The 115788-nt window shown below is 50.7% G+C and overlaps 10 protein-coding genes and 1 long non-coding RNA gene across 17 annotated transcripts in view; 10 read left to right on the forward strand and 1 right to left on the reverse strand.

Annotated features, from left to right (window-relative positions):
* The window catches only part of LOC123578665 (cytoplasmic tRNA 2-thiolation protein 1), a 5822-nt gene extending 4358 nt beyond the window's left edge, over window positions 1-1464 (forward strand). The window contains exon 3 of the mRNA XM_045441672.1: window positions 874-1464. Within this exon, the coding sequence (XP_045297628.1) occupies window positions 874-1448 (575 nt within the window). The 3' untranslated portion in view covers window positions 1449-1464. The remainder of the gene's footprint in view (window positions 1-873) is intronic.
* LOC123578666 lies at window positions 268-965 on the reverse strand. The gene is made up of 2 exons (XR_006702449.1): window positions 850-965; window positions 268-459 (listed from the first exon to the last, which is right to left on the reverse strand). It is a non-coding gene; the product is annotated as an uncharacterized LOC123578666 (long non-coding RNA).
* An 11737-nt stretch (window positions 1465-13201) lies between the features above and the next one.
* KLK14 (kallikrein related peptidase 14) lies at window positions 13202-18156 on the forward strand. 2 transcript variants are annotated; one of them, XM_045441306.1, is made up of 6 exons: window positions 13202-13727; window positions 13810-13871; window positions 14661-14832; window positions 16559-16812; window positions 16917-17053; window positions 17643-18156. In XM_045441306.1, exons 2-6 carry the CDS (start codon window positions 13832-13834, stop codon window positions 17793-17795), a joined length of 756 nt encoding a protein of 251 aa, XP_045297262.1. In that variant the 5' UTR covers window positions 13202-13727; window positions 13810-13831; the 3' UTR covers window positions 17796-18156. The 2 variants fall into 2 exon arrangements, with proteins under 2 accessions (XP_045297262.1, XP_045297261.1); XM_045441305.1 differs by having other exon boundaries at window positions 13203-13871.
* A 10983-nt stretch (window positions 18157-29139) lies between these two features.
* Window positions 29140-37700, forward strand: KLK13 (kallikrein related peptidase 13). 2 transcript variants are annotated; one of them, XM_045441674.1, is made up of 6 exons: window positions 29140-29298; window positions 29800-29886; window positions 33599-33788; window positions 34032-34297; window positions 35458-35594; window positions 37157-37700. In XM_045441674.1, the coding sequence occupies exons 2-6, from the start codon at window positions 29835-29837 to the stop codon at window positions 37313-37315; spliced, it is 804 nt and encodes a 267-aa protein (XP_045297630.1). In that variant the 5' UTR covers window positions 29140-29298; window positions 29800-29834; the 3' UTR covers window positions 37316-37700. The 2 variants fall into 2 exon arrangements, with proteins under 2 accessions (XP_045297630.1, XP_045297629.1); XM_045441673.1 differs by lacking the exon at window positions 29140-29298 and adding an exon at window positions 29434-29499.
* A 14099-nt stretch (window positions 37701-51799) lies between these two features.
* KLK12 (kallikrein related peptidase 12) lies at window positions 51800-56845 on the forward strand. The gene is made up of 6 exons (XM_045441675.1): window positions 51800-52136; window positions 52319-52374; window positions 53097-53256; window positions 54043-54302; window positions 55446-55579; window positions 56478-56845. Exons 1-6 carry the CDS (start codon window positions 52108-52110, stop codon window positions 56631-56633), a joined length of 795 nt encoding a protein of 264 aa, XP_045297631.1. The 5' UTR covers window positions 51800-52107; the 3' UTR covers window positions 56634-56845.
* A 977-nt stretch (window positions 56846-57822) lies between these two features.
* On the forward strand, window positions 57823-62739 carry KLK11 (kallikrein related peptidase 11). Of its 2 annotated transcripts, XM_045441677.1 has the most exons (6): window positions 57823-58036; window positions 59912-59986; window positions 60411-60567; window positions 60942-61207; window positions 61738-61874; window positions 62285-62739. In XM_045441677.1, the coding sequence occupies exons 2-6, from the start codon at window positions 59947-59949 to the stop codon at window positions 62435-62437; spliced, it is 753 nt and encodes a 250-aa protein (XP_045297633.1). In that variant the 5' UTR covers window positions 57823-58036; window positions 59912-59946; the 3' UTR covers window positions 62438-62739. The 2 variants fall into 2 exon arrangements, with proteins under 2 accessions (XP_045297633.1, XP_045297632.1); XM_045441676.1 differs by lacking the exon at window positions 62285-62739 and having other exon boundaries at window positions 61738-62270.
* Window positions 62740-66677: 3938 nt separating this feature from the next.
* On the forward strand, window positions 66678-70750 carry KLK10 (kallikrein related peptidase 10). Its single transcript, XM_045441678.1, has 6 exons — window positions 66678-66805; window positions 67245-67349; window positions 68084-68264; window positions 68862-69136; window positions 69347-69480; window positions 70115-70750. The coding sequence occupies exons 2-6, from the start codon at window positions 67259-67261 to the stop codon at window positions 70265-70267; spliced, it is 834 nt and encodes a 277-aa protein (XP_045297634.1). The 5' UTR covers window positions 66678-66805; window positions 67245-67258; the 3' UTR covers window positions 70268-70750.
* A 3143-nt stretch (window positions 70751-73893) lies between these two features.
* Window positions 73894-80506, forward strand: KLK9 (kallikrein related peptidase 9). The gene is made up of 6 exons (XM_045441684.1): window positions 73894-74448; window positions 75141-75279; window positions 75483-75639; window positions 77866-78131; window positions 79287-79423; window positions 79860-80506. Exons 2-6 carry the CDS (start codon window positions 75237-75239, stop codon window positions 80010-80012), a joined length of 756 nt encoding a protein of 251 aa, XP_045297640.1. The 5' UTR covers window positions 73894-74448; window positions 75141-75236; the 3' UTR covers window positions 80013-80506.
* A 724-nt stretch (window positions 80507-81230) lies between these two features.
* KLK8 (kallikrein related peptidase 8) lies at window positions 81231-87223 on the forward strand. 3 transcript variants are annotated; one of them, XM_045441682.1, is made up of 6 exons: window positions 81231-81538; window positions 81951-82028; window positions 82518-82677; window positions 82834-83093; window positions 85720-85853; window positions 86082-86234. In XM_045441682.1, exons 2-6 carry the CDS (start codon window positions 81959-81961, stop codon window positions 86217-86219), a joined length of 762 nt encoding a protein of 253 aa, XP_045297638.1. In that variant the 5' UTR covers window positions 81231-81538; window positions 81951-81958; the 3' UTR covers window positions 86220-86234. The 3 variants fall into 3 exon arrangements, with proteins under 3 accessions (XP_045297638.1, XP_045297636.1, XP_045297635.1); XM_045441680.1 differs by lacking the exon at window positions 86082-86234 and adding an exon at window positions 87018-87223 and having other exon boundaries at window positions 81235-81538; window positions 81922-82028; XM_045441679.1 differs by lacking the exon at window positions 86082-86234 and adding an exon at window positions 87018-87223 and having other exon boundaries at window positions 81241-81538.
* A 9128-nt stretch (window positions 87224-96351) lies between these two features.
* On the forward strand, window positions 96352-101114 carry KLK7 (kallikrein related peptidase 7). The gene is made up of 6 exons (XM_045441683.1): window positions 96352-96452; window positions 96786-96919; window positions 97385-97544; window positions 97726-97973; window positions 98161-98297; window positions 100339-101114. The coding sequence occupies exons 2-6, from the start codon at window positions 96847-96849 to the stop codon at window positions 100492-100494; spliced, it is 774 nt and encodes a 257-aa protein (XP_045297639.1). The 5' UTR covers window positions 96352-96452; window positions 96786-96846; the 3' UTR covers window positions 100495-101114.
* Window positions 101115-105513: 4399 nt separating this feature from the next.
* Window positions 105514-114154, forward strand: KLK6 (kallikrein related peptidase 6). Of its 2 annotated transcripts, XM_045441685.1 has the most exons (7): window positions 105514-105642; window positions 106402-106452; window positions 106882-106926; window positions 107233-107389; window positions 110774-111021; window positions 112129-112265; window positions 113465-114154. In XM_045441685.1, exons 3-7 carry the CDS (start codon window positions 106884-106886, stop codon window positions 113615-113617), a joined length of 738 nt encoding a protein of 245 aa, XP_045297641.1. In that variant the 5' UTR covers window positions 105514-105642; window positions 106402-106452; window positions 106882-106883; the 3' UTR covers window positions 113618-114154. The 2 variants fall into 2 exon arrangements, with proteins under 2 accessions (XP_045297641.1, XP_045297642.1); XM_045441686.1 differs by lacking the exon at window positions 106402-106452 and having other exon boundaries at window positions 105520-105642.
* Window positions 114155-115788: the final 1634 nt, after the last annotated feature.

Here is a 115788-nt window from a genome sequence, read left to right on the forward strand (position 1 = left end):
GAAAAATCACACAGACTTTGCCAGTTTATAACAGGAGGACCCAGTGAAGGGGGAAGCCTGGAGTTAGGGAGTGGTTCCTGAGCGAGCCTGACCTGAAGGCCGCCTGAGTAACCAGTGAAGGGGAGACCCAGTTGTTGGGGTCTGAGCAGAGGAGGTGGCTGGTGCAAAGGCCCTGAGGAGGGAAAGTGTGGCCAACTGGAGAAGCCCCAAGAAGACCAGTGTCTGTCGGACCAGACAGACTCAAGTATAAGACGACAAGATGCAGAATAGGTAGACGTTTAGGTGACGTTTATGGTGACCGTTGAGTAAATACTGAAGCTCTCGCTGGCCTTCCTGCACGCGGTGATCCGCATTCCCCGGCACTGGGACAGCAGCCTCCTTGACAACCTCCACTGACCGTTAGAGGCCGCTTTGACTTCTCCGGTGCCGGTGCCGTGTGACGTACACCTTCAACTGAGACTGAAAAGATATTTGTAGCGTAAAGCACTTCTACTACCCTCCTGAAAAAGTAGCTGGCACAGGGCCTGGTTGGCGATAAGTGGGTGGCAAATGAGGGCACCCCGGGTTGCCTCCTGGAGGCCTGTGTGTCCCCTCTCGTTTCTCACTGTGCCCACCGCCCACCTCCACCGGGCTGTCGCGCGGTGCCCAGGGGTCTCCATGGCCCTGTCCGGCCCTCCCTGCTGTTCTCCCGGCCCCCCGCCCCCCATCTCTCTCCTGGTCCTGGCGTCCTGCAGTGTCTGGGGGTGGGGTGGGGGTCTCCAGCCCGGGTCGCCCACTCTGTGCCGCTCTCCAGGGCCCCTCCCCGTCCGTCTGGGTCCCTGCTGCCCCACGGCGGCGCCCCCATCTCACCGGCTCCCCGTCTCTCTCCCCCAGGCCACAACGCCGACGACATGGCGGAGACCGTGCTCATGAACTTCCTGCGGGGCGACGCGGGGCGGCTGGCCCGGGGCGGGGGCCTGGGCTCGCGGGGCGAGGGGGGCGCGCTGCCGCGCTGCCGCCCCCTGCAGCTGGCCTCGCAGAAGGAGGTGGTGCTGTACGCGCACTTCCGCCGCCTCGACTACTTCTCGGAGGAGTGCGTCTACGCGCCCGAGGCCTTCCGCGGCCACGCGCGCCACCTGCTCAAGCTCCTGGAGGCGGCGCGGCCGTCGGCGGCGCTGGACCTGGTGCACTCGGCCGAGCGCCTGGCCTTGGCCCCGGCCGCGCGGCCCCCGCCCCCCGGCGCCTGCTCCCGCTGCGGGGCGCTGGCCAGCCGCGCGCTCTGCCAGGCCTGCGCCCTCCTGGACGGGCTGCAGCGCGGCCGGCCCCGCCTGGCCATCGGCAAGGGCCGCGGGGGGCGCGACGAGGAGGGGTCGTCGGGGCCGCCACCCCCGCCTCCCAGCGACCCCGGCTCTGCGCCGGGCCCCGCCGCCGGGGGGTGCGGGGCTGCCTGTAAAGAGCGCTGCGAATAAACCCAAGGGACCTCCGCCCGGGCTTCGGTGCGAGGCTGGGAGGGGGACGGACGGGACCGGTCGCCGCCGACCCCGCAGAAGCTGGGGGCCGGGACTCCTGGGTCTGAGGGAGGAGGGGCTGGGGGCCGGGACTTCCGGGTCTGAGGGAGGAGGGGCTGGGGGCCTGAACTGGGTCTGAGGGAGGAGGGGTTGGGGGCCGGGACCCCTGGGTCTGAAGGAGGAGGGGCTGGGGAATCAGGACTCCAGGGTCTGAGGGAGGAGGGGCTGGGAGCCAGGACTCCTGGGTCTGAGGGAGGAGGGCCTGTGGGGTCAGACTCCTGGGTCTGAGGGAGGAAGGACGGGGCCAGGACTCCAGGGTCTGAGGGAGGAGGGGCTGGGGGCCAGGACTCCAGGGTCTGAAGGAGGAGGGGCTGGGGGCCTGAACTGGGTCTGAGGGAGGAGGGGTTGGGGGCCAGGACCCCTGGGTCTGAAGGAGGAGGGGCTGGGGAATCAGGACTCCTGGGTCTGAGGGAGGAGGGCCTGTGGGGCCAGGACTCCAGGGTCTGAGGGAGGAGGGGCTGGGGCAGGACTCCTGGGTCTGAGGGAGGAGGGGCTGGGAGCCTGGAGAAGGGGCTGGAGAGGCCAGTACTCCTGTGTCTCAGAGCCGGTAGGAATTAGGGGGCTGCTTGCCTCATACTCTGCCAGGTTCTGGGCATGCTCAGGAGAGTCCTAACGCTTCTGTAGGACCTACTATGTGTCATGTCTGACTGTTGCACGATAAGTAAAACCCCTTCACTTGAGGGACTCTCATTTCCAGTAGCCATGTTTACCTTTGAGCGCGGCCCACGGTGCAGACGCTGCACCATCCGGTTTCATCCACAGCGCGATCTCCTTGGCTGTGCGGTCACCTAGGGGGAGTTTGTCCCTCTGAACCAGGGTGGGGGGAGGATGGCCAGAGTTCGCCTCGTGGTTCAGCACCATCCTATAGAAATATAGTGTGAGTCAAATGTGCAATTGTCAGTTTTCTAACAGCTTATTTTTTAAAGGAGGGGGAACAGGTGAACTTTTAGTAATATATTTTACTTGACCCAAATAAAGATATTTGATCTAAATATCCAAAATATTACCATTTTAACACGTAGTCGCTATTTTTAAAACTATGAGGTATTTTACAGGCGATTTTTTTTTTTTTTTTTTTTTTTGTACCAAGCTTTTGAAATATAGTGTGTCTGTTATAGCCCATCTGCCTTCAGATTCAACCACTGTTCAGATGTCCCATTTGATCCGAGGGCCCCCGCACGGGAACTGGGAAGATGCTGTCCTGGGCCTTGACCACAAGAGGTCACTGTGTCCACGTCTGTGCATCAGGTGGCCATTGCTAGCAAAATCAGGTCTCCGCTGTCCACTTGGGAGCTCTGCTCTCTGCCCCCCCCCACCCCCACCCCCACCCGGGACCCCCTGGTCTGAGCCAGCCGCCAAGGGCGAAAGGCACAGTCTGGCAGAAATATTAGGGCCCCATTGGAAACCTTCCTTGACCTCAAGACCTGTGTGTACATGCACTCATTCATTCTGCAAATATTTATTGAGCACTTCATTTGTGACAGCCGTGAACACATAAATACCTTCCCTAATGGGAGAGGCCAAAAAGAGAAAGGAGAAGAGTAAGTTGAATATATAGTATGTCAGATAGTAATAAATCAGGGGATGGAAACATGCCCACATTGAAGCAGGTGTACTGTAAGCCCTGGCAGTTGGGTTTTCTTTTTTCTTTTCTTTTCTTTTCTTTTTTTTTTTTTTTTTTTTTTTTTTTTTTTTTTTTTTTTTGTGACTTTTAAATGTTTATTTATTCTTTTTTTTTTTTTAATTTTTTTTTTTCAACATTTGTTTATTTTTGGGACAGAGAGAGACAGAGCATGAACGGGGGAGGGGCAGAGAGAGAGGGAGACACAGAATCGGAAATAGGCTCCAGGCTCTGAGCCGTCAGCCCAGAGCCCGACGCGGGGCTCGAACTCACGGACCGCGAGATCGTGACCTGGCTGAAGTCGGACGCTTAACCGACTGCGCCACCCAGGCGCCCCAAATGTTTATTTATTCTTGAGAGAGGGGGAGACCCAGAGTCTGAAGCAGGCTCCAGGCTCTGAGCTGTCAGCATTCAAACTGCAAGATCACAACCTGAGCCACCCAGGCGCCCCTGGTTTTCTCTTTTTTGTAATCCAAGTGCCTGACTTAAGCTTTGCTCACCAAGGCTTCCTCTTCAAAGATGGCTATCTCAGTAAACAGATTTCCAGGCAGACAACTAGATAAAAAAAAAAAAAAAAAGCCTGGCTCCCTCCCCTCACCCCCTCCAGGCACCTTTGTGTTAGAGATCTTAGCTGATTTCCATAAATCACCAGCAGCTTGTTTTTCCTCTTCCCAGGCTTTAAATTCCCCACTCTTCTGTGGTTTTTTTTTTTTTTATGTTTATGTTTATGTTTATGTTTATTTTTGAGCACGAGTTGGAGAGGGACAGAGAGAGGAGGGAACAGAGGATAGGAAGCAGGCTCTAGACTGACAGCAGAGAGCCTGATGTGGGGCTTGGGAACTCATGAACCAGAAGATCATGACCTAAGCCAAAGTCTGGCTTAACTGACTGAGCCACCCAGGCACTGCCCCCGCCCCCCAACTCTTATGTTTTAAATTCATGAATAGTGAGCCCTTGAAACCCTAAGCACCTGCCATGGCCCCAATAAAAGCAGAACCCCAGACACCCATGCACCCACCCTCCACCGTGACCTTGCTGTATGGCCCCTGGTGTGCTATGTGATTTCCAGATCCTGTAAGTAATAAACCTTTTTTTTTTTTTTTTTTTTTAAGTTTCCTGGTGGTTACTCTTGAGGGCAATCTTGCAATCATGAGAACCCGGGTTATCCATGGGCTGAGACCCACACAAAACAGTGAGGTGGACAGAAAGGCCTCAAGGAGAGGGTGGCATCTGAGCCAAGACCTATCCATCGTGAGGCAGTGAGCTCTGCAGATGGCAGGGAAGAGCCTTGTTGGTGGCAGCACAGCAGTCACAGACCGAGGCAGGGTAATGGTGGAAGAGAGGGCTGAGAGGGAACAGAGCGTATAGGCTCAGCTTTGGTTTTGAGACAGAAGCCACAGAGAGTTTTGAGCAGAGGAGTGAAAAAGGTCGTCCCTTTATTCACGCAGCAAACATTTGCTGATACCTCCCAGGGGCACTGAGGCAGCCCCAGTCCCGGCCCTCAGTGGTTTCCTCAGGTCTCCCCACCTGTCTGGTGGGGAAGGCAGACATGGACTCGGAGGGATGCGTGCTAAGGTCAGGGGAGCTAGCCAGGGCACCAGAGAGTCCAGAGGTGAGGTGCCCAGCTCAGCATGGGGTGTCACAAAATGCCTTCTGAAGGAGGCAGTGTTAAAACACTGAGGGTAAGAATTAGCACGAGAATGGGGTGGGAGGGAGATGGGGCTGAAAGAATGGCAGATAAGAGGCCTGCAGGCAAGGAAGGACCTTGAACCTGTTTGGAATGGCTGCTAGCAGACCAAGATGGTGGGGGAGGAGCTAGCCCAGGGGGACTGCCTGGGGAAGCCAAACAGAGCAGAGGCAAAGGGGTGGGATGGTGGGAATGGATGGGAGGGCTATTTAGCGAGCACTCACCATGGGTTGGAAAGCCTACTAAACCCTAGGGTGTGCTTGTAAGCATAAGAGCTCCTGCATGAACCCCAATACAAGAGGAGTCCTTCCCAAACAGACTGAACAGAAATAAAGATGTTTGCCAACGTAGGCAGAAGGCCATAGTAAACACGGGGCAGTCTTTTGCTGAGGGAGGAAACCATAGTAAGCATGGAGGGCAGAGCAGGGATGTTGCTGAGGCAGGAAGCCCCAGTCATCATGGAGGGAGGTTTTGCTATGGTTTTGGCCTTGGTAAATGCAGCCCCTACGTAAGCACAAGGGATCCTTCATTCTTGTTGAGGGTGGCAGTGGATCTGTGAAAGGATCAAGGCTGATGGGGCGGAAACCGCATCCTCCAGAGTCACTTGGAATCTTTCTTCCCTGGAGGGCTTTAAAGCCCAGTCTCAGGGGCGCCTGGGTGGCGCAGTCGGTTAAGCGTCCGACTTCAGCCAGGTCACGATCTCGCGGTCTGTGAGTTCGAGCCCCGCGTCAGGCTCTGGGCTGATGGCTCAGAGCCTGGAGCCTGTTTCCGATTCTGTGTCTCCCTCTCTCTCTGCCCCTCCCCCGTTCATGCTCTGTCTCTCTCTGTCCCAAAAATAAATAAACGTTGAAAAATAAAAAAAATAAAGCCCAGTCTCAGAAAGATGGGCTTTCCAGGTCTTCTCCTATGTTTTGCTCTCCCAAGGCTGGATAATTGGAGATTCGTGCCAGGTCTGAAGAGGTAGAAGCATTGGGTACAGAGATTCTGGAGGGAAACTGATTTCTGGAGAGAAGCAGAGATCCTGGAGGGAAGCAGATTTGTAGAGAGAAGCAGAGATTCTAGAGAGAAGACGACTTTGAGATAAACTTACTCCTTCAGCCTGTTTATACAGAGCCCCACTTCATGCCAGGTACCAGACTAGGCTCAGGGGTTTCAGCAATGAACCTGCTAGACGAGGTCTCGGCCCTCATGAAGCCTCAGTTCAAGTGAGAGAGATTTTACTTCATTCCACAAATGTTTACTGTGTGCCTACTATGCACCAGGGTACAGAACCAGATAAGGAAGGCAAAAACCCCTGCCCTGTCAGAGATGACACTCGAGTTATGGGAGACAGAATCCATAAGAATGAAAGTAAATAAAACATGAGGGACATCTGATGGTGATAAATGCCGTAGAGGGGGGAAACAAAGAGAGACAATAAACAAGGAAGCAAACACATAAAGCAATTTTAGATTGAAATAAGGCATAGGAAGGAAACTAACAAGAAGAGGATGTCTGCTCCAGACAAGGTGATCACAGTGGCAGGAAGGGTATCCCAGGCAAAGGGATCAGCAAAGACAAAGACCTAAAGTGGGACAAAGACCCCCAACTACCACACTGGGAAAATCAAAGAAGTGCAGGGGAGCTGAGGCACAGAGCATGATGGAGTGATGAGGTTGGAGGGATGGACATAAGCCAGACAGAATGCCTTGGAGGCATTTGGGTTTTATTCTATTTGCAGCGGGGAATCATAAATGGGTTTGAAGCAGGTTTTAACACGATACTGTTTACAATTTTAAGAACGCATTGGCTGCTGAGTGGAGAATGGACGTGGCATTGGTAGGGGGGTAGGAATAGGGGTCAAACGTGGAAGCAGTGAGACTAGTTAGGATGCTATTGCACCTGTCCAGGTGAGAAATAAACACGGCTTGGTGAGAGAAGAGGGCAGTGGGTGGATTCCATGGCTATTTTGGTGCCGAGATGACAGGAATTGCCAAAGTGGGAGGTGGGTGTGAGGGAGGGAGCAAGGACCACTCCCAGCTTTTGACCCAAGCAACAGGGAAAAGGATGGTGTCGGTGTCGTTTACTAACAAGGAGAAGACTCAGGGGGAGGGTGGGAGTGGACCCACCTTCTCCCACTTTTTAAACTGCAATAAATGAGAGATAATAAAGACGGAAGGAGGTGGGGCAGAAATGTTCTCTGGCTGTTGACCTGGCATCAGGGGCGCCCAGGTGTGCAAACAGAGGCTGCCTGGCACGTAGCAGATACAGGTGCTGACTCAGAGCCATCTGAGAGATTACCCAGAAAGTTTGGGTAATCAAAGAGACACGTGAGATCAGCATCAGAGGGGCATCAAGTCGGACGGGCTGAGGTTCGAATCCCACCTACACCCCTGGCTCACCATGCCATGTTGGGCAACTAACCTAATTTCTCTGGGTTTTCCCCATCTGTAGAATGGGAGCGATTGTGTGTGGGCCAGCGGGGGGATTACGGGAGACGTGGCACATGGAGGAACTGGAAAAATTGCCAGCCAGGAGCTGGTCAGGGCCCAACAAGGCAGAGTGAGGGTCCATTTCCTCATCCCACAAGCATCCATCGCGTGCCGGACTGTGCCAGGGGGCTGGGGATCCAGCAGAAGATTCCCTGCCCTCAATGGCATGCAAACAGATTTGAAGACAGAATGGCATGGGGTTTAACAGCTGGATGCCTCAGGTTCCACTCCTGGCTCTGCCCCTTGCACAAGCGACTTTTGTCCGAGACCCCGTTTCCTCACCTGTAACACGGTGCTAATAAGAGTCTCTACACCTCGTGAAGCCGCTGGGAGGATTAAACATGATCATGTTTATGAGGTCCTTGGCAACCTGCCTGATGTTCATTATAGGTGCAGACAGAGACAGGCATTCCCTGACACAGGGACTCAGGAGCCTTGAAGCGAGAGGACCCCCTGGTTTTGCAGTCCCCCAGCCTCCACAGGGTCTGAGACCACCTCCCCCATCACCCATTCCCACGGTAGCACCCTGGCCCCTATCTCCATCCAGAAGGGCTCCACCTCAGAAGCCACAAAACCCACATCCTACTCCCTGACCACAGCCTCCCAGGCTTCCAGAGCTGTGGGTGTCTCTGCCATACCTGTTCTTCCACCTCAGGGCACCCCTGACCCCCTCATGCAGCCCCCCGCCAGAGCCCCTTCCGTCTGCCTTTCCTGTACCCCACAGTCCTTTCCACCACTAGTGTCCTCAGCACCCCTCCCACCATCACCCAGCCCTGCATGTGCCTGCTCTTTGCTGGAGAAAAACAAAACAAAATCGTCCAACTGCTCAACAGATGCCTCTTTAAATTGCTGAGTGCCAACTTCACCGGGGTGCCTTCTCCTCCCTCACCTCCTCAACCCCACCCACCCAGGTGCCCCTTGAGATGAGCTGGCCTCCGTCTTCCTGGAGGAAGCAGAAGCCACCCCAAGGGCCCTCCCTCCTCTTCCTGCCACAGGACCCACACCCCACCCGAAACCTCACCCGCCCTTTCCTTCTTCCTTCCTGGAACAATGGAAGAGGCGTCTTTCCTCCCATCTGGAGCTAATCCCACCACTCAGGCAGTTGCACCATTTGCCCCTTTGTTCTCGGGCATCTCACTCCCTGTGGTTGTTAAGAGCTGTCCGCCTGGGTTCGAATCATGGCGACACCACTCAGCGTTGTGTAAACTTGGGCGGACGACTTCCCTTCCTCATCTGTACCTTGAAGATAATAAGAGTGTCTTTCTCACGACACCATGGGAAGGCTTTGGTGAGCTAATTTATGAAAAATGCACTCAAACACTGTTGGACCCACAAATCAGTGCACAAATGGAACAGACCTTCAAATCACCTTGGAAAAGGCAATGGAAGAGTCAGGTAATGGAGCAGAGAGCCCGATAGTCCTGGAGTTTGAACGTTTCCTCTTGCACTGACCAGCTGGGTGACCTTGGACAAGACACTTCTCCCCTCTCAGCCTCAGTTTTTCTGTAAAGAGGGACAAGATAGTACCTATCCCACAGAGTCCATACTTTCCATGGCCTGACTGCCCTCATTTCTTTCTATTCTTTCCCCCTTACTCACTCTGCTCCAACCACACTGGCCTCCTCACTGCTCCCCAGACATACCTCAGGGCCTTTGCACTTGCCACTCTTTCTGTCTGGAACAATCTTTCCCCAGAGATCCCCAACCCATTTAGGTCTTTACCCAAAGATCACCTCACTTGCACCTTTCTTGACCCTATTCCCCTCCCTACTTTCTTATTTTTCGTACACTCATAAGTTGTAATATCATATGTTGTACTTATTTAAGTTTCTTTCTCTTGATTGCCTCCCCCCTCTCCCCCCCCCAAATATAAGCTTCAGCAGGGCAGGGATTTCTGTCTGTTTTGTTCATGGCTATATCCTCAGTGCTTAGAACAGTGACTCATGCTCAGTGAGTGCTCTGTGTTGTTGAACGGAGGGAGAGAGAGTGAAGGAAGGTGTGAGGGAGAGAGAGGCAGAGAGGAAGAGAGGGAGGGAGGGAGGGAGGAAAGAAGCTAGCCCACATGAAGAACTTCCTTGGTCAAACAAAATATGGCACATCCATTAAGTGGCAGATGATTGTTCGAGCCCCGCGTTGGGCTCTGGGCTGATGGCTCAGAGCCTGGAGCCTGTTTCCGATTCTGTGTCTCCCTCTCTCTCTGCCCCTCCCCGTTCATGCTCTGTCTCTCTCTGTCCCAAAAATAAATAAACATTGGGGAAAAAAAAATTATAAAAAAGTGGCAGATGATTCCACTTAAAAAAATAGATGAAGAAGATGCGGTTTATATATGCAATGGAATACTACTTGGCAATGAGAAAGAATGAAGTCATGCCATTTGCAGCAACATGGATAGAACTGGAAGGTGTTATGCTGAGTGAAATAAGCCAGTCAGAGAAAGACAGATATCATATGTTTTCATTCATATGTGGATCTTGAGAAACTTAACAGAAGACCGTGGGGGAAGGGAAGGGGAAATAATAGAAACAGAGAGGAAGGGAAGCAAACCATAAGAGACTCTTAATACAGAGAACAAACTGAGGGTGGACGGGGGGCAGGGGAGAGGGAAAAATGGGTGATGGGCATTGAGGAGGGCACTTGTTGGGATGAGCACTGGGTGTTGTATGTAAGTGATGAATCATGGGAATCTACCCCGAAAACCAAGAGCCCCCTGTATACACTGTATGTTAGCCAGTTTGAGAATAAATTATATTTTTAAAAAATAAAAAGGAAGGAAACTCTGAAACACATGACAATACGGGTGAAATTTGAGGACATCGTGCTCAATGACATAAGCCAGTCGCAAAGTGATTCAGCTTCTACGAGGCACCTAGAGTGGTCACAGCCATAGAGACAGAAAGCAGATAGAGGTTACCAGGGGCTGCAGGCGAGGAGACAGAGAGATAATGTTGAATAGAGACAGAATTCCTGTTGGGCAAGATGGGAAAGTTTTGGAGATAAATGGCTGCGATGATTATACAATCATGCAAATGTACTTCAGGTCACTGAACTGCCCACTTAAAAATGACTTAAGGGGTGCCTCTGGGTCGTTCAGTTGGTTAAGCGTCAGACTCTTGGTTTCCACTCCAGTCATGATCTCATGGTTCGTGGGTTCCAGGCCCGCACTGGGCTCACCGCTGACCACGCAGTGTCTGCTTGGGATTCTCTCTCTCCCTCTCGCTCTCCCTCTCTGTCTCTTTCCTTCTCAAAATAAGTAAACATTTAAAAAAAAATGTTTTTTAATGATTTAAGTGGCAAATTTTGGGAGCACAACACTGTGCCCAGCCTGCAATAAATTGGAGCTGTTTTCATCCTTCCTTCTCTCCTTGCCAACCTTAGCTGGCCACACACCTGTCTCCTCCCCCTCTTCCAGTCCCTCCAGCCACCAAAACTTTACAGTCTCCCCTCTGTCCTTTTCCCCAGTGGCCACCCAGCTGTGTCCCACTTCCTCCCTAAAAAAGTTATCTCAGCTTCCCCAACAGCACCCTTTCCTGGCCTTCCTCCCAGCTCTTCCCTTGCTCCTTCTCAGCCCTCTGCCCCCTAAACCGGGGGTCTTCCTTGGGGTCCTGGGCAGATGTCCCTGGTCTTTCCACTCCATACAGTCTCTGGGCGTGGGCTCCAGGCACCCTGGCTTCTGGTGCCGCTGGTGCTGATAACACCCCACCTCTGTCTCTAACCAAACAGCTCTCCTAAACTCCAGACCGGGGTCTCCAGTGAGGACCCTAAGGGGTCTTCTCGCTTGCTCAGAATCACCCTTGGGCTTCTGCTTTTCCTGGCCACGTTTCCCCTCCAGCCCTCTGAGCTCTGTCCCCATCCTCCGGCCTGAAGGTCTCTACTCAGAGCCCCTCACCTCCTTCCCACCCCACCCCACACACACACTCCCTCCATGCCCCAGGCAAACACCTGCTCATCCACAGCAGGCCCCAGCTTAGACAGCTCGCCCTTCAGGAACCCTTTCTCCACTCTGGGGTTCCATCAGGCCCTTCCACGTTCCCTGTCAGAGGGCACATCACCCCGGACTGAGTTTCCTACTGCCGATTGGCCTTTCCCATCAGACCATAAGTTCCCTGAAGGCAAGGACTCTGGCCATCTGCTCATTCATTCGATCGTTCATTCATTCATCAAATATGTTTTGAGCGCTCATGTCATGGCCAACAACACTGCTAAGCAGGTGGTGGATTGGTGAACAGGTCGTCTGGGTTTTAGATTCTGGAGGGAAGGAGCTGAGTAACCTGGGAGGTCCAGGGCTGGGCTGGGAAGCGATAAGCTGTGAAGGGACCCTGTTTGTTCCTGTAGCCCCAGCCGTTTGCTTGGGTTCACTAAAGTCTTCTCCTTAAGCAGAGGGTTCTTTTGAAGTAGAGGTCTCTTTTGAGACCTCCTGTTCACCAGTCTTCAGCTCAGTGGAGGGTCACCATGAGTCCATCCAATCAAAGATTTCTGCTCAGGGGAAGGGGGTGGGGCTTGTGTTTACCAGGAAATTCTGTTTGGTGGCTGTTTATTTTTAAAATTCATATAAAAAAAAAAAAAGGACAAAGACATATTTATAGACTCCACGAAATTGCTCAAAGAGTAGAGTCCCGGGGGCTCCTTCCCTCGGCGTTTTAACCGTATCAGACCCAAATCAGACCCAGGAATTCAATGAGGGCCGTTAGCCAGACTACAGGTCTCCTCCAAGGTCAGCTCTTCAGGTGCCTCTATTTGCCGGTGTGCACGTGTGCAAATATCTGTTTCTGTGTAATGTTACCTCCTGTGTAGGTCCAGGTCACCACAAGGGTCCCCAGCCCTCCTGTGCCCCCAGGGTGGGATGGGGGTCTTTCCTTCTGGTTTGCCAGGGCCCTGGCCGCCTAAAGCAGGGAGCTCCTCAGAGCCAGTTCACAGGCAACCGAAGTGCACACAGGGAGCCGGGTGTGTGGGTTCAGACACACTGAGTCCCCAGGTGCAGACCAGACTAAGCAGCAGCCCAGGCAAAGAGGAAGGAAAGTGGCTTGGGAGCCAACCCTGGGGAAGGGGGGGGGGGGGAGAGAAGGGAGGGTTCTTGAGAGAGGGAGAGTGCACAGGCTGCCTCCTGAGTCACCGTGCCCTGCTCAGGCCCAGGGACAAATTGCAGTCATTAGGGAATTTAAGAGGCTGGGGAGGTGCTGTACTGAGGGCAGCGTGCCCTACCCCAGGTTAGGAGGGGTCCCTTGGACCCAGAGCACCTCCTTGGGCTGTCTGGAGCCCTCCCCCACCTCACCATTGTCTCCCTCCCTCTCTCTAGGTCACCATCTCTCACTCTGTCCCCGCCCCTCTGCCGAGTTGGGAGCACCCTGCTTGGGAGCAGTTCTCCACTGCTCCTTCTCCTCCCCGCTGGGGTCCCTGTTCCCCAGACTTTCAGGACTGTGAAAACCACAAAGCCAGAAAGCCTAGGGGACAAGACAGTCCCAGGTGTCTCCTGCCCTTCCCCGCCCCACCCCCTGCCTCCCTCTTCCTGGCTGCTGTCACCTCCCATCTCTGCCTCCCAGTCTCCCCTGAGTGCGTCCCCACCACGTGCTGTGCCCTAGCTCCCTTGGTCACCCCCTCACCTGCCTGGTCCTGCATCGTCCTCCCCCTCCTCCAGCATTTCATCCTCCGGTCCTCCCGCTATTATTTTGTGTGTTGGGGGTGGGGGAGGGGTGGTGATCCTGCCTTCCTTCTCTCTCTTCACTCGGTTCTCTTCCTTTGTGTCTCTTTTCTGCCTTCAGTGTCTTCCTTGTCTTCCCTGTTTTTCTGTTTCTTTCTTAGCTTTCCCACATTCCCTTCTCCAGTCTCTGTGCTGTGCCTGCCCCACTGTCTCCCCCCCTCCCCACCCCCACCTCCTCTGTCCCCATGTCCACATTCATCTTCCTTCTCCTTCCCCATCTTTCCTTAGTCTCTCTCCCTCTGACACTTGTCTCTCGGGTCTGTGTTTCTCTGACACTTTCTCTGGTTCTCCACCTTCTTATGTTACTTTTCTTACATTTCCCAGTCTTCTCTGTGTCTCTTTACCCCCAACCCTTACCAGCACCTTCCCCTGAGCCACCCACTCTGTCCACCCTGCCCTGGGGTCCCCCTCCCTCCCTGGGTTCCTCCCAGATTAAACACCTTCCTTGGGCGGGTTCTCATTAATGTGGTGGCTGCTTCTCTGACCAGAGAAGGGAGGGAGGAGATGGGACCAGGGAGTCCTGGAGTCCTGGAATGGGAAATGGGCAATAAAAAAATGTCAGGAGAAGGGCGGGGGTGGGGGAGGCAGGGCCTGTTGCCCAGGCCAGGGATAAAAGGGCTCCACAGAGTGACAGGGAATCAAGGCACCAACCCCCTTCCTGCACACACAGAGACGCATCCACGTCTCGAAGGGTCTTGGTCTCTGTGTAAGGCCTTCACTGTCTCTGTCCCTCATCTCTGGGTCTCTTGCAGCCTCCTTCTCTCTCACTTTCTCTTTGCATTTGCCAGAACCTGACCTCCAGACCCCAGAATGCTCCTCCTGCTGACAGCACTCCAGATCATGGCTCTAGGTAAGACAGCAGCGAGATCCGGAGTATGGCAGTCCCCTAGGCATGCTGAGAAGAGATGGAAAGTGTTCCCTGGGGCCCTGGGGTGCTCATGGATGACCTGAGGAAAAGACAGGAGGGTGGTTTGGGGGTCGTGACTGAGGGGCATGCAGAAGGGGCCTGAGTTCTGAGTTGTGGAGATATCAGGATGCAGGAGTCGAAGGAGATGGGGAGGAATAAATGAGGAATTGTGGAGAAGTATCCAGTGCTGTCTAGGTTTTATTTAAAAAGGAGGGCTGCAAAACTAATGGAAAGACGGCATGTTGGTGGTGGTGATTGTGGGCGTGATGGTAGGTGGTGTGGGTGTGGGGTGAGACAGTGGATCCTGGGGGTCCACACGAGTGGGAAGATTGGATAAAGGGCAGGGAGCTCCTTGAATGTGTTGGAGAAGAATTAATGGGAGGAATGGTGGTATCCTGTGAAAAGTGGTGGTAGAAAGTATTCATGGGAGAGTAGAGTCAAGGGTAGTAGATACGTCAGAGCCCTGGATGAGGCAGCCATGGGATCAAGTAATATACTGTGGAGGTGATGGTGGGGGAGGGGTGGGTGTCAGAAAACTCCCTGATTGTGTTGGGGCAATAATGGAGGCAACATTGGGCATATCTCAGACTGGGTGGGACAAATAGAGGCAGGTGGTTTAGGGGTTAGGAAAAGAAAAGGGATTTGTGGGTCCCAGATGTCCTAGAGAGTTGGGGGTGGAAAGCATTTGTTCATCTGCTTTCCCCACCACACCCCACCTCTGCCTGTTCCTAGCCATGGCACAGAGCCAAGAGGATAAGGACAAGATACTTGGTGGTTATACATGCATCCAGAACTCCCAGCCATGGCAGGCGGCCTTACTGGCAGGTCCCTTTCGTAGTTTCCTCTGTGGAGGGGTCCTGCTGTCAGGCCAATGGGTCATCACCGCTGCTCACTGTGCCCGCCCGTGAGTAACCCCCTCCCCTATTCCTGTGCAGGGTGAATTCTAGAGTCTAGAGTCCCAGAGCTCAGCTAAGAACCTAGAGCATTGTGTTGAACCTAACGTAGTAGCTGGATCCTGGTTTGGGGTCTAGATAAGAGCCTAGAATTACCAACACAGCTCAGAATATAGAATCCAACCATAAATCTTGAACTCGGCTTAGATTCTGAAAGCAGATTGACAGTTTAGAACCCGTATGCCAGCTTAAAGTCCCACACAAAAATTAGAAGCTAACTTATCTGGAGATACATCTAGAGGCCAAACTCTACATAGAGACCAAGATTAGGAGCCCATTCCAGATTGGTGGTTCAATTGAGGGCACAATCTACATTCAGAAACTCAGGACCCCTCTCAGGACACTGCCTAGAATCCAAAGCCTAGTCTAGAACCTGCAGTCCAGCCATAAATCCAGGACTCTGCTTACAGCTAGAACATACAGCTCCGGGCTCTGGGCTGCGAGCGCAGAGCCTCCGGGCTCTGGGCTCAGAGTGTAGGATAGACAGAACCAGAGCCCATTCTAGGTACAATGTTTAATTCAGAGTCTAGTCTGTAGCTCCTTTTTGAGAGGCCTAGAACCCAAACCTCAACCCAGTGTCTAAATCCCAGAATGCAGACCATAATCTGAAGTCTCATAAAGAACTCAGAAGTCTAGACCAAACCCTAGAACCCAGATCCCTGACAAAAGCTCACCCAGTACCTATAAACACTAAGATATAATTCCATAAATTGAAGTTCATGTCAAACCTAAAGCCCAGAACTCAGCCCAGTGTCTAGAATGCAAAGCCCAGAATGCAAGACAGCATCCAGAAACTTGGATCCAAGCCATAACCTGGAGCTCCATCTTGAACCCAGAGCTCAACCTGAGGTCAAGGCTCAGACCAGAGTCTAGAAGCAAGAGCCCAGACCATAACTGTAGTTCAATCTAAAACAGAGCCCACCCAAGAATCAAAAACTCAGACTGATGTCTAGGACCCTAAGCTCAAAGACAGAGCTCAAACCATTGTCTGAAACCCAGGCCATAAACCAGAGTTTAAGCAAGAACCCAGAACTCAACCTAGGAACTGAAGCTCATATCCATGTCCAGAATCCACAGTTCAGATCACAGTCCATTGCTCAATATAGAATTGAGCCTACCCTACAACTAAAAGCTCAAGTAAACATCTAGAACCAAGGCTCATACCATAATGCAGACCTCAAAATAAAATCTGCAGTCTATCCTAACACCAAAAGCTCATACCCATATCTAAAACGCATGCCATGATCCAGACTCCATCTAGAGAACCCAAATTCTAGCTTCAACTCAAAAGTTCAAAATGTCTAGAACCCAGAAGCCAGGAGCCTCTCAGGAGCCTCCTCCAGGATATCAATTCTGATTTAGAGCCTAGAGCCATAGCCCAGAGTCTCAGTTGGAACTCAGAGCCTAGAACCCAGCACTGAGCCAAGAACTCCCAACCATTCCCTTACACCCAAGCCGGAAACCAGAACACAGCTCAAGACGGAAAGGGGTGGATGGTGGGATTGACCCAAGAGAGAGCCCCAGCTATGAGAAAGGGCACAGGAGTCCAGCTGGTGTTCCAAAAGTTGGTTAGACTTGTGGGAAATTCATCAGCAGGGAAGGGAAAGGGGCCAGAGGATGGGGAGTGGTCTCCAGGTCAGATCCTGAGCGGTGCTGCTTTTGGGGGTCATGGGCCAGGATCCTTCATGTAGCCCTGGGCAAGCACAACCTGAAGAACTGGGAGGCTACCCAGCAGGTGGTACGTGTGGTTCGCCAGGTGCGACACCCCCACTACAACTCCCGGACCCACAACAACGACCTGATGCTGCTGCGGCTGGAGCGGCCTGTTCGGCTGGGGAGGGCGGTGAAGCCCATCGCCGTGGCCAGTACCTGCACGAGCCCAGGGACCCCCTGTCTCGTGTCTGGCTGGGGCACCACATCTAGCCCCATTGGTAAGTACTTCCGTATCCTGGAAAGGAGGGGCTGGGGGACCGGACTTCTGGGTCTGAGGGAGGAGGAGGTAAACCCGGCTCGTAACCCTTCAGTGTACCCCCAGCCAGGTACCCCAACTCCCTGCAGTGCGTGAACATCAACATCTTCTCGGACCAAGAGTGTCAGGGGGCTTATCCCGGAGCCATCACTGCCGGCATGGTCTGTGCAGGTGTTCCCCAAGGAGGGAAGGACTCCTGTCAGGTGAGGTGCAGAGAGGAGAGCTGGAGGAAGGGGATTGTTTGGGGCTGGCACTTGGGTACCAAAGGATCTCAGGAGCATGAAAATCAGAGGAGGTATCCCCAGAAACTGAGAGAGATTGTAATAGTCCGGCTGCATCCTAGCTGTATGCCCTTGGGTGACAGGCCTAATCCCTCTGTCAGACAGGGGTAGCTCCTCTTAGAGTACATGGTGGGATCAGATGGTAATTCATGGAAAGAGTGCAGGGTGGTGCCTGCTCTTAGCTCTGATCACTGCTCTCATTGCTGTTATTATATTTGGTCACCTGGAAATCTGTGCTCAGCACCTCTAGAGACCTTAGCCCATCCCTGAGAGGTGACTCCAGAGACAGGGAGATGTAAAGAGGCACACACAGTTTTCTAGAGCAGCACAGTGAGCCCCAAGGGGAAGAGACAGAAGGAAGCAGTGAAAAGGGAAGGCAGTGATATCTCCAGAGCCCTGTCCAGGGGTCTCAGCCCACCTCTTCCCCATCTCTGCCTCTTGAGTCCTCCACACCCACGGCTCTGGCCATCTGTCATCCATGGGTGTCTCCATCTCGGCCTCTCCCCTTCAGGGCGACTCAGGGGGACCCCTGGTGTGCAAAGGGCAGCTCCAGGGCCTCGTTTCCTGGGGGATGGAGCGTTGTGCCCTGCCCGGCTACCCTGGGGTCTACACCAACCTGTGCAAGTACCAGACCTGGATCCAGAAAACCATACGGAGAAGATGATTGTTGGTATGACTTAACATCAGCTGCCCAGCTGTCTCCCCAGACCCTGCTCTCTCCACTCAAGACCCAGGAGTCCCAGCCCCCAGCCCCCCAGCCCTCCTCCTCCCTCAGACCCAGGAGTCTGGGCCCCCAGCTTCTTGATGGGGACCCCTGGCCCAGGACTCCTCTTTCCCAAAAAAGTTCCTTCAGGTTTTCTCTCCACTCCCCCACAACGCCATTATTCAAGAACCCTTCGGTACAGGGACAAGAGCATGAAAACACATGCTTTGGGGCATCATACCCCAAAGAAGACAGTTTTCAAAGCTTAGTGTCTCTAAAAACCAGATAAATAATAATAAAAATGGAATAATCCTAAAGTCCATTCACCTGTTCATTTAATTCATCTGACAGATATGTACACACAAGTGGCTGAATGGGGTCTGTGTTGTTCCCTTGGAGGCACCCTCCATTCCCTACATCTGGTGTGGTAGAGGGAAATGCCCAGCCTCGCGGCATGACCCTGAACAAGACCGTCCCTCCCAAGGCTGGGTCCGGTGAGCAGGGAACTGCTGAGGTCCAGGGCAGGGAGGGCAGAGACCCACCTTGTTTCTTGGAAAACCCTATGCAAATAAAAAGGTCCTCTTTCTCCTAATCAGATCTCAGGTGAGGAGAGTTGAGTTAATCACCTGCTGGAGTTCAAGTCCTGGCAGAGCTCTGCTCTCATTTTATTTCTTTATTTCTATCTGTCATCCCTGGCTCCGGTCCCCTCCCTCCCCACAGGCACCAACACAAATGGCCTTGAACACCATGAGTCCTTGCAAAACACGCCTGTCACAATGTGTTGCTTCTCATTTACATGAAACCATTGTGTTATGGATCTCATTCTCTTTCTCACTTTCATTCATCAGACTATTTATTGGAGGGGCGCCTGGGTGGCTCAGTCGGTTAAGCCTCTGACTTCGGCTCAGGTCATGATCTCACGGCTCGTGAGTTCAAGCCCTATGTCAGGCTCTGTGCTATCAGCCTGGAGCCTGCTTCAGATCCTCTGTCCGCCCCTCCCCCACTCTTTCTTGCTCAAAAATAAATAAACGTTAAAAAAATTAAAAATAGAAGACTATGTATTGCCTACAACAGTGCACCAGGCATTGTTCTAGGTGCTGGAAGTTGAGCTGTGAACGAGCCAGATAAATCTAAATGCCTCCCCCAACAGAGCTGACACTCTGGCAGAAGGTGATAGACAAGAAACAACCAACAAAATTTAAAAGTATGGTAGAGAGGCACTGGGCTGACTCAGTCGGTGAAGCATATGACTCTTGATCTTGGGGTTGTGGGTTTGAGCTCCACCTTAGGTGTAGAGATTAGTTAAACATAAAATCTTCAAGGGGCACCTGGGTGGCCAGTTGGTTAAGCTTTGGTTCAGGTCATGATCTCACGATTCGTGAGTTCAAGCCCCACATCGGGCTCTGTACTGACAGCTCAGAGCCTGGAGCCTGTTTCAGATTCTGTGTCTCCCTCTCTCTCTGCCCCCCTCCTGCTCACGCTCTGTCTCTCTCTCAAAAATAAATAAACATTAAAAAAAATTTTTTTTGAAAAATAAAATAATAAAAGTAAAGCAGAAAGCCCTTAAGAATGAAAGGTCAGTAAACTTGAGCCAGGAGACCAGCCCAGCGTGTACCAGAGCCAGCTCAAACCAGCCCATAAAAGCCAACTGGCAAATTTTTAGGAATTTTGAGAGCCAGTTGGTAAACACAACCATTATTAGAAATTAAATTACATTGGGGTGCCTGGGTGGCTCAGTCGGTTAAGCATCTGACTCTTTTTTTTTTTTTTTTTTTAATGTTTATTTTTGAGAGAGAGAGCACAAGCAGGGGAGGGACAAAGAGAGAGGGAGACACAGAATCTGAAGCAGGCTCCAGGCTCTGAGCTGTCAGCACAGAGCTTGACTCAGGGCTCAAACTCATGAACTGCAAGTTTATGACCTGAGCCAAGGTGGGATGCTTAACCGACTGAGCCACCCAGGTACCCCAAGCATCCAACTCTTGATTTCAGCTCAGGTCATAATCTCACAGTCTGTGAGTTCGGAGCCCCGCGTCGGGGTCTGCACTGGCAGCTCATATCCTGCTTGGGATTCTTCCTCTCTCTCTGCCCCTCCCTGCTTGTACTCTCTCTGTCTCTCAAAATAAATAAACAAAAACTTTAAAAATATTAAATTACATAAACTTACAATTGAACGATGAATATTCAAAACAAGTTCAATTAATACTCAACATTCATCAATTCCTAATTATTTTCATGAGTATTTATATACTTTGAAGTTATATTTGTCATATTGCCTTACATCTGTCACCGTGAGCTCTGCACATGTGTTTCTCACTCTGTGTCCTGTGAAATTGTCCTGGGAGGTTGATATCAGCCCAAGCAGGAATACTTGTGCCACAGAAATTGGCAAAAGCGGGGCAGCTGGCTGGCTTAGTCAGTTGAGTGTCCGACTCTTGATTTCAGCTCAGGTCGTAGTCCCAAGGCTGTGGGACTGAGCCCCACATCAGGCTCACTGCTGGGTGTGGATCTTGCTTTGATTGATTCTCTCTCTCTGCCCCTCTCCCTCACTCTCTCTCTCTCCCCCCCCCTCTTTTCTGTCTCTTAAAATTAAATAAATAAACAAACACATAAAAAACAAATTAATTAAAAGAAATTGGCGAAAGCTTTTTTCTTCTTGGTGAGCTTAAATCCTTACCCTGGAGAATTAACCCTTGGGAAATCCTCGGAGAGTTAAATCCTTACCAGCGCAGTGTGGGACATGTGAATGTCCCTAGGAGTGACCCGATGATCCCAGCCTCTGTCTCCTCGTAGTTCTGCATTGGGACACTGCAGAGCTCGGACAGAGTGGAAGGCAGTGTGGCCTCACCAGTGTTCACGTGCTCTGCTGTGAGGGACAACACAGGATCTGAGAGTTCTCAGGTGCTGGGTCTGGGAACCGCATGGCTACAGAAATTCCAAAGATTGTTGGGACATGGAGGCTGCACCTTGTGTCCAGGTGGCACAGACACACTTTGGCTCACATATGCAACAGCCATACAAGCTCTGTGGAGCAAAGGGGACAAGAGCAGCTGTGTACTAAGGTACCTTCAGGCCCCTGGTGACATGATGATACAGCCATGCTGTAATTCTTGGCCTGTATCCTTCTATAACGCTAAATAAAAGTCGTTTTTTTTTTTATTTTTTTAAATGTTTATTTATTTTTGACAGAGAGAGAGACAGAGCATGAGCAGGGGAGGGGCAGAGAGAGAGAGAGAGAGAACAGAATCTGAAGCAGGCTCCAGGTTCTGAGCTGTCAGCACAGAGCCCGATGCGGGGCTCGAACTCACAGACTCCGAGATCATCACCTGAGCCAAAGTCGGACACGCAACTGACTGAGCCACCCAGGCGCCCCAAAATAAAAGTAGTTTAGATCAAAGATTACTTTAATCTGATTTCCAAACGTATACTCCCTGCTGTGATGGTTCAGTACTGGATTTTATTGTTTCGCAGGTGCACATTCCTTCACATGTTTAACAATTCTGAAGTGGGAAGCATCTTACAACCAGTAGTGTCTTAGCATTATATCATGATTTAATCGACATAGTCTTTCTCTATTTCAGAGGTATGCAAAGTAATAGTGCAAATACAATCACCAACATCTTAAATTGGATGAAGTAGGGTACACGGAAGGTGGGTGTAGGTGAGGAGTCAGGTTGAGGTACTTTTTTTAAAGTAGGCTCTATGCCCAACATGGGGCTTGATCTCAAGACCCCGAGATCAAGGGTCACGTGCTTTACCGACTGAGCCAACCAAGTGCCCCAGGGTCGAGGCATTAAATAGCCAAACACTGTGTTAATCATCTGTTCGTGTTGCTGTTTGTTCATCTAGTTTATTGCCTCTAACTGCCACAGAGTCTTCTCCACCTGTGCAGTCCAATATGGCAGCCATTAGCCACATGTGGTCATTTAATTTTTATTTTATTTATTTATTTTTTTTAAAATTTTTTTTTCAACGTTTATTTATTTTTGGGACAGAAAGAGACAGGGTATGAACGGGGGAGGGGCAGAGAGAGAGGGAGACACAGAATCGGAAACAGGCTCCAGGCTCTGAGCCATCAGCCCAGAGCCCGACGCAGGACTCGAACTCACGGACCGCGAGATCGTGACCTGGCTGAAGTCGGACGCCTAACCGACTGCGCCACCCAGGCGCCCCGTGGTCATTTAATTTTTAAATTAAAATGAGCTAAATTCGATACATGTTAAGATTCCACTCATTAGCTGCTCTTGCCACATTTCTGGTGCTCAGTAACCTGGGGGCTAGTGGCTGCCATAATTGGGCAGCTCAGATAAATAGAATATTTCCATCATCACAAGAAGGTCTATTGGAGAGCGCCACTTGCTTCTCAAAGTGTGGTCCAGGAAACAGCAGCATCAGAATTACCTGGAGCTTTTGTGATGTGAGAGTCTTGGGCCCCAGCCCAGACCAAATGAACCAGAATCTGCATTTTAACAGGATCCCCAGGAACAGAATGCATCTGAAAGCTTGGGAAGCACCATGGCATGCACACAACATGTTTAAAATTTTTTTTTAATATTTATTTATTTTTAAGAGACAGAGACGGAGTGCTAGTGGGGAAGGGGCAGAGAGAGATTGAGAGAGAGAGAGGGAGATACAGAATCCAAAGCAGGCTCCAGGCTCTGAGCTGTGACCTGGGGTTTGAACCCACCAGCCGTGAAATCATGACCTGAGCCTGAGCCAAAGTCGGACACTTAACCGACTGAGCCACTCAGGAGCCCCAAGAGGCCCACTCTTAATCAATGTCACCAGGTGCTAGCAGGTTTTTGCCCAGATAGAAGGATTCCTATCTCCCTACACCCTCAGCAGTGCCTGCATTTCGTTCATTAGTCCAGCAAAGATTCATTGAGTTTTATTATACCCCAGGTACTGTTTTAAAACAAAACAGATAAACACCTCTGCCCCCAGGGAACTCACTTCTAAAGGAGAGGCAGACAGGAAATAAATAAATGAATAAGTAAATACATAAAGCATTACAGATGGGAGTGAGTGCCTTGGATAAAAGTAAAGCAGAGTAAGGGGATAGAAAATGTCAGAGGAGGGTTACGATTTTCAGCAGGTGTTACACAACGAAGGGTTAACTCAACAGGCCTGAGTTGTCCACAACCTGCACAGAAAGAAAGTCTTGCAAGCCTCTTGGTGGCTCAGTCGGTTCAGCATCTGACACTTGATTTCAGCTCAGGTCATGATCTCTCAGTTTGTGGGTTCAAGCCCTGCATTGGGCTCTGCCCTGACAGTGCAGAGCCTGCTTGGGATTCTGTCTCCCTCTCTCTCTGCCCCTCCCCTGCTCTCTGTCTCTCAAAAATAAATAAACTAAAAACAAATTTTTTTAATTTAAAAAAAAAAAAGAAAGTTTTGCCTTAGTGTGTTATTTTGCCTGGTAACGGTGTCTTTGTTTACCTGGGGGCCTTGGTTGTGCCAGATAGTCTATCCTAATAAAAATGACAAGGTAGAGGGTGTCTCAGTGGTTCAGTCGATTAAGCATCTGACTCTTGATTTCAGCTCAGGTCATGATCTCACGGCCAAGGCTTCGTGGGCTCTTCGCTGACAGCATGGAGCCTGCTTGGGATTCCCTCTCTTCTTCTCTCTGCCCCTCCCCCACCTGTGCTGTCTGTCTCTCTCAAAATAAATAAATAAACTTTAAAAAAAAACTAAAAAAAAAAAAAACCCTGACATGGTAGAGGCCTTGGGGCAGTTTGACCTCTGCAGGGTCTGGAGACTAAGGTCAGCTATGCAAGCAGAAGGCCATGTGCCCATGTGACTGACCCCAAATAAAAGCCCTGGACACCAGGGGCGCCTGGGTGGCTCGGTCGGTTAAGCGTCCAACTTCGGCTCAGGTCATGATCTCACAGTTTGTGAGTTTGAGCCCTGCGTCGGGCTCTGTGCTGACAGCTCGGAGCCTGGAGCCTGCTTCGGATTCTGTGCCTCCCTCTCTCTCTGCTCCTCCCCTGTTCATGCTGTGCCTCTCTCTGTCTCCAAAATAAATAAACATTAAAAAAAAAAAAAAAAAGCCGTGGACACCAAAGCTTAGGGGAGGTTCTGTGGTTGACAGTACTCTGTATGTGCTGTCACACATCGCTGCTGGGAGAAACAGGCAGTGTCTGCACAGCTCCACTGAGAGAGGACGTCCAGAAGCTTGTGCCTGGGCCTCTCTTGGACTCTGCTTCGTGCACCATTTCCCCCTGCTTATTTTATGCTACACTTTTACTTGTAATAAACTGAAACCACAGTATAGCAGCTTCCTTGGGTTCTGTGAGTCCTTCTAGTGATTCGTTGAACCCGTCCTGGGAATTGTGAGTCCTTCTAGTCATTCGTTGAAACTGTCCTGGGAATTCCCAACTATGGTGGTCAGGAAAGTCTTCAAAGAGAGAATGAAAAGAATTGATGAGACCAGACATCTGGCTTGGAAAAGTCCTCCTGTCGGGGGAACAGCAGGTTCTGAGGGTGAGCCTGGCATCAGAAGGGCGGGAAAGAGGGGAGGGTCAATGATGTCAGAGGACCACTGGGGCCAGATGGTGTAGAGGCTTGTCAGCCACCATAAGGACATGGGACATTCACTCTGAGTGAGGTGGGGGCATTGCAGGGTTTTGAGAAGAGGAGTGATCTGTTCCGACTTACATTTTCTTAAAAGGTCACTCTGGCTGCCACGTCAAAAACAGAGTGAAGGTGGACAGGCCAGAAACAGGGAGACCAGGTAGAAAATTTGCAATAACCCCGGGTGAGAGATGATGGCGGCTGGGAGGTGCCAGGGGGCAAGGGTGGAAGGTGTTGAGAAACGGTCAGATCTGGGATCTATTTCGAAGGCAGAGCCGACAGGGTTTGGTAATAAAATGGACATGTGATGTAGGGGCAGGAATCCAAAAGGGAGATGAAGGTTTTTTCACTGCTGAGGACTGGAAGGAAGGACAGACCACCAGTGGAGAAGATCAAGACTCTGCGAGAGGAGCCTGTTTGGACCTGGAGAGCTGCTGAGAGCCCGGGGTTTGGTTTTGGACATGCAGATGTGGGGCAGGCAGTTGGATGTCAAGTTGAGAGTTCAGGAGGAACATCTGGCTGGAGACGTAAATTTGGGAGTCGTCAGCAGGTAGATGGCACGTAAAGCCACGAGGCCAGATGAGATCACTGAGGGAGTGAGTGTAGACTGAGGAGAGGACAGGACCAAGTGCCCAGCCCTGAGGTGCTCCGCCATGTAGAGACGGGCCAGGAGAAAGCAGCACCAGACATGGATGAGGAGCAGCCAGTGAACAATGAGGAAGACCAGGAGAGTATAGTGTCCCAGAAGCCAAGAAAAAAACAAAATCTCTGAAGGAACAGAGTGATCCACTTGTTAAACGCTGCTGATAGCTCAAGTAAGATGGGTTCAGCAACACTGAGGTTTTTGGTGCCATGGAGCGGGCTTGAGAGAGACTAGGAGGACAAGAGTTGCAGACAGTGAGTGTAGCCAACTTTTTAGGAGAATTGCAGTCAAGGGGAGAAAAAAAAATGGGCCAAAAAAAAAAAAAATTGGGGCCAGAATGCTCAAGGAGAGCATGAAGGTTTGAGAGGTTTGGTTTTTGTTCCAACTCTTTTAATGGAACAAGGGAGCAACTGTATGTAATATGTTCGTATGTTCATGGAGAAGGACAAAAATTGACGCAGGCAAGGGAGCAGAGAAATGCTGGCTGCACAATGTTCCCAGGGAGGTGAGAAGGGACAGGAGGTGAGAAGGGACTTGTGCCTCCACCCCAGGCACAAGTGGAGGGGTCTGTCTTAGAGGGAGGTGCAGGCTGTTCACCTACAGAAATAGGAGAGGAGGCAGAGGATGTGGGCGCAGACACAGGTAGGTGGCAAGAGTGACCTTTTTAGTTTTCGCTATTCTGATGGGTGAAAAGTGGTTTGCTGTTGCTGCATGGCAAAGGTGATGACTGGGACCAACACCCTTAACAACATGGACCCAGATACAGAGAATAATTTGTGCGTCTCGACATTTTTTTTAAAGTTTATTGATTTATTGAGAGAGAGAGAGAGTGTGTGAGCAAGCGTGCACAAGCACGGTGGTCGGGGAGGGCAGAGATAAAGGGAAGAGAGAAAATCCCAAGCAGGCTCTGCATTATCAGCGCAAAGCCCAATGTGGGGCTCGAACTCATGAACCACGAGATCATGACCTGAGTTGAGATTAAGAGTCAGACGCTGAACCCACTGAGCCACCCAGGTGCCCCTCCATCTCGATGCCTTTGTTTGTTTCTCTCTCTGCATTTCCTCTGTTCTCTCCTACCCACCCTGTCTTTCTATCTCTGTGTATTTATCCCTTTGTATCTTTCTCTGTCTCCCCCTCCCTTCATGTTTGCATTGGGGCCTCTCCTCTGAGCCTGGGTGTGGGGCCAACTTTCTCATCCCAGCCAGCCAGCACTTCCAACCAGAACTTCCAGTCCTTGCTTGACAAAGAACCCCATTTTGAAGCCAAGCTAGGGTGGGGCCTCTGGAAACCTCAGGCTACCTCCATTTCCAGCTTTACTTAATTAACAAGCACATTTGTGTCCCTTGGTCTCTGTCAGGCTCTCATCTAAGCAACCTTCAAATATTAACTCATTTAACCCTCCTCTTTGAGGTATGTGCTGTTGATAGCGCCATTTTGCAAATGGGGACAATGAGTGGCCATGTCACTTGGCCACTTGGACTCACATCATTTGCGTCTCAACTCTGAACCACTAAGGCCACTGTCTCTTTTTCTAGTCCTTTCTCCAGCCCTGCCCTCTGACAGGGAAAAGACCCTGATTTATGAGACAGTACAGCTGGATTTGGTCTAGTTCTGGGACTTTCAGCAGCTCACTGCCCTCCATGGGCTCCAGTTGCCTTATTGATCATGTGAGGGGATGGAATGCACCCAACTCTTGGTGGGTCTATGACTTCACTTCAACATGAGTCAGCAACCTAAGTCCTGGCCAATCATAAACCCTAATATCAGCATTGACCTGGTACTCACCCCTAAGCAAATACCAAAGCCAGCCACCCCTACTCCAGGACCCAGCCCTTCCCAAGTGAGAAAGCCTTTTCTGGAAGTGTGGACCCAGGCCACAAGAGGGCATAGGTACCCGGACTTCCCACACAAGAGTGTCAGTCACCTCACTTAACCTGCATCCTCCTTCCTCCCGCATCCTCCCTCCACCCAACCTGAACCCAACACTACTCCAAAAGAGTGAACTCAGGACCCACTCTGGGTCCAGCCTTGTGAGGTAAGGGAATTTCAAGGTGGGGAAAGACAATACTCTTTCTGTCACCTTGAGAGAAGCTCACAGCTATGAGCTGGTCCATTCCCATCAAAACCCTACTAAGGAGAGCTTGGGTGGCTCAGTCGGGTAAGCGTCGGACTTCGGCTCAGGTCATGATCCCATGGTTCGTGAGTTCGAGCTCTGCGTCGGGCTCTGTGCTGACAGCTCAGAGCCTGACAGCTCAGAGCCTGGAGCCTGCTTCAGATTCTGTGTCTCCCCCTCTTTGCACCCCTCCCCCACTCATGCTCTGTCTCTCCTCTCTCAAAAATAAATAAACATTAAAAAACAAAAAACCCTACTGCAACACAGACACCTAACCTCACATCTAGTTTTTGTTATCACCATCAACCCACAACACCTGCTCAGCTATATTTCAAAACCTCCCATCCAAATCCTCAATCATGGCTCCATCAACTTTCTTATCCCCAGAACCCTCCCATTGAGAACTCAGTCCTATCCTCAAAACCAACTAGGACCCCATCCTCACCCTGTGTCTATTCTCCCCCCAGACCGACTTGCATTCCCAGTGCTGTCACCAGACCCATCCTAAACCTGTCCATGAACTTTTGTTCTCAGTGCAAGGAAAAAATGTGAAAGACTTTGAGATGAACCCGACAGATGTCTCTGATGGAAAACTAAGTAGGTTATTTGATTTTATGCGGTCTCTGCCTCTGTTATTGTCTTTCAGCTACTTTACGACTCTGTAAATTATAGACAGCTGATAGAGTTGCAAATCATTCTTGTCTATAACCATAACCGTACAAATGAATTTTGTCAGGTGAAGTACAATTAATTTCCCTCCCCACCCATGTAGAATAAACCAGTGCTCCATCTATTTATAAATCTATTTCAGTATTCCTTGTTGCCTCTACCTGTGTGGGTCTTTGTAACATCTTACTAACTCCATCATTTATTAATGGATCAAAATAAAATCTTTGATGTATGCTTATTTTATATATGTAGGAGAGTCCTGGTTAGATCCCTTAAAAAAAAAAAACAATTTATCTTTTGTCACTAGATTTGATCCCTATATCCAAACTTAAACCTCTCCAACATGGACTACACCATTTTGATGTGAACCTTCACTCTGGCATCTTAATCCCTTATCCTCATTTTGACACCACTGCTCTCTCTCCCAACTTCATCTGATCCCCATCCCTGGCTTTCTTCCAAATTCTGACCCCACCTCTGCCCTCCTTAATCCTTAATCCTGCCCCCTCCACCCCCTAGGATTAATTCATGGCCCCACCCAGTCACAGTTCCAAGAGACACCTACTCATTCCCAAATCACCACCTCTTCCTCCTTCCTCTTCCCCATCATCCTGGCCCCCAGAGCTTTCCGATTCCTGCTTCTCCCTCTCCACCTACATCCCATGGACTCCCTCACCCCAACTGGCCCTGCTCCTTAAAGGCCATTTACCCAAACAAAATATTGCTCTTCCAGGCCAGTACAGTTGACTTTCCAAGTCCAGTACAGTTGACTTTCTAAGCCACCTATCTGAAGATTCCCTTCTGGTGCCTGATGGTTTTGGGGGTGGGGATGGGGGTGGGGGTGGGGGAAGGCCAATGGTGGAGTTTAGGCATCTCCGTGTTGGTGCTGGAGATGAAGTTGGGAACTGGAATTTGGATGTGTTGGGTTTGAGGTCCGGATAAACTTGAGATAAGGCTGTTGATGGGGTTGTGTTTGGGGGATAGGCTGACTGTAAGGGGTATGGTTAAAATTAGGGAGATAGGAATAGGGTGGAAAATGGCCATCTGGAAGCTGATGGATGTAAAGATGTGCACAGGGGTTGGAGCGATTAGAAAGCGGGATGGAAAATGGATTGGTGTTAGGGAGGGCCATGGGAATTTAGGGTGGGTTTGAGGAAGGAAATAGCTTTCCCCTTCCCTCTAAGTGAGTCCTGCTGCCTCCAAGTTCACAGTGGGTTCAAATGGGGCCTGGGTGGGGCCAGATCTGGGTCCCAGCTCGTCCTGGAGCTCCGCCCCAAGCGGAAGGGCCAAACCCAGGCTGGGGGGTGCCAGGCAGCAGCCTACTGAGCCTTTGGGGGTGGAGAGGGGGAGGCCAGCAACAGGGAAATGCTGAGGGCGCTGGGGGAGGGAATTCAGGGGTTAAAAAGCCATGGGTCCAGGCTGAAGTTGGAAGCAGCTGGCGGCGAAGTTCTGCACCCGGGCCTCTCTCAGAGGTAGGGTCCGCCTGGGGCAGGGGCGGGAGCATCAGAGGGGAGGAGTGGGGAGAGGAGGGAGATGTGAGCTGGGAAAGGAAAAGAGGGAGAACAGCTGAGTCAGGGAGATGGGGCGGGAAGCCAGGGGTTCAGTTATAGAAGTACAGATCTGCAGAGCAGGGGAGGGTGAAGCACGCTGAAAGATAAGCTGCTTGAGGCCAGGTGCCCGGGACGACCCTGAGAGGGGAGCAGGGGGTCAGAGAGCGGCGGGAGCGGGTACGGAGGCCCCCAGCTCGCTGGAGGGCACGGATGCACGCTGTGCACGCCCCCCTGCCCCTCTAGCCTCCTTACTGGGCTCCCCACCGAGGATGGAATTTGGGACGGGGGTGCAGATTCCAGGCCCAAGGCTCTTAATGAAGGAGAGATTTTAGACTGGAAAGTGCAGGCGCACAGGTGGGGAGGAGGGACGGCCAGAGACGGGGGTTCGAGCCAGCCCTTAACACCTCCCCCACAACTTCTCAGGCCCCGCCCGCCCTGCTCCCCACCCCGGAGCCGCCATGTGGCCCCTGGCCGCTGTGATCGCCTTCCTGACGGTGGCCTTGTCAGGCGGTAAGAATGCGCGGGGGTGGAGGCGGGGTGGCCACCCGAACAATGGTAGGAGGGGTCAGGGCAGGAGGAGGGGGCGTGGGAGCCCTGAGCCCCGCCCACCGCCCACTCGAGGCCGGGTCCCGCAGGGACAGCCCTGAGAGCTTCCTGCTTGTCCCTGCGTGACCTGGTTTCTGGGCCGGGGCTAGCCCACTCTCCCCACCGACCCCAGACCCCTCCCTGGGGCGTCCCCGCTCTGGTGAGCCCGCTCCTATTTATGTTTTCTGGATGTTCCTCACCAGCTCCTTCTCTGATTGCCCTACTCTGCGGTGGAAAACTCACCCCCACCTGCAGCCCCTGCCCCCGCAGCAGCCTCCTCCCCTCTCAGGCGGAGCATTCGTGAGAGTTGGGTTCAAATCCTGACGCTGCCGCTTTGAGCAAGTAATTTAGCTTCTTGGTGTTTTTTAATCTGTAAAATGAAAACATCTAAGTCCCTACTAGGAAAGGTTGTTGTGAATGTTAGAATGAGCTAATGCGTGGCAGATGGAAGGGGCTGAAAGGTTAGTCGTCATTACTTTATTAGTATTCGCTCTTCATTATCAGCTTCTTCCAGAGCCTTCTAGTTTGTTCTTCCTTTAATTCTTGGGGTGACCCCCAAACCTGATTCTACCCTGAGTCGGTCCCCAAAGATTCCTCATGTTGAAGGCAAATTTGCAGGCAGATTCTCAGGCATCATCATCTGTCCACCCATCCGTCCTTCCGTCCATCCATTCATCCATAGCCATTCATCTAACCAACAAGCTGTTGAGCACCAGGCACTATTCTGGGTGCTGTGCAAGCAGACACAGTTCCTGCTATTAGCATCCAGAGCCTAGCGGGGAAGGATGCAGGCATTATTCAAACAATTACTCAAGTAATTAGTTAATAATTAGTTAGGACTGTGACAGGAGGTGATGGCTTCAAGGGGCCAAGCCAGGAGCCTTGAGATGGAGTGGCAGCTCCTGGCTTGGAAGGCCACCCAAAGGTCTGGACCCCTGAGCCGAGACCTGAGGAGGGAGGAGTCCTCAGGCACCTGGCACCACCCTTGGCCTGAAGGTGGGGTGGTTTCTCTCCTTTGGTGCCACTCCCAGGACTCGTGCCCTCGTCCTAAGCCCCTCCTGGGTACCACGCCCTGGGCTAGGAGCTCCACATGCATCATCTTGTGGAGCCCTCAGCAGCCTTATGAGGTAGGAACACTATAATTACTCCAGTTTCACAGCTAAAACCCTGGGACTCTGAGACAGCAGGTCCTGCCCCAAAGACACCTGTGGCGCCTGAGTCAGGATCCTGATGCACATTGGCTGCCCTGTCCCCAGCATCCTGGACTTGAGGTTCTGGCAAACCATATTCATTATTTTAGATCTGATGGTCTGCTTAGAGTCAACTCTTTTTTTTTTTTAACTTTTTAAAACTTTTTTTTAACTTATATCATTGTCCTAAATGGAAAAGAGCACCCTTTGCTATAAATAAAAGGTAAGAGGAAAACATAAATCCTGCACAATGTAACAACAAAAACAATGTATTTATTGGGTTGGACCATCTGACATTGCCGGTAGTGGGCCTTTTTTGACCTTTCCCCAAACAACAATGACAGATAAATTTTAGGTTGCCGGCTAAGGGCTTCTGTTTCTTCCAGGTTTTAAAAAGTGAGCTCAGCGAGGATTAGACAGGTATTAAAAGCGTATCAGCCCCATCACGGAGCTCCATTTCTGCTTGGCAAAACGAGGACTGGAAGAGAACTAGACAGTGACTCAGTTTCTGAGGCTGCCATTTGATGTCACTTACACCTCATCTCTGTACCACCTAAATGACCTGTGTCCACCAAGACTCCTGTCCCCAATTTTGAGAACCACTGAGCTAATCCCGTGGCTTATGTAGGTGGGGAAGCTGGCCCAGGGAGGAGAAGAGCCTACTGGCCACAGAGCTGGGGACCTCATAATAATTTTTTTTTAATGTTTATTAATTTTTTTTTTTTTGAAAGAGAGAGAGAACATGAGCTGGGGAGGGGCCGTGAGAGAGAGCGAGAAGGAGACACAGAGTATGAGGCAAGCTCCAGGCTCTGAGCTCTCACTCAGTACAGAAGCCGACACAGGGCTGGAACTCACGAACCGCAAGATCATGACCTCAGCTGAAGTCGGACGCTTAACTGACTGAGCCATCCAGGCCCCCTGCTAATAATTTTTTTTAATGTTTATTTTTGAGAGAGAGCATGAGCTGGGGAGGGCAGAGAGACAGACACAGAAACTGAAGCAGGCTCCAGGCTCTGAGCTGTCCACCCAGAGCCCAATGCAGGGCTCACACTCATTAACCATGAGATCATGATCTGAGCCGAAATCAAGAGTTGGATGCTTAGCTGACTGAGCCACCCAGACACCCCTATAGCTAATAATTAATAACAGTCCCCACTTACTGAGCACTTGCTCTATGCCAGGTGCCGTGCCCCATGAGAAAGCTAAGCCTGACAACTGGTAGGGCATCACCCAGCCAGAAAGTGGCACATTTAGGATGGGACTTTCCCATTGTTGATTGCTATGTCTCCAATGCTGGGCATAGTGCCTAGCACACACCACTTATTAACTGAACACCTACTATGTGCCAGACACTGTGCTTGGTCCTGGGGCTATAGCTCTGAATAAAGCAGTTAAGGTGCCTGTTATCAATGGACCTTATAGTCAAATTGCAGAGATTAAAAAAAAAAAAAAAAAAAACCCACATAAATGTAAACAAATAGAGAGAGAAATGAATAGTGATCATGGCTCTGATGGGAATCAACTGGGTGAATGTAATAGGGTGTGACTGGGGGGCTAGGAGGGGCAATATTAGACCAGGTGGCCAGGAATCTGGGATGGCCTCCGAGGAGGTAATGTTTGAACTGAACTGAGCTCTCAGAGTCAAGAAGGACACAGACATGTAGCCTGTAGATTCTGAGTGCCATCAAGTAGAATATTTCATATATGTGATGTCCTATATATGCCCTGTCCACTATGGTAGACACTGGCCATGTGGGGCTCTTGAGCATTTCAACTGTAACGGGTGTGGTTGAAGAATTGAATGTATTTCATTTTAATGAATCTAAATGTAAATATCCACACGTGGCTAGCAGCTACCATATTGAACAGCACAGGTCTAGAGAAGGAACTGTCCAGAATGAAGCAGCAGCAAGTTCAGAGGGTATTGTGTGTCTGGAGAACGGGTCCACAAGTCTGGAACAGAGTGTGTGAAGAGGAAAGATGGGAGATGGGGCCAAAGAGGCTGGTAAGAGTCAGATGATACAGAGTCCTACAAACTTTGAATTTGAAAGTGGTTAGGCTATGGGTTTTATTTAAAGTCATAGAGGCACCTGGTAAATACGTGTTGAAAGGATGGATGGATGGATGGATGGGTACATACTTACTGCCTAGGTAGATCTATAGGTCAGTCTCCATGGTGGGATGGGAAGACGCAGGTGGGGAGAAAGTCAGGCTTGTTCCATGAACTCTGTGAGCCCCCAGTGGAGTTAGCACTTATACAGAAAAGGACATCATCACCTCTTTGCCCTGACTCCTCTCCACCACATGGAAGCTGGCAACTCCCAGAGGCCAACAAATGAATCATCAATTCCTGGTCACCCAGAGCAAAATTCTGACCCTCTCCCCAAGCCCAAGGCCTCCTTCTCCCCCTGGACCCCAATTCCCTAACATTTTCTCTTCTTCACCAGGTATCTCTCAGGAGTATCCCAAGATTCTCAACGGCACTAATGGGACCAGCGGGTTTCTCCCGGGGGGCTACACCTGCCGCCCCCACTCTCAGCCCTGGCAGGCAGCCCTACTGGTGCAAAAGCGGCTGCTCTGTGGGGGAGTCCTTGTCGACCCCAAATGGGTCCTCACTGCAGCACACTGTCTGAAGGAGTATGTGGGGGTCAGGGGCGCATGAGGGTAGGGATGAGAACAGGACTGGGGTGGTGAGGGGGGGGGTGGATCTGGATTGAGGATGAAGTCGGAGTTAGGGTTGGGGTTTGGGACTGGAAACGAAGTCCAGAAAGAGGATTTGAATGGGACTGGAGTTGAGGATGTGGAAGGAGATGTTTGGAGAGGAGGAAGGTGGTGGAGACGGGCTTAACCTCTCTAATCACCCCCTTCCTGCACCCACAGAGGGTACAGAGTTTACCTGGGCAAGCATGCCCTGGGGCGTGTGGAGGCCGGAGAGCAGGTGAGGGAGGTAGTCCGCTCTATCCCCCACCCTCAATACCAGATCAGCCCCACCCACCTGAAGCATGACCACGACATCATGCTTCTGGAGCTGCATTCACCGGTCCAGCTCACGAACCACATCCGTGTCGTGCCCCTCTCCCAAGACTGCCTCCCTGCTGGCACCTGCTGTCGGGTGTCTGGCTGGGGCACCACCACCAGCCCCCAGGGTATGCACCCTCCACAGGTGGCCTGAGGTGTCAGTGGCTGGGTAAACCGGGGCAGAAAAGGGAGGGAAGGTTGGAGGAGGATTCCTTTATATACATAAAACAATACATGTATAGTAATATGATACATAATATATGTTATATATCCTTTATATGAATAGATATACATTTATAAATAAGTTAACATGTTATATGTATCTCCTTTATACAAATGTCCATTTATAAATATAAAGTTATAGGTTACATATGTCATAGATTATACAGTTATATATCCTTATATAAATATATATACATTTATAAATATGTATAAAGTTATGTTACATATCCTTTATATAAATATACATGAAGTTATATATTTTATAGAATGTTACAGATCAGATATATAAACTTCTATATCCTTTATATTTATAAATATATAAATTAATAAAAACATAGATATTGTAATATGTGCTATATATTACAGGTATGATATATTTATATAAATACCACACATTACACGTTTGTATCCAAATATGAAAATTATCATGTAGGTTGATTTTTTTTTTTTTAGATCATAAGTTCTATATTTATGTATTTATTTAAATACATTTACATATAAACTATGTATTAGACAAATTATACCTAAATATATTTAAATAAATTGTCACTTAATGCATTTGATATATTGGCAGGTATGTACTTGTTAAATGTAAGGACGTGTAGGTGTATCCTTTGTGTTTAAGTTACATGTGCATGAATATTGAACTGATCTCCATAGCATCAAGGGCCCTTTGCATCTCCTTAGCGGTGCCCTGGCTTCTTCCCCGTCTCCTTTCCCTCTTTCTCCCCGATCTGCCATCTTTCTCCACACGGCTTTCCGTCCCCTAGTTTCCTCACCCCCAATCTTCTGTCTCTCAGCACATGGCACTATCCCTCTTCTCCTCTCCCTTTTATGTCTCTTCCCACTTTCCTGCATTCTCGAATCTTCCCCTCTTGTTGGCCTCCACCTCCCCTGCCCCATTTCTCTCCACGCCTGTCTCCTCCATCCCTCACCCCACATACATATCCCATCTGTTCCGCATCTTCCTCTTTGCATCCGTTTTCTACCGACTCTCCTGTTTAACTCCCACCCTGTAGCCTGGCTGAGACAGACATCCTTAGACCTTCCTCTCTCTCCTTCCCAGTGAGTTACCCCCCAACCTTACAATGTGCCAACATCCAGCTTCGCTCAGATGAGGAGTGTCATCAGGTCTACCCGGGGAAGATCACGCCCAACATGCTGTGTGCCGGCACAGAAGAGGGTGGCAAGGACTCCTGTGAGGTGAGAACGGCATGGGGCACGGGGGCGGGGAGGTTGCCATGGGCCAAGATGGGAAGCCAGAATGAAGGCAGGGACAGCTTCCGGGGGGTAGAGCTTCATTTTAGCCTTGGGGGAACCAGTGTTTTAAGAGGACATGTCCCCTAGCATAGAGGGTCGAGATAAAAAGAGAAGTACCCGTGACTGGAGACTATAATTCATCTGAAGCCTCGGCTTTGACTGGCATTGGCTGCCCAGATCCCTGTGTTGAGATGCATAAAGGTTGGTGTTGTTTCAGTTGCGAGAGAAACCCAACTCAAACCAGCTTAAAAGCAAGACACACTGGCTTTTGTAACCGCAAAGTCCAGGGGTGTCTGGCTTCAGGCGCGGATGGACCCAGGTGCACAAATAATGTGTTTACAATGCTCTTTTCATTTCAGCTCTTCTCTCTTCTGTTTTTGTCTTCATCCTCAGTTAAGCTTTTCCCAGCAGCTTTGGGCTTACATCTCACCCTCCTAAGCAACTCGATCAGAAAAAGTTTTCCAAGTGTTTACCTAAACATCCTTTTTAAAAATGTTTATCTATTTTTGAGAGAGAAACAGAGCATGAGTGGGGGAGGGTCAGAGAGAGAGAGGGAGACACAGAATCCAAAGCGGGTTCCAGGCTCCAAGCTGCCAGCACAGAGCCCGATGTGGGGCTCGAACCCACAAACCATGAGATCATGATCTGAGCCGAAGTCAGATGTTTAACTGACTGAGCCACCCCAGCGCCCCTGTTTACATAAACATCTTGAGCATGATTCTCACTAGGCTGACTTAAGTCATGTGTCCTGAGCCTTCACTCTGACCAGAGCTGTGGGATTCTCTGATGGACCGAGTCTGTTACGTGACTGCCTGTGTGGGCCAGGGAGGGGCTGTTCCCCAAAAGAGAAAATCAGGGGGCAGGGTTATCAAAATGGGAGGAAATGGGTACTACCTGGGCAAAAGCCTCCACTAAGCACAAAAAAGCAAAACTTATATCGGTAGAGGAGGCTTCTGAGATTGAGTTTTGGTTTAGTGGGAAAGATGGCGTGTGCCTTGATTGATCAATGAGGAGTGTCTTGGGTCCAGTAGGGAGAAGTGAGAGTACACGCTCTACATAACCATACCCAGATGTGGGTGAGTTTGCCCAATAGTGAGATGGCACCAAGGAGCCATAAAGCCACAGCAGGGTTGGGGGGCAGCATGGTGTGTGGGGGGGCACAAGGTGGGGTTGGTAGCAGAGAACCAAGGATGGGTTTTGAGGTGAGGTGTAACCACTCTAACAAGACTGAAGAGCAGAGAAAAATGTGGAGAGAGAAGTCTCTCTCTTGTTCTTGGTCTCAGGGTCCATCTAGCTCCGCCTTTCTCTTTGTGTCTCTTTTGCTGTCACTCTCCTCTCTGTTTGTCTTCTCGTCTTCCTGTTTCTCTCTAGCCCTGTCTGTGTCCTGTCTCTCGTTATCTCTGCTCTGTGTGTGTGTCCATCTTTCACTCTCTCTCATATGTCCCCACCTGTGCCTTTGTTTGCCTCCACCAACTACCCCCCTTTTCTCTCTCCCCCCCTCTCAGGGCGACTCCGGGGGCCCCCTGATCTGTAATGGAACACTCCATGGCATCATCTCCTGGGGAGACTTCCCATGCGGGCAGCCCCACCGGCCTGGTGTCTATACTCGAGTCTCTCAATATGTTGTATGGATCCGAGAAACGATTCAAAAACACAGAACCTAAGAGTGGAAACGGACGAAGGGGAAGGGCCCACAGTAAAAGCTGGGTTGGCTCACCTGCCTCCTTCCTCCCTCCCTCCCTCCCTCCCTCCGCACTCTCCTCACTCCATTGGCCCAGCCCTTCTCTGCCCCTCCCAGAGTTCCACTTGAACCAGTGATCCGTATTCTCAGAACCTCTGATCCCAGCCGACATTTCGTGTTTCAGAAGCATTCAGTCACTTCCGGTATCATGGTCTCCCACATACTGCCTCCTGAAATACCTCAGTACCCTCAACATCCCAACCCAATGTTCCAGGACTCCCGCTGTTTCAACAGAATCCCAGATAGCCATCTGAATGTTCTGTCTGTGGAATATCCTTAAATACATTCATTGACTCATCTCAACAATACTCTACGTCCCATGAATGGAACTTCCTTGGTATCGTGCCAAACCCCTTCACGTATTTCGTGACTACCAACATTCTAGACACTTCTGTGTTCAGTGCCCAAGAAGGTTCTAGACTCCTGTGACATTTCATCTTGAAAATATTCTCTTGGGGCACCTGGGTGGCTCAGTCAGTTAAGTGCCCCACTTTGGCTCAGGTCACGATCTCACGGTCCGTGGGTTCGAACCCCGCGTGGGGCTCTGTGCTGACAGCCTGGAGCCTGGAAGCTGCTTCGGATTCTGTGTCTCCCTCTCTCTGCCCCTCCCCTGCTTGCACTCTGTCTCTCTCTCTCCCTCAAAAATAAACATTTTTTTAAAAAATTAAAAAAAAGAAAATATTCTCTTGGACTCAGAATCTTCTGCCCCAACAATTTTCTAGGCACATCTGAATGATTAATCATAGCACAGCTAATACTGGATCCTCATAATGGTTCGTTCTCACCTAGTTTTGGGTCTCCCAAATGTCCCATCCCTACCTACATCCCATATTTTGCCAGTATCCCCTGTCTCTGAATCCCCTTGCTGACGAAAGATCAACAGCACACTAGACTAGAGTTTTGGGGTTGGTTCAGGGCCCTGAGGGGCTTCCACACCTGGACCCTCTTGTCTGCCAGGTATTGTCCTTTCATCTCCCCCACAAGCATCTTCACCCTCAGTGACCCCAATACGCAGTGGTTAAATGCCCAAGTCACCGAGTCCCTGCTTTGAGCAAGTCTTAAAACTCACTGCCTCTCTGTTTTTTTGTCTGTAAATGGGGCTTCTCATTTTTCCTCCTAGCATTGTTATTATAAATTTCAAGAACTTCCACTATGATTCTTTGCATGGTTCCCTATCAAATATCACCTTAGGGTGTCAACAACCCCCAGATTTGCAGGGTCCAAAAACTGTTGCATTTGGGGCTCCTGGCCGGCTCCAGTTAGCAGAGCACGTGACTCTTAATCTCAGGGTCCTGAGTTCAAGCCCCACATTGGGTGTCGAGCTTACTGAAAACAACAACAGCAACGACAGAAAAGTGTTGCATTCGGGGACTTTTTTCAGCATTTATCCAGTGCTGACCATGTGCAGGCATTCTCTTGGGTGTTGGTAAATACGGCTTTATTTAACACATACTGGTACTTCTCAGAAGCCAGGCACTGTTGCATAGCTGATAAAGCAGTGAATTGGGTAAAACTTCTGCCCTGTAAAGCTTGCATTCTTTGCAGAGAGACTAAATAAATAAGGAGATAGACGGACAAGTGGCAATGTAAACCATGGCAAAAATGAAGCAGAGATGAAGGACAGGGAATGTTGGCGTTGGGAGAGTGAGTGGAGTTGCTATTTTATTATTTTTTTAATTTTTTTTAACGTTTTTTTATTTATTTTTGAGACAGAGAGAAACAGAGCATGAACGGGGGAGGGGCAGAGAGAGAGGGAGACACAGAATCGGAAGCAGGCTCCAGGCTCTGAGCCATCAGCCCAGAGCCCGACGCAGGGCTCGAACTCACGGGCCGTGAGATCATGACCTGAGCTGAAGTCAGTCGCCCAACCGACTGAGCCACCCAGGCGCCCCAATTTTATTATTTTTTAATGTAAGCTCTGTGCCCAACATGGGGCTTGAACTTCCAACCCTGAGATCAAGAGTTACAGGCTCTACTGACTGAACCAGCCAGGCACCCCAGAGTTGCTATTTCAAATCGTCTGGGGGCACCTGCGTGGCTGGTTAAGAATCTGACTCTTGATCTCGGCTCAGCTTATGGTCTCGTGCTTTGTGAGTTTGAGCCCCATGTAGGGCTCTTCCCTGGCAGTGTAGAGCCTGCTTGGGATTCTCTCTCCCCTCTCATTCTCCCCCTTCCCTGCATGCACACAGACTCTCTCCAGCTCTCAAAATAAAGAAAACAACTTTAAAAAAATAAGATGGTCTGGGGAATGATGGTGACATTAAAAAAAAAAAAAAAAGCAAACAGGGGCGCCTGGGTGGCTCAGTCGGTTGAGTGTCCAACTTCGGCTCAGGTCACGATCTCACAGTCTGTGAGTTTGAGCCCCACGTCGGACTCTGCTGGCAGCTCAGAGCCTAGAGCCTGCTTCAGATTCTGTGTCTCCCTCTCTCTCTGCCCTTCCCCCACTCATGCTCTGTCTCTCTCTCTGTCAAAAATAAATAAACATGAAAACAATATTTAAAAAAACAATGAAAGGATGGAAAGAGAGAACCAGGTGCATATCTGGGCAGCAGCGCCCCATGCAAAGACAGCAAGTGCAAAGGCCCTGAGGCAGGAGCTGGTCAGATGCATCTGAAGATTGGGAAGATAGTGAAGAGGTTGGTGTGGAAGTGACTGCCCTTCAATAGCTTGGGCAGGAGGTGATGTTCTCAGGCGAGTTATGGGGTCAGATTCTGGATCTGCTTGAAGAGATTGTTGGACAGTGCCTGTTGACATCAGATGAAGGGTGTGAGAGAAAAGACAGAGAAGGACAACCTCAACGCTTTGGCTTGAGCAACCATTTACTAAATGGAACTGCCATTTACTAAAATTGGGGAAACTCTGGGAGGAATGGATTTGCGGGGAAATACTGGGAATTTTTGTTTTGAACTGTTTATTAGGCACCAAAGTGGCAATAAACTCCGCCCTCAAGGGGATTTACTGAAAATTAACCAATACACTAAACTAAGTAACTGCAAATTGCGATGACTTCTATGTGATAATAAATGTAATCCGTGAAGGATCTAAACGGAGTTTTGTGTTAGAGAATTAGAGGGGAAGCTGTTTTCCACAGGTAGTCAGGAAGCACTTCCTGGAGGAGGCGGCATTGACTAAAGACCCCAAAGGTTAGAGGAAGCCGCTTTTGCAAAGAACACTGCTAATATCTCTGAAAGAGGGAGTCATCATATTTCAGAGTCCACCGTCCCTGGTTCCTACAGGGGAGCCTACAGGTTAGAGTTTAAAAGCACACAGGGTGGGGGCACCTGGCTGGCTCAGTCAGTGGATCATGTGACTCTTGATCTTGGGGTCGTGGGTTCAAGCCCCGTATTGGGTGTAGAGACTGCTTAAAAATAAACATAAATAAAAGCAAGGAGGGTAGAGTCTGAAGGACCTGGTTTTGGATGGAAGAATCTTTATCTTTTGGGAGGCTCTGTTTCCTCATCTGGTACTAACAGGACCTACTGCTCAGCGTTGTTAGAAGGAAGACCGGCATTTAAAGTCTGCACCCGGAAACTTCTCAATCAGTGGAGAAGTAACATCATGCGATAGCTAAGAAGGTAGTTTCTGAGGCCAGGCTGCCCGGGTGTGACTTCCAGCTCTGCCACTTGTTTAAAAGAAATTTTTTTTAACGTTTATTTATTTTTGAGAGAGACAGAGACAGAGTGCGAGCAGAGAGAGAGAGGGAGACACAGAATCCGAAGCAGGTTCCAGGCTCTGAGCTGTCAGCACAGAGCCTGATGCGGGGCTCAAACTCACAAACCGCGAGATCACTATCTGAGCCGAAGTCGGATGCTCAACCGACTGAGCCATCCAGGCGCCCCTGCCACTTATTTAAGTGTGTGACTTACCTTTTCCATGCCTCAGTTTTCCTGTCATTCAAATGGGTGTAACAGTGGCACTTATCACCAAATTGCTTGAAGACCTGAAAGCAAAGGGTTGAACCACAAAGCTAGTGGAAGATAATGGTAGAGAACGTTTCTTGTGACACAGGAGTCAGGAAAGACTAAAGCTTCAGATGGACTAATCATAAGGCAAACACTGTTTAATTTGATGATATCAAAATTAAGGATTTCTGTTCAACGAAAGACAACATGAACAAAGTAAAATCAGTGGGTGGACATGTTTGCAAAGCATAACATTGACCTGGGGTTGGTATCTAGAATGTGCCAAGAAATAAACAAGAAGAATGTTCAAGGGTATGAACAGAGTTACAGAGGAGGAAACCAACAAAAAATTCAGATGAGAGATGGATAGACTCATTAGTCATCTAAGACACGCAAATACAAATAACAACCTCATGGGGCACCTGGGTGGCCCGGTCGGTTGAGCGTCCGACTTCGGCTCTGGTCATGATCTCGTGGTTCATGAGTTTGAGCCCCACGTCGGGCTCCGTGCTCACAGCTTGGAGCCTGGAGCCTGCTTTGGATTCTGTGTCTCCCTTTCTCTCTGCTTCTCCCCTGCTCGCTCTCTGTCTCTGTCTCTCTCTCTCAAAAAATAAATAAACATTAAAAAAAAAAACTTAAAAAGCAAAAACAAATAACAACCCCTTTATATTTATTCAGTGGATTAGGAATAGTTTTTTTTTAATTTTTTTTTAACGTTTATTTATTTTTGAGACAGAGAGAGGCAGAGCATGAACGGGGGAGGGTCAGAGACAGAGGAAGACAGAGAATCCGAAACAGGCTCCAGGCTCTGAGCTGTCAGCACAGAGCCTGACGTGGGGCTCGAAGTCACGGACCGCGAGATCATGACCTGACCGAAGTCGGCTGCTTAACCGACTGAGCCACCCAGGCGCCCCGGATTAGGAATCTTTAAAGTGAAGTAACCCATCTACTGGCAGGGATGCAGACACCATGGAAGCCAGGGGCACAGCTGGTGCGGATGGACATTGGTACAGTTATTTTGGCATTTCTTAGCTGGATTGAGTGTATGCACGCCCTAGGACCCAACAGTTCCACGCCTGACGTCTATCCTAGGGCAATGATCGTGCAGGTCACAAAGAGGCAAGTGTGGAAGGGTCTGTCAATCACTTACTTGTTGTGCTGCAAAATTAGAGGAAAACTGGGCACCCACTAATGAGGGTGGGGGTGGGTGTTAGGATGCGGTGGAGAGCACCAGGGAGGACCACACAGCACTTACCAGCAACAGGCTAGAGGCACACATGAACGGAATCTCAAAGGTGCGGTGCTACCAACATCAATGGTTAAAAAGACTGACACTATTAAGCATTGGCAAAGATGTGGGGCTCTGGAACACTTATACGCTGCTGATGGCAATGCAGAGCGGTACAACCACTTTAGAAAACATTTGGCAATTTCCTTCAGAATCCAACACACATCGTACGATGCTACGGTGCCACTCCTAGGTGTCTGCCTAAGAGAAAGGAAAACATGCCCACACAAATGATGTGGACGTGAATGTGTGCAGCAACATTATGTGGGATAGCCAGAAGCTGGAAGCAAACCCAGGTATGTAACGACTTGCAAACGGACGAAAGCTGCAACACGTCCACACTGTGGGATACTGCACAGCAGTAAGAGGCAATGAACTATTGAGAGAAAAATGCAACAGCGTGGTGATTCTGAAATGCTATTATGCTAGTGAGAGAAGCTAAACATTTACATGATATTCTAAAAAGGCAAAACTCTAGGCAGAATGGAGATCAGTGGTAGCCTGGGGCAGAGGGAAGGAGGGAGAGCTTTGGCAGAAAGAGTGCAGGGCAGTTTAAGAATGGGTGGCTGGAAGGTGGGAGGTACTTGTTTTAGGTTCTGATTTATGGTGGAGGTTACAGGATTGTATCCAGTTTCCAAACTTCATCAAACCGAACACCTAAAATGAATGGATTTTAATTTACGTGATACCTTCTTTAAGAACGAGAGAAGCATAGGGCACCTGGGTGGCTCCCTCAGTTAAGCGCCGACTTCGGCTCAGGTCATGATCTCGCGGTTCATGAGTTCGAGCCCCGCATCTGGCTCTGTGCTGACAGCTCAGAGCCTGGAGCCTGCTTCCAATTCTGTGTCTCCCTCTCTCTCTGCCCCTCCCCCGTTCATGCTCTGTCTCTCTCTGTCTCAAAAATGAATAAAACGTTAAAAAAAATTAAAAAAAAAAAAAAAAACTAAAAACGCTCCGCAATGTTTTGCACATAAAGTGATACACAATTTGTAAGAAAGCATACCAACAAAAAAATATACACGACATTGTGAATGTACTGAATGCCACTGAACTGGGCACCTTAAATGGTGAATGGTTATTTATGTGAATTCAACCTTTATCTTTTTAATTAAAAAAAAAAAAAAACTTTAAAATTTTATTTATGTGAATCTCCCCATAGTCTTTAAAAGCTATGCGAGGGTGCCTGGGTGGCTCAGCCAGCTGAGCATCCGACTTTGGCTCAGGTCATGATCTCATGGTTCGTGGGTTCGAGCCCTGCATCAGGCTCTGCGATGACAGCTTGGAGTCTGGAGCCTGCTTGGGATTCTGTGTGTGTGTGTGTGTGTGTGTGTGTGTGTGTGTGTGTCTGCCCCTCCCCCACTTGTGACTTCTCTCTCTCTCTCTCAAAAATAAAGACGTTTTAAAAAAGCTATGCGATAATAAATGCAATAGCAGAAGGCACACATTAATAAAGGTAGCAAAGGATACACAAGAGCAAAAGATAGTAGCAGTAGATACACAACAAATAAAAACAATAGCGAAGGATATACTGTAACAAAGATAATAGCAGATACACAAGGGTAAGGCCAAGAGCAGAAGGGGAGGGAGACAGGGAATAAGCCAGTAAGGAAAACAAAAGAGGGACTTGTACAGATCACTCACAGCATTGTGCCACCAACGGATTCAAGTCTCCCCACCTGAGGCTTTAGAACTATCTAAATATATTAATGGCTTTTTTGAATGTTCATTTATTTATTTTTGAGAGAGAAAGAAAGAGGGAGAATACCAACCAGGCTCTGCACTGTCAGCCCAGAGACCGATGCGGGGGCTCGAACCCATGAAGCGTGAGATCATGACCTGAGCCAAAACCAAGAGCTGGACGCTTAACTGACCGAGCTACCCAGGCGTCCCTATTAATACATTTAAAAAAACAAACAAACAAAAAAAACCCACTTACTTCACAGGGCTCTTGGGAGGATTAATTGCATTAATACATGAAGAGCCCTCAGAACAGCTGGCACTAAGCAAGTGTTTACTAAATGGTGCCCTCGTTAGTATTATCCTTGCTCTCATTGACAAAATTGTTATGACAATTTGTCTCCAAGGCCCCAAAGCCAAAGCAGCCTGCCTTGGGTGACAGCTGGGGATTTGGGAGAACGGGAGGTGGCCGCCCAAATCCTTCCTGTGGAACAGAAAATAATGACCTACCTGAGCTGGAGATTCTGACTGCCAGCAATACCTTAATTCAGTTGGCCAGCCAGGTGGCCAGGTTTCTCGGGCCTCCCTCCGCCCTCCTTCCCTCTCCAGGGATTTTGTGGCCACACACCCTCCTCTTCCCATTTTTGCTCGGGGGAATTGTAATAACAATGGGATCCTGTGCTGGAGGGATTTGGAAAGCTGGGGCTTGTGAGGGAGGGGCGTGGAAAAGACTGGAGGAGAAACCGACAGCCCTCAGACGGGAGGGAGGTCTATGCTTCCTACGCATCCCCCCGCCTCCGCCCCCCGCACTGGCCTGGGGCACATCAAGACTTCTTTTTCTCCTCCCGAGGCCCCAGGAAGGGAGATGTCAGCTCCCAAACTAGACCTAGGCTAAGAATTTCCCTAGTCTGAAGCGTCCTGGCCAAGCTTAGCCACTGCCCCTACTAGGAGGCCTTTAATAAGGGATTACGTTGGGCTTCCCTGCCTAATAGGGATATTGGTCTCCACACCCAATCCCAACGTGTGGGGGTGGGGTTCCCCAACAGCACCAGGCAATTCTCCCACACCAATTCAACCTAATTTTTTATTTTTTAATGTTTTTATTTTTGAGAGACAGAGTATGAGCAGGGGAGGTGCAGAGAGAGAGAGGAGACACAATCTAAAGCAAGCTCCAGGCTCTGAGCTGCACAGAGCCCCACACGGGGCTCGAACCCACCAACCATGAGAGCATGACCTGAGCCGAAGTCGGACGCTTAACGGACTGAGCCACCCAGGAGCCGCACAATTTGATGTAATTACTCTACACTATCTACCTGGAGGTTAAGGACTCAGTCCTACAAGACCCGCCCCCCTCCCCCACTACCGACCTTTCAGAGGTCAGTTGAAAGTCCAAGTTGTTGCCTGTGCTTCCGGCCAAGCTGCTATATAGATTGAAGGTTTCCACGACCTCCTCCTGGAGTTTGATCAATTTGCTAGAGCGGCTCACAGCACTCAGAGAAGCACTTTACTTGATTACTGGTTTACTGTGAAAGGATAAAACTCAGGAACAGCCGGATGGAAGAAATACGTAGGACAAGATACGTGGGAAGGGCTGTGGAGCTTCCTTGCCCTCTCTGGGTGCTTCATTCTCTCCACACGGCTTCACCAATCTGGAAACCGTCCCAGCCCCAGCTTTTTGGGTGTTTATGGAGGCTTCACTGCATAGGCCCGATTGGTTAACTCAATGTGCATTGGTGATTGATTCTACCCCCAGCCCCTCTCCCCTCCCATTTGTTGGCAGCTTCCAAAAGTCACCCATTCACATGACAAAAGACATCGTCATCGCTTTCCTTACTTAGGAATTACAGGAGTTTTAGGAACCCTGTGCCAGAAGGAGACTAAGACCCAAAATATATTTCTTATCACCAATCACAGTATCAATGGAGGCAAAGGGCATATAAGCCCAAGCTTCCATTCTAAGGGGTCAATGTCAATGATAAGGCAAGAGAAGCAGACAGGCTGCGGGAGGGTGGAAAGGATGGGAGGCCCAGGTCAGGGTTTTTGGAAGAGAGATAATGGAAGGATAAGGTAGCCCCCCCCCCCCCGAAACGGGATGGACTCCCCCATCTGAAAGTTGGTCCGCACGTCAAGACTGACTTTTGATGTCACACACGCATCAGAAGGGTCCAGCCTGCCTCCGTGGGGTGACCACAATTGGTGCTGTGAACAGGAGTCTAGATGACCACCCCCACGGAGTCTGTCTCCTTGTGCTGTGCTGTCCTGTGCCTGCTGGTGAGTGTCCATTTTGAGCTGTGCTGCTTGGGATTTGCACCTGTTGTAGACTTAACCAACCCAAGTCAGGAGCTTCCATAGTTGGCATTCAGGAACAGAGGCGTGGGATGGGGGGCTTCCTTCAAGTGGCCCTGGGCTGGCACATCTGCACCCCGACCTGTCTGTGTGCTTCGCCCCAGCCAGGGCAGTGGGGGAGGGGTGCCTGAAAGTTCCAACCCAAGTTGTTGGTTCCCCTGGTAACCAGGCTGCATTTTCCTCCAACAGTCACCTAAGTAGCATAAATTCTGGTAGGGTTAAAAGTGTGTTATTATGGGAGCGTCTGGGTGGCTCAGTTTGGCTCAGGTCATGATCTCACAGTTGCTGAGTTCCAGCCCTGCGTGGGGCTCTGTGCTGCTGGCTCAGAGCCTGGAGCCTGCTTCAGATTCTGTGTCTCCCTCTCTCTCTCTGCTCCTCCCCCATTCACCCTCTGTCTCTCTCTCAAAAATAAATAAACATAAAGAAAAAAAAATGCTAAGTGTCTTATTAGGAATAACACTCCTATGATACTCCTTACCTCTAACCACTCAGGAAATTCCAGAGATTTTAAAGCTCTGTGCCAGCAATCGGAAAGAAAACCAAATATAATCCAGGGAGGTGTGGGAGGGGTGTGGCAGAAGAGAAGGAACAGGCTGGATGTAGAAAGACCCTTACGGGGCTGTCCAGGGACTAGGGGTGGGGGTGGGGGGTAGGGAAGGGAGCCCAGAGGGAGGGAATCCAGGTAGGAGGCTAGGGTGAGGGTCCAGGGAGGGGGATTTGAGGCCTGAGCTGAGGCTGGAGAGAGTGGGACAATGGAGGGCCAGGGCTAAGGAGGGGGAAAAAAGAGGAGGAGAGTATGTGAATTCAGCCTAGCGAAGTGGCGTGTGGTGTTCCCCCCACCGTGGGAAAACCAGGGGGAAGATGCTGAGCTCACGAGAGGCATGTGATGTGGGCCCAGGGGCATGCAAGATGCCAATAGCTGCAGAGGGCCAGACTTTCAGAGGCAGATGTCAGAGCCAGGGAACTGGGAGGAAGTTATCTGTGGAGGCAGTACTGGGATGGGATGTCTCAGAAGAAGGACGGGTCTTAGGAAGAACTAGTGTGTCAAGGGTCCAGACCAGAGGACTAGTTGGGAGGGGGAGGGGGGAAGCCACCACAAGGCCAAGGGAGTAGCGTCTGAGAATAGGTTGGTGAGACAGTGGGGGACCTGGGTTTGGGTCATCCAGGAGGCTGTTGGATGCACAGGCTTGAAGCCAGGGAGAGACTAAAGAGCCATCCTGCCCCAGGTGACAGGTGAAACTGTCCAGTGTATGTAGTCAGTGCAGAGGACAAGGCTGAGGACTGGCCCTGGGAACACCCTTATTTGTAAAGACACCAGGAGAGGAAAAAAGGCCCATTCATGTCCAAGAGACAGAAAGTAGAAGGAAACCAGAAATGCATGAACGCGGTAGCAGCAGACCATGTGGAAGGCTGCCTGAAGGCGAGTAAGGTGAGGACCAGGAGACCAAGATTGCTCAATGTGGAAAGACTCTGGAGACCCAAAGACCACCACGGCCATCCAGGGCAAGCAGTGAGTAGATCTCTGTGGATAAGTTTTGCCAGGAATGATGGAAGAAAACAGAGCAGGCGAAGGAGGGGTGGGGGCTGCTGGTTCTGATGAAACTCCGTGCTCCCAGGATCACCCAGCAGAGGGTCAGGCTCACAGGGCATCTCAAAATGTTTGTTGAGTGAATGCATGCCTGCAGGCATGAATGAATGAACGAGTGAACGGGGCAGAGAAATAGAAGGAGAGAGAGAGGTGTACAGACAGAGACAAAAGACAAAGCACCAAGTTGTAGCTGATAGTGCTTCACAGCTGAGAAAAAAAGGTTCTGTCATCTAAGTCAGCTTTGCAAATTCCTTCTTCAGAAAGCAATGAACCGGGAAAGCCAATTGCGATGGTGTCTCAACTCAACATAGCTGATATCCTCGCCCATTTTTGTTGCCTTGTTTCATGATCCCAACAAGAAGTGGTATGGGGCCCTTGGGGGGTTCAGTTGGTTAAACGTCTGACCCTTGATGTCGGTTCAGATCATGATCTCAAGGTTCATGAGTTCAAGCCCTGAGTCAGGCTCTCTGCTGTCAGCATAGAGCCCACTTCCGATCCTCTAGATCCCAGTCTCTCTCTGCCCCTCCCCATCTTGTGGGTGCAAATGTGGTCTCTCTCTCCAAAAAATAGACATTATAAAAAGGGGGAGCGATATGTGGACAGGTAGCTTCCTCCTGGCCCCATTTTTCAGATGAACAAACTGAGGTCAGACCAAAGCCTGATGATGATCCCCAGGGAGTCATGGCATGAGCTGAGCTTTCAGCCATGTGTATGATTCCAAAAGCTATCCTTCTTCTTTGAAGCCTGTAGGACCATTCATATGTTCCTCTGTTCACACCTGTACTCGTTTAGTTAGCCATTCATTTGTTCATTCATATGTTTGGATAGGGGCTCTGGAGCCAGCTGGCTGGGTTCAAACTCTGGTTCTGGTACTTGCCAACCATGTGGCTGTGGGCAAGTGACATTATCTAGTCCCGCCTCTGTTTCCACGTCGACAACGGTCTCCATGTTGTAGGCCCTCTCCCCAGGTGTCAGGGTGGCTGCGTTCTCTCTAGGGAATAGCCTTCATATTGAGTTTACCACGGTGCCCAGGAGGAAAACGTGGAGCTCGGGACTTGAGAGCACTGTGGGCTCCCTGGAGGAGGTGGCAAAGGGGCTCCGAGCTTTCCCTGAGTGCGAGAGGTGTGAGAGTGAAGCTGCAAGCCAGTCTGTGCCCTCTTTGAGCCTCCAGCTGCAAACGAAGGGATTGGCTTTTTCCAGAAGCCACAAGTCTGCAAGTCTGTGTCAAAAGAGAACCACCAAGAAGCCACTCCCCACTCCGTACAGCTCCAGCACCATTAATCTGCTTTGCGTCTCTATGGGTGAGCCTGTTCTGGACGTTCGTATACATGGCGTCATATAACATGTGGCCTTTGTGATGGACGTCTTTCAGCTAATATAGTGTTTTCTTTTTTCTTTCTTTTTAAATGTTTATTTATTTTTGAGACAGAGAGAGAGAGAGACTCAGCATGAGCAGGAGAGGGGCAGAGAGAGAGGGAGACACAGAAGCAGAAGCAGGCTCCAGGCTCTGAGCTGTCAACCCAGAGCCCGACGCAGGGCTTGAACTCACAAGCGATGAGATCATGACCTGAGCCAAAGTCGGCCGCTTCACGGATTGAGCCAACCAGGTGCCCCAAGCATAGTTTTTAATGTTCATCCACGTTGTAGCCAGTGGTAGTGTATCTCTCCTTTTTATGACTGAATAATACTCCAGAGTATGGATAGACCACATTTTATTAATCCATTCATCATGTGATGGACATCAGCCTAATGGAGATAGAGTCTCTTCTGGGGCTGATGAAAATGTCCTGGAATTAAATTGTGGTGATGGTTACACAGTGTTTTGAGTGTGGTGAACCTCACTGAAGCGTGGACTTTAAAATGGTTCAGGGGGCGCCCGGGTGGCTCAGTCGGTTGAGCATCCGACTTCGGCTCAGGTCATGATCTCATGGTCCGTGGGTTCGAGCCCCGCGTCGGGCTCTGTGCTGACAGCCCAGAGCCTGGAGCCTGTTTCGGATTCTGTGTCTCCCTCTTTCTCTGCCCCTCCCCTGTTCATGCTCTGTCTCTCTCTGTCTCAAAAATAAATAAATGTTAAAAAAAAATTTTTTAAATAAAATAAAATAAAATAAAATGGTTCAGGCATGGGATTTTATGTTATGTGAGTTTTATTTAAAAAAAAAAAATCAGGGGTGCCTGGGTGGCGCAGTCGGTTAAGCGTCCGACTTCAGCCAGGTCACGATCTCGCGGTCGGTGAGTTCGAGCCCCGCGTCGGGCTCTGGGCTGATGGCTCAGAGCCTGGAACCTGTTTCCGATTCTGTGTCTCCCTCTCTCTCTGCCCCTCCCCCGTTCATGCTCTGTCTCTCTCTGTCCCAAAAATAAATAAACGTTGAAAAAAAAAAATTAAAAAAAAAAAAAAAGAAAAGCCATGGCACTCGACCATGCTCGTACGTGTTCTGGAGGGCAGCCCCTGACTGGAGCTAAGGGTGAATTTTATTCCATGTAAATTGCACCTCAATAAACTGAACCCTCCAGGAATCCAGAAATAGAGAGGGATTCAGTTAGGTGATTTGTCTCAAAACAAATCAAAAGCTGAAGATTTGTGGGGCGCCTGGCTGCCTCAGTCGGTGGAGCATGTGACTCTTGATTTCGACTCAGGTCATGATCTCGAGGTTCATGGGTTCAAGCCCCACAATGGGGCTGACAGGGCAGAGCCTGCTTGGGATTCTCTCCCTCCCTCTCTCTGTTCCTCCACTGCTCATGCTCGCTCTCTCTCTCTCTCAAACTAAATAAAATTTAAAAAATTTTTTAATAAACTTAAAAAAAAAAGAAAGTAAAAGCTGAAGATTTGCGATTATGAAATCAGAGAAGGAAAGAGATCCAAGACCGGAGAGAAGGTGACGGGGGGGGGGGGGGGGGTCTTCTTCTGTTTCCTCACACTCCCTCTGCCTCTGACCACCTTCCCTCTCAACTTCCTCCCCTCTGAGTGTCTCTCTCTCTCCCTTCCTCCCTCACAGGTGAAGCAAAAACTCAGATGAACCAGCACAAACTGTCCTGTCCCTGGCTCTCTCTCGGTCCCCTGTTTCCCTTTCTTTCCCAGTGGAAGCCCTCACGCAAGAGAAAAAAAAAAAATAAATAACTTTCATGTAATTAGATAAATCGGCCACATGCAGATAGGAAAAGTGGGCTTCACAGGGAAGAGGGTCGACCGTGCATTTAAAAAATTCAGTTAGAATCAGACTCTGCAGAACCCAGCTTGGAAACCTCTTCAGTCTCTTTCTGATCATCTATTTCGAAATGCTTTCCTTCTCTTCTCAGTCTGGGCTCTCTCAGCTCTGGCTTTCCCAGCCTCTCCCTTCCGCTCTCCTGTGCTCTTAAACACTCACCCTCCTGCCTCTTCCCTGCACACCGCAGGGGCGGGGGGGGGGGGGGGGGGGGGGTGGGGAGGGCCCCACCCTCCCTGAGCCTTCCTCACTAGGAATGAGGATTAGAACCCAATTCCCAGGTCACCTTCAGTCATGGGTCTGGGCACTGGCTCGGAGAGAAGGGGAAAAGGAGTGGGGCCGGGTCTTTCCCCCAGAGCCATTCTGGGCCCAACCCCCCTTTCCCCATTTAGTTGTAAAGCTCAATGAGGTGCCATTAGCTGAGAAGATTTTCTGCGGGATTAGAGAGGGTGCCCCACCCCAAGTCTTCCTGGTCCCCTTCCCTCAACCCGGAAATTGCATGGGCTGGAACAAAGAGAGTTAAAAGCTGTGTCAGCTGCCTGTCTGGGGCAGACAGACAGAAGGAGGGGGACAGGTGGGGCAGCATGACAGGTGGCTGAGAAGCCAGGTGGACAGTGGGAGAGTTGACTGGCGGGGTGGCCAGTGGATGACAGGACGGGCAGGTGGTGGACAGACAGATAGCAGAGGCAGACAGGCTGGAACTGTGACAGCTACATGGAGGTCCCAGCAAGCAGGGGGACAAGGTGAGGAGGGGGCAGGTGGTCACCAATGAGGTGACCCCCCCCCCCAACCCGAGATGGGCAGAGGGGGGGATGGGCAGGCATCCTGTCCTCCTGGAGCTGCTGGCAGGCGGGCGGGGTGGGCAAAGAGAGGGGCAGGTTGACAGGGAAAGGGCCATCTCTGAGATTCCCCCAACATTTCCCAGGACTTGGAGGTGGCTCGCCCTGGGCTCCAGCATCCTGTTGCTCCTGTGTGTTTCTGGTGAGTTCCCCAGCGGGGCGGGAAGCCCTTCCTCCCTGACAGGGGGCCCTCCGATCTCCCCCTCCAGGTCTGATCCCCAGTCTGGCACTGAGGAGGGGAGGGGACTGCCTCTATGTCTCCACTCACCTCCAGCTCTTGGGGGCCCTGCCACCTCTGTCTTTGGATCTATACCTTCTCTGTGTCTTTTGTCACTATGCCTCTGTCTTTTCTCTCTATTTCTGTGCTTGTCTGTCTCTGTCTCACTCCTATCTTTTTTTTTTTAAGATTGATCGATTGATTGATTGATTGATTTAGAGACAGAGACAGTACAAGTGGGAGAGGGGCAGACAGAGAGGGGGACAGAGAATCCCAAGCAGGCTCTGTGCACAGAGCCCGATGCAGGGCTCCAGCTCACGAAACTGTGAGATCGTGACCTGAGCCGAAAACCAAGAGTCGGATGCTTCAGCGACTGAGCCACCCAGGCGCCCCTGTCTCCCTCCTATCTTTAGGCATCTCTCTGTCTTTTTCTCTTTCTCTTCCTCTCTGTGTCTCTGGGCATCGCTGGGTCTTTTTGTATTTGTCCCTGGGTCTCTGTCTCCCTGTCTCTGACTCTCTCTCACGGTCTCTCTCTCTCTCACCTGTCTGTGTCTTCATCTCTGCATCTCTGCATCTCTTTTCCTATCTCTGAGCCCCAATCTCTAGATCTCTGACCCCATCTCTCTGGCCCACACCCCTGTCCTCAGGGCTCAGCCAACCGGCCACAGAGAAGATTATTAAAGGCAAGGAGTGTGCCCGTCACTCACAGCCTTGGCAAGTAGGGCTGTTTGAGGGCACCAGTCTGCGTTGTGGGGGGGTCCTCACTGGCCGCAGATGGGTCCTCACAGCTGCTCACTGCAGTGGCAGGTAAGCCCCTGTCTGGGTGTGGTCTTTTCCAGGGGTGGGCAGCAGAAAGGTGATGGGGAGGAGAACCCTCAGGGTAGGAGATGGGGGTGCCAAGGAGTAAGGAAATGGTCTTGCCACAAAAGGTTCTGAGGTTAGACAAAGAGTAGGACTTCCGCAACAATGGGTCTGGGGTGGGGCTGGGTGGGGCGGGTAGTGTGGGTGGCATGAGGGGTCCTGGAACCTGCTCATCTACCTGCTTCCATTTCCTCGTGTTCCCCTTCTTTCCCACATGACATCTGTCACCACCCCAGCTATTCCCTGACCCAGTCTGGGCATCTTCTCTGGGTCTCAGCAGTCCCATCTGCGAAATGAGGAGATTGGACTTTCTAGGTCGGAAACTCTGAGGTTTTTTCCAAAGGGCACTTTCAAACACGAAGAGGCAGATTGATTAGGGACAGAACAGAGAGAGTCCGCTCATTACTCACGCGTTCCTTCAGCTGACAGTGCTAACAGCCCAGGCAGCCTCTAGGTGGTGGGAACAGAGCATCAAGCATGAAGGCTGGCTGCGCTTGCCCTGGCTAAGAGACTCAGAAAGGGACAGAGATGCAGGGACTCGGGGAGAAGAAGTAGGCAAATGCAGGAAATGGAAAGATAGTGATAGAGACGAGAGACAGAGAGACAGAGCAAGCGTGTGAGGGAGGGAGGACGGACACTGAGGTGCAAAGCAGCAGAGAAAGGCTGGAGGGTCTGGGAGCCAGGGGTCCACTGCCCCCCGCTGAGCCACCTTGACCCCCCCTCCCCCCCCAGCAGGTACTGGGTGCGCCTGGGGGAGCACAGTCTTAGCCGTCTGGACTGGACAGAGCAGATCCGACGCAGTGGCTTCTCCGTGACCCACCCCGGCTACCAGAGAGCCGGGCACAGCCATGACAATGACCTCCGGCTCCTGCGACTGGGCACACCCGTCCGCTTGACCCACAGCGTCCAGCTCCTGCCCCTGCCCACCACCTGTGCAGCGGCTGGCACCAAGTGCCACATCTCAGGCTGGGGCATCACCAATCAGCCAGGGAGTAAGGGAGCCTCAGGGTCAGGGCTCAGAACGGGCAAAGTCTGGGGTGGAGGGCGAGAGATCAGGAGTCATCCCAACAGAAGGATGGATCAAGGGTCAAACATGGGGATTGTGCTTTGGGGTCAGAGATCATGGTGGACCAGGGGTCTTGGGAGTCAAAGTGGTCAACGGGTTGGGTATGGAGTCAGAAGCCATAGGTCAGGGATGTGATTAGAGGCCAGAGTGATGGCAGGGATCATCAGACTGGAGCAAAAGGCACGGGTAAATAGGACCTTGGGTCATGGGTCAGAGACTCTGGTGTTAGAAGTCATTGTAGGGGCGCCTGGGTGGCGCAGTCGGTTAAGCGTCCGACTTCAGCCAGGTCACGATCTCGCGGTCTGTGAGTTCGAGCCCCGCGTCGGACTCTGGGCTGATGGCTCAGAGCCTGGAGCCTGTTTCCGATTCTGCGTCTCCCTCTCTCTCTGCCCCTCCCCGTTCATGCTCTGTCTCTCTCTGTCCCAAAAATAAATAAACGTTGAAAAAAAAATTTTTTTTTAAAAAAGAAGTCATTGTAGAGTTGAGGACATGGGATCCAGATGTTGCACAAGCTGGCCACAATCTGAGGCTAGAAACTGAGGTTCAATCAGGGATTGCTGGTCTGGGATTGAAAGCCCTAGAGGTTAGGGGTCATGGAGTCTGGGGTCAAATAAACTAGGATCAGAACTCACTTTGGAGCAGTGGTTTAGAGCTGAGTTTGGACGTTTAAGAGAAGACAAGAAATGTGGGGTCTGGAGACAGAGAGGGAACATGAGGTCAAGTTGGGATCTAAGTATAATAAGATTGAAGGTCAAAGGGCACCGCATGGGGAATTTAAGGAGAAAAGTCCGGATTCACTGTTTCTGGGGTTGGAGGGACAAAAGGTGTCTTGAGTTATGGCACTCAGAGTCATAGGTTAAAGGAGAGGGGGACTTGTGTCAATGAACTGGGGCAAGGGTCACTATGAAATGAAGTCATAAATCTGAAATCTAGAAGTTTGAGGATTGTTGTGGAGAGTCGCAGGAAGAGGGCAGAGTATAGACTTATATTTGGCTTCCTTTGGTGGAAGGATGTGGCCCCCAAATGGGAAGCTTTGGGGAACAATGCGGCTTCTACCTTCCACCCCCAGAACCATTCCCGGACCTGCTCCAATGCCTCAATGTCTCCATCGTTTCCAGTGCTGCCTGCCAGGCTCTGTTCCCCGGGAAAATCACGGACAACATGGTGTGTGCCAGCGGCGCTGATGGGGCGGATGCCTGCCAGGTGAGGGAATGCAGGCTATGCCCGGTCACCCCGGGACAGGAAGTAGGAGGCAGAGCAGGGAGATGGGGGAGAGAGGCGGGGTCAGAAAGAAGGGGAGGCGCAGGATATACAGCAGCAAGAGCTAGGTGAGGGAGGATAGAGGAAAGGAGGGAACGGAGAAGGAGACATGGGAAGAGCATAAGGAGAGGGACAGGAAGAGACAAAGAAAGATGGGGAAGGCCAAGAGCTGGCAAGGATTTAGAACTCAGGAGTGTAACTGGTTGTCTCTCCCCATACCATCATCCAGTTAGTACTGGCCCAGGTCAGAGAGTGAGAGAATCTAGGATGGAGGTGGGAAAGGAGCCTGGTGGACATTCCTGCCCTCCAATTCCACTACCTTGCCCTCTTGGGTCCTTCAGGTTGGAGGATGCCACCCTCTGCTGGCTAGGGCTCCCTAGCCTTTGTCCCTGAGAGAACTTTTATAGCTCCCGTCTTCCTTTGCTGGGATTGGTCACTGGTGGTTGTGCTCTTTCCCTCATTGGTCAGGGCCCGTGCCAGTTGTCCTCTATAGAACGCTTATGGTTTCCACCTCCTTCGCTGGGATTGGTCACCGAATATACTCTCTTCACTCATTGGCCAGAGCTCTAACCATTCCCCTTGAGAGACACCCCCCCATCACGACCACCTGTTATGGAGTCCTGCCTTCCCTGGGATTGGCCCCTTAGGAACAGGGTACTCTTCCCTATTGGTCAGTCATTGCTCTTGACCTCAGGAACGGAGGAACGCTCTTCTCTCTGATAACCAAGCGCGGACCCACTGTCTTCAAGGCCTGGGAATGGATTTGGGAGTCAGGAAAAAGAAGATGGGAACAGGATTTCTTCCTTATTTATTCAGTGCTCCTTCTCCTTCTGTATTCCAGGGTGACTCTGGAGGACCCCTGGTGTGTGGAGGAGTCCTTCAAGGTCTGGTGTCCTGGGGAACTGTGGAGCCTTGTGGGCAAAAAGGCATCCCAGGAGTCTACACCAACATTTGCAAATATGTGGACTGGATCCGGATGGTCATGAGGAACAACTAGCCTGCTCCCTCCACCTCCACCCCTCAGGTTGGGTGCTACACTGAGTGAGCCTCAGAGCACCAACACCGCCCCCCGTTATCACTCTGGCTCCCATCCTTCTTGCTCTGGGGATTTTCTTCCCAGAACTCCAACGCCAGCCAGCCCTTTTAAGACCCATGGTTGGGGGAGAAAGGAATGAGTGACTACCTGGAATAAATATAACTGGAGGAGGAGATGTGTCTGTCTGTTTGATGCCCCCATGCTGGTTGACACAGGAAGGAGGTTCATCAAGTCCTGTACCCACAACTGTAGGAATAGAGACCACAGAGGGTGAGGGTTTTCCCTTAGGAGCCACACAGGAATGGAGTAGCAAAGTTTACTTATAACAATAAAAATAAGGGCCTTTTTTTTTTTTTTCTCCACCCAGCACTTTAGGAACAGTGCCCATGAAGGACCTGAAGGGGGAAAAATTATTGGCCCAAAAATGCCAAATGAAAATTGCAAAATCAAAATTCATGACCATTTAATTAAATGTCTATAAAACCTAACAACATTCTTCCATGTAGCGGATTCCAAGTTGGCTTTGCTGGAGCTGTTGAGCACATGTCATATTTAATTAAAAAAATTTTTTTTTAATCTTTATTTATTTTTGAGAGAGAGATGGAGTGTGAGCAGGGGAGGAGCTGAGGGGAGGGAGACACAGAATCAGAAGCAGGCTCCAGGCCCTGAGCTGTCAGCACAGAGCTCGACGTGGGGCTCGAACTCACCGTGAGATCACGACCTGACCCGAAGTCGGACACTTAACCGACTGAGCCACCCAGGTGCCCCAAGCACACATTGTATTTAATGTGGGATGTGGGTTCGTTTTACTATGTCTGTGATGATGGAAGGTGGGGTGTGGCCTTGGAAAGCAAGAGGACCCAGACTAGGTCTTAAAATAGTCCTGCCCACCCCTGGGGTTCTGTCTTCACCACCGTCCAGGAGTTGAAAAGAGAGCTTCTCCCCAGTGAATGGAAAGGGAATTTGGGGGTAGGAGAGTGCGGGGTGATGGTGACAGCATGGGATACTTGCTGAGCGCCTGCTGTGCTCGGCTGTCCCGGAGTCCTCATCCCAATCACCCCAAGGCAGGGCTGTCCCCCCATCTCCTAGATGAAGAAACTGAGCCTCACCGGGGTGGAGTCCCTTGGCTCACGTCACTGTGGTAGGAAGAGGCAGAGCCGGGGTTTGAGGCCAGGCCTGGCTGCCTTCAGAACCCATACCCGGTCGTCTTGCCCCACTTCTGGTTAGGGGAGAGAGGAGAGAGGAGGCAGGACGGAAGCAGGAGATCTAACTGATAAGGAGCCAGCCGGGAGATAGAGGGATCGGCAGACAGGATATTGAGGTGGCTCCGAGTCGGAAGTCATTGGACCTAAGTCACACAGCGAGTAAGTGTCACAACTGGATTTGGAGGGGGGGGGGGCGGGGAACAGGGTGCTGGGGGGGGGTAGGGGCGGAGGCAGGAGAGGGGAGCGGAGGGGAGGGTGGGTGGCAGAAACAAAGCCCCAGAGGAATGCTAGGGGCTGAGGCCTTGCAGAGGGCTGACTCCCTTTCCTGGGCCTCGACTCCCACAGGCCCCAACCTGCCTCCCCCACCCTCCCGGCCTGCCCCTTCGGCTGGCAGTGGCCCCACCTCTGTGACACCCCGGTTTCCCCTCTCCTTGGAATGGAGAAGGGAAGGCCCTGAGGAGGCCAGGGGCCCATCTGGGCTTGGGCTGTGGGGAGGGAGGAGAAGGGACAGGAGAGAGAGAGGGGCTGGGAAACTGAGGTGGAGGGGGGAGAGAGAGAAGGAGGCATAGGGAGGCAGAGACAGAGAGACACAAAGAACGATAAAGAGTTAAAAGAGTCATGCAGGGAGAGACTGAGAGAGAGACAGAGACAGAAAGACGAAGAGACAGAAAGGCACAAGCCCAGAGAGGCAAAGAGAAAAATGACAGAGAATTATAGAGAGGCAGGAAACGGCAGAGACAAAGAGAGACAGATTCAGCCTGACGAAGAAGGATGCAGACAAGTCGGAGAAACAGAGAAAAGCAGAGAGAAGAGGGGCTTGGAGAGGTGACAGAGGCAGGCAGGCACACACACACACACACACACACACACACACACCACCCCCAGGGCAACAAGGCAGGGCTTAGGAGGCCTAGTCATCCGGGCCACCCCGCGTCTGCCACCTGCCTGGTGCCTGATGCTCTGACCCAACCTGCCTCTGACCCAAACCGCCACAGCTGCCTACGCCACCACTACCACCACCGGCCACCCAGAGCCCCAGCCCCAGAGCCTGTGAGTCGGGGAGGGAAGGGCACAACCGCCCCCCCACCCCCCATGCAGCGTGCCTGGCCTCCTCTACCTCCGCACCCTTTCTCCCTCTGCTCTGCCCTTCTAGGCTTGGGTGGGTGCTCTCTGCCTCTCTCTGTGTCTCTGATCCCTACTTTGATAGCTGAGTCCAGCCTCCACCCCTCCCCCTGCTGGCCAGGGCAGCTGAGGGCACTGGCCTCTCCCCTGACCGGCCGAGCCCAGCTCTATCTGCCTGTCCTTCAAAGGGGCAGGCATTCAGAAAGACAAGGCTAAAACACGGTCCCAGGCTGAGCTCCCTGCTATACGGGCCCATATCACCCTGCGGTGGATGCTAAATGACGCTGGTTCCTTTTATTCACCTGTCCCAAGCTGCTGGGGCCTGGCCAGGTCTCAGGTGTGCAAGAAGGAAAACATTCACCCCAAAGCATCTCACAGGTACCATGGCTGACTTAAAACGGAGCCGGCCAATCGCTTGCCCCAAAGTCAAAGCCCCTCCCAGCAATTGCCATATTCTCTTTGGCTGCCAGAAGCTTTTAGCTGATATCAGTCCCCTGTAAGGCCACCTTTGATACCGAAGATTTATTTTTTTTAAGTTTATTTATTATTTATTTTGAGAGAGCGGGGCGGGGGAGGGAGAAGGGGCAGAGAGAGAGGGAGAGAGAGAGTATCCCAAGCAGGCTCTGCACTGTCAGTGCAGAGCCCAATGTGGGACTCGAACTCATGAACCATGAGATCATGACCTGAGCCAAAGTCAGAGGCTTAACCCACTGAGCCACCCATGCGCCCCTCAAAGATTTATTTTAAAGGTTTGGAGGCCGGGATGCTGTGAGAACTTGGGGATTCCTCAAACCCTGTTGCTTCTCCCTGGGGGGAGCCAGAGCAGGGAAGGGGAGGAGGAGACAACATGAAGCAATCCCTCCCTAGTCTCCCCATAAAGTGATTTGGCCCCTTGTCCCTTCTTGTTCCCAGAAGAACCTGGGGCCTGCCCTTCCCCTCTCCAGGCCATGATGATTCTGCGATTAATCATTCTTGCTCTGGTAACAGGTATGTGGGAAATGGAGGAGGGCAGGGGCCTCCTTCTCAAATCTTTAAGATCTCTCAGCCCTCTATGTCTGGATAGTGACAGGGCTGATACTCAAAATACAGAACAATCCATAGAAGATCTAAATGGGTATATGAGCCATAATGAGGTCCCAAATGCCCCTTGCCAGGCCAGACATAATCCCTTTAGATGCCAAAATGGGGAGAGGTCAAGGAGGGTCCCAGGGGAAGGGCCAGGGTAGCTGGGGAGATACTCAAAGAGCCCAGAACAGTAGCTACTGACCAATCAGTATGGAGGCAGTTCAGTCATTTAATATCTGGCCCATCCAGCAGGACACAGGGCTGGGGCCCACACCGCCCACCCCCTCTCTGTTCTCTCCACCCCCACTTCTGCCTGAGCCCCTCTTTTGCCCTCACTCCCCTCTAGGGCATGTAGGGGGAGAGACCAGGATCATCAAGGGGTATGAGTGCTCTCCTCATTCCCAGCCCTGGCAGGTGGCTCTGTTCCAGAAGACACGGCTGCTCTGTGGGGCAACGCTCATCGCTCCCAAATGGCTCCTGACAGCAGCTCACTGCCGCAAGCCGTGGGTGCGGGGGCTGGGGCGGGCCGGCAGGGGGCTGGAGATGGAGAGATGGTTGGAGAGGGGCTTGGGGATGGGGAGAATGGGCATGGGGTCGGAGACGGGCACGGGTGAGGTGGCATGAGCATTGAAGATGGACCCAGAGCTGAGACAGGACGGAAGGATGGGAGGTGTTGGGAAGGGGGTGGGGGCCGAGTGGGGTTACGGTTTCGAAGGAGGCTTCGGTGGGAAATGGGGATGAAGTTGCGAGGGGAGCTTTGTTGCTTTCTTCTCTCAGTTGCACTCAACCCTTCCCCTTCCCCTCTGTGTCCCCTCACCTCCTGTCTCCTGCCTCTCTTCCTGACCTTCCACCTCTGACGCCATCTCTCCCACCTCAGCCGATACTTAGTTCACCTGGGGGAGCACAACCTCCAGCGGCGGGATGGCTGTGAGCAGACCCGAACGGCCACCGAGTCCTTCCCCCACCCAGACTTCAACAACAGCCTCCCCAACAAAGACCACCGCAATGACATCATGCTGGTGAAGATGTCGACAGCGGCCTTCATCACCCGGGCCGTGCGACCACTCACGCTGTCGTCACGCTGCGTCGCTCCTGGCACCCGCTGCCTCATTTCTGGCTGGGGCACGACGTCCAGCCCCCAGTGTAGGGGCTCCAGAGGGCGACACGGAAGGGGGAGTGGGAGGACAGAGGGACAGGGGGAACCAGAGGAACCTGCAGAGGGGAGAGTCATAGAGTATGAGAGTGCAAGAGGGGCGTTCCTGGGGGTGTCAGTGGTGGGATAAGGAAGGGTTGGGGAGGAGGGAGACAAAAGTCAGGGCCTTGGAGTCAGACAGACGTGATGGTGTACATTGCCAGATCCACAACCTGCTAGTTGTGGGGCCTCAGGCAAGTGGCTTCACCTCGCTGAACCTTGGTTTTCTTCTCTATACAATGAGGATAATTCCACCCACCTACCAGGGCTGGATCAGAGATAGTGTATTTGGAACAACTGGCATCATAAATTTACTCAGTAGTGTTACCAGTGCAGAGAGATGAGCTGGCTGCCAGCAAGGGCAAGACCTGGGTGTGGGGTGGGGGCAGAGCAAGGCCCTTGGGTCCAGAGCAGGCTCTGTAGCATGGGGAAGGGGACTGGGGGCTCTCATTGTCCACACCCCTTCATGCCGTTTCCACAGTGCACCTGCCCCATACCTTGCGATGTGCCAACATCACCATCATTAAGCACGAAGAGTGTGAGAACGCCTATCCCGGCAATATCACAGACACCATGGTGTGTGCCAGTGTTCGGGAAGAGGGCAAAGACTCCTGCCAGGTCAGGGGGCAGGGCCTGGGTCTCCAGCCACATCCCCGTGCCCATCTCCCACCTCATCTGCCTCTTCAACTACATCCCAATCTCATCCCCAACCCTAACCCAGTCTCCCCTCCCTGCAACCCTCAGTCTCTCTCCACCCCTAGTTCCTATTTCTAACCTCTGTGTGATCCCCAGCTCTGTCCCCATTCCCACCCCCAACTCCAGCCCCAACCACCCCCCAATCCGTTTCCAACCCTCACCCATCTTTACTGCTCTCCATGTCTCCAACCGCATCCCCAACTCTCTTGCCAACCCCATCCTAAACCTCCACCCCAATCCCAACACTATCCCTAACACCATGCCCAATCCTGCCCCTCCCCTATGGCCACCCTCCCCCCCTTTGTGACTGGTTTCTCTCTCTCCATACCCAGGGTGACTCTGGGGGCCCTCTGGTCTGTGACGGGTCTCTTCAAGGCATTATCTCCTGGGGCCAGGATCCATGCGCTGTCACCAGAAAGCCTGGTGTCTATACCAAGGTCTGCAAATATGTAGACTGGATCCAGAAGACTATGGAGGATAATTAGCCAGGACCAACTTACCACAGCCCAACATTCCTGATCCCTATTTGGTGATGTGGCTCATGCTGTTAATAGTCAAGCCCAAGAGAGGACATCTTTATATATTTTCTTTTCAGCCACCTTAACTATGAGACATGCTGTGGTTTAGTAATCAACTTGGGGTTCGGAATTAGTGAGGCCTGGGTTCCAATCCTGCCTTGTAGTAACTTGTGATTCTGGGAGAGAGAAGTGTTGTTTGGTTCACTGTTGTATCCCTAGCCCCAAAGGCACTCACCAAGGTTTCAATAAATACTTACTGAGTGAATGAATCTTTGGAGTGCTTACTATATGCCACACCTAGTCCAAGGGCTTTTCAACATAGCAACTAACTTAATCTTCACAAAGATTAAGTGCTATTATTGAACCCATTTTGCAGATGAGGAAACTGGGGGAACAGAGAAACAAGTCACTTGCTCATATAGTCACACAGCCAGTAAGGGGAAGAGCAAGGAATCTAAAGCAAGGTGGTTTCTTTTTTCCTTTCCTTTCTTTCCTTTCCTTTCCTTTCCTTTACTTTCCTTTCCTTTCCTTTCTTTCCCATCCTTTCCTTTCCTTTCCTTTCCTTTCCTTTCCTTTCCTTTCCTTTCCTTCCTTTCCTTTCCTTTCCTTCATTCCCTTCCCTTCCCTTCCCTTCCCTTCCTTTCCTTCCTTCCTTTCCTTTCCTTTCCTTTACTTCCTTTCTTTCCTTTCCTTTCCTTTCCTTTCCTTTCCTTTCCTTTACTTCCTTTCCTTCCCTTCCCTTCCTTTCCTTTCCCTTCCCTTCCTTTCCTTTCCCTTCCTTTCCTTTCCTTTCTCCTTTCCTTTCCTTTCCTTTCCTTTCCTTTCCTTCCCTTCCCTTCCCTTCCTTTCCCTTCCCTTCCTTTCCTTTCCCTTCCTTTCCTTTCCTTTCTCCTTTCCTTTCCTTTCCTTTCCTTCCCTTTCCTTTCCTTTCTTTTCCTTTCCTTTCTTTTCCTTTCCTTTCCTTTCCTTTCCTTTCCTTTCCTTTCCTTTCTCCTTTCCTTTCCTTTCCTTTCCTTTCCTTTCCTTTCTCCTTTCCTTTCCTTCCTTTCCTTTCCTTTCCTTTCCTTCCTTTCCTTTCCTTTCCTTTCCTTTCCTTTCCTTTCCTTCCCTTTCCTTTCCTTTCCTTCCTTTCCTTTCCTTTCCTCCCTTTTCCTTCCTTTCCTTTCCTTTCCTTTCCTTTCCTTTCCTTTCCTTCCTTTCCTTTCCTTTCCTTCCTTTTCCTTCCTTTCCTTTCCTTTCCTTTCTTTTCCTTTCCTTTCTTTTCCTTCCTTTCCTTTCCTTTCCTTTCTCCTTTTCTTTCCTTTCCTTCCTTTCCTTTCCTTTCCTTTCCTTTCCTTTCCTTTCCTTTCCTTTCTTTTCCTTTCCTTTCTTTTCCTTTCTCCTTTCCTTTCCTTTCCTTTCCTTCCTTTCCTTTCCTTTCCTTTCCTTTCCTTTCCTTTCTCCTTTCCTTTCCTTTCCTTTCCTTCCTTTCCTTTCCTTTCCTTCCTTTTCCTTCCTTTCCTTTCCTTTCCTTTCTTTTCCTTTCCTTTCTTTTCCTTCCTTTCCTTTCCTTTCCTTTCTCCTTTTCTTTCCTTTCCTTCCTTTCCTTTCCTTTCCTTTCCTTTCCTTTCTTTTCCTTTCCTTTCTTTTCCTTTCTCCTTTCCTTTCCTTTCCTTTCCTTCCTTTCCTTTCCTTTCCTTTCCTTTCCTTTCCTTTCTCCTTTCCTTTCCTTTCCTTTCCTTCCTTTCCTTTCCTTTCCTTTCCTTTCCTTTCCTTTCCTTCCTTTCCTTTCCTTTCCTTTCTTTTCCTTTCCTTTCCTTTCCTTTCCTTTCCTTCCTTTCCCATCCTTTCCTTTCCTTTCCTTTCCTTTCCTTTCCTTCCTTTCCTTTCCTTTCCTTTCCTTCCTTTCCTTTCCTTTCCTTCATTTCCTTCCCTTCCCTTCCCTTCCCTTCCCTTCCTTTCCTTCCTTCCTTTCCTTTCCTTTCCTTTCCTTTACTTCCTTTCCTTCTTTTCCTTTCCTTTCCTTTCCTTTACTTCCTTCCCTTCCCTTCCCTTCCCTTCCCTTCCTTTCCCTTCCCTTCCTTTCCTTTCCCTTCCTTTCCTTTCCTTTCTCCTTTCCTTTCCTTTCCTTTCCTTTCCTTCCCTTTCCTTTCCTTTCTTTTCCTTTCCTTTCTTTTCCTTCCTTTCCTTTCCTTTCTCCTTTCCTTTCCTTTCCTTTCCTTTCTCCTTTCCTTTCCTTTCCTTTCCTTTCCTTCCTTTCCTTTCCTTTCCTTTCCTCCCTTTTCCTTTCTTTTCCTTTCCTTTCCTTCCCTTTCCTTTCCTTTCCTTTCCTTCCTTTCTTTTCCTTTCCTTCCTTTTCCTTCCTTTCCTTTCCTTCCCTTTCCTTTCCTTCCCTTTCCTTTCCTTCCTTTTCCTTCCTTTCCTTTCCTTTCCTTTCTTTTCCTTTCCTTTCTTTCCTTTCCTTTCTTTCCTTTCCTTTCCTTTTTTCTTTTTCTTCTCTTCTTTTTTCTTTCCTTTTCTCTTCTCTCTTCTTTTTCCTTTTCTTTTTTAAAGCAAACTGATTTCTTAACTACACAGTGAAACTCGATTAAGGCTCAACTTTCTTATCTGTAAAACCATGAACGTAAAAGTATAATAACACACGAGGCTAAGTCAGCCTGCACATAATTAGGACCTAAGAAAAGGAGCTATCATTGTTTTTCTTTTTCCCAACCTCCATGCTAGGTAGTTCCACGAGACCTGTGCTGGCCAATACGATAGCCACTAACCATATGGGGCTATTTATTTATTTACTTAAGTGTATTTATTTATTTTGAGAGGCGGAGCACGTGCACAAGCTGGGGAGGGACTGAGAGAAAGAGGGAGAGAGAATTCCAAACAGGCTCCATGCTGATCATGACCTGAGCTGAAATCGAGTCAGATGCTTAACCGACACTCACCACATATCAAATGCTTTGTAGCCACATCTGGTTGTTGTACTGAATATCGCACATAGGGCATTTCCACCGTTGTAAGAAGTTCCATTGGACAGCCCGGAGCTGGACAACCTCTAGAGTTAACTCAATTCCCACTGAAGAAGATGCCGCATAAATGGTCCAGAACTCAGAATCTTTTTTGACGTCTTGCTCACCTTGCAGGAGAGGTCGTGGGCATGAGATATAAGAGCCTAGAGCTGGGGCGCCTGGGTGGCTCAGTCGGTTAAGCATCCGACTTCGGCTCAGGTCATGATCTTGCGGTCTGTGAGTTCGAGCCCCACGTCGGGCTCTGTGCTGACAGCTCAGAGCCTGGAGCCTGTTTCAGATTCTGGGTCTCCCTCTCTCTCTGACCCTCCCCCATTCATGCTCTGTCTCTCTCTATCTCAAAAATAAATAAACGTTAAAAAAAAATTAAAAAAAAAAAAAAAAGAGCCTAGAGCTGGAACTGGGGCCTCCTGGTTGTTAGGTGGATTTGCTGTGTGACCTCCTGTGAATCACTGCCTTCTCTGGGCCTCCCATTTCTCATCTGAAAGGAAAGTATGGAGCAGCTGACCCAGGTGATACTGACATTCTTCTGTGGCCTTGGCCTCCTGTGATTCATGGGCCTATGTGTCACCTGAAGACACGCAGGTGGCAGGATGTGACGTGACCACACCTGGGTGTGATGTGCAGCGTCCCCCCCCCTCCCAACATGAGGAAGGGACACTACCCACTGGGCCACCTGTTGAGCCCCCTGTTCTGGCTGTGAGGATGAACTCAGCACAGAGCATCATTGCTCAGGCTCTGAGCTCTGGCTCATTCCCCCTCTGCCTCCTTTCTGTCTCTTTGTGTCTCAGTCCGTGTGGCTCCAACCCTTTCCTTCCATCTGTCTTTTCTCTCTGCCTCCCTCTCTCCTGGCCAGCATTCTGGCTTCTCTCTGTTATGCTAGGTATGCATTTCCCTGTTTATTTTCCTCTCCCTCACAATCACCTCTCTCCCACGCTCTCCTCAAGACCCTTAGGCTCCCTGGGATCCTCTCTCCCCAGCTGAGAAGACTTCTTGGAACAGGAGACCTGGGGAATCCCCATGGAATCCAGCTCCAAAAAGGGTGTTTGGGGCCCTGGAAAGAGCCTGTATTCCCTGGGCCCCTCCCAGAGCAGGAATCTGGGGCCCAGGTTGGGTGCCAGCCCCACCCACGGTATAATTAGGGAGAGGGAAAGGGAGGGAGTGAACCCCTGGGGGGAGGGTGGGGAAATTTCCGGGCTCTTCGGGGTTAAAAGGGAAGGCCAGGCCAGGGGTCCCTGGGCAGAGGATTCGGCGGCCCACTCGGCGGCAGGGCAGAGGCCCTTCTGAGTCTCCTCCCTCCTCCTCACCAGCCCTCCTCCCTACCAGCGACTCCCAGGTGAGGTGGGATGCCCTACCCTGGTAGGGGCGGGTTGTGAGAGCATGGGTGGGGACCTTCGGGTCGCGGGCACGAGCCCTGTTTGAGCCTCAATTTCCCTATCAATCGGGCGCGCCTCTGAGCCTCGGACCCTCGCGCCACCTGTGAAGGAGGGCGAAACCCAAATGCTGTTTGGCCGGCAGTCCGGGGAAGCCGGGGTCCTGAGATGACTCCCCCTTCGGGCACAGGGAGGTCTGGAGGACGCCACGGGGGGCGTCATTAGGGTAATGGTGCCCATCCCTGGTATTCTGGCCCGAGTCGCCCGTCCCCCTGTCCCTGAAGTCGTCGGCCGCAGGTTAAGCGGGTCTTCGCGGGCTGGGTTAGCCCAGGACGGGCGGACGGGCGCCGTGGGTGCAGGTCTCTGACGGGGCATCCGTTTTAATCCGCCCTCGCCCCCTAGCCTCGGTCCCGGCCATGAGATCTCCACACCTCCACCCCTCCACCGCCTCTGGCCCCCGGGCCCGGGCAATGCTGCTGCTGCCGCTGCTCGTGACGCAACTCTGGGGTGAGGCGGGGGACAGGGCTTGGCGGGAGGTGCCAGGGACCAGGGGAGATGGCGGAGTGTGCTCTCATCACCAACCCCCGCGCGACTCTGCTCCTCCGGGGACCCCAGGCCCCACCTGCTGATCCAGTGCTGCCCCCCCCCACCCCAAGTCAGGTGGGTCTCCCTCCGAGCTCCGCTCTGGGGGATCGCGCCCCCTGCACTGCGCCTGGATCCCTACTCCTCCCTTCTCCTCTCGGCTTCCTTCCCGGCCCCTGACTAACCCCGTGCCCTCTCTCAGTCCCTTTCGGTCCCCGCTCCTTCCAACTCCGCCCAGTCCCCTCTCTCAGTCCCTTTCTGTCCCCGCTTCTTCTAACTCCGCCCAATGATCTCCCAGGTCTTGCCTCACAGCTTTTGGCCCTCGGCCCTCTCACCGTTCAGCGGCGCTATTCCAGCCCGCCCTCCTCTATCCCCGCCCCCTGGTGCCGGGTCGCTGCTTCGAGCGCTGCATTCTGTCCCCGTCCCTCCAGACCCTCCCTGTTCGCTCTCCCCAACTCCACTCCGCTCGGTCCCCGCCTCCTTCTCCTTTCCCGCGGTCCTTCTCCGCCACTTCCATTCAGTTCCTGCAGGACCCCCAATCTCCAATCCTCTCCCCCAGGTTCCCGGGTCTGGCCGCGGGCCCCGCAGGCCCGTCGCACGGCCCAGCTGTGGCCCCAAGCCCAGCTCCTGCCCTGTCTCCACCCCTTTTCTTTCTCCAGCCGCGGAGGCGGCGCTGCTCCCCAGAAACGACACCGACTTAGACCTTGTGGCCTCCGGCGCCCCGTGCGCACGCGGTTCGCAGCCCTGGCAGGTCTCCCTCTTCGATGGCCTCAAGTTCCACTGCGCGGGCGTCCTGGTGGACAAGAGTTGGGTGCTCACAGCCGCGCACTGCGGGAACAAGTAGGGGGAGCTCCTCAGGGCAGCCACGGAGGGGCGGTGGAGGCAGGCCCCGGGGAGGCGGCGGGAAGAGCGGGGGCACTTGAGGGTATGGACCTCTCCGAGCTCCTTGCGGGAGTCAGTTCTGGAGGGCTTCCTGCAGGAGGTGAGGCAGGGTTGGGCTGTGGCCTCCAGGGGGCACTGTAGATCCTTCTCAGGGCTTTCGGGCTCGTCCGCTGCCCTTTGTCTAGTAGATACTCCTTGGGCTCCCCTGAAGGGTGGATAGTTGCATGCAACAGACCCAAGTCCGGGTCCGGTGTGGTTAGGACTTTAGAACTAAAGACATAGTTCACCTCACGAGTCCCCATTGAGGAAGGACAGGAGTGGTAGGCTTACCAGGTAGACCCCCAGTCCTCAATTCCTGCAGAACTCAGATCCCCAGGTCCCTTCTCCCCCACCTCCTCCTCCCTCAGACCCAGGAGTCCCAGCCCCCCGTTTCTCTCCCTCAGACCCAGGAGTCTGGGCTCCCACCATGGGGCCAGTCCCCTCCTTCCCACCGACTCAGAGTCTTGTCCCCGTCCCTACAAAGGCTTTACCTTCACACGGCTCTTCCCTCCCCAGGCCTCTGTGGGCTCGCGTTGGGGACGACCACCTGCTGCTTATCCAGGGCGAGCAGCTCCGCAGGACCACCCGGCCCATCGTCCACCCCAAGTACCAGCATGGCTTGGGCCCCATCCTGCCGCGGCGGACAGACGAGCATGACCTCATGCTGCTGAAGCTGGTCAGGCCGGCTGTGCTGGGGCCTCGCATCCAGACCCTGCGCCTGCCCTACCGCTGTGCCCAGCCGGGAGACCAGTGCCAGGTGGCTGGCTGGGGCACCACGGCCACCCGAAGAGGCAAGAGCTGGGCACCCTGAAGCCTGTATCTTGGGGAAGAGGAACTGAGGGCCAGGACTCCTGGGTCTGAGGGGGGAGGGGGTTGGGGGGGGTGGGACCCTGGGTCTGGGGAAGGAGGGGCTGGAGGCCTGGGGTCTGGGTATCTGGACTCCTGAGTCCTGGAGGACTGGAGGTCTGGCCACAGTATCACCTCCTATTTTCTCCTGTCAGTGAAGTACAACAAGGGCCTGAGTTGCTCCAGGGTCACTGTCCTGAGTCCTAAAGAATGCGAGGTCTTCTACCCTGGTGTGGTCACCAACAACATGATGTGTGCAGGACTGGACCAGGGTCAGGACCCCTGCCAGGTAGGAACTGGCCAGGGAGGGTCTCACTCATGGGAGCTAGGATAGGGTTATGGGAAATTGGAACGCCCCATCCTTGTTCCCAACCCTACACCCCGTGTCCAACACGATCCCATCCCTACCCCAGTGTCATCCCCATGTCCAACATGAGCCCATCCCTACCCCAACCTCCATCCCCACCCCACGTCCGACTCTACCTCCTTGGGTCCATCTGCTGGCGCCCGGCCCTACCAACTTCTGACCCCGTCCTCAACAGCATTGCCATCCGCAAGCCTAGACCCCCACCCCATCCCTCTCTGTCGGCCCATGTCTACCTCCCCCCACCTCATCACAAGCTACAGTCCCAGCTCTACCCCATCTCCACTCTCGTCCCTCCCCCCCCCCCCCCATCCAATGTCCACAACCCCTAGTCCGGCCCCATCCCAAACCCAGCTCATACTTAACCCACCTCATCTTTTTTTTTTTTTTTAATGTTTTATTTATTTTTGAGAGAGAGCATGGGGGAGGGGCGGGGGGGGGGCGGGACAGAGGTTCCAAAGTGTCCAAACACAACTCCGACCCTACCCAACCCCCAGAGCCCCAAGTGGCAGCCTTTGAATTGGTGCATTTATTTGATCTCTCCTTCCCCCACCCCCAGAGTGACTCTGGTGGCCCTCTGGTCTGTGATGAGACCCTGCAGGGCATCCTTTCATGGGGCATTTACCCCTGCGGCTCTGCTCAGCATCCGGCTGTCTACACTCAAATCTGCAAGTACACCTCCTGGATAGAGAAAACGCTACGCTCCAACTGACCCCCAGGCCCGGAGCCTCTACTAGCTGCCTCTTCTCCCTTCCTGGGCAGCTGCTGGGGGGCTGGGCTCCTCCCCTGCCCCGCTCGAACCTCCGCTGCCCATCCACACCTGCTGATGTCTCTCCTCCTCCCTTTACCACCCCACCCCACCCCCTGCCCACTGCTGCTCTCTGCCCGCTTTGGAGCCAAACTGCCAAAAGCGATGGCAAAGTTTTTTGTTTTTTTTTTTTAATTTAAGAGAAACAAGGAAGCTGGTTGTCACCCCATCTCTGAGAGGAGTTGTCACTCACCAAGCCAGGCTTCCTCTACCACTCCCTGCTGTGTGACCTCAGGCAAGCTAAGCACCCTCTCTGGGCCTCTATTTCCTCACCTGGAAAATGAGGACAATGCAGTGCCTACCTCATATTCCCACTGTGAGGAGACTATGATATAACATGAGTGTGTAGGTTGCTATGGTAATTATCAGTAAAGCATTAACACAGTGGGTGGTGAGCCCTGACTAAATGTTACCTGTTGTCATGACCTGCCAACAGGTCCTGGTGAGAACATATGTCGCTCTGTGTCCCGGGGAGAAGAGCACAGGCGTAGCCCCCAGTCCAAAACTCCCCCTCACCATCCCCAGCCCTCAGGGTTGATGGGAGAATCACATTCCCCACCCTCCTCTCAAGTTCCACGAAGCACCCCTTAACCACTTCCTCCCTCCCTCCCACTGTTTGCCACATCTGGGTCTGCCTGACACCAGTCCCTCCTGTGCCAGCAGGAGCTGGGCCACCTCTGAGTCATCTGGTACCTTCTCTGCCTTCCTGGGGCCACGGGAACCCAAGGGGACCTTACCCTGGACCCATCTCAGCCTCTAAGACCAGAGGAACTCTCCCCACCTCAGTTGCTAAGTTGACAGAAAGAAGCCCTCTGAGATTTAGGGGAAAGTTCTTGGTTAGATCCGTCTCCATTCCCTCACCAACCACAAGCTCCAGTCCCAGCTCAACTCTGTATCTCTGTTCTCGCCCTCCGATCCAACACCCACAGCCCCCAGGCTGCCTCCATGCCCAACCCACTCCAAACGGGCTTTGAAATTTCACCCTGAAACTTTGGAAGGAGAAGAGTTCTTTTTCCTCTCCCTGAAAGTATCTCCATGTAAATATTTCTCTGCTGGAGGGTATTACACACAGAATCCAGGCAGAGGTGTCTCCACTTAGCCTGGACTCTGGAGATATTAATTACATCAGCTGAACATCTGCACAGCAGAACTTTCCCAGCCAGGTTGTTCTTGTTTGCCTTTTCAAACACCAATTTATTGAGCACCTATTATATGGCAGGCCTGATGCTGGGCACTGGGAACACAGTGGCGACGCCAATCACACGGTCCTTGCCCTCACAGAGCCCACAGAAGCCTGGCCCACAGTTTCCAGCCCTGAGCCTCCCCAGCTTCCTTCCTCCACCCCCCGTAGCACACCCAGGAAACGCCAATCAGGCATATTAGCGGAGTTTGTCATGCAAGAATCAGAAGCAAAGTAGGTGGGAACTTGAAAACTTGATTCACTGAAAACAATTTGTTTAATGTCTATTTCTTTTTGAGAGACGGAGAGACCGACAGAGTGTGAGCGGGGGAGGGGCAGAGAGAGGGGGAGACACAGAATCCGAAGCAGGCTCCGGGCTCCGAGCTGTCAGCACAGAGCCCGATGCGGGGCCTGAACTCAAGATCTGTGAGATCATGACCTGAGCTGAAGTCGGACACCCACCCGACTGAGCCTCCCAGGGGCTCCTCGATTCATTTTTAAAGACAAATCACCCATTCCTGTAACCATCACAGTACAAGTGTTTATTGAGCTGTGTCCTACCTACTCCAGGTCCTGGAGATGAATCAGCCTGAGCTCTCCCTCAAGGAGCTGCTGGTCAGGTCAGGGAGACAGGCAAGACTTCCATTCTTGTCATTCAGGTTTCTGCTTACTCAGGTTTCTACTCAAAGGTCACCTCTTCAAAGAAGACTTCCAGGATTGCCCTGGCTATAAGGGTCTCCTGCCCTTACCGGGACAACAATCCATTGCTCGGTTTATTTACTTATTTATTTTTGCAACACTTGTTAGAGCTGAAACGACCTCATTTATTTGTTTACTGCTTAATGAGCTGTCTGTCCCCTGCCTCCCTCAACTCAGTCCTTGAAAGCAGGGACTCGGATTTATTTGCTGTGATTTTCTTTTTTTTTTTTTTTTCAACGTTTATTTATTTTTGGGACAGAGAGAGACAGAGCATGAACGGGGGAGGGGCAGAGAGAGAGGGAGACACAGAATCGGAAACAGGCTCCAGGCTCTGAGCCATCAGCCCAGAGCCCGACGCGGGGCTCGAACTCACGGACCGCGAGATCGTGACCTGGCTGAAGTCGGACGCTTAACCGACTGCGCCACCCAGGCGCCCCAATTTGCTGTGATTTTCTTAAGCACCCAGCACAGTGCCTGGCACACAGAAACCACTCCATACATTGTTGAATGAATGACAAAAACTGACCAGCACTGCAACAGAAGGAGGCACAGGGTGCCCTGAGGAGAGGCCAAGGACTCTTTCTGAGGAGACAGGGAGGTCTTCTCAGATCAGGGGACATTTGCATGGGGTTTAAAAGGATAAGTAGGAATGTACCAGGTAGAGAAGGAAATGCATTTCTGTCACTTTGTGACCTTGAGAAAATTGCTTGAATGCTCTCTCTACTTCAATTTTCCCCTCTGTGGAATAGAGATAGGATAGACTCCTATGAGAGTTAAATGAGATAATATACACGAAATGCTTACCTGCCAGGACAGTCAATGAAGGGAGCTGTCAAGATGTTATCAATAGCAGTTAGAATGGCACCTAGCACAGAGTGGCTATTCAGTCTCTGGTCTCAAAGATGGACCTCCCGGGGCGCCTGGGTGGCTCAGTCGGTTAAGTGTCCGACTTCAGCTCAGGTCACGATCTCGCGGTCCATGAGTTTGAGCCCCGCGTCGGGCTCTGGGCTGATGGCTCAGAGCCTGGAGCCTGCTTCCGATTCTGTGTCTCCCTCTCTCTCTGCCCCTCCCCCATTCATGCTCTGTCTCTCTCTCTCCCAAAAATAAATAAACGTTAAAAAAATTTAAAAAAAAAAAAAGATGGACCTCCCTTTCTGGAGACAGAGTAAGACACCCAACAACCACGAGTGACATGTATTGTGATGGGGGCAGCATGGGACTCTACAGGAGATGGATAAACAAGTTATATTTGTTGAATGCTTACCATGTGCCCAGCACTCTTGTAAGACTTCAGATGGGTTAATTTGCTCAGTCACCCCGCGACCTGAATTGTTACTACTTCTTAACAGATGGGCCAGCTAAAAGAGGTCCAGTGACTTGCCCAAGGTCACATACCTAATAATGGCCAACATTGAGATTTGGACCCTGGTGGTCCACTTCCAGAGTCCATGCTCTAAAAAAAAAATTTTTTAATGTTTATTTATTTTTGAGAGAGACAGAGAGAGAGAGAGAGACATATATAGTGTGAGTCGGGGAGGGGCAGAGAGAGGGAGACAGAATCTGAAGCAGGCTCCAGGCTCTGAGCTGTCAGCACAAAGCCCGATGTGGGGCTCGAACCCTTGAACCGTGAGGTCATGACCTGAGCTCAAGTCGGATGTTTAACCAACTGAGCCACCCAGGCACCCCTGAGTCCATGCTCTAAAGCATTGTATCAAGTGCACATTCAAGAGGAGCCCAGCCCCAGAGTGATAATCAGGCTTACAGCAACAGAAAGTGGAGGAGTCTGTGAGTGCCCAGGGGAGGAAAAGATGTACTCTTCGTTGAGAAATCACAGAAGACTTCCTGGAGGAGGGGGCATTTAGGCTGAGTCTTGAAGGATGAGTAGGAGTTTACCAGGAAAAGAATATAGAGAAAGACATTCACTCCTTTAATTAACATCTCCTGAGGCCTCCCAAGAAGAGCGCAGCCCTGAAAGGGTGATGCTGGGGACACACAGATGAGTCACATCTGGGCTTGGCCCTGCAGGGGCTGTCCACCTGATGAGGAGGAGGGATGGGGATCGAGGCAGGTAGGATGGGTGGATGGGAAGGACAATGGAGGAGAAGAGATTAAAAAAAAAAAAAAAAAAAAAAACAACGGGCAATGTTCTCAGGACTTGGCCAAGATCTGGTGGTATTAAGAGAAAAGGAAAGCACTTAAGTTCCAGGTATGTTGGGCATGTGGGTCCCTGGTGGGTAGCGATATGAAGGGGATGGGGTAGTTTATGACAAGAGTGGGTGAATCCAGTTGGGACCATATTTCCTCAACCTTCTAGGAGAGAGCTTTGTTCTTGCGGGAAGGGGCCTGGATGCTCAGGGTGGGGCATGCACACGTGCGTGGCTCCTTGCGGTCTCTGCTTTGCTCAGTCTGTGTGTATCTTCCTTTCTCTCCTTCTCTCACCCCTGATCCTTCTATCTCTGTCCTTCTCTCTAATTCCTTCTCTCTCTTTCCCTGCCTTGCCCCATCCTGCCTGCCTCCTTCCTACCGAGTGTCTGTTCTTTCTCCAGCCTCAGCCTGCTTTCTGGAAGGGCGTCCTCCTGCCCAGGACACTGGTCACAGCTCACCACAAGCTTCATTCAAGATCAATTTGCTTCCACCTCAGGACCCAGCCTTAGGGATCATCTTCCTATCCCTCTTCCTCCTCCAGATCACAGGATATCCTGTATCCAGGTCCCACATCCCCAGATTATGGGAATGAGGGTTCCCCTCTCTGGAGATCCCAGGGCCCCTCCCTCATTCCACCAAGCCCTGCAGGTGGGGGGGGGGTCTCCCGCATCACCTCCATTCCCAAGGCCCCCAGTCAAGGCTCCAGGGCTTCCCCCTCCTCCTGGGACATTTCTCAACCCAGATTAATCACAGGGGCGGCCCCAGAGAGGAGGAAGGAGATGGCATGGCTTACCTTAAAGAAGCACCCAGCGCCCCAACGCATGCTCAAGACCCAGGCACCCCGAGGTCATGAGGCTGGGACTCGTCTGTGCTCTGCTTTCTCTCCTGACAGGTGAGGCTCCTGCTGTCCATCCTGCTGCCTGTGCCCACGGCCCCCTGAGAGACCCCTCAACCCCTCCCCCGCTCTCCACCCCCCCCCCCCCCCCCCCCCGACGCTTGCCCTTCCCCTTCCTGCTAGGTATCTCCCAGGTCTCCCCCAGCCCTCCCACCGTGATTGTCATTTACCCCTCTGCCTCTGCCTCCACCCCACCCCAGGGCACGGCGGGGCAGATACCCGAGCAATCGGGGCTGAGGAATGCCGCCCCAACTCGCAGCCCTGGCAGGCCGGGCTCTTCTTCCTCACCCGCCTCTTCTGTGGGGCTTCCCTCATCAGTGACCGCTGGCTGCTCACAGCTGCCCACTGCCGCAAGCGGTGAGTGACCCGGGCACCACTCTGTGTCGACGGGGGGGGGGGGGGGGGGGGGGGGGGGGAGGGGGGAGAGGATAAGGAAAGGGTGGGGGTGGGGTCAAGGGGCCTTCGGAGGGAGGGAGGGAGCTGTGGGCAGGAAGGATTTAGCCTTCATTTCTTTTCCCAAAAGCTCAACTGTTAGAATTGACTCTCCAAATTCTAGAGTCCCAAGTAATCTAATTATTGGAGTCTAAAATTTGAAACTCTTAGAAGCCTAGACTCTGACCCAGAAAAATCCAGAGTCTTGAGCTCCTGAAATCTCAGATCCATGAAATTCAGTGAATTCTAGAATCAGAGATTCAGAGAGTGGTAGAAACTTAGGAGTCCGGCTCTACCCCCAGAGGATATAATCACTCCAGCCACACTGGTAAGTTTACATTTTCTAGTACATGTATTACAAGAGTGAAAAAGAAATGATTAACATTAATGTTAATAATAGATTTGCTTGGAAACACTCAAAATATTATTTCAATTTGCAATCCGCTTTTAAATGTTTATGAATGACTGTTTAGTCTTTTTTTTTTTAATACTACGCCTTTGAAGTCAGATGTATGTTTTACACATACAGCACCTCTCAGTTCAGATGAGCCACATTTCAAGTGCTCAATAGTTGTATAGGATAGCACAACTCTAGAATCTTAGATTCAGTTTCTAGGTAGGTTCATTGAATATAGAAGTTCATGGTCTTAGAATATTGTATTCAGAGTATACTAGAATACTAAGACTTGCAGAATCCTAGGATCTTGCATCAATAGAATTCTAGAAACTTCTATTCATGAATGTCTAGAATCTGGTGAATTAAACATCCCAGAATGCTATCATTCCAGATTCTTAAAATCCCCCAGGTTTTAATTCAGAGAATTCTAGAGCCTCAAACTATTTGAACCCTAGCTTCCTGAATTTCGAAAACCATTGATTTATAGAATTCTAGAGTGATGAAATTCATCTTATAGTCCCAGGATACTAGAATTCTAGGCTCTTTCAGTTCCTGATTTCACTCAGGTAATTTAACACCCCCCCTCAGACTTTTTGATCCAGAGAAATCTAGAATGTTAGAACATTGAATTCATAACCTTCTAGAACATAGAATTCTAGAATTGTGAATTCCTAACATGTTAGAATCTTAGAATTCTAGAATTTAGATTCTGGGCATTCTAATGCCCAGAGTATGAGAATCTAAATGATTCAGTAATCTTTTCTATATTATCTCTGGAAAGGAGTCATTCACCTTGTTCCAATATTCTTCCCTCCAGGAATGAAGCACATGGGGTTGGTATAGAATGTTGTGTGGGAATTTCCCATCAGTCATTGCTCCACGATAGGGTCTCTTTCAGCTCAGGTCTGTGCTTCAGGCTAGGAGAACAATGCTCAGATTTCAGTCCCAAAGACCAAGGAGAGAAGCAGAGATATGGAGGTAGAAAAGATTTAGGCATGAGGACGAGTTGGGGGGGATTGATTTCCCAGATATGGAACCAAGGCAACAAGGTGACAGAGAGTCAAAGATAGAAATAACACCTCATACTCCTTAAATCCTGAATTCTCAATCAGAAGCCTGTTCCCTAAGGTCAGAGGTCAGAGGCTGAGGAATGGACACATATACTCCCAGATAGTCCCCAGCTGTCCTGGGACGTGGACTGGGCTTGCAGTGAGAGAGCTTGAGGGTAGGCCTTAGGAAGACACACATTGAGGGTAAGGGATACGGCTACAGGAAAACTCTGAGTTCATGGATGACCCCTAACTTGGGGATTTTCCATTTCCCATCCCCTTCCATGCATACACACACACACACACACACCAACACACACACAGAGCCACTCCCCGCAAAAGCCACCAGACCTGTGGGGGCAGGAGGTGGGGCTGTTGTTGTATGGTAGGTGGAGCCTGCATGTGCCTACACAGTTCCAGGGGACCCAGGTCACCTTTAAGGCTCCAGGTGGGGCGGGAAGGAAGGCGACTCACTTGGTATGGGACTTGGGAGGGGTGTGAGTTTTGGGGGGAGAGCTACAAAGGTAGAGGCAGATGAAAGGATGGAGTGAGGAGCTGGGGCCCAGAGAGGGTGTATACCTTGCTTAAAATCACACAGCACTCTGGGTCGTACAGAGATGATAGGGGCCCGGGGACAGTGTGTGGCTTGTGGAGCACCCAAGCTTGGTGGACACCCAGCTTGACCTCTGAGGCCTGTCCCAACAGGTATCTGTGGGTCCGCCTTGGGGAGCACCACCTCTGGAGATGGGAGGGTCCAGAGCAACTGTTCCGGGTCACAGACTTCTTCCCCCACCCTGGGTTCAACAAGGACCTCAGAGCCCATGACCATAAGGATGACATCATGCTGATCCGTCTGCCCAGGAAGGCACATCTGGGCCCTGCTGTGCAGCCCCTCAACCTCAGCCAGACCTGCGTCTCCCCAGGCACCCAGTGCCTCATCTCAGGCTGGGGAGCCGTGTCCAGTCCTAAGGGTACAGTGTTGCTCACAACTCAGTCCCTTGTGTCTCACGCTGACGGTCTGAATCCTCTGTTTCTCTGTCTCTGCCTTTTCATCTGATAGATAGGGAAACATTTTAAGACGCTATAAATTGAAGGTGCATCATTATTTTACCACCACTAAGAACAGGGGGGAAAAAAGGTCCCATTAATCCTTGTATGACACCATTTGCTGGAAGACCCTTCCTGGATGTTGGAGATGTTTAAATGTGAAAATACATGCATCTTGGAATGGAAATGAGGTGTACAGAGTGACGCTCTCAGAGTCACCGATCAGCAACCCATTAGCCATATTTAGCTTCCTCGCATCAGTTTTCAGAGTGCCTTGAAAAAACAGTCTGAATTTGTTGCTGCCAACAACTAAAGCCTGGGAGATTTTACACAAAAGCCAAATGTCTGCGTTTGCTGGAAAAATTCAAAGAACTGGCAACGTTGGAGCCACATTCCCCAAAGAGCGGCCATTGGGCAGAATCGGTGGAGGCTGCCCGCTTCAGACCGGATGTGGGTTCTCTGGTTCACTACAGTGCCCCCCAGTGGCTGCTGTGGCTGCACAGTCCCCTCCACCCACTTCTATTTGCTTGTCAAGCCCAACAATGCCATCAATACCCCTCCAACCACTTCTGTTTGCCTGTCAATATCCATATACATGGGTATACGTGTATCTATATGTATATCTATATTATACATGCTGTGTCTCCCTGTGTGTATCTAGTATCTTTTAAGTCTTTATCTCTGTCTCTGCCAATGACCATAAATATCTCCTCCCTTTATCTCACTGTCCTTGGCATTTCTGGGCCTCTTTCCCTCTCTTTCTTCATTGCTTCCTGAGAATCTCTTTCCCCTTAAGAGGTCTACCTCCTGGTATGGTCTCTGCTTTCCTCTGTGTATCATGTATCTCTTCTTGGTTCTTGACTCTCTGACTCTGTTTCTCTGGCTCTCTCCCTCTCCTCAAACATCTGTTTCTCTTTCACGCTATGATTTCTTTTTGTCACTGTGTCTTGTTTCTATCTTTGAGAGTCTTATGCTGTGGTTCTATGGGTCCTCCTTAGGGAAGGGTCTGGATGGAGGGGCTTCTGAGTGTGATGTGCACAACTGCTGATCCTCTATGGGTTGACCTCTTTTGCCAACAGTGCAGTACCCACTCACGCTACAGTGTGCTAACATCAGCATCCTGGAGCACAAACTCTGCCATCGGGCATATCCGGGCCACATCTCTGACAGTATGCTCTGTGCCGGCCTTTGGGAGGGGGGCCGGGGTTCCTGCCAGGTGAGTCCCACTCTGGGGAGGCGGGGAATGGGTATCTTGCCAGATTCCCGGGCCCTAGGGAATTAGGGAGTTGGGCCCCAGACTTCCTGGGTGAAAGCAAGTGGGGATCTGGGACACTTGGGTCCTGGGAGAAGATGGGGCCAAGACCAAGATTCCTGGATTTAAAGGGGACTGTGGGCCCAGACTCCAGGATCTAAAGAAAGAGGAGACTAGTCTTAAAGAACAGACTTTAAGTCCTGAGGGAAGAGGGGACTAGGATCCCAGAAGGCTGGGTGCAGGGTTGAGGTGAGGGGTATGAGCTTTTACTCCTGGGTCTGAGGGAGGAGGGACTGGCCGCCTGGACAACAAGGTGTCAGGAGAGGAGGGCTTCCTGGGAGAAAGATAATATCATGAATACACCCGCTTAACAGTTTCATTGCTCTTCTGCCGCGCACAGGGTGACTCTGGAGGCCCTTTGGTTTGCGAAGGGACCCTGGCAGGTGTGGTGTCTGGGGGTGCCGAGCCCTGCTCCAGACCCCGTCGCCCCGCCGTGTACACCAGCGTATGCCACTACGTGGACTGGATCCGAAAGACCATGGAGGACAACTGAGCTCTCGCGCCTCAGGACCAAGAGAGAAGGGTGGGCGCAGGGGAGCCGGGAATTGCCGGACTCTGGCCTCGGCAGCGCTGAGACGCACTTTGCATATTCAGGCTCCGCCCCTGTTGGCCGACAGCGTCGAAAAGGGCAGGGAGACACCTCCGCCCTGTAGCCCCGCCTTCTATGATGTCACCGAGAGCTGGCACCGCCCCCATGGGACAGCTTCGCCTAGGGCTCCGCTCGGGGAGGTCCTCCACCAGATAGCTCCTCCCCTCGGAGCTTTGCCCAATGAGACTTCCCCCTCTGGATCCCACCCCTTGTAACCCCGCCTCCTCCGTGAGAGATCCCTCCCCCGTGACGTCAGGGGCGCGGCAGCTTCCCCCACTAGGGACTGAGGCGCTGTCGGGCTCCGCCCCTCATGGCCCCGCCCCTGGGCGTTTGAATCCTGGCGGGGTCCCAGCCTGAGAACCAATGGAAGATTTTACAATAAACGCGCGTAGCCGCGCCTTCCGTCCGCCTGCTCCGTGGGATGAAGGAAGGGCAACGGGTGGGCGGCGGTGGGCAGACAGGGAACGGCCACCGTACAGCAATTCCCCCTAAGCCCCTAGCAGGTCCTGCCTAAAGTCTGTCTCCATCAGCCCTATTGCAGCAAGGCGGCTGGGTTCTGCTTGGGCTGGTCCCGTCTCCCCTAGGGGAAGGGGAAACCAGGTCACGGTGCCTCCCAAACCTGCCTTCCCACATCCCGGATCTCTCAGGGGGCAGGGGGCGGGGCCAGATCCGCCCTCAGAAGTCGAGACCAAGAGGACTCACCTTCCTTCCATTCCGAGGTAGTGACAGCAGCCCCCTGCTCCCGCAAGAACCCAGGCTCCAAGTCACTCCTTCTAAAAAGACTGAAGAATTCAGCCCCCAACCCCCTGCTCCCTCAGACCAAAAATTCACGCCTATATTATTCCCCCTCCCCTCTCAGACCCAAAAGTTTGGGTCCCCAGCTCCCCCCAACCGTCAGACCCAGGAGTCCAGAAAGCCAGTCCCTCCTCCCTCAGACCCAGAGTCCAGAATCCCAGCCCCCACTTCCAGACCCAGAGTCCGGGCCTCAAGACCCCTCCTTCCTCAGACCCAGGAGTTCAGACGCCCAGCCCCTACCTCCCCTGAACCCAGAGTCCAGGTCCCCGGCCTACCCCCCCCCTCCCCACCCTCCCCACCCTCGGAGCCAGTAGTCCGCGTCCCCAGCCCTTTCTGATTCAGACCCAGGAGTCACAGCACTGAGGTCCTTCTCTCCCAAGCCCGAGGAGTTCCAGATCCCAGCTCCTCCTCCTTCAAGATTTCTCTTTCAGCCCCTCAGTTCCTTCTCACTCAAACACAGAGTTCCAGTTCCCTGGTGCTCTGCAGGCTCCAGAGGGGGAGGAGGCGGAGCAGGAGGCGGGGATTCCCAGTTAAAAGCCTCCAGAATCTAGTACTCGGCAGACGGAGCTGAACTACCGGGGCCTCTTCCTCTGGGTCTGAATCAGTCGGTGACCCCGCCCCTTGGATTCTGCAAGGTGAGAGGCCAAAGTACTCAGACACAGGCATCAGGCCGGAGCCCCTCCTCCCCCAGGACTACCCCTTCCTCCTTCAAGAGTTAGGAACCTGGCCCCTGGCCCCCTTCTCCACCTCCCCCCCCCCCCAAGACTTAGGAATCTCAACTCCCAGTTTCCAGATCCTGGAGTCCAGGACCCTAATTCTTCCATTCCTTGGAATGTAGGAATCCAGCCCCCACCTCCCCTCCTCAGATTCAGAAATCTGGGGTCTGCCCCCTTCTTCCTCAACCTAAGAAATCTGGATCCCCAGCCCTTTCCTCCTGCAGGACCCACAAAAATGGCTTCGGATGCACTGCTCCCTTATTTCAAGATCCTCCTAGGATTTAGCTCTCCCCCCTCCTCAGGTCTCAGCCCTGCCTTCTCGCTCTCCCAGACCCCACCATGGGACATCCCCCAGCCGCTGCAGTCTGGATCTGGACGTTTTTGCTATTGGTGCTGGAAGCCTGGACAGGTGAGGGGGGCCTGGCGGGAACCTCGGGAATGCCACGGTGGGTGCTTGTGATGGCATGGGGGTGGGGGATGTGAAACACATGATCACGTGTGGGAGCTTCTTCAGGCTTTCCCGAGGGCGGATGGGGGCACACACACACACACACGGCAGCAGGCAGGAGTGAGTCAGGTCTCCTATTGCTGCCTATTGCATGAGCACACCAAGCCTGCAGGGCTGCCTGCTGAGGGGCGCAGATACGCACTGGAGTATACGGGCGTGTGAATGCATGTGGAAGCATGCTTGGGTGTGTGACTTCGTGTGACTCATGGGCTTCAATGAGTGTACGTGTGCATCTGTGTGGCAAGCCAGGGACCTCGCGTGTGAGGGTGTGTGGACATGTGAGGTGGCAGGCAGACGACTTGCCGTGTGTCTGTTTGAACCCATAGTGGCTTTCTTGGCCCCTCCACTGCCGCAGGGGGTGGTGATCCAACCCTCTCCCTTCTGCTGCAGGACACTTGAGGGCACAGGAGTCCAAGGTGCTGGGTGGCCAGGAGTGTGAGGCCCATTCACAGCCTTGGCAGACAGCCTTGTTCCAGGGTGTCCGGCTGCTATGCGGGGGCGTCCTCATCGATGACAACTGGGTCCTCACAGCAGCCCACTGTAAAAAACAGTGAGTTTTTGCCTGGAGCAGAGGTGGGCTGGGGCCTGAGGGGAGGGGCAAAGAAGAGAGCTGGAGATTGAGCTTCTGAAAGAGGAGGGCTGAGGGAGGAGGGGGCCAGGGGCTCATACTCCTGCCTGGGTCCCAGACTACTCTCCACCATTACAGGAAGTACACGGTACGCCTGGGGGAACACAGCCTGAAGAAAAAGGACAGTTCAGAGCAAGAAATGGCTGTGGCTCAGTCCATCCCACACCCCTGTTACAACAGCAGCAGCGAGGACCACAGCCATGATCTCATGCTCATCCGACTACGTGGTCAGGCATCCCTGGGGCCCCAAGTGAAGCCCATCAACCTGGCGGATCACTGCCCTCAAGTTGGCCAGAAGTGCACCATCTCGGGCTGGGGCACCGTCACCAGCCCCCGAGGTAGTAGGAGGCAGAGGAGAAGCTGGCTGGCCCACTGGACCCCAAGCCATTGGCAAAGCTCTGGCTCCAGAAGGAGATAGAGAAGGGACAGTGATTGTGAGTTTGAGACTCACAGGTGGCCCATGTTGGAAACCCCAAAGATCAGAATATTAACAGGAGTGGTGGGAGAAAGAAAACAAAATAGCAGACTGTTAGAGCAGGTTCCCAAAATATGAATGGACGCATGAGTGGATGAAAGAATGTATGCCTCCTTTATGGTGGAGAGTGCCATGTTATGAGAACTTTCATAGCACAGGGTCTTCTATAATCTTCTTAACAGGCTTAGGGTAGATGGGCTCTTCAGTGGCCCAAGAAAACAGGCTCCTACGATCTTCTCCCTCCTGAACCCACGATTCCTGGCACCAGAAACTCTTTTTCTTTACACCCAGGAGTCCAGGCCCTTCCTCCCCCAAGACGCATAGTCTAGTTTCCAGCTCATTCCTCACTCTGGACCCAAAAAGTCTGGACCTCCATTGAAGCCCTCCCTTTGGGACTTCAGAGTCCAGGCAGCTCCTCACCCTACGTCACAGTGAAAGAATTGAGGCTCAGCTCAGAGAGGCGTGTGATTCACCAAGAAGCAGCAAAGCCAGGACTCAGGTCCCTGCCTGTCTGGCTCTTACTTCTAAGGAGACAAGGGACACTGTGGAAACCCACTGGCTCATGAATCAGGTCAGGTCCGTTCACACCATGCTCTGCCCTTTTTTCTGGGCAAGTCCCTTTCCATCTCTCGGCCTCACTTTCCTCATCTGCAAAATAGGGATAATTGACCAATAGATTTTTTTGAAGTTTATTTATTTTATTTTTGAGAGAGAGAGAGAGAGGGAGGGAGAGGGAGGGAGAGGGAGAGAGAATGAGTAGGGGAGGGGCAGAGAGAGAAAATATCCCAAGCACACTCAGCACTGTCAGCAGAGCCTGATGCGGGGCTCAAACCCATGAAACGTCAGTTCATAACCTGAGCAGAAACCAGGAGTTGGACGCTTAACTGACTGATGCACCCAGGTGCCCCTGACCAATAGATTTTTAAGCTCCATAAGGGTTCAGGTTAAAGCTCTTTTCTTCATGGTGCATTCCTAGTGCTCAGGATGGTTCTTGGTATACAGTAGGTACTCAATAAATATTTGTTGAATGAATGCATGGATGACTGAATTATGGATGAATGAATGTATCCCTCTTTTAAAAAGCAATTGTGAGTTCAGATGTCTTACAATCAATGAGATTGTGAGTATACAGCTTCTGGAGAATGGAGGTGCCAGATAGAAGTTTTTTCCCTTCAAGTCTATTGCTCAAAGGTTAATAAGAAAGATTAATTCCATTTTCTTTCTTTTTTAAATTGAAGTATAATTGGCACACAATATTCTATTATTTATTTTTAATTTTTTAAATTTTATTTTAGAAAGAGAGAGTGCAAGCTAGGAAGAGGGGTGGGGGTGGGGAGAGAGAGAGAGTCTCAAGCAGACTCCATGCTCAGTGAGCAATCTCGTGCAGGGTTCAATTCCACGACCCTGGGATCATGACCTGGGCTGAAATCAAGAGTTGGACACTCAACTGACTGAGCCACCCAGGTGCCCTGCAATATTCTATTAGTTTTGTGTGTAAATATAATGACTGGACATTTGTATACACTGAAAACTGATCACCATAATAAGTCTAGGTACCGTCTGTCACCATACAAAGTTGTAACAATATTATTGACCATATTCCCCATGGTGTACATTACATGGTTAATTCCACTTTTAGTCATTAATTCAATTTTTTTGTAAGCATCTGGTAGTCCCAGCTGCTGTATCGTGTGAAGTCCCTATCCTATGGATTTGCATGCTAGGTGGGGGAAATAGACAATAAACAAAAATACATATAAAATGAATTATTAGGTAGAGTTAAGTGATATAATGAAGTATCATGGAGAGTTAAGAGGATAGGGAGAGATAGAGGGGTGGTGTCTTCATTAGAATGGTCAGGGAAGGCTTCTAAAATGAAGTGACTTTTGGGAGAAGTAGGATTTAGCTGAATTGGGGTGGTCTGGGGATGGGAAGATTGGAGAGACAGGGTCATAGGTGTCACAAGGGGGCACCTCCATGTCTTTCAGTCACCTGATCCTTAATTTGCGAATGACTTTGGGATGGGGCACCTGGGTGACTCAGTTGGTTATAAGTATCCAAGTCTGAGTCTCAGCTCAGGTCTTGATCTCAGGGTTGTGAGTTCAAGCCCCACATTGGGCTCCACACTGGGTGGTAAAGCCTAGAAAGTACGAAATAAAGCAAAAAAGCAAGAAGGAAGGAAGGAGGGAAGGAAGGAAGGAAGGAAGGAAGGAAGGAAGGAAGGAAGGAAGGGAGGGAAGGAAGAAGGAAAATGACAGGACTCTGGGCAAGAAACAGAAGGTAAGGTCCAACAGCCTTTCTCTAGATGTTGGAAAGGAAACTGCAGGGGCCATAGCTTTGTTTAATATGGTGAGACGTGATGTGCCCTGCAAAAGGTGTCAGAAAACCCTCCTGTGCAGCCATGCATGTACAGAAGGGAGGTTAGATTCACCTAGGGACTGAGGGAAATGGTTACTCTCTCTGGGAACTTACAACCTCTGCCCCCTCAGAGAATTTTCCTGACACCCTCAACTGCGCAGAAGTAGAAATCTTTCCCCTGAAGAAGTGTAAAGATGTCTACCCTGGGGAAGTCACAGATGGTATGATTTGTGCAGGAGACAGCAATGGGGCCGACTCATGCCAGGTGAGTGACTTCTGAAACCCCCTTCTTCCCTTGGCCTTCAATGCCCATGGAGGCTTGGGGCTTGGCATCAGGGGAAACTCAAAGAGTTAGCACCCAGAGAAGTTATACTCCATGTCTAGAGCGGGAAGCAGGTTCAGAGAAGGCCACACTCTCCCTGCAGGTCACACCGCACAGGGATCAGGAACGCTAAATTGTCGCTATCGTTTTCTTGGGAACTCTTGTCTTCAGGATAGGGTGCAGACAGAGGAAGGGATAAAGGGAGCAAGAGAAGATGTCCATGCGGGAAAGAGTCTGAAGCTAGAGGGTGAGCAAGCTCCCTGCTCCCTTCCGCAGGAATTTGTGCTGACTCTATCACTGACCAGGTAGCCAGCCACCTTTCTTTGGGACCTGATTGGGTTTCCTAGCACGGTTCCTTGGGAAACAATACTCTCTTGCCAACTGGCCAGAGAATGGTGCCACTGACTTTAATCCTCCTTCAATGAGCTCCCCATCCCCAAGATAACAAATCTTGGGATTTGCCATAGATGTAACAGTCGTTCTTATTTGGCTGCAGTTTCAGTCTTCAGGGCTCCCCCAGCTTTGTCTCCCTCATGGAAGTCCCACCCCCTTTGCTAATGATTGGTCCCTGAAGACAATGCTTCCATGCTTTCTTTCCCGTTGGCCAGGAATGAAATCATTTCCATCAGTGTCCTCCCAGGAAATCTAATCTCTCAGGATGGTTCCAGTTCCATAGAGACAAAGATCTCTTCCCAAAAGACCCCACCATTGCCCCTTGCACGTGTGTGTGTGTGTGTGTGTGTGACCACAAGAGCTCTGCTCCTTCCCTCTCTCTTTGGTAACCGGATTCAAAGATCTGTTCGCCACTGGCAGGAACCAAGACATCAGTTCAGTCCCCTCCATGTAATCCTCACTGTCTTCTTTCTGACTTGGACGTTTGAGACATCATTCTCTTCCCTCCTTGGTCAGGATGTCCCCCGTTGCCCTTGCACACCCAGTGTGTGTCCCAGTACATGAAGCCCCACCTTTCTCTGTCACCATTGGTCCCAGGATACAATGCTCTTATCCCTATTGGTTAGAGGAACCAATCAGCTACAGAACTAGTACTAAATGTGGGATGCAGCAGGGGATCTTAGGTGAAAGTATTCTCTTACTCTCCCCTTCCAGGGAGATTCCGGGGGCCCGCTGGTGTGTGATGGTGTTCTCCAAGGCATCACATCCTGGGGATCAGACCCCTGTGGGCGGCCCGAGAGACCTGGTATCTACACCAACATTTGCCGCTACTTGGACTGGATCAAGAAGACCATAGGCAGCAGGGGTTGATGCTAGGACAAGCTCTGGACCCGCTTCAATAAACTCACAACTCAGCCTTGCTCCTTGCCTGTCTGTGCTTCCTCCTTGCTGGGAGGGATGGAAAGACGGGGGTCTGCGCCTTGCTGGGACATTTGATGGGTGGTCTACAGAGATTAAGACCACCCCCCACCCCATGGCCACTGTGGCTACCACCATTGCCTGGAGTGACCCCCTTTATTTCTGGAAGGGCTTGGAGGAATGGGAGGTTAAATTCAGGGGAGAAGACACACAAGGATTTCCAAATATCCGATGGGTTGGCCTGCAAAAGACAGATTTGAAAGAATTTCTTTTTTTTAATTAATTAATTTATTTTGAGAGAGAGAGCTTGTACAAGTGGAGGAGGGGCAGAGAGAGAGAGAGAATCCCAAGCAGGCTCCACCTTGTCAGTGACGTGGGGCTCAAACTCACAAACCATGAGATCGTGGCATGAGCCGAAATCAAGAATTGGATGCTTAACTGACTGAGCATCCCCAGAAGAATTTCTGTTTAGTTGTTCCAAGCAGCTAAAGTGTTTCTAAGCTTTGCAGGGAGAGTTCCCCTTCCTCATTTTAAAAATTATAAGAGGGGTGCCTGGGTGGCTCAGTCAGTTAAGTTTCCGGCTTTCACTCAGGTCATGATCTCATGGTTTGTTGAATTCAAGCCCCATGGCGGGCTCTGTGCTGACAGCTCGAGCCTGGAGCCTGCTTGAGATTCTGTGTCTCTCTCTCTCTGCCCCTCCCCTGCTCGCACTTTCTCCCTCTCTCAAAAACAAACATTTAAAAAATTAAAAAAAATTATAAGATATGTAAAGTGCAGGAAATACACGAACACCTTAAATATGCACCTATGGAACTAGCACCCAGGTGAAGAAATAGAACACGGACAGCCCCCAGAAGTCTGGGAGACAGATTATTTTTCCCCCTTAGGAGAAACAGAAATCTTTCTCACAGCTTAGAGCTTTTCTGCTGTGGTATGAGGCAATGAGTCACTTCATTGAAGGTGCCCAAACTGAAGTATGGAGGAAAAGAGATTTGGAGGGAGTTTTCATCAAAGCAGAGGCTAAATGTAAGTCGTCTTGAGAAAGATGTGTGTGGAGTGGGTAGTTATTGTAAGGATATAAATAAATTGCAACGGGGGCGGGGGGGAGACTAGCTCCACTCTATCACATCTCCATGTATGTTTCATTCCTTTCTTGCTACCAACCTCTAACTCATTTATTTGACTCTCTGACGCCTTTCTCTACATGCTTCTGCATTTTCATGGTGCTGGCTCCCTGGTGCGCTTATCCAGTCTCTCTCCTTACTTCATAACCGCTGAACTTCACCTATACCTGCCACCAACTGCTTTGCTTCCTAGGGATTTCCCACATTATATACCAATACGAGAGAATCCCATTGGTCCAGGTCAATTTTTCTCCTTCAGCCACATGATAGGTTATTGAATGGCCAATGGTTTGACTGCATTCTGGTCAGGTGACCAGTCCCATCCAATCAGTGGCTATGTGGAATCAGGGGCTACAAGTTGTCTGGACGTGGGCTGTGGGTGCAGCAATTCTCCGCAAGGGGTGTGGGTGTGCTGGATGTCTTGCATGACATACATCAATCTCTATCCTCTGTGAAAGTCCCCGAATACCAGAAATCCTGAGGAAGTCTTTCATGCCTGATAGTAAACTCCTGGAGCTGGGGATACATTTCTGGAGGTGAGACTCAAGGGTCATCTCGGCCTAAAGAATTGTTTTAGAATTTTTATTATGAATAATTTCAAGCATATATAAAATGGTGTAGAAATCCTTGTACACCAACTGAATCAAAACCAGTTCTTTCTCCTCTACTACACACTTCTCTAATGTGGGAATATTTTGAAACAAACATTAGCTATCATTTTGTTCTCAAATATGTTCATTTGTATTATTTTTTTTAAATTTTTTTTTCAACGTTTATTTATTTTTGGGACAGAGAGAGACAGAGCATGAACGGGGGAGGGGCAGAGAGAGAGGGAGACACAGAATCGGAAACAGGCTCCAGGCTCTGAGCCATCAGCCCAGAGCCCGACGCGGGGCTCGAACTCACGGACCGCGAGATCGTGACCTGGCTGAAGTCGGACGCTTAACCGACTGCGCCACCCAGGCGCCCCTGTTCATTTGTATTTTTAAAACAGTATGGCAAGTTACAGTTCATGGGCCAAATCTCAAGAGGTATAAATAGCTTTTACTACTTGATTTGATGCCAGGGAGCATTAATTTTGAACCCTAATTAAGCAAGATGTTATCCCGCCAAAAGAATTCCATTTTGCTGATTAATAGACCTGTATGACAAAAATTGGTAACAAATGATTATTTTGAATTTCATCAGTTAAAAATGTTGGTGGGGGGGCCTGGGTGGCTCAGTTGGTTAAGCGTCTGACTCTTAATCTCAGCTCAGGTCTTAATCTCAGGGTCATGAGTCCAAGTCCCTCATTGGGTTCCACCGTGCAGCCTAGTTAAAATTTTAAAAATGCATGGAAATTTATTTTCTTTCTTGTTATGTGGATACCTACATAATATCCTCAATTTTGCCTCATGGTCTAGAAAGCCTAAAATATACACTATTTGGTCCTTTATTGGAAAAGTTTGCCAACTCCAGCTCTAAAATATAGACTCTTTTAAAACATAAAAACCTTATGTTATCACCGCTTACAGAGTTAGTAATAATTCCTTAATATCATCCAATATCCAGGTGATACTTAAATGTCCCCAATGGAATATAAACCAGAGAATACTTGAAGATTGATTTATACCATTAAGTAGGGGCATGACTGAGGTCAGTGAGGGGAAGAGACTTGTCCAAAGTCAACCAAAATTCAGGAATCTGGGAGGGGTCAACCAAAATTCAGGGGTCTGGGAGGAAATCAGAGCACTAGGCATGGACAAAAGCTGGAAGGAGCCACTTAGTCAGGGAGCTTTTGGATAGCAACGTCAGAGTCCAAAATGAGTTCAAAATGGCTTATGTACAAGAAGAGATTGATTGATTTAGGTGGCTAAGAAGGCTGTGGGGATGGTTCATGATGTCAGAGGATGTGACATGGGTACCAGAGTCTCAAGTACTTGAAATAGTGACTTAAGCCAATTAGCTCTCTCTCACACACTCACACACTCTCTCTCTTTGACACTTTCTCTCTGACACTCTGCCTACTTCTCTCTGCTTCTGTTTTTGTTTTTGTTTTTGTTTTTTTTATGTGTAAGCTGTTTTTCAACTCTGCTTGTCTCTTTCCTTCTCCTTTGGGTCTCATTCTAGCCCCTGTAGACAGACTTTTTCAGAGGAAGGGAACCTAGCAGCTACTGACACACCCAATTAAGCAAACACAGTAGAAACAAAGATCTCCATTCTCCTGGCATCTTGATATTACTCCCAAGGAAGAACTCTGATTGACTGAAGAACTCAGCTTGAACTGAGCCCACCCCTTTGGATCAATCGTTGTTGCCAGGGAGGAAACAATGCTTTTGTCGGCTTGGCCTGGGTCATGCATCAATCACAGTGGTTGGGTGGGCAGATGGTAAGGTTTGGAGAACTATGATTGAAACTTTCACCAGAACTATCTGAAATAAAAGAGCAGCTTCCCAAAAGAAGTGGGGAGCTGTTCTTGAAAGAAGAGGGAAGAGAATCCAGGAAGTCAGAAACAATAGGCCTTCGGAACCCAAGAGGCTGAGTCAGGAGGTTCCAGGGTCACAGTGTCCAGGATCCCTCAGGGCAAGGCACAGCTGGCAGGATAACCAGATGCCTGTTCTCAGGCATGATCATGAGCTGGAGGATGAGTCATCACGCAAAGGTTCAGGACACAGGTTTGAGGGCAAGGGAGATATGAGGCTGGGTATCTGTGTGGGACTTGAGAGCGGGTGCTGGTGCTAAACCCACAGGGCACAGGAGGGCTGGGACTTGGAGGTCTCACCAGCGTGGGGTTATGCATCCTTAATAGGCTCATAGGGTCCTGAGTCCATTTGGAGCCAAATAAAACTTCCAGGGTGTGTGACAGTATCCCAGGAAAATTTTCTTCTCAGAGTGTGTGTTTGTACAATCATAATGCTATGGGCAATCCTCAGCATTTGAATTCTGCTTCTTCTGACTCCTTAGCTATATGACTTTGCTCAAGTGGTCAAACCTCTTTTAAACCTCCATTTTATCATCTATAATATGGGGAAGACAGTCCTAACTTGGACCCATGTGAGAAATAAAAATGAGTTCTGAGAAGTGCCGGGCACGTCACACTGCAGGTACACAAGAAATGAAAGCTGCTTCATTCTGGATTGATGGGGTAAGGAAGCTAATATTAACTCAGCATATGCTGTGTGTATGTCCGTTTTCTTTTAGTAATTTTATTTAATCCTCCCGTTTGCCTTGAGAAGTAAATTTTTCTCTCCCCCACTTTATTTATTTTATTTTTTTAAACGTTTATTTATTTTTGAGACAGAGAGAGATAGAGCATGAACGGGGGAGGGTCAGAGAGAGAGAGGAAGACACAGAATCCGAAGCAGGCTCCAGGCTCTGGGCTGTCAGCACAGAGCCCAACCCGGGGCTCGAACTCACAGACCTCGAGATCATGACCTGAGCCGAAGTCGGACGCTTAGCCGACTGAGCCACCCAGGCGCCCTCTCCCCCACTTTAAAGAAAGGCAAAGTGAGGCTCAGAAAAAATGAAGTCACTTACCTGAAATCACAGGACTGGCAATTAGGATTCACACCTGGGTTGGTCTGACTTGTGAGGCCAAGTTCTTTCTCTCACACCACATGGCTGAATGGCTCAGGGGTTAAGGAAAGACAGTCCACAGTTGGCAAATCTGTGGATGACAGTGGTTTGCAAACTAGTATACTAGTATTTATTTAAGTACCTCCTATGTTCCCTGGTGTGGGCTGGGTATGAACATCAGGTTTGTTCCTTCTGCTCATGTTTAGGTGTTTAGCAACAACATGAGATTAAATAATTAAACACAGAAAGACAGACATTCAGAGCACAACAGAGGAGAAGTGCAGGGGATGTATGAATGAATACCAGGGCTCCAGAGGAATGGGGCTCCTTTCTTCTTTCTGACAGAATGCTGATGAGGCAGGGAGCTGAAGAGAGAATCCAGGGATAAAGATTTGGGCACTAGATGACAAATTGGAAGTCTTACTAAAATTTCCCTCCTTAAGAAGCCAGGAGAGAAAGATAGATTACTGACTCACAGGGCTATGAGGTTAAGTGGCCTGGGGTCTACTCCTTCTTGATTTGGGAGCCCAAGTCAGGAAGGCTGACATCCCTCAAGGCCAGGGTCCTCCTGTGGAATTGGTGACATCAGGAGTCTGAGTTCTGGGGTCTCATTTTGGATTTGATGAGAGTAAATGTCTTAGAAAGTTTGGGGACTTAGCTTGAATTTAGTCAGTATAGGATCAATATTAGTATGGTGTTAGTTGGTAGACTTTATTTTAGAACTTGTATGAAACAAAGAGTCAAGGTGGTGTGTGGAATTGGGAAAATGAAGGCGGGGGTGGGGAAAGGAGTTGGGCATGGAAATTAATATGGAATTTCAGATAGAAATTGGGTTGAAGAGGAGAATAGGGCTGGAAGTGGAGCCAGAGTGTTAAGATTAGTGTGATTTGGGGGTGAGTTCATGGAGAATATGTCAGCGTGGGCCTTCTGGAATATTACAGGGATGGGCACTATAATATTACAGGGATGGGTCAGGCTTGGGACTGAGGCTATGGTGACATTCAGTTTTGGTCAAGGTTGAGTTTGGTTTATGGTTAGGGATTCAGGGTTTGGGTCAAGGTTTATGGTTGATTGAGGTGTAAGCCATAGCTCAAGCTAACATTTGGAGTCAGGGACTTGGTCAAGTAAGTTAGAATTGGACAAGGATAAAGCAGAATTGAGGGTTAGGTTTGGGTATGAACTGAGGTTTCAGGTTAAGACTCGGGTTTGTGTCAAGATTGGTGTTGCAAGGGGTGCCTGGGTGGCTCAGTCGGTTGAGTGTCTGACTTCGGCTCAGGTCATGATCTCGGTTCGTGGGTTCAAGCCCCGCATCAGGCTCTGTGCTGGCAGCTCAGAGCCTGGAGCCTGCTTTGAATTTTCTGTGTCTCCCTCTCTCTCTGCCCCTAACCCACTCGCATTCTGTCTCTGTCTCTCTCAAAAATAAATAAACATTAAAAAAAAAATTGGTGTTGTGAACTGTGTCAGTAAGAATTGTGCTTGAAGCCAGTGACTGAGGTCTTTCTCACCTTCTCATGAGCACTTGATCATATCTGATCAGGCCTTCTCAATGGCACCATCATCCATTGAGCAGGAGACTTGAAGTCTTAACAACTGTCTCTCACACCACAACATCCATTTAATCCATGCCTAACGCCTATTGATTTTCTTCTCTGAGCACACATTGAATCTATTCTCTTATTTCCATCTTCACCTCCTAAATGGCCTTATCCAAGTCACCATCATCTCTCATCTGGATTATAGCAATAGTCTCCTTATGTGTCTACATCCCCTTAAAATCCATCCTCCATATAGCAGGTAGAGTGACATTTTGCAAACACAAATCTTGTTATGTCACTCTGTGACTGAAGTCCAAGTCGTTCACCATTGTCTACAGAATAAAGTCAAACTCGCCATGACACACAATGTTCTTTACCATCTGGCTCCAGCCAACTCCCTGTCTCTGAGTTCCATCCATGACTCCTTTCCATCTCAGAGCCTTTGCACATACAGTTTCATCTAAATGATATACTTTCCAATCCCTTCCCATTTTATTCTAGTTAAAATTTACCGTTCTTTCAACTCTTAGCTCGTTGCCACTTCCTGGGTCAAGGTCTCCAGGAAGTGCTTTCCTTCAGAGCACACATTGGACTTGTAATTTTACATTTATTTATGAATTATGCATCTTTATTTTACACTAGACTGTCAGCTCCTTGAGAGAAGGAACTCTGTCCAGGTTTGTGCACCATAGTATCCTCAGCATCTAGCCCAGCCTGTGTATATAGATGGTGCTCAATACATATGAAGGATTGGATCTGAAAGGCAATGTGGAAGGAGGGCTGGAAAGAGAACTAGGATTGGAGGCAGGACTGGGTTTGTTGATTACTGCGGCTTCAAGGTACAGATTCAAGTTAGAACTGGGTTTGGATTCATGGTTTAGGATCAGATTTGAATTTAACATTGAGGTTTTATTAAGGAAGATTTTGGCTGTAGGAACCAAAAACTCCAAATCAGATAGGAAACCTGAAGAAGTCACAAGATGAAGAAGCACCATAGTCGGTTAATTCACTAGCTTAGAGACCTCATCAAAGACCCCATTTATCCCCATCTCTCTCTTTGGCCATCATCACTGTTTTGGCTTGGTCTGCCAGATGTTTCTCTCCGTGGTTCCAGCAGAACTGCCACAGTTCCATAACTTACATCCAAAAGGGACGTCATCTGGCAGAAGAAAAGAGAACTCTTCAGGTGTCACTTTTGGAAATAAGACAGTCTTTCCTAGAAGTGCCCCAATGATCTTCCTCTCATTATTGGCCAGGAAGGCCTTTCATGTCCGTGTCTAAACCAGTCACTGGCAAGCAGAGTATGGGTTTCATGTTTGGTGCTTTACTGCACTAAAGTGTAAGGATGAAAGATTATCCAATCAAAATTGGGGTGCTCATAGAAAGGCAGAATGAGTGAATGCTTGGGTAGGCAACAATAATGCCTATTATGTTATGGGACAAAGGTAGAATAGAGTTGGGGTTGGCATTCAGATGAGATTTGGGCTGATAGCTGAGGAACCAGTTACATTTTGGAGGTCTGCTTTGGAAGTCGGGGCAATTCCACTTTTAGGAATTTGCCTTCAAGTAATAATCAAATAATGGTTCCCATTTCATTTAAAGTAAAAGCCTAAGTTCTACATTGGTCTTCAAGACTCTATGTCCTTTGAGTCCTGTTATGTCTCTGATCTCATGGTCTGACCTTGTCCCCCTTGGTCATTCAGCTCCAGTCAAAACCTCTTCCCTGTTAGAATATTCTAGTCTCACACTTGCATGTTTGCTCTGCCTGGAACTCACTACCCAGAAGTCGCTACATGGATCTATTCATCATCTCCTTCAGGATTTTGCTAAGATGTCACCTTCACATGGGAGTCTTTCTAATCATTGTTCCCAACTGTATAACCTTAGGGATTTCTGAGAGTGGAGAGAACCAAGAACTCCCTATCCCTCTTCCTGTTTTTATTTTTCTCCGTAGCACTTACCACCACCTAACAAACAATATATTTTATGTACTTATTTTTGTATTCATGGTCTCCACCTGCTAGGAGAGCCTCTGTGAAGGAATTTTTGTCTGCTTTGTTGACTGCTGTGTCCCCAGGAGCAAAACAGTGTCTGGCAGAGTAGATGTCCAAAGGATACTTGAATGAACACAAGGAACAAAGATGAATGTACAAAGAAGTTAGTTCACCCCAGCATTATTATAACTAAAACTATCCAAATATACTCCAGTTTGAAACACATTACATAAATCATGGTACAATCATAGAATGGAATACTATCTGTGGAAGGAAGGAAGAGGAAATTATCTAAATAAACTACCAGGAAAAATTGTTCAAGGCATTTTACAGAGGAAAAAAAAAAGTTATATTATGGAATGCCTAGTACAGGGTTTTTTTTTTTGTTGTTGTTATAAATACATAGTATGATAGAAATCTATGTAGATGATGACAACGGTGAGCATTTAGTAAGGTGGGATTAGGGAAAACACTCTCTTTTTAATTCATATCCCTATATCAGGGCTGGGAGTGGGTTCAGGCTCAAAGACACCACTAGGATCCAGACTGGACAGGTTCCCACAAGCTGGTCAGAATTAGGGCACTGGGGGTAGGTCGCCCCTAAGGGGGAACAAGGACAAGAAAATGGCCCCAGAGGAGGCCAATCCCAGAGCTCAGCCCTCCTTTGACTCCAGCTCCTGTGGCCCCCCTCAGAGCTAGCACCTGGTCTCTCCAGCGGCAGGCCATGAGAGACGTCGGACCAGAAGGGGCGGGGGCGAACTGGCTGGGTACCGCCCGACCCAGGCCTCCAGAGGGAGGGTGGAGAAAGAATTGAGTGCGGCCAATTGCTTTAGCCGCCTCAGGGCTTCGAGATAACTGCGAACACAGGAAGGGGGGTGTCTCAGAGCCGGCTCCACCTGCACCCCAGGGCGCTGGGGGCGGGCGTGGGGGTGGAGGTGGTATAAGAGGGCCGCCCTGCACAGGGCTGGACACGCTTGGCTCCCGACTGAGTCTGGAGCCGAGATCACATCAGACCCTCCAGAGGTGAGAAGGGGCCTCGTTTGGGGTGCGGGATGAGGCTGGCTGGACAGCTGGCTCCTGCTCCTAAGGGGAGGAGGAGCCTGGAGTCCCGGTTCTGAGGGATGAGGGGCTGGAAGTCTGCCATTTGGCGTCTGTCAGGGAAAAAGGAACTGAGGACCTAGACTTGTAGATGGGGAGGGATGGGAACCCAGATTCCTGGGTCCCAAGGAGAAGGGAGGTCTGGAGGCCTGGCCTCCTGGGTCTGAGGGAGGAAGGGCTGGGGCCGAGACCCCTGGGTCTGCTGGGGGAGAGTTGGGGGCTTGGACTACTGCTTCTTGAACTCTTTGCCCTCCCCAGTCCCAGCAGAAGAGGCCCTTCCTCTGCCTGGCAGCCCCTGGCGAGGCTCAGAGAGGCCACCATGGCAGGATCCCTTCTCTTGCCACTGCAGATCCTACTGTGGTCTCTAGCCCTGAGATCTGCTGCACAAGAAGGTGAGTGCTGAATTGGGAGGCCTGGCTTCACCCCTGGAGTCTCCCTCCATGCCCACTGACCCTTCCCAGGGCCCTCTCTCTCCAAGGACTCCCTGAGTCAGGACCCTCCCCCTGCAGCGGCTTCCACCCAAGGAAAACAAGACTCTTCTGCCTCCTGCCCTATTTTTTCCTGCTTCCTTCTGACTCCTGGGGTCTCTGTGCCCTCCAGGCCATCTCCTGCACTCAGTGTTGCTCCCATAAGCTTCAGTGGTTGCCTCCAGACAAGATGCTTCTCCTGGGTTTCTGAGCAGACTCCCTCTGTCTCTCTCCACCGCCATGTCCTGCGTTCTCTGCACTGTTCTCCATTTCCACCTCTGCATTCTCCTGTCTCTCTGTCTCTTTCCATCTTTCTCTCCAAAACCATCAGCTGCCTCTTCAGCCCCCTTGATGCTCGCTACCCACATTTCCCTCCATGTCTGTATCCAGCCCAGGGTGACAAGAGTGGGGAGAAGATTATTGATGGAGTCCCATGTACAAGAGGCTCCCAACCCTGGCAGGTGGCCCTGCTCCGGGGCAATCAGCTTCACTGTGGAGGTGTATTGCTCAATGAGCAGTGGGTGCTCACCGCTGCCCACTGCAAGATGAGGTATGTGGCAAGGACTGTGGAACCCACTCTCTGGGTCTCTGTCCCCCTTTCTCAGGGTCTCGGCCCCCCTCCTTCTGGGTCTCTCTCCTCCTCTCTTGGGGTCTCTGTCTGCTTCCCTTGAGGTCCCTGTCCCTTCTCCCAATGACAGAATTTCTCTCCGAATGCCACTGTCTCGTCCCAGTGAGTACCAGGTGCACATGGGCAGTGATCAGCTGGGTGATAAGAGAGCCCAGAAGATCCGGGCCACACAATCATTCCGCCACCCTGGCTACTCCACTCAGACCCATGTTAATGACCTCATGCTTGTGAAGCTGGATCACCAAGCCAGGCTGTCGTCGAGTGTGAGGAAAGTCAAGCTGTCCTCCCGCTGTGAACCCCCTGGGACCACATGCACCGTTTCTGGCTGGGGCACCACCACCAGCCCGGATGGTAAGGCTGTCTCAGGGACCCAAGAGCCCTGGCTCCTGACTCCTCCTCCCTCGGACCCCAGAGACAAGGAGTCAGGCCCATTTCATGACTGGAGGGTTGAGCCTCTAGCCCCATCTTCCTTCAGGGTCCAAGCACTCTGGGGGCCCCAGGTCCAGGCCTCTGACTGACCACCCCCTCTCTCCACCAGTGACCTTTCCATCGACGCTAATGTGCACAGATGTCAGACTCATCTCCTCCCAGGACTGCAAGAAGGTTTACAAGGACCTGCTGGGAAAGTCCATGCTGTGTGCTGGCATCCCCAACTCCAAGACCAATGCCTGCAACGTGAGACTCCACCTGTCCCCATCCCTGGCTCCCCTGTCGTCCCCACAATACAGAATCTGTGCACCTGACCCTGGTGCTGAACCTTCGGTGGATGCCGTATCCCATCCCACCCGAGGGCCAGTTTTCCTAGCTCTCTCTATCCTGTTCTCTGCTGGGGCAGTAGTGGGAGCCCAGGAGGCTGGCATGACCCTGGGGATGGGGCAGAATGGCAGTGGGAAAGATGATGTTGAGACAGGCAAGTGAGGCCCTGGCTTCAAGCCCAAACTTCAAGCGGATGCCAAAATACATCATATTCTACTAATGCAATATTCTACAAAATTAGAATCCGTGCAGGGGCACCTGTGTGGCTCAGTCGATTGAGTGTCCGACTTCGGCTCAAGTCATGATCTTGCAGTTCGTGAGTTCGAGCCCCGCGTCAGGCTCTGTGCTGACAGCTCAGAGCCTGGAGTCTGCTTCGAATTCTGTGTCTCCCTCTCTCTGCCCCTCCTCCATTCATGCTCTCTCTCTCTCTGTCTCAAAAGTAAATAAACATTTAAAAAAATAAAAAATAAATAAAATCCATACGAAAAGTCCATGATGAGCAAAATATCAGAATTTTCAGTAAAGAGCAATCAGTCTTACTGAATCATTCGTTTGCCTCGGTCTCCAGTAATGATGCAGCATAGCACTGTATTGACCTTGTCTTTACCTAAAGTTGGGATACCGTGCTCAGCATGGACTTTTTCATACCAAATTTGATTTTTTTTTTTTTTAAGTATTGCATTACAATACTATTTACTGCAATTATTGAGATTTTGTGCCCAGAGCTAATGTCTCCTCCACCTTATCCCGGTCCTGCTTTTTAGGAAAGGAACTATCTCCCCTTCCTCTTTGCTCCCCCTTCATCTTTTTATTTTTAATAGTTATTTTATTTATTTTGAGGGAGAGAGAGAGGGAGAGAATCCCAAGCAGGCTCTGAGCCTGTGCCGACAGACACAGGACATGGGGCCTGATCTCAGGAACCATGAGATCATAACCTGCGTCGAAATCAAGAGTTGGATGTTTAACTGACTGAGCCACCCAGGAACCCTGTTCATCATCTTTATAACCTCCTCTCTGTCTCTAAATGTCATCGCTTTCCATCTTCCTCTCTCTCTCCCTCCTTCTCTCTCTCTCTCTCTCTCTCTCGTCTGCCGCTGTCACTCTTTTTATTTACCTGTCTCTACCTGTGTTCATCTCTGCTCCACCCCCTACATTTCTTCCTCTCTGTCCCCCTCTTCCTTCTGCCTTCTTTCCACCCTTCTTTCTGTACCCCCACTCTCTTTGCCCACATCGGTACAGTCAGTTTTCAGGGGAAGTGGGGTGGTGTGTGTTAGAGATGAGGGGGGGATGAGACAAGGATGTGTGTCCTAGAGAGTGGCAGGGGGTGGGGCTTTTTCCCTAGTGAGGGCCAGCGTCATGAATATGCAAGTTGTGCAGTGGCACAGGGCTTCCCTCCACACTCGGGAGAGTCCCGCACATGGTTTAACGCACTTCTGTTGTTGTCTTGAATCTCTTAATAATTTTTGAACAAGGGGGCGTGGCTCCGTCGCGCAATGGATAGCGCATTGGACTTCTAATAATTTTTGAACAAGGGGGCCGCATATTCATTTTGCACTGCGGTCTGTGAAATATGTCATCGGCCCTGCCCCTGTTCCCCTTTCATGCTCAAGGGGCATGTATCCATTCTCTGGAGACGATGCTCCTTCTCCCTCTGGCTTGGCAAAGAGTCCTTAACGAGGGGAAAGTAAGTGGGACTCTAACCTCTGGAAGCTCCCTCACCTCCCAGTGATTGGTCCCATTGGCTGGGGCACAAGTCGATGTCTTCAGATAGCCGTTTGGTTCTCTCCAGACCAGCACTAATTTGTGCTCTCCCACTGGTCCCCAGAGACCATGAGTCTTTTCCCATTGGCCAGAGTGGAAGTTCATGGTCTGGCAGGACAGAGATGTGATAACTACACACTGTGGACATGTCTGTGGTGGTTGCTCTGAAACGAAAGCTAATCTGCCCTTTCTTCTCCAGGGTGACTCAGGGGGACCACTGATGTGCAAAGGTACCCTGCAAGGCCTGGTGTCCTGGGGAACTTTCCCTTGTGGCCAACCCAATGACCCAGGTGTCTATACCCAAGTCTGCAAGTACTTCAAGTGGATAAATGAGACCATGAGAAGGCATGGCTAATCTTTGCATACCTCCCATCTCTTCATCTATACTCCTGGAACAAGAAATTTACAGAAATAAGGACATGATGAACTGTCATTATTTGACCTTACCTTTCCTCAAAGACATATTACAACCTCAACAATATGCCATGTGTGTAAACCAATCAAATTAACAAAGGCCTAACACACAAAAACCTCAGTGTTGGTAAAGACCAGCACTCTTAACCAGCGGAACTGTAAATCATGCAATTTTTATGGAAGGCAGTTTGGCAAGGTAAATTGAGACCCTTAGTTACCACCGTTGACCCTGTGATTCTGGTTTAGAAAGATATTACTGAAAAAATAAACTAAAAATCCAACTGCGGAGCAAGGTTTGAATTCATCACAACCGTATCCTGGCAAAACAGTGGAAACACTGAACATGTCCCAAATCAGTGGATCGTTTAGATCAATAGTAGGCCCGTTTGGGACAAGGATGTTAGGAAGTTGTTAAGGATAATAACTTTGCAGCATTGCTAGTGTTATTCAAGAATGTTTGTGTTGTATGATGGAACATGAAAAAAGAGATACAAATATGTGTGTGTGACTCTAGCCATGTGAAATGAAATAGTCACAGAATAAAATCTGAAAAGACATGTACTAACCTGCATTCAGTGGTAGTTACAGGGTGCCTCCTTCCTTCCATTTATTTTCTGTGGGTGTGCACTTTTGCAACATGCAAACAAAGGTGGAAAAGCTCTGAAGATCTAAGGCTGGGGGAGAGGGACCCTTAAGAGAGGGAGACACATCTGATTTTGAGCCCTCGCCCTGCTCCCTGCCTAGTGACCTGTTTCTGTCCATTTCCCAGATTTTAGTTTTCCTCCTCTGTAAAATGGGGGAGACAGAGAGATAGAGAGCAAGAAAAGGTCAAGAGGGAAGAAGGAAGGGCGGAGGAAAAAGAGAATAAGCCTACCTCGTTGGGGTGGAAAGGACGTGAAAGTGTTCCTGAGTATTTCACAGGTGGCAAACCAGGAAAGAAGGAAGTTTTCGGGAAAGATAGGGCTGGCGGGGAGATGGGACACCTGAGTCCCCCAAGAGCCCACCCAAAGTGAGCAGCCAGCATCCCAGGTGCCAGAGGAAGATGGGGGAAGGAATTTGGGTCGGTGAGGTCCTATTCTCAAAGAAGGCAGGGGAGGGACCTCTGGAAGAGAGGAGGGAGGAGTCCCCTGTGACTCAGAGACTGGCCATGCCCCTGGCTTCATGCCATCCAAGGCTCTCTGGGCAATCACACCTCAGACGCTGCTGACAGAGGGATCCTCTCCAGCCCAAGGCTCACCCTCCTGCCTCCTTGCCAGTTTCTCCCCCAGAATTCCGAGCCACTGTCCTCCAGATCCTTCCTCTCCCCATCTCATCTCTTTGGCAAGTCTCTCCTAGCCTCCAACTCCTCTACTCCTCCCCATATTGCAGAAATCATAGGAGTCCAGACCCCTCCTCAGACCTAAGCATCCCTGCCTCCAGCACCTCTCCCCTCAGACCCAGGTGTCCCCTGGCCCCTCCTGCCTCTGTATCAGTGTCAAGTTTAAGTAAGGAATGTCAAGGGTTTCCAGCCACCATCCTCCATGAAGATCCATCAACTTCTCCTCTCCCAGGCAAGTCGCCCCAAATCAATATTCGATCTAAAGTTTAAAAAGTAATGAAACCTCGAAGTTGCACTAAATCAGCTTGGAGACACCTGGCCCTCCCTTTTGGCAGCTCCCATATACAAGTGTGGGGGTGGGTTCGTTTGCAATGACTTGAGATAGTGCTCTTGTTGGACTGTTTAAAAAATTACTTCCTTTCTTTTTGGACAGACAGCTCAGCATAGTAGACAAAGGCACTGACTCCAGAACCAGGCTTCTTGGATTCCAGCCCCTACAAGCTATTTGCACATGACTTCCCCATTCCTCTTCCTTCATCCTTGAAGTGAGGGAAATAACACCTATTTCCCAGGTCTGTTATGAAGATTAAATAAACTTAATATTCAGAAAGTGCTAGAACAGTGCCTAACATGGAATAAGCCGTCAATTGAAGCCATATTGGCTCTTATTGTCTGTAATTTCTGGCACTTTTTTCCTTGCTTACACTCTCAAAGTTTTCTTGTAACACGTTTTCTTTATTGAAGACTTTTGCAGAGCACGTCAATTTGGAGAAAAACATCTTGTACATAAGCATGCGTGGCACGCAGAGAGGGCAGAATCCTAAAGGTCACTGGCAGATGCCTGCAGTTGGGGACTTCATTATCTCTCTTCTAGAGGCTCTTAGAGGTGGAGCTCCACACCGCCTATCACCTCCCTCCTTTCCCACGAGGCTCTCTCAACAACTCCCCCTAGCCCTCCCATCCCTTATTCGGGTAAGGTACACCCAGTGGGAGCACCAAAAGGTGGATCATGTCTACCGCCATGTTGGAAATTGAGTTCCAATCCAAAAGGCCCCACCATTTCCTGGGTGTTGGATGTTGAGTAATTAACTTCCTTCTCTGAGCCTCAGTTTCTTCTTTGTAAAATGGGAGTGGGTGTAATGAAGTCATTTAATCATTTGGTCAACATTTTCTAAGGCTTCCTCTGGGCCAGGTCTTGTGAGGGCACTTGGGACACAGGGGTGACTTAGCCTCAGTGCCTGCCCTCAAGGAGCTCATGATCCAGTGGGGGAAGGGGGTGATGTGGATCCAGATGCTTACGGTCCAAGGTGACCTGGGGGAGGCACCTGCTGTGGGAACCTAGGTGAGAGAGTGACTAACCCAAGTGCAGGGAGTGGAAGTTGGAAGGTGTTCAGGGAAGGCTTCCTGAAGGAGGTGATATCTAAGCAAAGACTTGAAAGACAAGTTGTGGCCAGGGGAAGGTGAGAAGAGCATTTGGAGAGGGAGAATAGCATGGGTGAGGGCCCAGAGGTGAGAGAGCAATCTTCATGGCTGGAGCACGAGACCCATGGGCAGAGCTGGGCTGTGCAATGTGGTGGTTTCTCACCACGGTGGCTCCTGACTTGTGAAATGTGGCAAGTTCTAAATGAGATGTGCTGTAAGGGAAAGACACATCAGATTCCAAACACCGTGCAAAAAATAAGAAGGCAAACTATCTTTGAACATGTTCTTATTTCGATTTCACATGGCAATATTGGATGCATTGGGTTAAATGAAATATTAAAATGAACTTGTTTCTTTTTACTATTTATTTTAAAATTTTTTTAATTTTTAATTTGCTAAAAATTTTTAATATTTATTTATTTTTTGAGAGAGAGAGAGAGAGAGAGAGAGACAGAGCCCAAACAGGAGAGGGGCAGAGTGAAAGGAGACACAGAATCTGAAGCAGGCTCCAGCCTCCAAGCTGTCAGCACAGAGCTTGACGTGGGGCTTGAAATTACGAACCACATGATCATGACCTGAGCCAAAGCCGGACATTTCATTGAGCCACCCAGGTGCCCGTAATTAATTTTTTTTTATTTTAGAGAGAGAAAGCAAGCAGGAGAGAGGGACAGAAGGAGAGGGAAAGAGAGAGAGAGAGAACCTTAGGCAGACTCTATGTTCATCACGGAACCCAATGCAGGGCTCGATCCCACGACTCTGGGATCATGACCTGAGCCAAAATCAAGAGTTGGATGCTCAACCAGCTGAGCCACACCTAGATGTCCCTCTTTTTACTATTTAAAAAAAGAATTGTGGTTATTAGAAAATTTAAAAGTGCACGTATACTTGGCATTATATTTCTATTGACCAGTGCTGCCCTGAATGCTGAAGGGTCTCCCAACACCTGGCTGAGGGGCTGGGACTTTGTCCCAGGGATGATGGGGCAGCCAGAGCAGGGCTATGAGCAGGAGAGGGGCAGGGTCAGCTCTGGGCGCAGGAAGACCCCTCTGGGGTCAAGGGAAAGATACAGAGAAGGGGGAAGAGCCCAGGGTGGTGCTCCAGGTGGGCGAGAAGCAGGTCTGAGCTGGGATCAGGGACATGGGGATGGAAAGGAGGGAGCCAACAGAGAGAGAAGGTGCTGGGCCGGGCTGTGAGAGATCCAGTCGGCTGTCAGGGAGGATGGCGGGTTCTGAGAAGATGCTGAGTTCAGTGGGAACGTGGGTGTGAGGGGCCTGGAGGAGGTTGGGAGCATGGGAGTAGTCTGAGAGCACTTTGAATGCCAAATGTTGACTTTCATCCCCCAGTGCCAGGCCCAAGCTGGTGCCGAGGTGGACATTCCCAATACCAGTCATCCTCATGGCCAGTGATCGGCCCACAAGTCCCCATTTTCCTTCTCATGCTCTGTGCTCATCACATCCATTTTTATTTCCCTCCCCGAGGCCACACTCCTGCTCGTCAGCCCACATCCACCACAAGCCAGGCCTCTACGCCCTGCTTCTCCTGACCCCAGGCCCGACTTTCAAGGCCCAGCTTCAAAGGCACCTACCTCCTCAAATCCCCCTGGATCCCTCCATAGCACCCGAGGCCCCCATTTCGCACTCCCACATCCCTCTCGCGTTTTCTTGCATCCCTGCTTATTTCCCAGCCTCTCCCTACACGTTGAATCTCATCGTAAACCCTCCCGTCTCCCTAAACTAACCCACATCTGGGCAAGGGCACAGGCTTCTCATGGAAATGCAGGGGAAGCCAGGGGAGGATAAGCAGACAGAGATGTGGAGAGTGTCAACAGAGACTCAGAGAATAGGGAGAGAGACAGACAGAGATCCAGAGAAAAAGATGGGGAAAGAGGCGGAGGAAACACAGGAAAACAGAGAGAAAGAGAGAGACGGATGTGGAGACACCCTCACCGTGGCCAGAGGGGACAGAGGTGGACAGTGAGACCTCAGAGGTGGGCAGACTTAAAGCAGGGGGACCAGGAGGGTCAGAGGTCCTCATATCCGGGCAGAGGTGGGTGGACAATCAAAGGACAGCAACAGGACTGTCAGACAGGGACAAAGGGAAGCTATTGACACAGCCGCCCGCCTGCCCGGAAGAGAGGTTGAGAAACGGAGCTTCTGGGAGCATGGCACTGGGTGTTGGGGGCGGACAAAGCCCGATTGTTCGAGGCCCCTTTCCCCACAGCGCCAGGGCCTGCGCCCCAGCCCAGGGCAGAGGCGGATGCCAGCTTGGTGACACATGCTTTCTCACTGGCTTGCTGATTACGGTGGGGACACGGAGGTCGTCAGCACCCACAGAGGGACTTACGGGCAGGTGCGTGAATCACCCCAACCCCACTGACCCACGCGGCCTGGTTTTCAGCACCTGAGGGCAGCAGGCCCAGAGGTGGTGGGATCCCTGCAGGCTGGGGGTGGGGGGGGCACTGTTTGCTCCCCTGGGCACTGGTATTTGGGTCCTCAGACATCTTCTTGCTTAAGGACCTAGAAGTCTAGGGACTGAGGAGGACAAGTTCCCATCTTTCCTCCTTTAGGCTCAAAAGTGTGCATGCCTAGGCCCTTCTCCTGAAGGTCTAGAATTCCAGGGCCCCCTCCCCTCCTCCCTCAGAACCTAGAGTCTGACCCCCAGCCTCTCCTCCTTCAGACCCAGGAGTCCAGTCCCCCAGTGCACTCAGGGGCTGGTGTTCCCTTTCATGGAAGCCCAGTCAGGGGTCATCGGGAGCAGGGCCATGGGGCCGTGGGGATGGAAGGAATGTGTGTGGGAGGTCTGGGTGAGGAGGAAAGGGTGGGGCGGCCTCCTGCCTCAGGGACCTGGGGAGACAGGGGTTAAAAGGAAGCACCAGGAGTGTCTGGGGACAGGAACAGCCTCTTCCAGGGAGGCCAGGAAGCCCGGGTGTCTGTCTGGCCTGGGCCCCACAGCCCATACATCCTCTGCTGTCTGTCTCACTGGCTCTGGCTCCTAGGCACCCTCTCTGCTTTCAGTGTCCCGTCTCTCCCCACAACACCCTGCATTTCTGACTCTCTCTGCCTCTTTGTCTATCTGCCTGCGCACGTGCTGTCCCTGCCCCAACCCAAGAACCCCTCGGCCAGGAGTCCTCTGGACCCCCAGGTAGCCGGCCCCCAGCAGGTAAGATTACACTGCACCCCAGAGCCTCCAGGTGTGGGGTGAGTGACAGGGTAAGCACAGAGCCAAGGTGCAGAAGAAAAACCCCATGGGGAGGGAAGAAGTTCAGAGCCCCTCCTGGGCCATGCCCTTCTGTGGGCAGGCAGCCACACTGGAGCCCAGAGGAGTTAGAGACTAAACGAGAATCACACCGTGAGCCGCTGCCCGCCCCAGCGGTTCCGGCTTCTCGCTCAGCCCGCCCTCGTGGGACCCCAGGATGGAAGTCATGCTTAGAGTGACAAGAAATCAGGAGGCTAGGTGAAGGACAGATGTCAAGGGTCAGACGAACATGCAGGTTGGAGTGGAGGGGCGGTGGCGGAGGGTGGGAGGAAGGGCCTGGGGCGGGGGTTGGTCTGAGGCAGAGACTGAGGAGCATTTGGCTTCCTTTCTCAGGAATGGGCACGAAGACGCTGGTAGTATTGATCCTGATGGCCGCAGGTGGGAAGAAAGGGGACAGGATGGGGCAGTTTGGGGTGCAGTGGGGGCTGCTGGTGGGAAGGAGTTTGAGGATGGGGATGGGCTTCGCAGAGATATGGAGGTGGGGTGGGCTTGGAGTGAGGAGGAAGTCGGGAGCTAGGTTAAGCATGGGGGGGGGGCGCAGGCAGGAAGGGGAGTGGGAGGTGGTCTGAAAGATGGGGAAGAGTTTGAGGGTGGGGGTGGGAAGGAGATGACCTGGGGTTCACCCTAGGGGATTCACCCGGTGTCTCCAGGCCTCCTCCCTGACTCAGACCCTTCCTCTCTCAGCCTGGGCGGAGGAGCAGAATAAGGTGCTGCATGGCGGACCGTGTGAGCAGACGTCTCATCCCTACCAAGCTGCCCTCTACACATCAGACCACTTGCTCTGCGGAGGGGTTCTCATTCACCCACAGTGGGTCCTCACCGCTGCCCACTGCAAAAAGCCGTGAGTAGTCTCCCCTCTGGGAGTGAGGAGTAGTTGCAGTGAGGCCTGGATGCGTGTGTGTGTGTGTGGGGGGGGGGGGTGTCTTGCAGATTTCAGGCACAAAGTAACACACACATCCCCCTGCCTCAGCACAAGGCCACCTGGTAACCAGGTTCATCTGGCCAGTATTTAACTGAGCATTAACTATCTGTCAGGCACTGTCTGGGGCCCTGGGGATACAACAGTGAAAAGGACAAGCAAGATTGCTACCTTTACGAACAACAGACCTTATAATTGGGGAATCAGATCGTGTGGGGTCCTGTAGGCAGCAATGGCTCATTGGATTTCATTCTTAGTGCAGTGAGAAGCCACTGGAGAGTTTCATTCAGGGAAGCAGCACGATCTGATTCACATTTTTTAAAAAATGTATTTATTTTTGGGGCGCCTGGGTGGCGCAGTCGGTTAAGCGTCCGACTTCAGCTCAGGTCACGATCTCGCGGTCCGTGAGTTCGAGCCCCGCGTCAGGCTCTGGGCTGATGGCTCAGAGCCTGGAGCCTGCTTCCGATTCTGTGTCTCCCTCTCTCTCTGCCCCTCCCCTGTTCATGCTCTGTCTCTGTCTCAAAAATAAATAAACGTTAAAAAAAAATAAAAATAAAAAAATAAAAAATGTATTTATTTTTGGGACAGTGCAAGCAAGGGAGGGGCAGAGAGAGGGGGGCAGAGGATCCAAAGCAGGCTCCCCGCAGACAGGCTGACCACGGTGAGCCCGATGTGGGGCTCAAACTCATGAGCCACGAGATCATGACCTGAGCTGAAGTCGGATGCTCAACCGACTCAGCCATCCAGGTGCCCCTGATTCACATTTCTTTAGAGCACCCTGGCTACCATATTGAAAGTGGGCTGGGCAAGGAGAAGTGAAGGGATGCATATAGATTAACCTAAGGATGATGGCTCGGACCAGCGTGGTGGCAGTGAGGACGGAGGATAGGTGGAAAGTTTGGGAGGTATTTTGAGACTCAGCCAGCAGGACTTGGTGATGTAGAATGGAAGAAGCAGGGCTGACCTCCAGGTATTTGACTCAAACAAGTGGGTGTTCTGTGGTGTCTCTCTGAGTCAGGGGAGAGGGAAAGAGAGCCAGGTTGGATGTGGTCAGAGGCGTGTCAGACATTTTGCTTTAGCCCATGGTGATTCTGAGATACCAGGGAGATGTCCAAGAAGCATGAAGGTCAGCCACAGGTGCTCCGGTGAGAGGTCAGAGCTGGAGGTAAGCCTGAAGGTGTCACCACAAATAAGTGGTATTTAAACACAAGGTGGGATGAGATCATCCAAAAAGTGGACACAGGTAGAAAAGCAAAGAAGGCCCAGGACTAATCCTCAGGGCACTAATGACCACTAGTTAGATTAACAGTTGCCATTTTGTTCAACGCTAACTACAGACCGGGTGCTGAGTTAAGCGGTTTATATATATATATATATATATATATATATATATATATTTCCTGGAATCTCCACAGTAAGGGACTCTCGGCCCCATTTTGCAGATGAGGACACTGAGACTCAGAGATGTAGTAAGTGGCAATTCAAGTGTTTGTAAACCTACAGGTGCCACTCCCCACTGTGGGGGGAGGGGTTTAATCATGCAAGGTTATGGACTTAAGGGTCCCCTGCACGGTCTCCCCCCATGCTCAGGCATTGCGCTCACCATTCTCGTTCATCCATTTGGTCCACATTGATCAAAGCATCTGCTAAGAGCCAGATTTGAGCTGAGCAGTGGGGACTCAGCCGTGGATGAGAGAAATACAGAGCCTCTATTCTTGGGAACACAGGAGCAGAAAGGCACAGAATGTTTTTTAACGAACAAACCCATGGAAAATCATATAATTACAAATTACCCTAAGTCTAGTGGAGGAAAAGAACAGGGATGTTCCCTAAGAGAAAAAAAAACAGAGGTACCCACTTTAGATAGAGGCGGGTGTCAGGAAGGACCTTCTAATGAGATGAAGTTCAAGCTGAGGCATGGAAAATGAACAAGGGCAGACAAAGGAAGAGGGAGGAAGAGCATTTAGAGCAGGAGAAGTGCAAAGACAAAGGCCCTGAGGTGGAAACAGTCTGGAGTGCACTAAGAAATTTACCGGTTCACAGCAGGGTAGAGGATGGTGGAAGGAATTTTATTCCAAGGGCAATGGGGAGCCATGAGAAAACTTTGAGCAAAGGAGTGACTCTTTGATCCATTTCACAAATGTTCATTGGTTATCTATCATAAATATGACAGACACAGGTCTAGGCACTGAGGACGCTATATCTGAACAAAACAAAAATCCCATTTGATATTCTAGAGCTGTGCCACCTAATGTGGTAACCACAAATGGCCAATTAAATTTACATTAAGAAAAATGCAATGGGATGACAAATCCAGGGGCCACATGTCAAGTGCTCAGTAGCCGCTTGTGTCTAGTGGCCACCATATCAAACAGCTGCATGCCTGAGAAAGTTCTATTGAACAGTGCTGCTATGGTAGGAAGAAAGAAAATAAAACAAGTAAATATTTAACAATAAAGATATATCAGATGGTAATGGTAGGTTCTCTAGTGGCAAAGAAAGCAGGAAGGGGAAATAGGACTTGCATACTAGGATGGATATTTGCACTTCAATTGGGTCATCAGGGAAAGCCTCACTGAGAAGGTGGCATTTGAAGGAAGTGTGGGAGGGAGCCATGCAGCTATGAGGGGAAAAGAGTTGCTGGCAGAAGGAGCAGCCAGTGCAAAGACCCTGGGGTGATAGGATGACTGCTGTGTTCAAGGAAAGGCAGGGAAGCAAGTGTGGCTAGAGCAGAAGAAGAGAGGGAGAGAGTGGGTTGAGGTGATATCTGAGAGGTGATGAAGATAGGATGTGCAGAACCTTGTGGGTTAGGGTGAAAACTTTAGCCTTTGCTCTGAGTGAGATGGGAGTCATGGGAGGGGCCTGAACAGAGGAGGGACAGGAGGAGGCAGGATATTTTATGTCATTAAAATTTCTCCGGTTGTTTTGTGGAAGACAGACTGTGGAAGGGCAAAGGCAGAAACGAGGAGTCCAGTGAGGTGGCTTCTGCCAACATTCTAGTAAGAGGTCATGGCTCCAGACCAAGATGGCAGCAGTGGGGGCGAGATGTGGTCACGTCCTGGATATACTTTGGAGAGCCAAAAGGATCTCTGGACAGCTTTTGTGTGAGGCATGAAATAAAGAGAGTCAAGAATAGTCTCCAAGGTTATTCTGGAAGGATGAAGTTGTCACTTTCTGAGCTGGGAGGAGAACAGGACAGATGGTTCATGGTGCACCAGGCCACCCTTTCTTGCCATCACAGCCCTCTCTGAAGTCTCAGCTGCAGTCCAAGGGCTCCAGGTAAGACCCAGCCCTCCTCTTTCCCAGGAATCTTCAGGTCTACCTGGGAAAACACAACCTTCAGCAAAGGGAGAGTTTCCAGGAGCAGAGCTCTGTTGTCCGGGCTGTGGTCCACCCTGGCTATAATGCTGCCACTCATGACCAGGACATCATGCTGTTACGCCTGTCTCACCCAGCCAAATTCTCTGAACGCATTCAACCACTCCCCCTGGAGCAAGACTGCTCGGCCAACCACACCAGCTGCCACATCCTAGGCTGGGGCAAGACAGCCGATGGTCAGTAGGAGGAGGGTGATGGGGAAGCGCCAATGAGTGACAGGCTATGGAGGAGGTGGGCTCATAGTGAGGACCAATGGGGCAGTCTGTCAATGTGTGAAAGGTCAGTGTGGAGGGGAAGCAAATATGGGAGTAGGGCGAAGGAGTGAACAGTCAGTGGAGAAAGTAGACCCATGAGTGAAGGGTATGGAGAGATGGGCCATAAGATGGAGGAGCAATGAAAAAGGAGGGTCGTGGGAAGATTCTAATCAAGAAGGAGGCCAATGATCAAAAGAAACCAATCAGGACGCACAGATGATCAAGAAGAGATAAATGGAGGATGGACTAATGGAAGAAGAGGTATCAATAAAGCATGGCAGCCAGCTGAAAGATGTTAATTGAGAGTGCAAATGGGGTAGAGAGTGATAATAGAGAGGAACCAATGAAGAAGAGTCAATGGTCAAGAGGAATCACTAGACGGAGGACTGGGGGAGGAACAAGTCTAATAGGTCAGCAGGAACCACTGAAGGTGGGTGGGCCGGTAAGTGAAGGGCCAAAAAGGGAAGGTGGACCATTGGGTGAAGGACCAATAGGAAGGGAGAGCCAATGAGGGAGGTGGACCACTGGATGAAGGGCCAATAGGAAGGGAGAGCCAATGGGAGCGGGGGCGGGGAATGAAACCAGTTAGGAAAGCACCAATGGTCAAGTGTTGGCCAGTCAAGATGAACCAATGGAAAGAAGGGTCCAGTGAATGATGAAAGGGTGGAGGAGGGACTAACAGAATAGAGTCTAGAGGTCCCTTGGAACAACTGAAGAAGGTGGGATCAATGAAGGAGAAGAGTAGAGGCAGAACCTTACAGAAAGGGAAAACCAATAAGAAATGAGGATTCCCGGAGAAAAGGTGATTAATAAGGAAGAAGGGCCAATGAGAGGAAAGAATGATGTAAAGAGGGACCAATCAAGAGTCAGAGCCAATGGGTTTTTATGAAAGAAAGACAAATAGGAAGAAGGAAATCAGTGGAAGTAAGGACCAATAGGGGAGAGGTGACTCATAGGGGTTGGAAGATCGCTGGTGAGGACGTGAGAAGGACAGGTTGTGAGATGAGCCTGGCCCATCTTTCTCTGCAGGTGGATTTCCTAACACCATCCAGTGTGCATACATCCATCTGGTGTCCCATGAGGAGTGTGAGCGTGCCTACCCCAGCCAGATCACCCGGAACATGGTGTGTGCTGGGGATGAAAAGTACGGGAAGGATTCCTGCCAGGTGAGGCCACCAGGACCTGCCAGTGACATAGCCAAGAGCAGAGACAGGAAGAGAGAGATACACAGACCCAAATAGAGCTTTCCATGCTGGGAGACAATCCCAGGGAGAGAGTCTTAATTTGATACTCAGAGACACAGCCAGGAACAGGCAGAGATATAAAGACAGCCAGTAGAAGAGACAAGGACAGAGATGGAGAGGTCAAGAACCAGAGAGACACAATAAGGAGGCAGATGGTGTGAGGGGACCATCCTTCCTCAGACAGAACCCCTGAAAGTCCTGTTTGGACATGGCCGAGCTCTGGAGGTGGGCAGACCACAGCTGCAGAGAGACAGGGCTCATCCCCACTCCCAAATACCTCCTTTAACTTGGGGGTTTTGTTTTCCCCATCATCCATCAGATCTCTCCTATTTATGGCAAAATTTACTCCAGTGCATTGAGGGACGTGAAGAGACCAGTCAAGAGGGAGAAAGAGACAGAGACAGAGAAAACAATACACAGCAAGTTGGACGCAAAGAAAGGGCAATCAGACAGACCCCATTTCCAAAACTGTCTTTTCAGTTTTGTTGACATGCATGCATACATCACGGTAGAAGTTTCAGGTGTATAGCATAATGTTTGACTTCCATATATTGTGGAATGATTGTTGCAGTCAGTTAACTTAGTACCCATTATCCCCTGTGGATTCAATAAAAAGAGAAGCAAAAAGATGGGAACCCAATCCCCACTCCCCAGATTAGAAATAGTGTGAACTTGTTCAGATCTGGCTTTTGTAAAGAGGGGCCTGATTACAACTAATAGTTTCTCTTTTTTTTTAATGTTTTGTTTATTTTTGAGACAGAGAGACAGTGAGACAGAGCACGAGTGGGGAGGGGCAGAGAGAGAAGGAGACACAAAATCTGAAGCGGGCTCCAGGCTCTGAGCCATCACCACAGAGCCTGACACGGGGCTCAAACTCACAAACTATGGGATAATGACTTGAGCCAAAGTCGGACGCTTATCCAACTGAGCCACCTAGGCATCCCCACCCCCCCCAAGAGATTTTATTTTTAAGCAATCTCTACACCCAACATGAGGCTCAAACTCACAACCCCGAAATCAGGAGTTGCATTCTCCACCGACTGAACCAGCCATGAGTCACTGTCTCTCTTTCTTTTCTCTGTGTGTGTTTCTGTATCTGACTCTCTCCCTCTTTTCCACAGGGTGATTCCGGGGGCCCGCTGGTGTGTGGAGACCGTCTCCGAGGTCTTGTGTCATGGGGAAATGTCCCCTGTGGATCCAAGGAGAAGCCAGGAGTCTACACTGATGTCTGCAGATATGGCCACTGGATCCGAAAAACCATTCAGACCAACTAACCCTGACATGTGACATCCAACTCTTGACCTGTGACCCCCACCTGCTGGCTCCAGAATATCTCTGACCAAGACTTTACCTTCCCCCCACCTGCCTAGATCCAACCCCTAATGCTTAATAAAAGCAGCGACGTGACAGCACAAATTCACCCTGATTTTACCCCAGCCCCATCCTCGCATCACTGGGGGCAAGTGGGGATATGAGCTAAGGTCTTACCCCCACCACTAAGAGAATACAAGAAAACTCCTTCCAAGCATCTCTTCTTTCCTGGTTGTCTCATGGGCTCTACTCCTTCCTGCAGAGGGGTGGTCACAAGTCTGGCAAATTTCTGCTCCTTGCTAGTCGTCTGCCCTTAGGAAGTGACTTCCTTCACTTTGTAGATTTTCTCATCTGTAACATAAGGATAATGACAGGACATTCCTCATTAGGTGGCAGCTGTCATTGGGAAGATTCAAGATTTCAAACGTGTGGAACACAGACAAGAGGCCCTGACACCCTAACACACCTGCTTGAACAATAAAGAGTGGATTTTATTATTACTGTGATTTTTTTTTTTTTTTTTGCTTTTATTCCATGTCTGCCTCTCTGAAACCCGGATATTCTTAGTTACCTTTTACAGCCCAGTTTGGTTTTTCCTCCCCTCTAAGAAGACATCTGTGAGTACTCCACCTGGTTCTAGCCTTCATGGTGGCTCTCTCCCCTCCACTCCTTTTGTAGCAGTGAAAGCAAGGAGGTGAGAAGGCTGGCAGGTCACTGTGTGTAGATGGGAGAGCAGAGCAGGAGCCAGATCCCAAAAGACCGCGGACCCTAGGTTGAGAGGATAGGACTTTCTCCTGAGGGCAGTGGGGAGCCATGGGAGGCTTGTGAGCAGGAGCAGCACTGTGGCTTTGTACAGGATGGACCAGAGAGGGGAGACTGGAGGCCAGGGAGGAGATTGAAATGACAGTGCAGGGAGAGAGGAGGGCTGAGTGGCGGCTGGGTGGTCTGGGGAAGGGGGCTGAATATGGGGTCACTGTATGGAAAGGGTTGGGTGGATGACATTCTCATAGAGGAGAGAACCTGTAGAAAGTCCTGAGGGTGTGAGAACATCAGGTGTGCCCCAGATGGCACAACACTCAGGTGATGGCAAATCACTCAGGATGAGGGAGCCAGGGTTTGAGGAAGGAGGAGTGGGTGGTGTGGCTGAAAGTGTGGGTCAGTAGAAGGCAGTGTTGGCCTTGAATGCCAGGAAGAAGCACTTGGCCTTGATCCCGAGGGCCTTGAGAAAAGGACAGGGTCAGATCTGTGCACCAGAAAGATCTTGCTGTGGTCCATTTGAAGGGAGAGCAATGGACAGAGGGGAGGAGAGACTGTAGGTCCCCCTAAGAAATGAAGGGAACAGACACCAGGCTTCTTCATGCTTTCTGGGCTTCTCCCACCAACATGCACCATACGTGATCCCTAACCAATGTACACACCTCTACCCCCAAGTCCCAGGCCTGTCCCTGTCCTCAGAGAAGCCTTCTTTTCTTACAACCCCTATGCATCATCTCTGAGGAAGGCAAAACAGCCTCTAAGCCAGGTGTCCTTCCAGGGAGGTGAGTGGGATGGGTAGGGGCTCCCAGAGAGAGAGGGAAAAGAGGGCTCTACATGGGAGCTGGATTTAAGAGCAGAGAAATATTTAGGAACAGAGGGAGAATCAGAGACAGCAATTCATCTGTTTCAATATTTACTGCAACTTTATTTTTACCCAGCACAGCATAGAACAAAACTGGAAGTTGTTAAACAGAGCAATCGCATCATGGGAAATGTTCAAAGTCAGTCGTGTGTTATTCTATAATGAGAGAGTCATGTGGTCCAAAGACAGAGGGAGTCTTAAAAGAACAGAGACCCTCAGTTGCAACGGTCTTCAGATTTAGAGAAAAAGCATATATGCATGTCTTAAAAATCTAAGGTGAAAGTTGATCAAGCCACATGATGGCAGGGAGTGGCTGATTTTCGTGTGTACATGGGAATATTGTCACGTGAATGGCCTGGGCCCGCCTTGACCAATCCCTTCTGAAGGTTATGAATGACAAATAGGGCCATGAAATGCGCCAGAGTCACCAGGAGGAGCCAGTCAGTGGATGTCCAGAAGAACTAAATCAACTTCAGTTAATTGAGAGAGAATTGTCTTTCTTTTTCAAAGGTATTG

Source organism: Leopardus geoffroyi, chromosome E2 (assembly GCF_018350155.1).
Source record: "Leopardus geoffroyi isolate Oge1 chromosome E2, O.geoffroyi_Oge1_pat1.0, whole genome shotgun sequence".
NCBI lineage: Eukaryota > Metazoa > Chordata > Mammalia > Carnivora > Felidae > Leopardus > Leopardus geoffroyi.

Bases quoted from the DNA above. Each gene is read 5' to 3' on its own strand.
- KLK7 (XM_045441683.1), top strand. From the start codon at position 96,847: ATGGCAGGATCCCTTCTCTTGCCACTGCAGATCCTACTGTGGTCTCTA. The intron at 96,920-97,384 runs GTGAGTGCTGAA...GTCTGTATCCAG, and splicing joins GAGATCTGCTGCACAAGAAG to CCCAGGGTGACAAGAGTGGG. The intron at 97,545-97,725 runs GTATGTGGCAAG...GTCTCGTCCCAG, and splicing joins GCTGCCCACTGCAAGATGAG to TGAGTACCAGGTGCACATGG.
- KLK9 (XM_045441684.1), top strand. From the start codon at position 75,237: ATGAGGCTGGGACTCGTCTGTGCTCTGCTTTCTCTCCTGACAG. The intron at 75,280-75,482 runs GTGAGGCTCCTG...ACCCCACCCCAG, and splicing joins TCTGCTTTCTCTCCTGACAG to GGCACGGCGGGGCAGATACC. The intron at 79,424-79,859 runs GTGAGTCCCACT...TGCCGCGCACAG, and splicing joins GGGGCCGGGGTTCCTGCCAG to GGTGACTCTGGAGGCCCTTT.
- KLK6 (XM_045441685.1), top strand. From the start codon at position 106,884: ATGGGCACGAAGACGCTGGTAGTATTGATCCTGATGGCCGCAG. The intron at 106,927-107,232 runs GTGGGAAGAAAG...TTCCTCTCTCAG, and splicing joins ATTGATCCTGATGGCCGCAG to CCTGGGCGGAGGAGCAGAAT. The intron at 111,022-112,128 runs GTCAGTAGGAGG...CTTTCTCTGCAG, and splicing joins CTGGGGCAAGACAGCCGATG to GTGGATTTCCTAACACCATC.
- KLK8 (XM_045441680.1), top strand. From the start codon at position 81,959: ATGGGACATCCCCCAGCCGCTGCAGTCTGGATCTGGACGTTTTTGCTA. The intron at 82,029-82,517 runs GTGAGGGGGGCC...CTTCTGCTGCAG, and splicing joins GGTGCTGGAAGCCTGGACAG to GACACTTGAGGGCACAGGAG. The intron at 85,854-87,017 runs GTGAGTGACTTC...CTCCCCTTCCAG, and splicing joins ATGGGGCCGACTCATGCCAG to GGAGATTCCGGGGGCCCGCT.
- KLK11 (XM_045441676.1), top strand. From the start codon at position 59,947: ATGATGATTCTGCGATTAATCATTCTTGCTCTGGTAACAG. The intron at 59,987-60,410 runs GTATGTGGGAAA...ACTCCCCTCTAG, and splicing joins CATTCTTGCTCTGGTAACAG to GGCATGTAGGGGGAGAGACC. The intron at 61,208-61,737 runs GTAGGGGCTCCA...CCGTTTCCACAG, and splicing joins CACGACGTCCAGCCCCCAGT to TGCACCTGCCCCATACCTTG.
- KLK10 (XM_045441678.1), top strand. From the start codon at position 67,259: ATGAGATCTCCACACCTCCACCCCTCCACCGCCTCTGGCCCCCGGGCC. The intron at 68,265-68,861 runs GTAGGGGGAGCT...TTCCCTCCCCAG, and splicing joins GCCGCGCACTGCGGGAACAA to GCCTCTGTGGGCTCGCGTTG. The intron at 69,137-69,346 runs GCAAGAGCTGGG...TTCTCCTGTCAG, and splicing joins CACCACGGCCACCCGAAGAG to TGAAGTACAACAAGGGCCTG.
- KLK12 (XM_045441675.1), top strand. From the start codon at position 52,108: ATGGAGGTCCCAGCAAGCAGGGGGACAAG. The intron at 52,375-53,096 runs GTGAGTTCCCCA...CCCTGTCCTCAG, and splicing joins GTTGCTCCTGTGTGTTTCTG to GGCTCAGCCAACCGGCCACA. The intron at 53,257-54,042 runs GTAAGCCCCTGT...CTCCCCCCCCAG, and splicing joins GCTGCTCACTGCAGTGGCAG to CAGGTACTGGGTGCGCCTGG.
- KLK14 (XM_045441306.1), top strand. From the start codon at position 13,832: ATGCTCCTCCTGCTGACAGCACTCCAGATCATGGCTCTAG. The intron at 16,813-16,916 runs GTAAGTACTTCC...GTGTACCCCCAG, and splicing joins CACCACATCTAGCCCCATTG to CCAGGTACCCCAACTCCCTG. The intron at 17,054-17,642 runs GTGAGGTGCAGA...TCTCCCCTTCAG, and splicing joins GAGGGAAGGACTCCTGTCAG to GGCGACTCAGGGGGACCCCT.
- KLK13 (XM_045441674.1), top strand. From the start codon at position 29,835: ATGTGGCCCCTGGCCGCTGTGATCGCCTTCCTGACGGTGGCCTTGTCA. The intron at 29,887-33,598 runs GTAAGAATGCGC...CTTCTTCACCAG, and splicing joins GACGGTGGCCTTGTCAGGCG to GTATCTCTCAGGAGTATCCC. The intron at 35,595-37,156 runs GTGAGAACGGCA...CCCCCCTCTCAG, and splicing joins GTGGCAAGGACTCCTGTGAG to GGCGACTCCGGGGGCCCCCT.